The sequence below is a fragment of the Misgurnus anguillicaudatus genome, chromosome 13 (assembly GCF_027580225.2).
Source record: "Misgurnus anguillicaudatus chromosome 13, ASM2758022v2, whole genome shotgun sequence".
Classification (NCBI taxonomy): domain Eukaryota; kingdom Metazoa; phylum Chordata; class Actinopteri; order Cypriniformes; family Cobitidae; genus Misgurnus; species Misgurnus anguillicaudatus.
The window spans coordinates 27,061,884-27,206,062 of NC_073349.2; the positions used below are offsets into that span (position 1 = coordinate 27,061,884).

A 144,179-nucleotide genomic window follows, 5' to 3' on the forward strand; every position below is an offset into this window, starting at 1 on the left:
TGAATGACCTCTGTGTATGAAATGTGCTATACAAATAAACTTGCCTTGCCTTGCCTAAACACAGCTGAAGCAGCTAATCAAGGTGTTCAGGGTTGCTTGATAATTACAGACAGGTGTGTTGGAGCTGGGTTGGAGACTCCTGACCCAGGGTTTAGGAATGCACAGTGTGAAACGTCAAATTATGAATACCCAGGGTTATGTCTTAACCCCTGGTTAAGTTTGAACAGTGTGAAACATGAAAAAAATAACCCAGGATTCCGTTAACCCTGGTTTTAGAATAACCCAGGGTTAACAATTTCAGGTGTGAAAAGCCTAAAAGTTCACCCGGACTCCTTTCCCACCTTCCCACCCTGGACCACCCCCTATGAACTTTTGTGTTTCCCCACCCCCTCCCTTGTTTGTTATTTTTATTGTCACACCCCAATCCTGTTATTGTTATTGCCTGTTTGCCCCTGTTAGTCTTTGTGATGTTCTCATGGTTCCTGTCTTGTATGCAGTTGGTTATGTCCCGTGTTTAGTGTTCCCCCTGAGGAGCGTCTGGTAGCCGCTTCTTAGGAGGGGGTTGTACTGTCAGGACCCGTCAGAATCATGTGTTAAATTGTATCTAGTCTTTGTGTTCGGGGTCCTGGCAGTACCATGATCTATATTGGAAGATACGTGGTTTTAGTATTGGGTTATTATGACCACGCATTTCCCGGGTCTCGTCTCTTTTTCCCCGATTTCTTACTCTTAATGATTTTCAGCTGTATGTAATTTATTTTGTTCCTTTTTATTGTCCTTGTGTTTGCTGTTCTGTGCTCGGGTGTCTTGTTGCATCTTGTTGGTTCCTGTGTTAGTTATCTGTGAGTATTTGAGAGTTATTTAGTCTTGTTTGTTATGTGTCATGTTAAGTTTAGTGTTAGTCTAGTGTTGAGTTTACCCCGTCTTGTTTTGCTTTCCCCTGTTTTGTCAATAACCTACTTATTTTGTCACGTCTGCATTTGGGTTCATTTCTTGTTATATTCCTTACATACCTGGGCGGCTCACCCAAGTAAAGTCAATGTGTGGGTCACTGCATTGACAGTTTATACAATGACATTATAGGTTAATGCTTTGAATGGAAAAGAGGTGTGTCTATCCTACACCATTAATAGGCGCATCTTTCCACATTGATGGCTATTTAAAAGTTGCTGTGCACATTGCAAGTTAAAGTTAAAAATGGTACCTTTTTTAAAAAAGCACTTTTATTGTATCTCAATAATCTCTCAGGACTGAGGAATAGGGATTGAAAATCTAAACAGGCTAGAAAAATGAGGCAAACAAAAAATGTTTCCTTTAATATTCTTTCACACAGGAGTCAAGCTTTAAAGGAACAGTATGTAGGATTGTGGCCAAAACTGGTATTGCAATCACAAAACTTGTGGCTAAAACTGGTACTGCAATCACACAACTGGTGGCCATTACACAAAATGACAACATTAACATCAGTTGAGGGCTGCAACTCCACTTTTTAAATGACAATATCCTGGCCATACCCCTGTTGTCAGTGTTATAAGTTTTTGAAATGAAAATGATTTCTTAATGTCTAGTGACATGTCAGGGACATTTTATGATTAATTGATATAAATTTCTTACATACTGTTCCTTTAACTCAGAACAAACTCACAAACAAATAAGAATAAAAATCAAAGGTGAAAATTACTCTCATGCAATGCATTTTATGACACAGAGAAAAAAATATGTTCCAACAACAATCCCTGAGGTATCTAGCAGGAGATTATCAAAGCAAAATCCGTTAAATATAATCAGACACAATGTCAGCAAGTCTAAGGAATAAAATGATCTATAAGAGCGTCTTTTAGTGGCTGGCACCAGTATGTAAGCAAAGGTAAACAAGTCTCTTTCATCTAAAGATCAGTGTACAGCATTAACTTCTGTCTGACTGACTTGCAGCCTTTAACAGAATATATTTTCTCCTTAGATGGGAAATATGGTATATCTCTGGCAACTGTGTCTGCAAGTTCAGGGTAACAATCCACAGCCATGTTCAAATTGGCCATTTCAGCCAAAACACACTGACGTACATGTCTCATTTCCAGAGGTAGGAAAGGAATAAAGTGATCTATCAGGTGATGATCTATTAGATGAGAGCGCCAAAATCCACCTGTACAAAAGGCACACAATACAAGATACAAGTTACAAAACACAAGCATGCAATCATTGGGACCAAACCTAATAATTTAATTATTAATCATTTAAAAATAAATAATAAGATGGAATTTTTATGTATAATCCTAAAGACATGGCTACACAGCAAAATCACCAGTGTTAAATCAACACTGCTGGTGTTTATATGAGTAACACCAGACCTGGCCATCCCCATACAGAGCCGGCGCCAGACCATAACTAACGGGGGGGCACGTGGCTTCCAACGGAGGGGCGCGCAATTCGCAACAATAACTTGCAAAAATAAGGCATTAAAACAACAAATACAGTGCAAGCACACACTCATACAACTGGTACAGACTGTCAGCTCATTTCCTGTATAAAGTGCAGAAGATCACAAACTAATCAGTATTACCATAATCACTGTTAACGGTCTAGCCACACTTCACATTTAGGCTTACAAGTTTGAGCCAATCGGTGTTTGCTTGAAGTCAGATGGAGCAGGTGGTGCTGGTTCGTTCTAAATGTTCTAATATCCATATTTTACACCATCCATAAAATGCAGCAAAAAAAACCACATTGCTAGTATCAAGTCACATTAATATGTTAAAGACGTAAAGACGCATGAGACGCCGCAATACAACCAGAATACAATCAGAGAAACTGGTCTATTTTAATAAAAAAAAACATATGTCAACTATATTGTTCTCATTTGATTACATTAAAAGTCAGAAAACATTCAATGTTTAATTTATTTTAATTATTCTTGATATATATTAAATTAATGAAAAACTGTGTAGTGGGCACAACAACCTGTTTGGGCGGCACGGCCCGCGAATGCCCCCCCTTGATGCCGGCCCTGTCCCCATATATACACCAGCAGTGTTGATTTAACACTGGTGATTTTGCTGTATACATACTGCTCTTATCATTAAAGACATGATAAAGGATTTCAGTCTCCATTCTCTTACTGTTTATCTGAAGTTCTTCTCTGTCCTTACCGTCTCTCCAGAAATCCAGAGCCATGTTGGCAATCACATTCCCACCTGCATTGCTAAAAATTAAGAGAACTTATGATAACCCTTTGGTCACAATTTTGTGTATTGATATTTAAATCCACCAGTTTGACTTCATCACCTGAGAAAAATGAAGATTGCATAGCGGTATGACACTCCATCTACATGTGGCATGTAGTCCAGAAAGGGTTTTATGGTTTCGACCAACCGTGGATTCATCTTGTCCATTTCATCAAATATGAACATGGACCGAGGACAGCGTGATACATTTTCTTGAATCAACCACTTTAGTTGTGCCTAAATATAAACACATATACCATTTGGTTCAATAGCCATGTTAGTAGGCTATCTGGTTTAAACTTGATTTACTGTATTAATGGTACTGAGTGTTTCATAATAAATATAGATCCATTATAAATTAGAAGATGTTTATTACTATAACTATGACAATAACTAGTTTCTAAAGGGTTCATGTTGTGTGGGTCATATTTCATATATGTTAAGTGAACCTGTCCTTATGAGACTGACCCCACAATAAAATAAAAATGTGTTTGCTTTCTATTATTATTTCTTAATTTATTATTATGGTGTTTTTATGTTTGTTCTTAGAACACTGTTTGTCTGATCAACATTTCTAAAGTAACTGTCTTAAAGGTCCCATTTTTTTGTGTTTTTGAATCTTTTGAATCTATTTATGACACAATTTAGTTATCTTTATACCATGGTCTGTTTAAATACTCAATGTGCCCCGAGAGTAGAACGAGATTCAACGTTGAGTGAAAAGCTCCGCTCGTCAATGTCAGTTCTCACACGGAGGTCCAATCACAGTGGAGGAGGGTGGGACAAATATCACAACAACCAACCGGCGCATTGTACGACTGATAAACAAATCAGAAGTATCACAGTAACAAAAACGCTCAGCTGAAGAAAGCCGGCCCTCAGCTGATAAAACAGCTGGCATTCGGCGTCCTCCAGGCTGTTTCGCCACGTAAAAAAAGCTTTGGTGTGTCCCGCCCCAATGGATGATTTTTGCATATCGTTTAATTTTTACGGTGAATATGGCAATTTTGAAACATGGGCCCAGGCACAAGACGAAATAGAAGACTTGGAGAGAGAGAGAGAGAGAGAGAGATGCGTGCGTGCGTCTCTCTTTGAAGTGCGTCTCTCTCTCTCTCTCTCTCTCTCTCTGATCCTTCTCTTTCAGTTCTCTGTCTCTCTCTTCAAAACGGGCTGATGTCTTCCTTGTTCTATGAAGTCTCTCCTTCAGAAAAACCTATCAAATTCTGATTGTGTAGTTTGTTTGGTGTTTTGTGATTCGATAGCAGCTTAGCTTGCCGTTAGCTTAGCTGGCAACTGACGTATTCCTGTGGGCAGAGTTTAGTAAAAAAAAAACTTTGTACTGACATCATAAAAGCAGGAAGTAGAGGGCTGTAGTCCAAACCAGCTGTTAGCTGTAGGCTTTGAAAGGGGACTTTTGTTAAAGAAAATATATCGCCTGGCATTGAACTTTGAGTTTTATCATTTTACAGGTATTATTTATGCTATTATAGCAACAATACACACTAACTAGGGTTTACAAAATGGGATCGGGAAGAACGTGGTAATGAGTTCAGGGTTAACACAAGCTTTCAGGATTTGTCTCATTCTCTCACTCTGCCAAATAAATCTCATGGCAAATATTTATAGTGAATTGTGGTGGCATTTTAATAAATAAATTGTGTCGATGTGCATCTTCCTTCAAGCCACAGTTCATATGAGGCGTTTTGCAGAAATATGTTGCCAGATGATAGCCTGGGTTTCCCCATGCTGCCTTGCACCCACATTTATTCACGCTGCAAGTCTAGCATGGAAACTATGGACCTTTTTTGACCCTGAAATAGGGAACCAATCACAGAACGGGGAGGGGGCAGCAAGACGATGACAATGTCTATGCGACATACCGAAGCAGTTTTGTTTATCCAACACGGCAGCATACACAAAGTTACTTTTCAATGCAGCCTTAGATAGTGTTCTAAGTAGTTTTGAATGCAAGTTTATTAAAAAAAAAAAAACAACTTTTGGCGTTAAACAATTTCATATCCAAGAAGGATGTTTGGATATGGGAAGACATGATAGCCACAGAGTTTTATAGGACCAACCTGCTAGGCATCGTCATCGATGAAATAAAATTAACTTATAAATGGTAAGTGGTATTTAAGCAATATCGCTCGAGTAGGAGTGTGATATAGCTCTATATCATCACGGCTGTGATTAGGCCAGAGGCACGAGGCCGTAGGCCGAGTGCCGGAGGCAATCACAGCCGTGATGATATAGAGCTATATCACACGACTCCGAGAGCGATATTGCTTTTATACAACAGTTCGACGGCACACGTTTGAAAAACGAAAACTAGAAAACAACAACGTTATTTTAAAAGCCTCTTTGTTTGAGAACTACTTCTTCCGCCACGGATTTGAGGGCGCCCAGAATGACAGGTAAAACTTTCGGCTGCTTTGAATCTCATAACAACTCAATGGACGGAAAAGACGTTTCTTTATATTACCGTTTCTTGGTCACAAAGTGTGGTTTTAAGATTAGTTCAGTCGAGAATGTATATGTATTATATTTAAATCTGCAGTCGATTAGTAAAGATAGCGCCTGTTTGAACGTTTGCTTAGTGAGATGCGGTACGTATGAGAACCAAAACATGAGCGGACGTCAGTGTTCACTCGCCCCGCTGGCCGCCGCCCTCTCTGGGCTGCATCTCTGACAGGGATTCCCTGGCTCTCATGTTGGCCTTGTTTGTTTTTGATCGTCAAAATGAGATCAAATCAGCAGTATTTGGTGTCATGATCAAACTATTACTTGTTTTTTTATTCATATTTAGTGTCTTTTGTGTTGTTATTGTTTTGGCGCGAGGTAAAAGTTAATAAAACTATACTTGTATAACGTTACTATTGCTTTCCCATTTAATCTTAACGCGATACGAGCACTCGATTATTATTAAACTTTGTTCTTGTCAGTACTATATAAAACTGTTTTTTTAAGTGTCAGAGAGATGTTTTTGCATGCTGCTTATAAATATATCAGTGGCGATATCTCATAACATGTTTTAATAGTCACGTCACGATTAAGTAAATGATCAATGTCCACATTTAAAAGCTGCGGTGCTTTTTTGTATAATTTAATGTTTTTTTATTAAAATGTTGAGTTTTAGAACTGTTTTTTGGTCACAAATTTTCTTTGGGGGGCCGCGAAGGAATGCACCGTACACAAGGGGGGCCGCACGCTGAAAAAGTTTGGGAACCACTGTCCTACTGAGATTTTGAAGCAAGCATCGAAGGACACGTATCTTTCCCAGCTTTCCCATGATGCCACGGGAAAGAAATCGTCATATAGACCGGAGACCACCAACTTGAATGATTTCAAATGTAAGTAGCTATTACAAACAAATAACACGGTTCCTTTTGTTAAAATTGCATTTGTTGAACTGAACTGAAGGGTAAACTGTAAATTGTTGAAGGTGTAAAGACGGTATACTAGGGATGTAACGGTATTATATATACCGCCGCAGCCACATGATTCGGTAAAACTTTAGGTCTTCCGGGCATCACATGTATTTTTTTTCGGCCAAGTGGAGCGAGAGGAGGGACGCGGGAACTACAATTCCCATAATCCCATGCGTGCCACTCTGATGCCTCTCTGCAAGTGAAGTGACAATGGCGGAAGCAAAAGAAACACTAATTTTAAATCTGATGTGTGGAAAAATTTCGCGTTCGCTCTGACAAGAAACGAGAAAGGACAAAATGTGATGGACATACAAAAAACGAGTATGAGTAAATCCGTGAATGAGTCATTACACGCAGGGGCTGGTTGCACCAGCTGTGCGTAAGTTACAACGTAGCTTAGATACGACGTAAATGGGCACTAAGTTACAACTTACACACTACTAAATGTTTGTTTTTGCGTTGCACCATTAAACTTATTTTAAACGTAACAATACGTTGTAACTAAATATTTACGGAAGCCTCTGTCCATGAATAACAGTTGGAATAAGATGTCAGCCAGATTAGATCACATCGATGAGCTCGTAATTGATTATGAAGAGCCGCAAGTTCGTCAACGACTTTTCAAGTTTTCAAGAACTGTTTTGTTTTCTGTGTATCCATCAATTAAAATGAGTTTTAATTTTCTTCCTGTTAATTTTCTCCTCCATGTGTGGGATAGATATTTTCAATGAAAAGTGTAATGTTTTGAGTTCGATGTTTTAACGTATGCTTTAACGTTTTTTTAACGTTCAGTTTAGGCCAGTCAAGAATGAGTTTGAAATTACGTGCTGTTCAGACTATTTTCTGTTTAGCTATTATAAGGCTTGTGATTGGGTTAAGAAAATTAGACTTCATATATGCGACAACGCATTACTTTATGAAGAGCTTACGACCTACTACGTTCTGCCTTAAGAACAAATGCTTCAACCGAATAAAGTAGAACTAGAGAGAGAGAGAGAGAGAATGCGCTAGAAAGGGCGAGTGTGCGCGAAAGAAGGAAACCTAAATACATTGAAACACCTTTTACCTTTACCTATTACCATTATATCGACTAATATTTCATTAATTCTGAATTCTCTATCGCCATATCAGTTAAATTAATCTGAATTATCTGAACATTCATGTCCTTGTACTGCTGCTACAGCCAAAGGAATTGTGAGTGTCCTTTAGCTTAAACATTTGAAATAATATAAACAATATTATATTCAAACTTTTGACTGTTTTCTTTAATAACTACACAATACTTGTACTTTTACTTGTAGTATTTGAGTAGTATATTTAAAAAAAACTACTTGCAATACTTAAGTACAAAACATGATTAATACTTTAGTACTTCCACTCAAGTGCTGTGCTTAAATAGCACTTCAACTTCTACTCAAGTCACTTTTTTGATAGAGCACTTGTACTTTTACTCAAGTCTGGGTCCCTAGTACTTTATAGATCTCTGAGTTTAAGTAAGAACTTATGAACAATTGTGCAACCCTACCTTGGTGTTTTTAAGTTAACTGAGTATTACATTCGCAAGTCATAAGTGTGTTACAACAATATACGATTAAATAAGAATAATAGTCAACTTGAAAAATGTTAATTTTCTGAAATAAGACGGTCTTCATGATGTATGCAGCCTACAAATGCGACCTACACTGTAAAAAAATAAATTGTTGGCTCAATTAATTAATTTTTAGTAACTAGTTCCACAGAAATTTTACGTTCACTCAATTTCTGTCTCCAAAGTGTTACCTGGATTGATGTTTTTTAGTTGGCCCAAACTTGACTCAAATATAAAAAAGTATGTTGGCTCAATTAGCTTTATAGTTCATTCAACTAAAATGTTTTAATGAGTTAAATCTTTAAAAACTTACAACAAATACTCTGTCAATTTAAATTTAAGTATTCACTCAATGTTTTATGTGTTACTTCAATTAATATTTATTATTTGGGATTTTTTAATAACATTTTTAAATTATTTATCAAATACTTTATGCTGGTGTTGTTAACAAAATAATTAACTTCAGTCACATAAAAACAAAAGCTTTTAATTCACTTATTCACTTATCATACAGACTGAACATACAGAATTAAGTCTTCTCTAAATAGAGGGCATAAAACAGTCCAAAAAGCACTCCAAAGTCAGTCAGAACATCTCCAGGGCCATTTAGGAGACTTTCTTCAGCCCTCTGGTCTGCCTCTCACATCATCTCCGCTCTGGTTTGATAAACAGAGGAATATAAACACACACACATACATTAACATGTTTAATAAAGCTTGACGGTGAAATACTTTATTCCCTAAAATAACGTTAACGTTAGGACAAATTTCCCTCAGCCATCACACATAATGAAACACTATTTGGCGGTTTTCTCGGACAGGACTTATCACTGACTAAAATAACTGACATCTCTTAACATATGAGTGCTATTGTTTTGTCTCAAAATGCACTCCAGTATTGTATAAGGTTTGTTTGTAAAAATGTCCCAGTTATAATAAAGACTAATTCTAAATTCTAAAGTTCTAAACCCTGTCCGGTAAGTTAAACCACCTATATCCAGGCTATCTTTACTAAAATAGCTCCACTTTACTTCGGACACATAACATAACACACTTTTAAATATATCTTTACAAAAATATCATTACAAAAACGTTGAGTATTTGCGTCTTTGCCGATTAATATATTCTAAAATTAACATTTAATTACAAACACTTACCTGACGTGAACTTGAGGAAACGGCTGATGACTTGTGTCCTGTGAATCAGTAAGTGATTCTGGCTGTTGCGTGCGGATTGATCTCAGATGAAATGACCTGATCCAGATCCTTCCGAGTTAAAACATTTTAAATTCAAAACACGCACGCACATACATGCACACACGCGAGAGCGCGCGGGCGCGCACACAAACGTACGTACACGGGTACACACACGGGTATATTTAGAAGTTTTATTTAAGATTGTTATGATATTGGGACTATTTCTCCACTCGCTCCTTCAGCTCTGAAGTTCAAATTCGCAGGCAGTACGCAGCCCAGTTATAACAAATGTGAAAGATATGAAATATCATTCAACAGCAATATCAATTAAGTGCAATCCTAAAATATGATTTAAAACATACCGGTACACCTTTTATTATTAAGTATAAGAAATTAAAATGAATTAAATCACATGTTTAAACACCACAGAGATATCAGAGCCAGCAGTCGATTTCTGATGGGCTTGCTGAGGCGAGGCTGCGCTGGGCGGGGTGTGAGCGCTTAAGCGCCGGTAATTTTCTGGAGCTCATCTGGAGCTCTTCTCTGTCCGAAAGTGTCCGAGCACATTTTTAAATAGACGCTATCTTTATTAACCGACCGCATATTTAAGCTTAAAGTACATACATTCACGCCTGAACAACTCTTACAATTACATTTTGTGACCAAATAACAGTAATATTATGAGCATTTTGTTGTCAGAAAACATAGCTGTCATAAGTCCACATATTGACCAGATTTGTCTTAATTAGTTCAGTCAACAAAGCCATTCTGATTGTTGACTGATTTGAAAATAACCATTCATTTAATATTTTAAACACAGAATTATGTAGACTTAAAATAATGTCTTCTCAACTAAGCCCAAACAAGAAAATTGGTTTAACTTATATATTTTTGCCCTTCCAACATTTTATTAATTTGATTTTTTTACAGTGTATGGAGGCTGCAGACTGTATTGAGTGAGCTGACCTTTGCTTTCATCTTTTCTTGATTCTACAATCACAACTGTTGCTTTCATAGGAGTACCAAGCATTAGCATCAATAATAATAATAACTAGAAAATGCACTTCCGGAGGAACCGCAAAAGTGTGCTTGCTCTGGTGCGGTCACTAACGTGATTTGTGAAATGTTACATTTTAGAATGTTTTTTATCTTGTGCATCCTCGCATTGGAGTCCCAAGTTCATGTACAAAGTTTGGTTTCAATACGTGAAAGCATTCCTGACACACACACACACACACACACACACACACACACACACACACACACACACACACACACACACACACACACAGAAATGTATACAGGCTTGTAACCAGGGGTGCTTCCAGCATTTAAGGACATCCGGGGCTTAGCACAGACCATTTTATGTAAATACAGGGATAGCTAGCTAGCCTAGAACCAACTATAACGGCTGTGCTGCACATGTTCAGGGTTCGACATTAAGACTTGTCCGCTTGTCCGGGACAAGTGGATTTTTTGTAGGACAAGTGTAAGAAAAAATTAGTTGTCCGACTCCTCTATGAAAAATCCCTTGCTCTGCCACTGATTATCAAAACACAAAAAATACATTATATTATAAAACTTTACCCGGACAAGTGACTTTTGTGCATGGACAAGTGAAACACAAATTTACTTGTCCGAAGGACAAGTTCCTCAAAAAGTTAATGTCAAGCCCTCAGTGTTTTCTTATTACATTTTTTTTAGAATTGTAATTTAAATAATTTTAATTTTTGAGTGAACAATCCCTTTGAAGTGCCATATTTTCACACACTAATTTTGTACATAATATACCAAAAATCCTTTAGTACTTAAGATAATCTTAAAAACATGAGACTTAAAGGTGCAGTGTGTAAATTTTAGCGGCATCTAGTGGTGAGGTTCCAAATTGCAACCAAAAGCTCAGTTCACAGCTCACCCCTCGCTTTTGAAATGCATAGAGAAGCTACGGTAGCCACCACAGGACAAACATGTCATGATTTTGTCCATTAAGACTGTAGAAACATGGTGGCACAAAATGCCGACTTCCATGTAAGGGGACCCTCTGTGTATGTAGATAAAAACATCTCATTCTAAAGTAATAAAAACATAACGGCCATATAAGAGCCATATGAAAGGTCTTTATACACCCCTGATAATATAGTTTTGTATATTATTTTGCATTTCTGTCAAGAGATCCTTCTAAAAATTACACACTGCACCTTTAATGTAGGCCAGAGTTCACGTCACCAAAAGCAGCAGATAAAAGCTGCATTTTATTGATCATAAGCTCATTTTTAAAATAAGCGATAGGAAAGAGCGACAGCAGCACTGATAGCCTAATATCGTTTCATTTCTTTACTATTTATGAATATGATTGTGTGTTGAGCGTCTACGACAGGGCTATTCAATTAGTTTGTCATGAGGGCCAGAGATATATCAGTGATGATGACGACATATACATTTAAACATACTCATGTTGTATTTTGAAACTGCATAACAACAAAATAAGTGCATTGTACAATATACTTTTTTTACAAACATGTATTTTCAAACTGCATACAACAAAACTTGTGCATTGTAATATGACCAAGTAGGCTTTATCTACATCCAGACATGTTTGTATTTTGTATTTTAAAACTGCATAACAACATAAGTGCATTGTAAGATACCCGAGTTCTATTCTTATTCTACATTTAAAGGTGTAAATAAGAGCCATATCTACTCACTTAAGTACACATAACCAAAAGTTTATAATATGGAACATAAAATTGTTTTATGCAGTTTTTTGTCAAAGCTTATTATTTCACAACCCTTTATTTAAACTACAACCGCCATCTTAATAACTGGCAAACATTAGGCTAGCTTCTAATAAGAGAAATTATACTTTTAGATTTCATCAGAGCAGTAAAATCACGTGTATGTTTGTCAGCGCGATATGCATACAGTGGTGCAGGACAGATGCTGGGCTGTGAGCGATGGCCGATTAACTTACTCGTTTAAATTGCATTCTTTTGTGAGAACGATGACTCGCATAATATTTGAGCCTTTGCTGTATGAGCAAGCACAGAGAAAACATTCATTGTGGCGTTGACTAATGAATATGGATGATCTCTGTTCTTCTCTTCAATGGAGCGGGGCGTGGCTCTTTATAAATAATGCAGTAACATGAGAGACGGTACATCTCCCTCTTTTAATACAGTTAACAACGAAGTACAATATTTGTTTTCGATTTCACTTACACCATTTAAAAGCAGACATTCCAAGCATTATGTAGACATTTATCTTATGTTTCTATGAAAACAATTCGTTAAGTTACAGCTCATTTTTCTGACGTGTTTCTGAAAGGACGTCACTAAGAGAGAGAGCAAACCCGCATTATGTTTATTTTCTTAATTTTGCGAAAAGCACAACATTCTGTTTTTAATGGGAGTGGACAGAAAAAATACTAGACACTTTAAAGTTTTAAATGATGTATAAATCATATATGTAAGTCCAAAATCAGCAGAGTTATCTAAGTCTCTTTGCGGAGTGATTGAAAAATAAAGATTTTGCGGCGCCCGCGCCTCTGTCGACCCAGACTGTGAAATTAATGATAAAAGAAAATATTTCCCTCAGTGATTGACAGCATAATGCAATCAATCGTGTTCCCGTTCAACAGTAGCTAAGCATACGATTTAGATATATGTATCTTTTTACCTGAAGATCATGTAAATGGCATATACGCAGTCTTCTGGCAAAAGCTGTGTTTTTAAATGTGTCATACATTTCTGAAAGTCATGACTATTTAAATACACTTGGCATCACATGCATGATTTAAGGTAAAGTGACACTTTTTCGCGTCAATTCACAATCATTTAAATCATGCAGCTGTCATAGAGCCGACGCCAAACGATCACGCGAGCGAGGACGCGATACTGACGCGAGCGAAACTAATACGTTTACAATGTATTACATTGATGAAAAAGGGAATTAAACTTGTCGTGCCATATATCACTGAAATAAAAGAAAGGGATTAAAATATGTCTGAATCATATAATTCCTACCTGTATGTGAAAATGCACGTTCTCCAGAGAGCTCGCGTTGATTCAAGCATTCAGAATATAAAATCCATTTGCAGTTTTGCGTCCGAAACCGCATACTGTATAGTGAATAAGATGAAGTTTATGATTCTAAAAATATGTATCCAGGAATCTGTCCCGCCATTGTTATTCAAACTTTTCCACGGAGCAATAGCCTGTTAGCTTAGCTTCTAAAGATGGCTGCCGCTATCTTTACTTTCTGTCTAAAAAACACGTTTGAACGTAAAGGCTGCCCTCTACTGGTAAAGGCTAATGACATTTTTATTTTTACACAGGTTTTAAATTGGACATTTTAAAGTGAAAATAACAAAATATAGACATGTTACTGCAATGTTTTTTTATCTTGGGCATCTTCACATTGGAGTAAAGAGTTCATATACAAATTTTGGTTAATAAATGTTACAGACATATTGAGATTTGAACTACTTCCTGTTTTGGCGGCGTTGACGCACATTTAGTTTGGGCTGTGGCGCGCAAACGCTTCCGAAAATCAAAAATCCTTCTAGTAACTTTTGTGAGGCTCGGTCCAAGGATCGCGTACGTGGAATTTCATGAAGTTTGGACAAAATTTGTGACCTGTGAAACTTTTTTAAGGTTTTGTGTTCTTTCCAATATGGCGGCCGAACGACATGGATCTGTGACTTCATCCTCTCAAGCAACTTACACCGGTACTGCCCGAACATTTTAAAGTTTGAACGGTGTCTCTGCGTCAAACGGTTTGGTCGCTAGAGCTGACACAAAAAATCTACCCGGGAATAATAATAATAATAATAATAATAATAAGAATAATAAAACTTAAGAAGAACAATAAGTGTGCTTTTGCAAGCACACTTAATAATAAACTAGGTCAATTGAGGGAGTGACTCAATTCTTAAAACCTGACTGATTGGGAGTTGTTTAAAGTTGACAAACTAAATCGAAACTTTATTATTTATTTTATTATATGGTCTAATTATTTTTGTCCTTTTTATGAAAATTGTAAACACTACACTACACTACACTTTGTACATTGTAATTTTCAGTCTTGTTTAATAAACACTTTTTTACCAAGTTTTCCCAAGTCTTCATTTGTTTTTTCCTTCCTGTAAATGTTTCAATAATTACTGTACCGTGGGCATTATACCAAAATACTACCGTACTGTGAATTTTTGATACCGTTACATCCCTATGGTATACTATATTATATTTGTGATTTTGCTGTAAAAAACGTATTTATAGCTAACAGGGGAGCTCCATTGAGCCCACACGTCTGTAAGGTGGATACATTCCACACACATTCTAAACCATATACATGTTAAAGACACGTACCAAATGTCTTTTTAACATCTGTACACTACAGAAATTAATTAAAAACATTTATTTACATGTTATGTTGTAGTTTATTTGAAATGCTGTAATTTCAAACAGTTATTACAGCACTTTTGTATTTCTTGATTTCTGTGCAGTTGCTTGATCGTGGTCTTCCTCATCCTCTGGATCAACCATGTCCCAATTAAAAAGAGCAATATTGTGGAATGATTCGTTATGGGGTGATGAGGTAGATGGTGCACTTAGACAAGGATAGCCCCCATACCCGAGGATGCAGGTGGAAATAGGCTGCCAGCATTCACAGGGCTTTTCCTCAGCACCCTGACATCATACACAATCCCACAAAGTGCTTAGGTGCTTCATCAAAGTAAAGCTGCAGAATTGCCACAGCTGTGTTGAGATGGCAGTAAATATGTGAGATTTTGTTAGAAAAATACATTTGAGTAAAGTTTGTTTCATATGGTAGGCCTATTCACATCCATATGTTTTCATTTATTGTGATGGTTTTATTCATTCATTTATTTATGTTTATTCATGTTCCTTGTTGTTTTCAGTAAATAAAAGGAAAAAAGTAAATAAAACTCATGGAATAATCATTGCTTAACTGAAAATGAATGTATTCACATCACCTCCATATATGTAAGCACAGCTGTCATCTGACAAGTGTATCATGTAGCTGTCTAAGTACAGTGTATAATGTAGCTGTCCATCAATTTAAACGATGTGCGAGGTAGTTTAACCAAAAAGTGCACGATTAATAAAGTTATTGGCTTCTAAAGTAGGGAGTCGAATCAGTGGTTAAAATTACTTTTTCAAGGAGGGATTTACTAAATGTTTGGCAATGAAAGAAGGTTCAGTACCTATTTTATTAGGAACAACTTGCATCTCCTAACCAAAACCTGTAGTATGAGTATTCATTATGTGTTTATTTTCCCCCAAGTGGTCTGAATGTCTAGTTTACTGGAATGTCTTATTGGTAAGTCGTGCTTGCAACGCATGTTGCAGTTAAACTACTGTTTAGCTGTGGCCTGGTTAACTTACTTGCTTAAATGAGTGTAAAAATGTTAGTGTCTGTTGTTGATTTTATTGCTTGGATTAATGATGAATGATGTGTATTGATGTCGCTAATGTTTTGTCAGTAAGTCATGTTAGCACTAAGTCAATCCATGTAACTTGCAATATTGTTGGACTGTGTGGAGACTGTGTCAGTTGACCAATCAGAGCAGAGTAGGCTACCGAAAGGTGGGGTTTAGGCAGACAGTGTTTTACCTTACATGCATTCAAACCTGTTGTTGGGGACTCCTTAACAATGTTAGGAAGCTTAGAAATTGGACCTGACTGGCACTTTAAATTACAGTTGGCTTGTTTTACTAATTTTTGTACAAGAAAATGTGTAATACAATTAAGTATTGGTCAGCATCATTATTTTTGTGCATAAATAGTAAGTAGAGTAGCAATGTAATTCTGGATATAGTATCTTAGAGATATCTTAATTATTTATGTTTTTTCCGGCGGTGTATAGCCGCAACTTTCTTCGATTTGAGCAGCTGCCCGACCTCTCCTTTGTTCAGACACATTAAAGGGCGTGTTGCAGGTTAACCACCACTGTCGATTAATGGGTACATCACATAAATCACTCAAGATATGTATATCATTTTTAAAATGTCTCAAAATGGTCTTAAAGACCACTTTTTTTACATTTTTGGTATTAACTTTTTTTAACGCAATTCGGCAATGACGTCACGTTGGGGAGAAGCCGAGAAAGCCTCAGCCAGAGCCATAGAGATAGATGAGACATTTATTGCTGTTTAATACTTACGTATATAATTTGGAAATCATATATACATCGTAGAAAATATATAATGTGGTATACTGCAAAGTTACCATGCTAATTATTATTTATGATATATGTGGGGATAAATAAAACTTCGCAAATCTGCTGATTTGATCCATTCATGTCCTGACCACCAGGCTAGAGATTTTTAAACATCCTTAATCCACTAGTCTATCAAAAAATAACTAAAATATATTGTTTTGTGAAATAAAAGGATGCTTTGTTATATTGTTTTCAGTGGCGGTTCTAGACAAATTTCACTAGGGGGGCCAAGGAGGGGCCAGTGTTTTACCAGAGGGGCACATTAAAAAATGGCAAAAAATGATGTTTAAAGATTATAGGGGTGATTACAGGATTAAGTTTAAGCCAGGACTATGCCTTAGTTTAATTAGGAAATATAACTAGTTAACAAACATGCCTTACTAAAAACATTACTTGTGTGCATTTTGAAGCAAAACAAAGGACACTGATGTATTTTAAGATATGGCATTGCTAGTTTTTTTGAGGTTGGACAGCTCTTACATTTATTTTGGTCTAGGACTAGTCTAATCCCTGTACGGGAAACCACCCCTTAAACTTTATTTTACTTTACAATCATATACATATTTATTTAATACAAGAGTGAGTGCAGGTGCAAAAGAGGAGCTGGGGTCTCATCAGCTCCCTTGTTCAGTAGTCAGGGCACTGTGGTTAGGTAGTCTGCCATTATGCCAAACCTTAGTTACCTAAAAATTCCATGCAACGCAAAAACCAGTGAGCATTGATGGTCCCCATGTTCCCTTAATGGAAATCACGTGACCTTTTCTAAAGCCCTCCAACCAAAAATCACGCGAGCCTACTCAATAAACTTTATGAAATGCAAACTTTTATAAAGACAAACGTTTGTTTTAGTTTAAATATATATAAACACACATTGCTAGACAGTTAGGGACCACAATCTACTCAATATTTAAAATAATATTTATTTTAAATTGTAAAGATTTTTATATGTAACATTTAATAATATTCCTCCAATTTTATGCACGTATATGTAAGAACATAATTACAGTGCTTTTTACAATGTGTAAACTTTAAAAAGTTAGCGTTAGTTTTTCCGGTTGTTGATGAGTAACAGCTGTGAATGATCACAACGCGCAGCCACGTCACAGGAGAATAAGTAGTGTCCCAATGTCAAGTGAGCTAGAGTCCTTACCAGTGCCCAAACCTGCAGACACATTCACAACATCGGAAGATTGGGAACAAATTGAGACACTCGCCGAGCAGCATCCGCAGCCAGCAACAGTGCAGTGGTTGGGTGCGTCGCTCTAATTTGCCAGTGTAGAACGTTGCGTCGCATTAGTTCCGCTTTTGGCGCTCGCGTGTAAAATGAAAATAAATTTATACTTTTTTATTTGGTCAGCACGGGGTGGCCACAGGGGTGGCCAGTGACATGTCTACAGAGGCACGGGCCACCCTTGGCCTCCGTGTAGAACCGCCACTGATTGTTTTGTGCGATCATAACGAATCACACGATAATTTTATACGCAGAAGCAGCGGTCAGCAGCTGCAGCACACTCGGATCCGACCGCATACATACTGTAATACTGTAAACAGGCGTTCGGCGGCTTTTTACATCAAATGATGTCAAAGGCTATGCCATTTGAGAAGGAACCGCTAATTGATCACCGTATTTTTATAAATCCTGTACATGGTTGGACCTGCCGAACAGGTTGAGCACTTTTATATACTTTGTTGAGCAGAGAGGCTGCACAGTTTGACCAGTGGGCTGCGGGAACCGGCCGCACTACATCACGCCGCCAGACGGTGTTGCTAATATAACTCGTTGTGGGGGAAAGGAGAATCATTGCAAACCGCTGTACTTTTTCGTATTATATTCCGTTTTGTGATACCCAACATCATAAAATACAATGGATAACAGTTTAAATGTTTATTATCAACAAGCAAATTGCACAAATTCGTTGAAAATTTTAACCTGCAACACGCCCTTTAACCATTGCAAACACTGACAGAGGACTGTACAAGGTAGGATTGTCAAAGCTGTTTACACTTTGTATTAAAGTTACTGATGCAATTAGGTGTTAGTGCACCTGTCCCTCATACAAATGCATAAGTTTAGCTGTTTACACTTGGCATTAACATGCGTTTTAGTCAATCGGATCACAAGTGGACGACGTTAATGGCATGTGTAAACGGTGTTTAAAACGTTTTGAGCTCATTTTCATTGATAAAACTAAAGCGGCTGATCTCCGCAGTTTCATTTTGCAAGCATGTTAAAGTCGCGCAATCCTATTTCATAAATTTCGCGCTAAAAATTCAGAAAAAGCTCTAACATATGCATACAAAACACTGTGCAGCATGTTTACTTACAATACAAGTAGTGGACTCTGACATAATATTAGTTTGTGTCCATATAAACTCATCATTACTCCCGCTCGCATTTAAATGACAACAGAGCTTGCCCATTGACAGACCACCCCCTCACAGTATTCAGGACAAAAGTGGTCAAAAGAGACGGATTTAAATATAAGGGGCCCATTTAAGTAAAGAGTTTCAACCAACTCTGAGTTAAAACTTTAACTCTGAGTTGACTTACTCTGAGATAGGAAACTTAGAGTTTCCCTCATTCAGGGTTAACGTACTCAGAGTTTGCCCTTAATCACCTTTCTGAAACGGGCCCCAGGTGTAAACGTGATGTGTCTCTTTCGTCCACTTGTGATCTGATTGACGAAAACACAAGTTTTAAGTTGTGTCTACAAAAATAAACACAGCCATCCATGTACCTGTGACATAAACTTAAATCTAAATGAGTGACAACAATTTGATATTAGTGCTGTTCTTTTGTGATGTTTGCATCATATAGATGACTACTTACACTGTATATGTCGACCTTGTCTTTGTGCGGGAAATGATGCTCAGATATAAATGTGATCAAATGTTTGCTCTGGTCTCCTTTCTCGTAAATGTTTCTTGCGATGATTTTAGCGACATGGTTTTTTCCCACTCCCGTGGGCCCGTGAAAAGACAGGACCAGGGGTTTGTTCGGGTTACTGTTTGTCAAAAATGCTGATACAGATTTCAGTACCATCTCTGACATGATGTGCTGCCCATAGACATTCTCAAAATCTTTCTTCAAACCTAAAAATAAAAGTTTTTGATCATTTAACGTGACATACTGATCTGAACTTGAGAAATGAAGTTTGTAAAAGCAAAAAGACACACGAGATAACACTAAGGGGCGGTTTCCCGGACAAGGATTAGACTAGTCCTAGACTAATATAAATGTGAGAGCTGTTCAAACTGAAAACAACTTGTACTGACATATCTTAAAATACATTAGGGCCCTTTGTTTTGCCTCAAAATGCACACAAGTAATGTTTTAAGTAAGAAATGTTTGTTAAAACTAGTTATATTTCCTAATTAAACTGAGGCCTAGTCCTGGTTTAAGCTAATCCCTGTCCAGGAAACCGCCCCTAAATGTTTTAACAACACATTGTATATAATAGATTTGCTTACGTTCAGGATTGAAAGTCAATAATTTATCCTCTTCAGAAAATGTGTAGAAATACGCAACAACTCCCAAAATGACTTCCATAAAAACAAACGTTAATGCTATATTAGAAAACACCAATAAAACTATTACAAAACAACACGAAGCTTTCATTGTGAAGTTACTTCCAATGTCTCATTCAGTCTCACTTTCATTTCTAAAGAGAACTACTACTTAAAGCTAATTTGCACTCCCTATAGGACCCTCCCTCCCTATAGTGCAAATATTTAGCACCTAGTGATTCTTCTTAACTAATTAGCCCCCTCTTTTGGATCAAAAGGCATTTTGCTTGTTTGAAATGCATTTATTTTGAGAACAAGTTTATTTGAAAATATGCTACTGTCTATTGCTGTAAAAACTTATGTTAATGTATTGCTTGTTTATTTTGTGATACAATATGTTTCTGTGTCTCACTGTCTGGTCTATATAATGAACTGTAAGACAATCCCTTTTCTTTATTTTCACACAAAAAAATCAAGAATTTCATCCAGACAGATTTACATGTTAGCAAAGTATAGTAACCAGCAGATGGCACTACATGCAAATGTTCAGACCCTCACCTGAGTGCTTTCATAGATGGGGCGGTTTTGAATTTGATTGTGCAGGTAAAAATTGCCTTGGGCGGGTGTGCAAAATTTGGGCGGGTTTGGGATCAGTTGGGAGGGTTTGAAACATGCATTTTATAGGCGAATTATAGGCTAATTATATGCAACAACGTCACTTTATATGCAAAAATGGATGTCTGATAATTTCCTATGTCTAAACAGTAATAAGACTGAAGTGATGCTTATTGGTTCGCCCCACCAGTTACGCAGAGTGGAACCTGTAGCTTTTCATGTGGATGGCTCCGTCATTCAGTTCCAAAACAAACTAAAAAACTTGGGAGTAATTTTCGATCCTAATTAAACATTTGATCTTCAAGTACAGAATACTGTTAAAGTTTAATTTTTTCATCTTAGAAATATATCCAGATTACGTCCCATGCTGAGTTTTCCGGTGGCTGAAAAATTAGTTAATACCCTGGTCTTCTCTAGACTTGATTATTGTAATGCATTGCTAGCAGGAGCTTCAAAATCTACATTAATAAACTTACAGTGGGTTCAAAACTCTGCAGCGCGTATTTTGACGAGGACAAGGCAAAGAGATCATATAACACCCATTTTAGAGACCCTGCATTGGCTCCCTGTCAGATTCCGTGTTGATTTCAAAATTCTGATGTTGACTTAAGGCACTAAATGGCCTTGCTCCTCAATATTTTTCGGAGCTTTTAAAACACTACATTCCGGCACGTGATCTTCGCTCGGCTGATGCTGGTCTTTTAGTTGTTCCGGTTACACGGTTAAGAACAATGGGTGATAGGGCGTTTTCATCGGTTGCCCCAAAGTTATGGAACTCTTTGCCTTCTGAGATCAGAAATGCAGCTTCCCTGAAAAGGTTTAAAACATCACTTAAAACTCATTATTTTAAGGAAGCATTTGGGTGATATAGTGTTTCTTGTGGTTTTTATGGTTGTATCCTAAGTGTTTATTTTATGGCTTCTAAGTGTTACTTTTAATTGTTTTTTATTTACTTTTATTTATTCTTCCTTTTAATTTTTTACTTCCATTGTTTTATACCTACGTTATGTGTTTTTTTATCACCATGTCTATTTTATATATATAACTTTTTACTTATGTTAAGCGCTTTGAGAAATGAGTTTTAAAGGCGCTATACAAAATAAAGATATTATTATTATTATTACTTTTCCATGTGACCACGCTGGAGCTCGCCCTATTGAGTGGCAAAACATTCAACAAAATTGTTGTCATCTGTGCTTTGCTGTATAAGTTCCCAAAATACCTTATTCACCTTATTCCGCCACGCCCCTTTTTAATTCTTCGCTCTTCCGCATTTTGTCAACCGACTTCCGCTGCTAATATGGCACAGTGCATTCGGTGGTTAGTTTGGGGGTTAGAAGATTGTTTGTAGTTCACTATAACTTTAGCCAAATGACAAATATCGCTACTGCTGTAAATGTTTTAAATTAGGAGCACGGAGAAAACTTAATAAGACGCTCGGATAGTCTTATATCGTCCCATCAATCGTCTCGTGGTTAGACGATATGAAGCGGCCGCGGCAAGTAACCTATGGGACATATTACCTCGTCCTGTCAGGAGTTGATGGATCAGCATTGAAAATTATTAAAGTACTTATGCCTACCAATATTTACACAGTGATTTCGTCTTTTTTAAAGCAAATGTGCACCTTAGCCAGTCCAATAACTATTTCGTTTTTATGTGGTACCATGATAGAATTCATTTGCAAACTTGCCAACACTTATTCCTTCAAATCAGGAAACTTAAATCCTTTTAAGTGGAATCTACAAAGCTCACATATGGTTCAAGAAATTCCTTACAGATAATATCTGATCACACTGTAAAGGTTTATATAACTGCATGGCAGGTTACATCTGATCACATAGTAAATGTTTAATATAACTGCACAACATTTGATCACATTGTAAATGTTTAATATAACTGCACAACATCTGATCACACTGTAAAGGTTTAATATAAATGCACAACATCTGATCACACTGTAAAGGTTTAATATAAATGCACAACATCTGATCACACTGTAAAGGTTTAATATAACTGCACAACATCTGATCACATTGTAAAGGTTTAATATAATTGCACAACATCTGATCAGACTGTAAATGTTTAATATCACTGCATGACATCTGATCACATATGAAGGTTTAATGTAACTTTACAACAGGTAAAGCAAGACCACCCTGCAATAAATTAAGACACAGCTTTATCGGAGTCATCAGGAGCTGATCCCAAGTGTTTATCTGGAAGCTGTTGGTGTATGTACTGGTAAAGTGCTTGGTGACTGTGTAATGGATGCAATATCAACCCTCTGTAAAGCTGACAAAGATGATTGTTTCTCAGTAGAGATTTGTACATTTGTGCCAGCTTAACACATTGAAGCAGTTTCTCGGACAGGGTTTACAGGATTAGGATTTAATTATATTAGGACATTTTAGTTTTTACAAACAAACCCTACAAAAAAACAAGACTGGTGCGCATCTTGTGACAAAACAATGGCACTCAAATATGTTGAGGTATGTCAGTAAAAGTTGTTTTTAAATTATTGTAGCTCAAATATGCATTTTAGCCTGGGACCAGCATAAGCCCTGTCAGGGAAACCGCACCATTGTTTTCCCATATCAGATGTAGGTTGCTTCAGGTTGAGTTGTGATTTTAAAGTGTAGTTGTGGTCAGAGACGGATGGATCCTCCCATTGTGTTTCTGCATCACAGTTTAGGAACATGTTGATTGTATCATCCTCCTCACAGTTGTGCACTGCATCACTACATCAATGCATCTGTGAAAACAATATAACCATAAACATTTTTATGTTAGTATTAAAATAAACTTGCATCATGAGAATTAATATATAAATGGCACCCATACTTAAACAGAACAGTGTGTAAGAGAGAGATCCATTAAATAGAGACAGTAACATTATACACACAACCTTTAACTTCAGTGTTAAATAATACGTTGTTTAATAGGTCATTATCAATATCTGAATGAGAAATGAACTGACATTCTAGCATCTGAAATCTCAGTAACTTTTAGGAATCACGTGGGCTACTGTAAGAATGCAATGTACTATAATATCTCGTTGTACTATCGTAAATATAAAAATATAGGTGGACAATTAAAACCATTCAAATAGTTGCATTTTATATACTAACGTTACTGATCTTAAGTGTATTTGTAGAACGGACTTCACAAATCTAACTTTAGGCGAACGAGCACAAAGTTAGCTAAGATAGCTTACCTGAAACTGGCCACCTTTTCAACACCCGGCGTGGTTTAAAGTTACCGGAACATCGTAGTCGAACCATTACTTGGGATAAGGGTGTTCCTCAGTTGGCTTAAAATTGGTAAGAAAGAAACATAAAGGCGCTCGAGTGAGCTTTTTAAGCTTAACGCGTCGCCTTGAGTCACTGCCTCAGCTGCTCATCGTCTATGCGGCCGGAAGAACGTTGACAAAATGAGCGAAATGGCGCCGCCCTTGTTGTCGTGAAAAATAAGGTGAATAGCGATGAAAAACATCTTCAGGTTGAGAATAAGGAACATCATAACTTTTTTCCCAGACTTGCAGTTTGTGGCAGCACATTCGTAAGTCGCATGTCCGCATAGATGTTTAAATAAAACTTAAATGAGGCTCAGTGGAGCGCGTCGACTGACAGAAACTGTCATATGAGACAAAGGTAGTGATAAACGCAATGTGCAAACATCTATTTGTGGTGGTCAATTTTTATTTTGTGGTGGACTGAGAAATAAATGAATGTATGGGAATGTACAACAATGCCCATGATGTCACAGCAGTAGGCAGCCCTGCTGGAAAAACCAGCTTGACCAGCTCAAGCTGGTCAACCAGCTTGACCAGCTCAAGCTGTGTTTTGGAACATGGTAGCTGGTCTAAAACCAGCATTTGCTAGTAGCTGGTGGCTCAGCTGGTCCTCCAGCTTGACCAGCTCAAGCTGTGTTTTGGAACATGGTAGCTGGTCTAAAACCAGCATTTGCTGGTAGCTGGTGGCTCAGCTGGTCCTTCAGATTGACCAGCTTGCTACACCAGCTAAAGGCAGGCTGGGAGACCAGCTAAAACCAGCTTAAGCTGGTGAGCTGGTTTTAGCTGGTCTCCCAGCCTGGCTTTAGCTGGTGTAGCAAGCTGGTTATTTTCAGTAGTAAACCATATGATAAAACAATGAAGCATGGACATGCATTCAAGAGCAATTTATTTATTTATAAATTAACATATATTAATTATTTGATGTATAAGGTAATGAAATATTAGCTATATATATAGCTAAATTATATATTTATACACAACTAACATTGTATTTATATTGTCTATATCTTTTTTTTTTAAATGAATCTTAAGTGTTACATAAGTGTTGACTTAACTTAAATGAATTAAGTTACATAAGATCAGAAAAACATTAGTATAAACAATAATGACAGAAAAGGGTGAAATTATTACAGTTTATTGAACAATCATTTATTTTACAAAATTTTTTTAGACATAAAACAAAAGTGAGCAGTTCAGTCCAAATTCACATTAAAACTAATATTAGATTTACACAGTCCTTATTAAATAAATCAAGTATTCCTTTATGACTTTAATAGACTGTCCAAACAGAAATATCTTAAAACAAAATCAATGTACTGTCCCTTAATCCAAACAACATTTAAACATTAAGACATACACTTTTTCCATGTATTTTCCAAATTAACGTTACACATGGTCACATTTGTCTATGCCAAGCAGTGAGAAAACTCAAATATTATATTTTCACTGACAAAACTGTGGTGTACTTACAGCATGATGAGTAAATAAATAGGTCCACTTGTAATAACATTTCTTTAGTTTTTGTTGTGTTAATGACGGTTGGTAGATGAAAGTCAGTCAGCCTCCTCAATGATAAAGACGCGTTCGTACTTACCTGTGAGAAAACACACAAATATGAATGAATTTTTCACTTACATAACTGTGGTGTAATCACAACAAAATAAATTAATGAATAAACGTGGTAATGTTACCTTTAAAAGGTCTTGAATGATTGTTTGGTTGAGAACAGACAGTCAGTTAACGTTAGTACTGAGAGAGAAACACACAAATATGAATACATTTTTCACTTACATAAATGTGGTGTACTCGCAACAAAATAAACGAATGAATAAACGTGGTAACATGATTTTAAAGTTTAAAGATGCTTTAAAAAAGTTGAAAGAGTTTACCTGTTAGCTGTCTGTGTCCTGGCTACTGTTGCTCTGTGAAACTCCGTGTGAGATGTGGGGGAGGGGCGCGTGTCAAAATTAAAGTCATTATTTACTTCAGGTGTGTGAGAGAGGGAGAATGTGTGATTCTGGTATTCAGTTTAAGTTCATTTTTAATGTAGTTCTTATTCGGTTTAAGTTATGGTCAGGCCCGGATTGGCCATAGGGAGAACCGGGAGGATTCCCGGTGGGCCGGTCTGTTTTTTTTGGCCATGTCCCCGCCGCTTTATGCACAAGTTGATTGTGTCCCGAGTCCCGACCACTTATTGGAAGAATTCTTGCATTAGGGTTCATTGACATCTAAAACGCATGGGAAACGCAGGACGTGCCGCTGTCTTCTGGTTTTCAAAGCGCTTACTTGAAAACGAGTTTTGTTTCAGACGCGTCTATATTGAGTGCGCTTGCCGGCCGCGCATCTATATATTTAAAATAAACTTGAGCGCGTCTTTTGAGTGCGCTTTGTTGCGCCTTGCGCGTCTATATTTTAAATAAACTTGAGCGCGTCTTTTGAGTGCGCTCCCCGGCCACGCGTCTATATTTTAAATAAACTTGAGCGCGTCTTTTGAGTGCGCTCCCCGGACACGCGTCTATATTTTAAATAAACTTTAGCGATTCTTTTGAGTGCGCTTGCCGGCCGCGCGTCTATTATATTTTAAATAAACTTGAGCGCGTCTTAATACAAACGGGCTGGCCTCTAAAAGGAAAAGAATTTACAAAACGTATTTTTTTATCCAAGTCATAGATGAATTTTCTATGAATAGTCATTATTCATCGTTTATTGCGAGAGGAACAAAAATCTATTTGATGCAAAACTCAGTTTATTTGAAAAAAGTAGTTTCAAAAGTATATCCATGATGTTTCTTTTTTTTAACACAATGTAGGCCTACCTTAGCCTACGTTATTTAGCAATAGACATGATCTAAGTACTAAAAGACTTTCTTCCATTTGTTTCCAATGCATACTTAATAAATCTTGCTTGTGTATTGTATATCAGGGGTTTCCAAACGTTATCAACCCAACAGTTAATCTCAAGACTCACAATTTTTTAGAAATAGAAATATAGAGGAAAACACAAACACATTTGTTTCCTTTAGTTTTTGAATAAGTTTAATTTAGTAATATTATGGTCCTATGGTAGGTCTGCATGATTATGGCAAAAATTAATTGTTTACTGCATTTGCATGGAATATGAAATTATTGAAAAATACAGTGAATTTCAAGGCTGCTGAGAACAGTGCACGACTGCAGACTTATACTACTGAGGGTTTAAAGATATTATTTTAATAGTCAGTCGTGAACTAAAGTGGGCCGGTCTAAGGCATGAAACTCCAGGGCTGAAAATGAGTCCCACTCCGGCCCTGGTTATGGTTAATCATTTGCAGTTTTTGAGTTCATATCACAGTTTTTATTAAGTGAAATTAACTTTTTAAAAAACAAAAACTTAAACTCATTTCGTTTAGTGACTTACACTGTTGGGTTTTACAGTGTAGCAGAGCAAACAGAAATAAGTTACAGTAACAGAATTATTAAACTTATTTTTTGTTGCTGTCTTGACTTTTTTAAACGTTTTTTTTTTCCTTTTGTTGATGTCTTGAATCTGGGATCACATCTTGGTGAAATCACGGCGACCTATTATATATGGTGGGGACATGGACAGCTTGCTGAGCTGGTGGGGTCCTGCACGAGCTGGTGGACCACAATATATTGTAACATATTAAAAGTTGCCTGTTTATTCTGCATGTTTTGTTTTGACCTATGGCTATATATACATATATTCTATATGATGGACGTGATTTCACCAAGTAAGATGTGATCCTGGATCAAAACCATTGTTGGTCCGGGATCAACATTTTCATTAACCAATCAGATTGCAGGCATAAGATTAGTGTGCATGTTAGATTTTGGTTTAGGATTGGGTTAGGGGCTTTTAAGAAATACTCCTCAAACTATTATTTTACACTAATTTGAGGGCTTAAAATGTTTAGGGTTTGAGTTAAAGGTATTGCGGAGGATTTTCTATTTCCGGGTGGATCATCAAGACTATTGGTCCTCCTAGTTGTCAATCAAGAGTGTTGTGCAATTGCATTTTTTTTAAAAGTGGAGAAGGCGGTTCTTTTCTAAAATTCGAGAAAATCCTCCGCTATACCTTTAAGGGTAGCTTGGGGTATCTTTGATTAAAACGTTGATCCAGGATCAACAAAAAATGTTGATCCGGGATCACATCTTACATCTCGGCGACCTATTATATATGGTGGGGACATGGACCAGCTTGGGTGTGCTGGTGGGGACCAGGTCGAGCTGGTGGACCAGGTCGAGCTGGTGGGCCAGCTTGCTGAGTTGGGGACCTGGTCGAGCTGGTGGACCAGCTTGCTGAGCTGGTGGACCAGCTTGCTGAGCTGGTGGACCAGCTTGCTAAGCTGGTGGGGACCTGTTCGAGCTGGTGGACCAGCTTGCTAAGCTGGTGGGGACCTGTTCGAGCTGGTGGACCAGCTTGGCTGAGCTGGTGGACCAGCTAATGACCAGCTTGGACCAGCTAATGTCCAGCTTGGACCAGCTGATGACCAGCTTGGACCAGCTAATGACCAGCTTGGACCAGCTGATGACCAGCTTGGACCAGCCTAAACCAGCTACCAGCTTAAGCTGGTATTAGCTGTTTTTTTCCAGCAGGGAGTGCAAATATAACTACACGCCTATAATCCCTCCCACTCCGAAGTGTTACTAAACTTGATGAAAAAGCTAACCAAGCCAAAGTGAGGTGAGCTGACCCGATCTGACCCAAATACTATATGCAATGGAAAAGCGGCATTAGTTGGCCTTAACAGTGACTCTAACAACTTGCCAAACCACAGTTGTCTGTCGACATTAGCATATGGCCAGACATTGCTTTTCCTAACATATTGTTTGTCTTGCCTAACACTATTAAACCATCACACCTTTGTAGAACACAAGGCTCATCATAATGGAGGTTTTTTAATTAAGACTCACTGACAAAACTTTGCAATTACACAGAATAAGAATGTTCATTGGTGTATTTTTATAGGATTTTTTAATCCCAAAATTTTACATACCTCATATATGACTATACTGCTAATGATTTACTTCTTCTTTTGGATGTTTTTTGCAGTCTGAAAAAGGCTGCTCCAATTTTTTGTTGAATCTGTTCAACACTGTCGATCACACAACTCGTTTTCCCATTTTAGACGCGTTTTCCACATTATGCTAATGCTGTTGCTCAGACTCTAGACTAGTTACATCATCCAATTCATCGTCCTGAATATCAGACCCCGTTCCCACAAAACTACTTACAGAGGTATTCCCTGTAGTGTCAACCCCAGTTCTAAATATCTTTAACTCATCGCTAGAAATAGGATACGTTCCAACAGCTTTCAAACTAGCAGTTATTAAACCGCTGATTAAAAAAACACAGCTTGATCAGGGAGAGCTTAATAACTTTAGACCAATCTCAATTCTCCCTTTTCTTTCGAAATTAGAAAAGGAAGCAGCAACCAAATAATAGTACATATGAAAAGTTCCAATCAGGATTCAGGCCCCACCACAGCACAGAGACAGTGTTGCTTAGAGTTACAAATGACCTCTGATTAACATCCGATCGTGGTGAAATCTCAATTCTTATATTACTAGACCTTAGTGCAGCCTTTGACACAATAGATCACACAATCTTACTCAATAGACTAGAAAACTATGTTGGTATCAGTGGTCAGGCGCTAGCCTGGTTTAGGTCGTATCTAACCAATCGCTATCACTTTGTTTATGTAAACGAGGAAGAGTCATATCACTCCCTGGTTAAATACGGTGTACCGCAGGGATCGGTTTTAGGTCCTATCCTGTTCTCGTTATATATGTTACCCCTAGGAGACATTATCAGGAAACATAACATAAGTTTTCACTGCTATGCGGATGATACCCAGCTTTACATCTCCTCACATCCCAGCGAAACACACACGTTTTCTAAGCTAACAGACTGCATTAGCGATGTTAGTGACTGGATGGCACATAACTTTCTTAAGCTCAACTCCAATAAAACAGAGATACTTATTATTGAACCGAATCGCTACAAACATAATATGTCAGATTACAAGTTGCACATAGATGGCTGCACTGTGGTGCCATCTTCCACGGTTAGGAACTTAGGTGTGATGTTCGACAGCAACTTATCCTTCGATAGTCATATCGCCAACGTCTGCCGCACAGCATTCTTCCATCTTAGAAATATCTCGAAAATACGCCATATACTGTCTACATCTGATGCAGAGAAGCTTATCCATGCTTTTATGACCTCTAGAATAGACTATTGTAACTCGCTACTCGGTGGATGCCATGCAAATCAAGTAAACAAGCTTCAGCTAGTTCAAAACGCTTCTGCAAGGGTACTTACTCTTGGCGCTTTTCCATTGCATAGTACCCCACAGTTTAGTTAAGTTTGGGTCGGGTCAGCTCACCTCACTTTTGGCGTGGTTAGCTTTTCCACTGAGTTTAGTATCACTTCGCAGTGGGAGGAATTAAAGGCGTGTCGTTATATTTACGCTGCCTACTGCTGTGACATCATACAAGTGAGAGCGTTGTTGTACATTCCCATACATTCATTTATTTCTCAGTCTGCCACAAAGTTGAAATTGATCACACAAATGGATGTTTGCACATCGCGTTTATAACTACCTCTGTTTCACATGACAGTTTCTGTTCAAACACCTGACCCGTGGCGTCAGTCGACGGAGCTCCGCTGAGCCTCATTCAAGTTGCATTTAAGCATATATAATGCGGACGTGCACGTCGCAAATGTGCCGCCACAAACTGCAAGTCTAGAAAAAACTGTTATGGTGTCCCGGATTCTCAACCTGTGGATGTTTTTCATCGCTAAAAGGGTGTTTGGGAACTTATAGCAGAACACAGATAACAACATGTTTGCTCGAGACAGCGCACGCTATCAGTAAGCTAAAGCTAATATTTACATTATAGCAATGACGCTTCTCTCAGACCAATCAGTGACCTACAGTGTTTTCGCGTCACGTTTGGTATCAGCTCGGGTCGCTTGGAACCCCAACCGAGGTGGTACGAAAAAAAGTATCGGGTACTACGTACTGCACCCAATGGAAAAGCTCCCAAAAGTAAGCTGACCCGACCCAAACCAAACCAAACCAAACCGTGGGGCACTATGCAACGGAAAAGCGCCATTAGAAGTATGACCACATAAGCCCAATTCTGGCATCTTTACACTGGCTACCAGTTAAATATTGCATACAATTTAAAATATCACTAATCACCTACAAAGCTTTAAATGGCCTTGCACCCTCATATCTTAGAGAATTACTATCAGAAAACAATCCATCACGCACACTACGGTCGCAAAATTCTGGTCTCTTGATTATCCCTAGACTATCAAAAGTGTCTAAAAGTGGAAGATCCTTTTTCTACTTAGCCCCTAAGCTCTGGAATGATTTACCAACCGATGTCTGAGAATCAGACACAGTCGATCATTTTAAATCTAGACTTAAAACTTTTCTCTTCAACAAAGCATTCGCATAATTTGTCTAGTAAAGGTACTTAACTCGAAATAGTTATTTGTACGGAACAAAGCACTCGCGGTCATAACACAGACCAACCAAATAAATAAATAAAAACCTTATAGTATCGTCGGGTTGCGATTTTGGAACTTTCGTGTGTCTTGTGAATAGGATGCCATACAGACCCGTTTGCCACTGAACCTGCATTAACGACGACAGTGGGGCTCCCGGCCTTAGTCAAACGGGTTGGCACGTATGGTCCGGTTGGGATTTTGGCGTTTTCGTGTGTCTTTTGCATAGTATGCCATACAAACCTGTTTGCCACTGAACCTGCATTAACCACGACAGTGGGGCCTCCAGCCTTAGTCAAACGTGTTGGCATGTATGGTTGGGTTGTGATTTTGGCGCTTTCTTTGTCTTGCGAATAGTATGCCATACAGACCTGTTTACCACTGAACCTGCATGACCGACGACAGTGGGGCTTCCGGCCTTAGCCAAAGGGTTGGCCTGTACGGTCGGGTTGCGATTTTGGTGCTTTCGTGTGTCTTGTGAATGTATGCCATACAGACTCGTTTGCCACTGAACCTGCATTAACGACGACAGTGGGGCCTCCAGCCTTAGTCAAACCGGTTGGCACGTATGGTCGGGTTGCGATTTTGGCGCTTTCATGTGTATTGTGAATAGTATGCCATACAGACCCGTTTGCCACTGAACCTGCATTAATGACGACAGTGGGGCCTCCAGCCTTAGTCAACAGGTTGACACGTATGGTCAGGTTGCGATGTTGGCGTTTTCTCGTGGTCTTGTAAATAGTATGCAATATAGAGCCGTTTGCCACTGAACCTGCATTAACGACGACAGTGGGGTTACAGGCCTTAGTCAAACGGGTCGACAGGTTTCATTTTCTCTTAAAGACCGGAAGGTGACCCTTAGTTACCATATATACCGTCGCAGTGGGCCCCCAATTTGCAAAATCCTCTACTGTGGATAATATAATTATGCCGCAATAGTTAGTCTGTCTGAAACTAAGCTGATTACACCACATCACTGTGTGACACTTGCATTACATGTGAACGGCCCCTACACTAATATGATTTTGTTTTTCTCTCCCTGTCTCGTCCTCGACCCCGAGGACAATGGGACAACAGACCCAGTTCCAGTAGATGTGAAAGTCGGCACACCTCTGATCTACTGGTCGTCCTTCAACGTGATGCCCAGCTGATGCCTGACCAACGATCACCGGCAGAACCCGCTTAATCTCCGCTTAATCTCCTTATCCGTTTATATGTGTGTATATACATATATTTCTCCCAAGGGTTTTTCCCTCCTAGGACTTTTTTTTATTTCCTCGGCTAAACAGCCCAGGTTTTTTTTCTCCTTGGGGGTTTTTTACCCCGGGGAGGCAGCCTTCTTGGGCTTAACTTAGCTTCCTCTTCTAGACGTTACATTAGTAATACGCTCGCTTATAATGTCGAGTCATAGCCGCAGCAAATTTGACTGCTTAGCTATTGTGTATTATGTTGTGCTATCTGTCGTTTTTCTGTGCTTTTACTGCTTCTATTAATGTAAAGCTGCTTTGAAACAATTAAGTATTGTGAAAAGCGCTATATAAATAAAATTGAATTGAATTGAATATAAAACACAGACAAACAGAGGAACACTGCTTTTTGCCAAACAATGAATATAGGTTCCATACAAGTGATGTTTAAATGTTCTATTTAGATAACCATGTTTAAGTCTACACTAATGTTACGTTGTAGTTTTGGTTGCTGTAATAAAACAGTAGATAGCATAGTAATAGCCTAGCAATCTATTATGTATATGGACTGTAACCATAGCTACGTTAACTTACCTTGTCATTGCTGGTGTGATATGGATTTTACTGGCAAGATTTCTTTTTACTTCTGAGGTTCAACCAGCATGGGAGACCGATAGAAACTTTCTGTTGCTTTTACTTAGTGCAAAATTATGCGTGTGCGGTGCTACCGGACATGATTGCGACCACTTTAGTCAATACAGCCGCGGACTTCCCAGATTCGGCTCTTTAAGAAACGTGTCTATATTTAACGCGCACCGTGTCCAAATCGCAGTTCCAATACAAAATTAAAGTAAAAATGAACATGCTGCATACAGCAACTGGACACAGCCATACGCTGCGTCACAAACCGCCTACTTCCATTCTATATAGTAGGCAAAGTGTACGAGAATTAGTGCTTTTCGCCTGTTATATAGTATGGAAGTATGCGGTTTGGGACGCAGCCTATTTTACACGCAGCTTTTCCCTGTGTGGATGCTGGTTGCGCGCATTGGTCAAAAATAAAAAAATAAAAATAACACGGCCTATTTTTGAAATGCATTGTTGTAACGCGTGCGTTACTAAGACTGTAACGAGTAAAATATTACCAACATTTTATTAGTAATGCGTTATTACTGTGTTACAGCAAAAACTAATATATTACTGTAATATATTATATTTTGTAATGCGTTACTCCCAACACTGTTAAGAGATAACCAGTGGTGGCTTGTGACTGCTCATCCGAGGGGCGCTAATTCAAAATAAGTGTTCGGAGTATCATGTGTGTTGCTTGCATTTTCAAAATATGTGTTTGTTGTGTCATGTGACTATAAACGATCCCAAACGAGGCATAAGGGTCTTATCTAGCGAAACGATTGTCATTTTTGACAAGAAAAATAACAAATAGGTCCTATGCTCTTTTAAACCACAACTTTTCGTCTAGTCCAAACTGGCCGTTGGCTGTATGCTTTGAAAGAGGAATTCTATTAAAGAAAATATATAGCCGGGCAGTGAACTTTGAGCTTTATCAATTTTACAGTTATTACTTATCAGTGTTGTATAAAGTACTAGAAAGCAATACTTGAGTAAAAGTACAAGTATTGTACTAGAAAAAGACTTTGGTAGAAGTGAAAGTTGTCTTTTAAAATATTACTCAAGTAAAAGTCTTAAAGTATCTGATATATACTGTACTTAAGTATCAAAAGTAATTTTCTGATATTTAATGTACTTAAGTATTTGAAGTAAAAGTAAAAAGTTTTTTTTTTAAGCAAGCGGTTAGAACTTTGATTGTGAACTTTAAAAAAGTGGAGTATCCCTTTAAGTTAGCTGCTCTACTAAGAAAAAAAAAAGCCAACTCGTTGTGTGGCAATGAAAGCACTGTGACTTTGATCAACAATGCAAGCGTACATTCACAATGTATAACATTAGCACAACATTATCCTATAACCCCTAAGTTTTGAGTTAATTAACATAAAAGGAAATCTCAAGTTTGACAAAACGTATGATGCTTTTGAAGATGTGAATACAGTCCTTAACACTTTCTGCTTTCTTTCTAACCTGCCACTGATTAACTAGCAGTTTTTTAAAAAAAATATTTCTCAATCTAACATTAGCCTACCGGAGAAAATATTCGGCCGGCAGTTATGCGATAATGTTACCATAAACAGTTAAGCATCGTACTACGGAGCCCCTCTGGTCACCCCCTGGAAAAAAGAAAACAATCCGTGATCACGGTTTTGTAATTCGTCCCCTCAGTTTATAAACTGTACTCACGGATTATTAAACTGTTCCCTCAGTTTTACAAACCGTGCACTCGGATTAATAAACCGTACGCACGAGTTAACAATCCGTGCTCTTAGATTTGTAAACCGTACCATCAGTTTTTGCAATCCGTACCCACGAATTTATAAACCGTGCGCACGCTTTTGCAATCTGTTCTCACAGTTTTGCTAACTGGATTTGTAGCCCCTCCCTCATTTTAGAAATCGCTATTCATTCTTATTCATTCTTTCCAAGTTTCCTATTAATGTTTGATATTTTCGGAAATTAATAAAGTTTAAACCGTGTTAAGCTGTTTTATACGTTCCTAACTGGAAACGTGCTTTAATATTTACGAAATATTTTAATCGGATGCTACAGTAAACAGATATCTTTGTGTAAAATTAACATATGTTATTTAGATTTATTCATCAAATAAAATAAGTATTTAACTAACAAATGATTTCTACATATCCTTAATATTTTAATCAATATACTTAGGCTTGCTATATATTTTCGTTTTTAATTGCTCATTTCAAATTCATATTTTATGTATTTAACATCAACTTATTAGGTAAGATTAAAAGATTATTAAGAGCTGCACAATTATAAACATATAAGTTTTATATACCTATAATTCTTAATTATTGTAAATCAATATTATTTGCATTTAACATCAACTTCATGCCAAACTTTTATTATGATTTACTTAATTTTTTGGTGAAACATTTTTACATTATGTTTATTATCTAAGCTAATGTAAGCAAAAAAGTAGTTAGAAATTAAGTAGATCACATGTTAATTTAAGGATCAATGAGAAAATAATAATCAAAGGAAACTTCTGGGATGACAAACATCTGAGAAACTCTTTAAAAAATCCAGATAAGTTTGGAGTTTATTAATATTTAAACTTAAAATTTGTACTTTGTTAATTAAATATTGTCTTTGTCCTTGCGTGAAGTTTTTTTATCTGAATACTTGAAGTTATACTGTTATATTAACTGGGTAACAGCTTTCTGTGCAAATACTGCTAGAATAATCGTGACTATTTGTATTGTACGTATTTATTTAGGTCACCAAAGTGTTAAAATAGCTGTGCTCTTTGAAATGTGTGTAAAAGAATCAATTTCTGGTCATATTTTTAATGCACAATGAGCGGGTATATGAGCCACACTCTGTAAAACATTTACTATGATTTATTCAATCTTTGGTAAAACATTTTATACTTACAAATACTGAGTAAATTTGAAAGCTTTACATCTGGTATTAACAATAATTAAATTGATTTCCTATTAAAAATAAAATTGAGTAAAAATAAGTAATTGCAAATGTTAAGTAGATGTAGCTGTTTTTTATGAATTTTATTTAAATAAAAAATGAGTTGAATTTACTTAATGTAAAGTGAATTTATTTCATACCATCCTTTATGAACGATGAACAAAGCAATTGTACACAATTATTTTATTGAACATTTATTTACACATGACATAACTATACAGTCATCATGAAACTCCAAAAATGCCAAACAGTACATGTTACACATACAATGAGCTGAATAAACTCTGAGAGGTTGCAGAATCACTTCTTAATTCCAGACAGGTGGATCAGCAGAATCCTGCACCTATATTGTAAATGTAATTACTCATACTCCACACTTACCGGGATTTTTGAGGAGATTCGGAGATGTTTATTGTCTGCAAAAGACGCAATTTCATCTGCTGCTGAATAAAACCCGTTTGCTTTGTTGATTTTTAAATTAACACGTGATCTACTTTGTTTGCCTATATTTACTCAAATAATAGGCTACAATGTAAAAATGTTTGATTGTCGATGTTATGTTGATGTTAAATACATAAAATATTAATTTTAAATGAGCAATTATTATTATAAGTTTTAAAACGTGTAAATATTTAAGTGTGAAATTCTCAAATATATTTATAATCAGATATAATAATATTGATTTACAATAATTAAGAATTATATGTATATAAAACTTATATGTATATAATTGTGCAGCTCTTAATAATCTTTTAATCTTACCTAATAAGCTGATGTTAAATACATAAAATACGAACTTGAAATGAGCAATCAAAAACGAAAATATATAGCAAGCCTAAGTGTGGCATTCTCAAATATATTGATCAAAATATTAAGGATATGCAGAAATCATTTGTTAGTTAAATATTTATTTTATTTGACGAACAAATCCAAACAACATATGCTAACCTTACACAAAGATATCTGCTCACTGCAGCATCCGATCAAAACACCTCGCAAATACCAAAGCACGTTTCCAGCTAGGAACGTACAAAACAGCTTTACACGGTTTAAACTTTATTAATTTCCGAAAATATCAAACATTAATAGGAAACTTGGAAAGAATGAATAAGAATGAATAGCGATTTCTAAAATGAGGGAGGGGCTACAAATCCAGTTAGCAAAACTGTGAGAACAGATTGCAAAAGCGTGCGCACGGTTTATAAATTCGTGGGTACGGATTGCAAAAACTGATGCCCAGCTAACAATTTTTGGTTCCCAAAACGTTCCCCTAACGTTAGTTTTTGGTTCTCAAAACGTTCCCCTAACGTTAGTTTTTGGTTCCCATAACGTTATTTTCCAAGGTTTGTTTTTGGTTAGCCAGGAAAGTTTTCTTTACAGAAATAGAACGTTATTTTTAGGTTATTCTAACGTTCTCCTAACGTTAGGAAAACGTTAAAATAACCTAAAAATAACGTTCTATTTCTGTAAAGAAAACTTTCCTGGCTAACCAAAAACAAACCTTGGAAAGTTATGGGAACCAAAAACTAACGTTAGGGGAACGTTTTGAGAACCATAACGTTATGAGAACGTTAGAATAACGTTAGGAGAACGTTAGAATAACGTTAGGAAAACGTTAAAATAACATAAAAACAACGTTCTATTTCTGTAAAGAAAACTTTCCTGGCTAACCAAAAACAAACCTTGGAAAATGCACAGCTGACATGGTGAAAAATGATCTCACCAGGGCGCGAGGGCGCGGCTCCGTACTTCTGGTCACCCCCTGGAAAAAAGAAAACAATCCGTGATCACGGTTTTGTAATTCGTCCCCTCAGTTTATAAACCGTACTCACGGATTATTAAACTGTTCCCTCAGTTTTACAAACCGTGCACTCGGATTGGTAAACCGTACGCGCGAGTTAACAATCCGTGCTCTTGGATTTGTGGACCGTGCCATCGGTTTTTGCAGTCCGTACCCACGGGTTTGTGAACCGTGCGCACGCTTTTGCAATCTGTTCTCACAGTTTTGCTAACTGGATTTGTAGCCCCTCCCTCATTTTAGAAATCGCTATTCATTCTTATTCATTCTTTCCAAGTTTCCTATTAATGTTTGATATTTTCGGAAATTAATAAAGTTTAAACCGTGTTAAGCTGTTTTATACGTTCCTAACTGGAAACGTGCTTTAATATTTACGAAATATTTTAATCGGATGCTACAGTAAACAGATATCTTTGTGTAAAATGAACATGTTATTTACATTTATTCATCAAATAAAATAAGTATTTAACTAACAAATGATTTCTACATATCCTATATATTTTAATCAATATACTTAGGCTTGCTATATATTTTCGTTTTTAATTGCTCATTTCAAATTCATATTTTATGTATTTAACATCAACTTATTAGGTAAGATTAAAAGATTATTAAGAGCTGCACAATTATAAACATATAAGTTTTATATACATATAATTCTTAATTATTGTAAATCAATATTATTTGCATTTAACATCAACTTCATGCCAAACTTTTATTATGATTTACTTAATTTTTTGGTGAAACATTTTTACATTATGTTTATTATCTGAGCTAATATAAGCAAAAAAGTAGTTAGAAATTAAGTAGATCACATGTTAATTTAAGGATCAATGAGAAAATAATCATCAAAGGAAACTTCTGGAATGACTAACATCTGAGAAACTCTTTAAAAAATCCAGATAAGTTTGGAGTTTATTAATATTTAAACTTAAAATTTGTACTTTGTTAATTAAATATTGTCTTTGTCCTTGCGTAAAGTTTTTTTATCTGAATACTTGAAGTTATACTGTTATATTAACTGGGTAACAGCTTTCTGTGCAAATACTGCTAGAATAATCGTGACTATTTGTATTGAACGTATTTATTTAGGTCACCAAAGTGTTAAAATAGCTGTGCTCTTTGAAATGTGTGTAAAAGAATCAATTTCTGGTCATATTTTTAATGCACAATGAGCGGGTATATGAGCCACACTCTGTAAAACATTTACTATGATTTATTCAAGTTTTAGTAAAACATTTTATACTTACAAATACTGAGTAAATTTGAAAGCTTTAAATCTGGTATTAACAATAATTAAATTGATTTCCTATTAAAAATAAAATTGAGTAAAAATAAGTAATTGCAAATGTTAAGTAGATGTAGCTGTTTTTTATGAATTTTATTTAAATAAAAAATGAGTTGAATTTACTTAATGTAAAGTGAATTTATTTCATACCATCCTTTATGAACGATGAACAAAGCAATTGTACACAATTATTTTTTTGAACATTTATTTACACATGACATAACTCTACAGTCATCATGAAACTCCAAAAATGCCAAACAGTACATGTTACAAATACAATGAGCTGAATAAACTCTGAGAGGTTGCAGAATCACTTCTTAATTCCAGACAGGTGGATCAGCAGAATCCTGCACCTATATTGTAAATGTAATTACTCATACTCCACACTTACCAGGATTTTTGAGGAGATTCGGAGATGTTTATTGTCTGCAAAAGACGCAATTTCATCTGCTGCTGAATAAAACCCGTTTGCTTTGTTGATTTTTAAATTAACACGTGATCTACTTTGTTTGCCTATATTTACTCAAATAATAGGCTACAATGTAAAAATGTTTGATTGTCGATGTTATGTTGATGTTAAATACATAAAATATGAATTTTAAATGAGCAATTATTATTATAAGTTTTAAAACGTGTAAATATTTAAGTGTGAAATTCTCAAATATATTGATAATCAGATATAATAATATTGATTTACAATAATTAAGAATTATATGTATATAAAACTTATATGTATATAATTGTGCAGCTCTTAATAATTTTTTAATCTTACCTAATAAGCTGATGTTAAATACATAAAATATGAATTTGAAATGAGCAATTAAAAACGAAAATATATAGCAAGCCTAAGTATATTGATTAAAATAAATAGGATATGTAGAAATCATTTGTTAGTTAAATACTTATTTTATTTGATGAATAAATCTAAATAACATATGTTAATTTCACACAAAGATATCTGTTTACTAGCATCCGATTAAAATATTTCGTAAATATTAAAGCACGTTTCCAGTTAGGAACGTATAAAACAGCTTAACACGGTTTAAACTTTATTAATTTCCGAAAATATCAAACATTAATAGCAAACTTGGAAAGAATGAATAAGAATGAATAGCGATTTCTAAAATGAGGGAGGGGCTACAAATCCAGTTAGCAAAACTGTGAGAACAGATTGCAAAAGCGTGCGCACGGTTTATAAATTCGTGGGTATGGATTGCAAAAACTGAGGGTACGGATTACAAATCTAAGAGCACGGATTGTTAACTCGTGCGTACGGTTTATTAATCCGAGCGCACGGTTTGTAAAACTGAGGGAACCGTTTAATAATCCGTGAGTACGGTTTATAAACTGAGGGGACGAATTACAAAACCGTGATCACGGATTGTTTTCTTTTATCCAGGGGGTGACCAGAGGGGCTCCGTAGTAACGTTATTTTATGGTTGCAAAAAATAAAACCTAAAAATAAAATTCCCAAAAAAATAACCAAAATATAACCAAAAACTAACGTTAGGGGAACGTTCTGTGTTTGCTGGGTGGTACGGTTTACAAATCTAAGAGCACGGATTGTTAACTCGTGCGTACGGTTTATTAATCCGAGCGCACGGTTTGTAAAACTGAGGGAACAGTTTAGGGGAGACCGGGGCTGGTTGTCTCATGGGTTGGTTGTCACACTGCTTATTCCAGACACACTACATGGCACTGTGGTACAATTTTGATATCAATTTGTTAGCCTTTAATAGCTTACTCATTTGCACTTGAAATTTTGCTGAGCAGACACAAAACATTGATGTTAGGAGACAATTTTTTATTTTTATGGGTCAGAGTAAATTTTCATGTTGGTGTTGTTTTTGTGTTGAGATCTTGTAGGATATTAGTCATTCAAAAACAAAACACTCATTGAAAAGCCAAAAGTAGTAGCTTTATTTTGAGTCATCTTTTAGCTATCAAGTAAAAGCCGTGTGGCAGCTAGCTTATCATGTTTGTCAAGAAGTCAGTTGGGGATGGTTGTCACATAACTTGCGGGGTTGGTTGTCACATAAGAATATTGGACATGTAGACCTTTTAAGACAGTTTGTCTGATTGTTTGTTTGTTTTTGTTTGCTGTTAAAATAAAAAAAGCATTAAATAAAGAGCTTTTAACACTAAAAATTATTTCATTTTATTTCTCAACACAATAGACAATAGGATTTATGCCCAGCTGCACTACTTCCTGAACTTCAGCTAGCTTCTTGTTTCCTGTCTGCCATTATTGGACAAACTGACCAATCCAGGCGTGCCCGACCTCAGTAATCCCAACAACAATAATCAGACTCACCTGGATTAATCAGCCCGTCCAACAATGCCAGACAGGAAACAAGGAGCCGGCCGAAGCCCATAGTGCAGCTGGGCATAAAGCCCATTCAAGTAACTGATCACCCACTTTAATCCCGTTAGGGGCATTAATAACAACTATCATAGGGGTGAATTCATATTAAAACTTATTTGCAGTTTCTATCTTAAAAAACTAAAAAGTTATACATTATCTTTTCAGATCCCAATTTATCATTGAAATCCTATTGAACCTCTATAGGGACAACCAACCCCATACCCTGTGACAACCAACCCCGTGATGGGGTTGGTTGTCACATTGTGTCAGAGTGTCTTTGATGGTTAATTACTTCCTGTTACCATACATTCGAAAAGTAAAACGTATACACATTTAAAGCCAAGACTCCAAAGTTTCATTTCATGTAGGAATTATTGCTGAAAGATTTTTTGAAGATGAGCAATTCATGCATGAGTAAAAATTGTGACAACCAACCCCGGTCTCCCCTAATAATCCGTGAGTACGGTTTATAAACTGAGGGGACGAATTACAAAACCGTGATCACGGATTGTTTTCTTTTATCCAGGGGGTGACCAGAGGGGCTCCGTACGTTTCAGTTGAGAGTTCTCTGTGAATTAAATAATTCCATCGGAAAATCAGCTGTGTAACGTTAACGTTTATTAAACGTGCGCCTGGCCATCACATTAGACAGATAATTATCTAATACGGCTTATGATAACTAATGTTTAATCACATTGACATTGTGGCTTCACTTAATAACTATTATTTTAAAGTACCTTGATGTGATTCTTCAGGTTGGACGGGGAGTTTTTAAATGACAAAATGTAAGTGATTTTCGGTAGGCGTAAGAGGCACTTTATTCGGTAATCGGGAATCTTTAATTCCAATGTACAAAAACATTTCTTACAAATACGGCCACGGATGTATAACGTTAGCTTTCTCACCCTGTTCATCGTCGGGGTGGTCGATTACGATAACGGGAGGTCCTCCAGTAGGTGCTTTCATTGCAGTTACAGTTGTGCTTCCTCATCCTTTGGCAACACTACGCTAAAATAAGAGCTGTGTCTGAAACCGTTCCCTCGTTCACTCATTCACTATTCCCCATATGGGGAATGACAGTTGAGTCCACTATATGGGGAAGCAGCAAATGAAAATGAGTGAGCGATTTCGGACACTGACGCAAATATCATGCGTCAGAGAGCTGTCGCAGAGATTCATCAAAAACACCTGTGTGGCTTTATTGATTGTGCTGTGAAATGGAAAAGTTTACTTTCTTACTGTTTTTCACATTTGTCATGTTTATTGTATTAGTTGATAATAAAGAGAACAAAACAACTGCTTATAATATTTATTTACTGCTGTTTATTTATTGTTTAATAAAAATGTGTATTAGATTTAAAATAAAAGATAACGCAATTATTTTTCATTTGTTTATTTTCAAAAAGTAGAAAATAACTGACAACAAGAAAATGTTTGGTGTTTACTGTCAGTATCCTTCAGCTGATTCAAGTTACGCGTTGGTCTCCCGTTGCATCATGGGAAATATGAGTGAACGAGTGTACATCGAATGTACCCTCAAAATCAGAGTGCATTGTGGGTAAAAAGTAGTGAATGAATGTAGGGAATGAAGTTGTTCACTCAGGTTTCGGACACCACTACAAAATGGCCGACACCCGATATAGTGCACTATATAGTGGATAGGGAGCGGTTTCAGACACAGCTAGAGTGTGCGTGAAATAGAGTGTGCGGAGCGTGCGTAAATCAAACTAGAAGCACTGATTCGCCAAAACCTCCTTTTTTGAGGTCGCACACATTTCTTGATTTAATTTTGTAGTAACGAGTAACGAATATGCTTAGTGGAAATATATCGGAGTAAAAGTATACATTTTATCTAGAAAATGTAGTGGAGTAAAAGTGAAAGTTGACATAGATTTAAATAGCGAAGTAAAGTACAGATACGTGAAATTTCTACTTAAGTACAGTCAGGGACGTCACGAGGATTGGAAGACAGGGGGGGCTTAGCCCACAGAGTATTTGTAACTTGTGTTGCATTTTGTGTTGCAGTGTGGGCATTTACTCATCTTTAGCCTACTTTTAGGTAACATCTACGTTTTTACTATTTAATTTATCACATTATATGATTAAAATAGTCTCAGGCCTAGTTAGAATATAGCTAGCATATTAAATATAATGAAAAAAAATGTAGTGTATGCTATGCATAGTGCCTAGACCTGCCAACAAATGCTTATTGTTATAAGAAATTCAAGAAAAGAAAAGAAAAACAATCCTTAGACCTATAGACCATTACTGACCTCAATCACACCGGGTCCGGCTCCCTCAGAATCAACTGGCCTGCCAATCTCCTGCAGCTGCTTCTCTTTCTCTCTCCTAAAATATTTTGTAATATCCATCTCATCTGCTCAATGAATTAAAGGATACAACAGTATTGCATTATAGTATTTTTACTTCGTTACATTACAACACTATGCAATTCTAGCAACATTACACACTATAACTAGGGTTTAAAAATGGGATCAGGAAGAACGTGACCTTAAAGTTGGTAGATCTCACAAAAACATAACACACATACATTATTTCTTTCTTATTACACGGCTCTCTGGAATGCTTGATTCTGATTGGTCAGTTGAGACATTTGCAGGTTCGTTCTTTTCAAATAAAAACCGCTCCAAACTAATAACGCATGACAGGGGTACTACTTGTACGAGTTAAATCGCTCCGCGCCAATAAAGATCAATAAAGATTACTGTTTGGCGCCATCTTGTGACAAACACTGGACAACCACGACACGACACAGACAGCTTACTGAGACTGAACTTGACAAAATAGAGCATGACAGCTACGAAGCCAACACACAAAAAAATACAGAATGGGCATTAAAACTTCTCAAAGACTGGCTAAAAGAGAAAAAATGGAGACAGACAAGTATGAAGCAGAGGATCTTAATAAGGTATTACGATCATTTTATGCATCTGTGCAAAGTTTCGCGGAAGGATAAAAATGCCAATAAAACAAATATGCCAATAAAATGTTTCAAATTCATATTCATGTCCAGTTTTTTTTCTTATGTGGCAAGTAGCCGTGTAATAAGCATATTGTAGAGGCAGCCGGTAGTTATTGGGAAATAACCCACCTAACAGGGAACGTTCCCACAACTTTCGCTAACGTTCTTTAAAGGTTGTGTAAATGTTAGGACAAAACGTTATTTAAATAATGTTTTTAGAACGTTTTTAGAACGTTATAAGTAAGAATTTACGTTCTGGGAATGTTGGGGAAAAACGTTCTTAGAACAATGTTCTTGGAACGTCCTAATGACGTTATTCATACTTGATGAACGTTCTCATAAAGACGAGAGAAAACGTTCTTAGAACAATGTTCTTGGAACGTCCTAATGACGTTATTCATACTTGATGAACGTTCTCATAAAGACGAGAGAAAACGTTCTTAGAACAATGTTCTTGGAACGTCCTAATGACGTTATTCATACTTGATGAACGTTCTCATAAAGACGAGAGAAAACGTTCTTAGAACAATGTTCTTGGAACGTCCTAGTGACGTTATTCATAAACGTTCTTAGAACAATGTTCTTGGAACGTCCTAGTGACGTTATTCATACTTGATGAACGTTCTCATAATGACGAGATAAAACGTTCTCAGAACAATGTTCTTGGGACGTCCTAGTGACGTTATTCATACTTGATGAACGTTCTCATAATGACGAGCTTGTTCTTTGTGTGTGTGTGTGTGTGTGTGTGTGTGTGTGTGTGTGTGTTTGTGTACCTGGTAATTGTCCCCACAAAGATAGGAATACCAGTATTTTTGTGACCTTGTGGGGACATTTTGACGACCCCATGAGGAAACAAGCTTATAAATCAAACAGAATGATGTTTCTTGTGAATGTGAAGTAGTAGAAGGGTTTCTTTGATGGTTGGGGTTAGGGAATGGGTTAGGTAAGGGGAATAGAATATACGGTTTGTATGGTATAAAATGCATTACGTCTATGGAATGTCCCCACAAAACATGGAAACCAGAGTGTGTGTGTGTGTGTGTGTGTCCGTGTGTGCGTGTGTTGTAATTGTGCTTCTATTCTTATGCTGTTGTGATAATATTTAAAAAAGAATATTACACCTGTACTTCTGCAATTATATCCTTATTTATGTATTTATTTATTGGCAAAACAATTACAAAAATCAAATAAAAAGTTATTTATTGCATTTGAAGCTTGATGCGTATATAAATAATTAAATAGCTATCTGGTCAACTCCTGGTAAAAAAACTCCTGGTTATGTTACTGTGCAACCCTCCGAGGTTTATCTGATCGCCATTTGCGCATGCGCACAAAACAACAAAAAGGTCTTGGAAACAGCAACAGCAGAACACTTCTAGAAAAGGTATAGTGCCAATGATTTTTCTTCTTATAGAATATTAAGTGTTAGCTTTGTTTAATTACCTTTATTTCAATTGTGTCACCTTATAATTTATATCACACGGATTATTTAAGGTAGAGCATTTCAATAAAGTAAAATACAAAAATGTAATATATGGCCATATATGTACTTATATTTTACATAGTATGACATATATCTATACATATATTTGACTTATCTGAGAACACAATATATGCCTGCAACATATATGTACATTTATATGTCCAAACATGTGAAAAAAATATTTGGTTCCATCAATATATGATACCATATATCTGCATATATTACACTATAGTATTGGTTTCTCGCATATATGGACAACATTAATTATAAATATGTCACATACATATTTGTTTTCCACATATCTATACATATATTTGGCTTATCTGAGAACACAATATATGCCTGTAACATATGAACATTTATATGTCCAAACATGTGAAAAAAAATTTGGTGTCATCAATATATGATACTGCATATATTACAGTATAGTATTGGTTTCTCGCATATCTGGACAACATTAATTATAAATATGTGACATACATACTTGTTTTCCATATATCTATACATATATTTGGCTTATCTGAGAACACAATATATGCCTGCAACATATATTAACATGTCCAAACATGTGAAAAAAATATTTGGTGTCATCAATATATGATACTGCATATATTACAGTATAGTATTGGTTTCTCGCATATCTGGACAACATTAATTATAAATATGTGACATACATACTTGTTTTCCATATATCTATACATATATTTGACTTATCTGAGAACACAATATATGCCTGCAACATATATTAACATGTCCAAACATGTGAAAAAATATTTGGTGTCATCAATATATGATACCATATATCTGCATATATTACAGTATAGTATTGGTTTCTCGCATATATGGACAACATTAATTCTAAATATGTGACATACATATTTGTTTTCCACATATTTAATAAATGTATGTAAACATACATGCATGTGATACTGATGCATTTTTAAAGCTGTGGCATATGGTTATGGTACTTTGTGGATGTATTTGTCAAAAATGACAAAGAAAACACTGCATGTTTGTATTAAAAATGCATTATTAGGAAGTCCTTTTAGTTTTGTGATATAAAGACCCCCCCCCCCCCAGGATCACCATCAGACAGGTTTTTGCTTTTATACAGCAAGTAAAAATTATCTGGTCAGATCATCTTTAAATATGTAAGTGAGTGTTCAAGAAGATTTGAAATGTATGATCATTATGGGGAATCAACAGCTATTTTAATTACTTTGAACAAAAATGACTGCATTAGTTTACCATCATCAGAAAACTGCCAACTAAGTCTGTGTATATTAACAAACAGTGAAAAGTTGATACTGATTATTATTAATAATCACAAATCAATTACATTATTATTTTTATTTTATTTTTTTATTTTATTTGTGCAGGGATTGGTAAAGTTAATAAATAAATAAATAACCTAATGTTATTTTGTGGTTGCTTTTATATCTTTTAGTATAGTGTTTGTTTAGCGAATTTACACATTATTATTATTATTATTATTAAATCGTGTTAATGTATTGCTTTATTAATAATAAATAGTCAAAAGAACATAGAATTTCCTCTACTGCCTATTGAATGCGCCACACCCAGTCCAGTAGGAGGCGCTAATGACCCTTCAGTTGCCAACCGCCACTCAGGCCAAAAGCGCAGAAGAACAAAATAACCGGGAAAATCTGACAGGACTGAGAAGATGATAACAGCACAGCGGGGTTTCAGAAGTAAGTTTAAAATATTTAATATATTTTGCACAAGTTTCTTGCTGTCTAGTTTGTTACAGCCTAATTAGTCATTACTGTTAGGGGAGGTTTGCAAGTTTTTGTCGTAGTAATCGTGTAGCTTGCGGTTTACTATGGTTTCATACTTAATTTTTCTTGGGTGTTTTTGTAAGTACGTCTTAATTAAATGTTATTGCACAATGCACAAAACTGTTCAGAATCTTTCAGTTTATATTATTCTGGTTAACCTAATGAAGCATGTTCTTAAAGGAACAGTGATTAATAAGGCACTTACTTATGCAGTTAATTCATAATTTACAAAATACGATTTGTTTAAAAAAGGCAATACATTTATGTTGCCTAACAGTCACTTGAGAAATAATTCTAGAAAAATAACGTGTACAGACATTTTCACAGACATTGTTAATGTAACTGTTACATCTGCATGTAAATTATATAGATAAAAGCAGCATTCTGGCAACAGGTGGTGTGCTTTAGTTAATATATTTAAAAGGTTCATATCTAATGCATTTTGACATCCCTTATATTTATCTTTATGTAAGAGTTATACTATTATTTTAGTGAGAGGGTTATGTTTGTGTTTAAGCAGACATTGCAAGCAGGCCAAGCACTTATGCCTGACATGGCTGGAGTCAATACTACCTCACCAAAATTACAACTAATGTTTGGCTCAAACCTTGCCTAATCGCAGTGTTTTTCCCTTTTATTATTTCTCTTTTTGTAGGCCCATCAGAGTGAATTTCTGAGTTCTTTCACATATGCTGTATGGTAAGAGTGAATTTCTGCCAGTTGATACCGGTGACAGGTGTTAATTAATTTTATCTTTGTATTTTTTATTAAAGGTCAGCGAATGGATGGATTATCCAGTCACGGTACATAATGAAAGGTAAATGGCAATTAATTAAGTAATGTACTAAATGTATAAACTGTAGTGTATTCAGTAGCTACTAATCACATTACCTCTATCACTCTCTCTAAAAGACTTGACTGAGTTAGAAGAAGCTGAGCGACTCTTCAGAGTGAAGATGTTATGGTAATGTAAATCTTACTATTTTATATTGTAGTTATATATATTATATCAGAGACAGCACGTCATTTTAACCCTGTTTTATGGTTAAAGGGGTTTTGCACCCTAAAGGCGCTTTTCCATTGCATAGTACCCTACAGGTAAGGTCGAGTCAGCTTACTTTACTTTGGCTTGGTTAGCTTTTCCATTGAGTTTAGCAACACTTCAGAGTGGGAGGGATTATAGGGGTGTCAAATGTATATAGCACGACATTCGTTGCTCGACTTATCGAGGCTGTTTTCTAAGATGGCTCCTGTCTGTATATGCGTAATGTACTGTCTTTATAAAGGATCTTCTTATTAGGGCTGTCACTTTTGAGAAAAATCAAGCACACACATCCCGCGCTTGAGCGTGTTTCTCAAAAGTAATTGTCACTGACAACAAGCACATATACATAACCTATGTATGCGCGCGTGCATATACATTAACCCTGCGCGTGCTGTTTGCTTGACCGTTTTTAATGATAGAGCACACAAACCATTGATATTTGAGAAATAAAACTTACCGCTGAGTTAAGCAGATCTTACTTCACTCGTCTATGTGACATGTGACAGTCAGCACGTGATCATTTTAAATCAGTTTACAAGACAAATGCTGTTGTTGTTTAATATAAAGTTTACATCAGGGCTTTGAACCTGATTTTTTTTCCCAATTGGTTCGTTCCGAACAGAAACAGTATTTTAAAGTTTCCGTTTTTTGGTTCAACCCTAAAGTTGATGTTCCTGAACCGGTTTGGACAAAAAAATAAAGTTCCCGAACCGGTTAATAACGTTCCATGTCAGCTGTGGGACATAAAAATAAGTAGGCTGATCATTAGGACATTATTGTTTTCGCCAAATGTATTTTATACATCAAGAGTTCAGATCTTTGAAGGGCATATGGATAATCATGTTTGACTGGAGTTAGGGCTGTCACTTTTGAGAGAAATCAAATTCGAACGGATATCGAATATCATGCAATGTATCCGAATATATTTGAATATCTAGGTGCCCCCCGCGGGCATCAAAAAAAAAAAAAAACACCATAATGGAGATTCAATCACAAATTTATAAACAGTGACAGTCATAAACAGGAATGTCTGAATTATTATTTTTTACTTTTAAGACAGCAGGTTATCAACTTATGAATAACAACTTGTATGAAAAAAAACTATTCAGAACAGGTACAGACAATAACTTAAACTGCAGCAGGAAGCCCAAACGAAATTCGCGCCCGCAGATTTCGGCGGAAAACTCTGCGGATTTAATGCGCATCATTGATGCGCGTCATTGACAAGCAAACATATCCGCGCTTGAGCGTGTTTGTGAGAAGCAATATCTTTGACAACAAGCACACATACATAGCCTATCCCACGCGTTTGTGAGCCGTCATTGACAAGTACATTAACCCTGCGCGTGCTGTTTGCTTGACCGGTTTTAATGATAGTGCACAAACCCTTTGATATTTGAGAAAAAATTTAACTTACCGCTAAGTTAAGCAGATCTCACTTGACTCTGTTGTCTATGTGACGCGTGACAGTCAGCACATAATCATTTCAAATCCGTTTACAAGACAAATGCTGTTGTTGTTTAATATAAAGTTTACATTGCGTTGTAAAAATGATGAAATTATCTTCATACATGCTAATTTCATAATGTGAACGTATTAGCACAAGCTTTTTACTCTGCTATAATATTTAATATTAACAATAAAATGTCATTTTATATACAAACTATAATTCTATATTGGCATGCACATGAGGTTCATGTTGGTCCAATTTGATTCCCTCTCTTGCGCACAGTTGCCGTCGTCGGTCCCACTCTCAGCCTCCTTCCTATTACGAGGTGTCACTTAAAAAAATGCGCTACACATGGTATTTTAAAAACCTGATGGTTTATTTATTGTTCGAATATGGATATTTCATGTCATGTTCGAATGCATATTCGAATATCGAATAAAAAGTGACAGCCCTAATTGGAGTTGGGCCGGATACATTCAAATGCATGTGCTTCTGTGTGTACAGAATTTTTTTATTTTAGCGCCTTTTTGTAGTTAAATTGTTTAAAATCACTTAAGTGTTAAAATTTGCACGCCTTTGAAACACCTGCAAATGATCAACTTTCACCCTATTAAAATTTGCGTATTAATCCGATAATCGCAATCGAGCTGAACTGTGGGTCGTGATTCCTGCGATCCGTTACACCACTAATTAGTATTAAAAATAAACAAACAAACATCTTGAGATACTTGATAGCCTACAATATTTACCTCTTATGATTGAGCATTAGAGACTTGGGCTTGAGTAGGCTACCTGCTGGTGGCAAGCTTCTCATTTCTCTGAGTGAACTTCACAGAGTCAAATTGCACAGAAATCTTGTCAAAGAACTAAAAAAAAAACGTTATTAACCGGTTACCATTATTTTCAATTAACGGTTCTGTTCTGGAACATATATTTTTGGAAAGTTTCTGGTTTCGTATCTGTTCCTTGCAAAACATCAAAAGTTTCTGGTTTTTGTTCCTTGAACCGGTTCAAAGCCTTGGTTTACATTGCGTTGTAAAAAAGATGATGAAATTCTTCATACATGCTAATTTCACAACAAAAATGTGTTGAAGGGATATTCCACTTTTTTTTGAAAATATGCTCATTTTCCAGCTCCCCTAGAGCTAAATATTTGATCCAATCCATTGAATCTGATCAGACCATTAGCATTGTGCTAAAAAATAACCAAAGAGTTTCAATATTTTTCCTATTTAAAACTTGACTCTTCTGTAATTACATTGTGTATTAAGACCGACGGAAATTAAAAGTTGCAATTTTCTAGGCAGATATGGTTAAGACTATACTCTCATTCTGGCGTAATAATCAGTGACTTTGCTGATGTTACATGGCTGCAGCAGGCGTAGTGATATTACGCACTGCCTGAAAATAGTCCCCTGCCATTGAAAGTAATCAAGGGGACTATTTTGGGGCAGTGCGTAATATCACTACGCCTGCTGCAGCCATGTTACATCAGCAAATTCACTGATTATTACGCCAGTTTGAGAGTATATTTTCTCGGTAAGAATCAAATGTTTAACTGAAAAGCTGAAAAATTTGCATATTTAAAAAAAAAAGTGGAATGTCCCTTTAACACAAGCTTTTTATTCTGCTATAACACTATAAACAATAATATATGTTATTTTATATACAAACTATAATTCTATCTATCTGGTTCGTGTTGGTCCAATTTAATTCAGAGCACTTGTTTGGTTTGGTGTTTTCATTTTCATTGTAAGCCTTTAAAAAGTAATTATTTTAGATGCAATATTTACGGCTTAAATTCTCTTATATATTTTTTTAAATATTTAAAATCATTCCGCAGAATTATCAAAAAATTTTCCACAGAAAAAGCAAAAAAAAAGTTTACATATCGACTTACACTGTTCTCTTTGCTTTTTAATTTTAATGAAACACAGCTGACTAAAACATAAAGGATTTAAAATATTCAATACTGTCCCTTTTGTTAGTCGCCACCTGTACGCCTCTAGTGGACATTTAATCTAAAGCTGCAACGATTTGTACCCGGAGTAACTTATTTCAGGGTATGCAGAAATTTAGGCATAGGCATGTATCACGAGTGAGCCTGGGTTGCTCTAAAGCCTATGTTATAGTTGTGCGTAAGGTCTACACCGTAGCCATGCTGTAGGTTATCTGTAGCCTGATGTGCACCTCACCAAAATGTTAACAGCGCGTCAGTTCTACGCGGACCGCAAGCACTGTGATTGATCCACTACAACCCCTCCTGTCAGATATAAAAAACATGTGTCGTAGGCATTTCCGTTTGCGACGGTGAGAAAAAAGATTGGCCAAGTTAAGGAGTGTTTTAACTCAAACTGCACCAAAAGTTGCCTATTTTTTTCCATCACTGCTGGTCTTCTCAAAACATACACAACAAGCTGCTTCTTCTTTTTCGTTTGTGAGTTAACTGAGTAAGCTGCTTCTTTTGCGGTTGAGATGCTTCTGTGGTTTTAGCGAGGATACCGCCCACCAGGAATCTGTGCTTGTGTTTGCGCGTCGACGCAGATTTATATATGAAAACCAACTAGGGCTGGGACAACGCGTCGACGTAATCGACGACGTCGACGCAAAAAATAAGTTGACGCAAAATATGCGCGTCGATTCATCAGACCCAAAAAGGTGGCGCCGTAGAATAGTAGCAACGCGAGTGGCTTCAGTCCATGCCGGTTTCACACTAGGCTTGCCGCGATAGTCGGTGAAACGGTGATAACCGGTGCTTCAGCCTCTCACCGGTTATATCACTTGCCCACCGCGTCACCGTCTTTCACCGTCGTTTTGATATTTTCGTGTAATTAAATAATTTAGTTTCGTTAGAGAGAGCAAACACTTACAACTGAATGTGTCTGTTGTCTGAAATCAGCGGGGCTGAACGCGCGTCACGTCACAGTCACAGAGCAGCCGCAGGTGTCAGATTTCATTTATTTCTGTCAGAGTTTGCGAGGCGAGCTGACTGACCAGATGATGACAGAAGCTGCATGCTTACTCGTGTTTGTTATAATATACATATATGATGTTTAATATAAGCGAGATCGTTTTGTTGTTGTGTTTTTCATCAAGAAAAATATAAAACCCATCATTCAAGCAGCGCTTTTATGGAGAAGTAGCCGGCTGCTCTGCTTGGGACTGGCGGGTTCTTTGAGAATTACCTGCTCACATTGACTCAAGCACTTAAGTAAACCAGCTGTTGCACTCGCATTGCACGCAAATTCATACGCGATTTAACGCAGCTTACGCAAGCGCTGCATTTAAACAGTTTTCAAAAGTGAAAGTAAAATGTTCACGTCTGCATGCGCATTTATAAGCCCCTCCCACTCGGTGACACCGGGATCACCGAGTTTGTGACGCGCCGATTAACCGGTGGGAAAATTACGTCACCGCGGCAACCCTATTTCACACAGCAAGTGTGAGCAGTACGTGCGGGCGCGTGCTTTTTTCAGCGCCCATGTTAACAAGCATGCACCCTGCCGCATGAGCAGCGCGACAGTGCTGCAATCGTTTCTGCGTGGGTTCTGCTGCGCTGCTCACGCTCAATTATGTGAAAGTGCTTTGTTTATGGTTTAAATGCTCGTGGATTGACGCGAAAAAGAGTCATTTTTACCATAAAATCATGAATGTGATGCCAAGTGTGTTTTAACAATCATGATTTTGAGCAATTTAACAGAAAGCAATGAAATATGTCACTGTTGCCAGAAGACTGCGCTTTCATTCACTCTCTGTACAGCAGTAAATGAGTCCTAATCTATCTTAACAAACTTAAGAGAAAGAGATTTAATAATATATGTGCTTCTTAAGTCTATAATTGTGTTTATATCTGTCATTAAATGGACTAGAACAGCACGAAAACAATGTGGATTAAACAAATAAAAGTTATAAAAGTTACACTGACCATCAAAAGGTACATTAAAGAGGTTTTGCTCATAAATGCATGTAAAATAAAGTAATTTGAACTTGAGATTTTTATACTGTTACTAAACTGCACAGTATGAGCTGCAAACGCTTTATTGAATGCTACCTCCGGCTAAGAATGCATTATTTTGCTCTTGTATAGTCTTTTTTTATTTTGAAATTTTAAGAGCAATGAACATATATTGAAATGTTTACATTCAGATATGTAAATCAACATGTATAAATTGCTATTAGTTAATTAATGGGGAGATAATCGAGAATCGAATCGAAGTCGAATCGGACAGATAAAATGAATCGTTAGATTCATAGATGCATCGAAAAAAATAATTGCTAGATTAATCGTTTAAAAAATAATCGTTTATCCCAGCCCTAAAACCAACACATAGCCTATGCTGAAGGACATACGCACAACTATAATTAGCCCTTAAGCATCACCTATTCTTTTAAGAAATGTTTCTTTAAAGGGATCATGACAAATATTTTGTTCTTTGAGGTCCACATTATTTTTGCCCAAAAATTTCCACACGTTTTCACAAAATAAGGAGATTGTAAAGAAATGCTAGTTTTTTATGCTTGTTACTTAAATGTTACTTATTTTATGCAAAACTTTTTAGAGGCCTGCCAAAAGATCCACCCAAAAGTGCCAGTTAAGGTGTAAGAAGAGTGCATTGCAGACACCTTGAAGTACGTTCCTTATCGTGATTCAAGAGTGAGTCACCCCCCAGAATTATGACAGAATTATAAAAAAAAGTTATACTTTTTTTTTTATAATAACACATTAGATAAATCAAAGATGCAAAAATGCATAACAAAAATACAGTTTTATTTCAGTTTACAAAAACGAGATGACTGAAAGTGCATATTCGTTATTTTAAAAAGGAACAATGTTTTGTTTTTATTGTGAGTGTACACACTGTTGAATGTCTTAATCCTATCCATGTGACCAAAAATAAGTATTTAAGCAGTGGCGACCGGTGACTTCTCTTCTAAAATATGTGTTTGTTACGTTATGTGAACCATGTGCATCATGCGTTTTGTTAAAATAAGTGCCTCCTGCACACACGTCGAAACGCTTACTTAAAGGAATAGTCTACTCATTTTCAATATTAAAATATGTTATTACCTTAACTAAGAATTGTTGATACATACCTCTATCATCTGTGTGCGTGCACATAAGCGCTGGAGAGCGCTGCGACGCTTCGATAGCATTTAGCTTAGCCCCATTCTTTCATTGGTACCATTTAGAGATAAAGTTAGAAGTGACCAAACACATCAACGTTTTTCCTATTTAAGACGAGTAGTTATACGAGCAAGTTTGGTGGTACAAAATAAAATGTAGCGCTTTTCTAAGCGGATTTAAAAGAGTAACTATATTGTATGGCGTAATAACACTTATGGGAGTACTTCGACTCGGCGCAGTAGCACCCTCCCTCTCCCATGATGAGAGGGGAAGGGGAGCGGACTTTTCAGGCGAGTCGAGGTGCTCCCAGGAGTGCTGTTGCGCCATGAAACATAGTTCCTCTTTTGAATCCGCTTAGAGAGGCGCTACGTTTTGTTTTGTGCCACCAGGCTTGCTCGTGTGGCTGCTCGTCTTGAGTGGGAGGGACGTTGATGTGTTTGGTCACTTGTGGCTTTGTCTCTAGGTTGTGCCGTTGAGTGAATGGGGCTAAGCTAAATGCTATCGAAGCATCGCAGCGCGCTACAGTGCTTACGTGCACGCACACAGATGATAGAGGGATGGATCAACAATTCTTTGTTAAGGTAATAACATATTTTAATATTGAAAATGAGTAGACTATTCCTTTAACAATAACTCTGATTACACATGAGATTAAGTTTCTGACAAACAAAAGCGTCTCTTTTATCATAAACCCTTTAGACACGTGTGCACTTATTTTGACAAGAACCATAATGCACATACATTCACATGATGCAGAACAAACATTTTGAAACGACGAATCACACACATAACCGGCTACATACATGTGACATGCTTCGCATCGTGCGCCCTCGAAAAAGTCGTCACCAGCCGCCACTGATTTTATGTAGTCTCTGCTGTTAAAACGTCAGAGTCTGTGAATGCGTCGGAGCCTCACACAAAAATAATATCAGTTATAGTATTGACATTACAATTTAATTATTAAATGCTTCACAGTCACACATGTTTAACAATCAGTAGTGTGAGCTAGACCTGTTTGAGTCGTGACTCACTCGGATCTTTTACCCGGATCTTTAAATTAACTCATGAGTCGCGAGTCTCTAGTATCATTAACCCGGATCAGTTGAGTCCTACTACAATTCAATGTAAAACCATAAACAGCCCCACCACATACACAAACCTCTTTCAACATTAATAATGAGACTTTGCTCGCTCTACAGATCCACTCGTAACCGTCTGATCGCGCGAGAACTGACCCGAGATTCTCACTCAGATTCCTGCCTATCCTGCCTTTAACAAAGATACTGGAACAGGAGCTAACTATAAAGCCTTGCTTGCATAATAAATTATAGATTAGCAAATTGTTTCATTGTAAAGATGAAAACATTTGCATTTGTGTTCACTGACAGATGTATGTTTCTCTTGTTTAAAGGAAATTCATTTTGGTTAGACGTTTATTTGTCATTTTTAATGAATGCCATAAAAATCTGTTTTAATTTGTAATTGTGTAAATGTAAAAAAAATTATTACAGTTTTATAGCTACTTACATTTTATAAAATATATTGTTTCTGAATACCAGAAAACTTGAAAAGATTAGCTAATATTTTATAGTTTATAATAGCTGTTTTGATTTAAGATTTTATATTTGTCGTACTCATTGCACTGTATCTAATAAATTTTATTCTATTTACTTTACAGATGGGGCATGAAGACACAGGCCATGGACAGTGCTAGTTTTCAGCACTCACATCCCACACACACACAAATTTATAAAGTTCTCACTGATTCAATGTTTTTATTAAAGCTAGTTATGTTTTGCTGTCAATTTATATTTTATTGTCGTAAGTATTATGTTATTAAGTATTATGTTATATTTTATGTCATTTTGATCTGTTAATGAGTTACGTTGCAGCTGGAATGTTATCATTTAATAAAATTATGTTAAAAGAGAATGAAGGATCACTGCTAAGCTCAAAAACATTTTTTTATCTAAACTTTGTAATGTTCCAAATAAATGTTCTCAGAACGTTGTATTTTTAAAAAGAAATGTTGGTAGCAAGAACGTTGTGGGAGCAATGTTAAGCAAACTGGACATTTTAACGTTCCAAATGAATGTTTGTAGAATGTTATATTTTTAATTAAATTTAGGTGGTTAAGAACGTTGTAGGAACGTTATGCTAACCATAAAATAACGTTCTAGCAACGTTAAGCAAACTGGACATTTCAACGTTCTTAGAACGTTCCAAACAAACGTTTGTGGGACATTATATTTTTAATGAAATTTAGGTGGTAAGAACGTTGTAGGAACGTTATGCTAACCATAAAATAACGTTCTAGCAACGTTAAGCAAACTGGACATTTCAACGTTCTTAGAACGTTCCAAGTGAACGTTTGTAGAACGTTATATTTTTAGTGAAATTTAGGTTGTAAGAACGTTGTAGGAACGTTATGCTAACCATAAAATAACGTTCTAGCAACGTTAAGCAAACTGGACATTTTAACGTTTTTGGAACATTCCAAATAACGTTCCCACAACCAAAACGGAACGTTAGGAAAACGTTCTCAGAACATAAATTTGTTAGCTGGGAAGCCCCTTCAGTGTGATACAAGACCCTCCGCTTCGCGTCGGGTCCTGATCACACTGTCGGGGCTTATTTCCCAATAACTACCGGCTGCCTCTACATTATCCCTTACTTACCGTATTTTCCAGACTAAGTCACACTTTTTTCATAGTTTGGCGGGTGCTGGGACTTATACATGTTGTTTCCTCTTCAAAACGCATTTTTGAGTGATGCGACTTATACTTTGGAGCGACTGATCCTGAAAATACGGTATTATTCACATGACATTATTACTGCTCTCTCTCTCTCTCTCTCTCTCTCTCTCTCTCTCTCTCTTTCTCTCTCTCTCTCTCTCTCTCTCTCTCTCTCTCTCTCTCTCTCTCTCTCTCTCTCTCACACACACACACACACACACACACACACACACACACACACACACACACACACACACACACACACACACACACACACACACACACACACACACACACACACACTCTGGTTTACATGTTTTATGGGGACATTCCATAGACGTAATGCATTTTATACCACACAAACTGTATATTCTATTCCCCTAACCTACCCCATTCCCTAACCCCAACCATCACAGAAAACTTTCTGCTATTTCACATCCTCAAAAAACATAATTCTGTTTGATTTATAAGCTTGTTTCCTCATGGGGACGTCAAAATGTCCCCACAAGGTCACAAAAACACTGGTATTCCTATCACAACGTGATAATTACCAGGTACACACACACACACACACACACACACACACACACACACACACACACACACACACACACACACACACACACACACACACACATTACTATATCTATATCACTATATCATGTTGTGTTTCATATTTTATGCTTTCCAAATACTTTCCATCATTTATCTACTGTAGATATATTGTATATGTAGCATAAGTAATCAATGAATAATCATGATGACATGCATACAAATAAAACATTCTCTCTCTCTCTCTCTCTCTCTCTCTCTCTCTCTCTCTCTCTCTCTCTCTCTCTCTCTCTCTCTCTCTCTCCATTGTTTTAATCTGTATCATTTTTTAAACATCTTATAGAAAACTTTGTGATATAATTTAAAATTTAAATAGTAAAGTTTACTAATAGTAATAAATACACCACAAACTACACTTTTATCACAAAAAACATGGTTAATTTTCGTAAGGCAACACATGTTGGGTAATATTTTAATGCACAATTACTGTAAATGTACGCTTTTGCAAACATATCCTTTATTACAATCCTTATTTTTAAACATTTGATCAGATTTGTGCAGTTTTAAATATCAGTCTTTGTCACTGATGTCTTTATCACAATAAAACATTTATACAGAAATTAAATTATAGTAGGGGGTTAATTGTAAATGGTGAAAAATGGTTTGTGCTTATGTTGGAGATAGACTAATACATATGTTGTATTATGGATAAACAGAAATATTTTTCTTTATGACTTATTAATGATCCGGTTGGGTTAAATTTTTATATCTTTTCACTGTCATGCTGACGACATGCAGATTTATATTCCAGTGTCGAGATCAAACCAGGACGCAGCATATGTTCAGGAGACAAAATCTTGGTTTGACAAGAATTTCCTATTCGTGAACTCAGACAAAACCGAAGTCATTGTTTTTAACCCTTCTGAAATCAGACCAAGAAACGTCCATGGTATTTTTAAGCAATTTTATTCACCATTAGTTCAGAATTTGGACGTGAAAATAGATAGATCTTTAGAGGTCCCATATTTCTAAGCTTTCTAGAGTTTTATTTTAGAATATATATTTGCAGTTTAAGTGCCAAAAACAATCTCTCTATATTTTTTTACAGCTCCTCTTTCAGGAGCTCTTTCTGGAGTTGTTTTGGCCTGTAATAAGTAATATTCATGAGCTTCTCTTGTGATTGGCCTGTTGTTATATGAGTGAAATACATAGTTGAAATAACTTAATGGAAGTAAATGTTAGTTTCTGTACACTAAATGTTAGGATATAGAAAAGATTTTAACCTTACCAACTCAACAAACCAACAGGGCCGGTTTCTGTAACTTAAGAAAACAAACAACGTAATATCTATCAACAGATAATCTATCAAAACTGAAAGCAGGTGGTGCCGCTTTACTACTAATCTACAGGATGCGCCTGACAATCGCTTGCAATTTATCAAGCAGCATTACTTAAAACGTGCTTACTTAGGGGTTGTGAAGTTGAGGTCGGACCCAACAAAGTAAGGACTGCAACAGCTTTGATGAGTAAATTCCTGGAGAAACCAGCATTGAACTGCCACATTGAAGCGGTCACTTGTGAAATGTTTAGAACAGACGGCTAAAGTCGAACTAATTGTTGAGGAATTACTGAATAAATGAACATTAGCCATTGTTCTCGTATATTAATGTTTTTCAGTAGTCAGTGCAATGCTACTTCAAGCATGCTGCACTGTAAAGTATTTCTGTAGACATTACAGTATTACTGGCAGCGGGTTGCCAGTACTTTACTGTAGATTTTACATTTATGTTATTTACTGGCAACATTTGTTCAAAGTAAAAGTGACACCATGTCATTTTTCAACCTTCATAATAAATTTTCAAGACCCTTGTGATAGTACTACCATAGCCTGACGGGGTCTGTTTGGTTTTTATTCATACTTTAAAACTTAGGGTTTCGGGTAGTAACCATAGCATAAAAAATTACAAAATTCGACTGCTTTACGGCATACGTCACTTCCTCTACACAAATTTTTTTACGTGAATTTTGCTGGAGGCTACTTAAGGAGTGTAGAGAGCAACTTCTACTATGTGACTCTGTGGCACCGTGTTAGTGTCGCGGACCTATGATGGGGCGACCTGGGTTCGAATCCCCTTTAAGGCAATTTTTTATATAAACTCACGATCTTGATTCATACATAAATGCGATCTTCTTTATAAATATAGTTCCCTGTATTCAGATGCTGCATTCACGTGTTCACGTATTTACCTTTCTTTTACTGTCTATGGTATTTACATTACAATCCAGAATGCTATAGCAGTAAAACTTGCTCAAACTCACACAGTGTAAAACCAAACCCTATTCATTCACCAATCAGATCCGAGCGTTTCTCTCTTCTCTCTTCTTCATTTGCTGCGTTCCGCTGTCACTCACGTGACGTATTACAAAGCGGCAGACCTAAATACATCGGTTTACTTGGATTTAGAGCGACGATTCTCACACAAAAGAGAGGAAAAATGAGCGCCATTGCGGAAAATCCTGGTGGCGAGGGAGAGAGAGACAATGCAACAACATTTGTTTCGAAAAAGGCAAGGAAATACTTCTGGTCGTTTCTCAATTGAGGTCAAATATGCAGGCTGAATACATCATCAAGCCTGGTTTATTAAGGTAAACTGAGCATTACATTCGCAAGTCATAAGCATACTGCAACAATTTACGAATAGTCACCTTTAAATTGTTAATATTCTGAAATAAGAGAGTCTTGATGACGTATGCAGCTTAGAAATACGACATCCGGAGGCTGCAACCTTCAGATTGAGAAATGGCTTCTGCCACGAGTTCCTCATCAGAAAGTTGTAACATGACTGCGTTTCTCCCGGATCCCTCAAAATGTTGATCGTTTAGCGTCTTAAAGGTTTAGTTTTTAGTTTAGTTTTAAGGTTGGCCAGTCCTTTTCCTTTGCGACAGTGCTGCGACGCTTGTGGCCTCTAGGGGCGCTAGGCATGAAAAATACATGTCTAGCACCCCCTAGTGGCCAAAAAGTTCCGCGGTGTGCCTTTAAATGAACATGAAACATTTTCCGTCTTTATCTTCTACAGTAAGTTACTGGCAACCAGCTGGATAATTACTAAAATTTTTTTACAGTGTGTGCATTTGACTCTTAAATGTTTTGAAACGTATATGGTACTTACATAGCCCCTAGACCTCAGTTATCATGAAAAAACCTTCAAAATTTCAGTTCTGACAATGTGACCTTTACAATTCAATAAGCAAATCAGTGCGATAGTTGGTTCTAGCTTTTTATCTCCTGTCTCTATCAAAAATCAAATCCTTTCTACCCAAGTGTTCTTTGGCTGTCCATGCCTTCATCACGTCGCGCCTGTACTACTTTAATTCCCTAGTCGCCATTTCACAATCCCAAATAATGGCACATTAACAGATCGCTGAAAATGCTGTGGCTAGATTTCTGAAAGGAAAGAGAAAAATCTCTTCTGAAATCTGTTTTATGGTATGAAAATTTGTACCCTTTGCCTATTCTTTCTATTCAGGGTTAGGCAAGGACAGTCAATTACTTCCCTAAGTATACCAATCCCACATTACCTTAAATAAGGTAGAATTCGACAGATTAGATTATACTCACATAATTGTCAGAAGACTTCCCCGTGGTTGATTATTTGAGCTTATACCACGGGTCTGTTGAATGCTGCATTCTGATTGGCTGAGAAATGTTCTATGGGTGTTGATTATTTTTCTGTAAACCGCACACCTAATTTTTCAAATGTCTTAAAAATAGGCACCAGAACAATGTTTGTGGTAACCGTGGTATAAGCGGAATAATTGACTCCGGTCCTTTGAATTATTTGAAAATAATGCACACCTGCGGTGTAACGGCACTCCGCTTCGCGTCGTGCCGCATTACCACCTTGGTGTGCATTATTTTCTTATAATTCAATGGCCCGTCGTCAATTATTCCTTACTAAGTTCACGCAAGCACACTTCTTCTTGTCTTTTATAAATTTTATTAATACAATTTAGTTGCGATTACAAGTTTTGCCGAATTTAAGAAGAAAAAGAAAAAGAAATAAAAATATCAAGTTAACTAAAAGTAAAAGACAAAAATACAAAGTCTAAAAAGTACTAAGTCTAGAGCACACAAGATTTCAGGCTGTCAGATAACGGAGATGCTGGATGCTGCGTGGTCTCCAGATCTGCCTAACCAGCATCAATTTATAGGCACGGTCTCAGGTCAGAATTCCAGGAATCATATTCAGGGCCTCATGGCACGCCTTTGATCCTTACGTCTACTGGGAAAGTCCCCTAATATCTTAAATATATCTCTTTGTCGTTCTTCCCCGAACTCCTCTGCGCTTTCACCCATGAAGACAGGTCTTTAAATCATGCTTTAAACTGTAATGTATCCCTTATGCATTGTTCTATCTAATACATGCATCAATCTCTCTACTCTTAATAAACTAGTAAATACAAAACCATATATGTGTCACTTTGTTAAACATGCAATTTAAGAGCTGTCATGCATATACTCCCAACTCAATGATTATAATACTTTACATCAAAGCAACCCTAGGCGTATTAAGTAAAATAAAGAGTTTAACATAGTAAAAGGAGTATAAAATAACAAACCACAGGTTTATATTGCTCAGAAGAAATACATATAAAACTAGGTGTATTATTTGGCTTATAAAGGTTGGATAATTTGCATCTTACACAACAAATCTTTACAGTACACTGGCTTCCTACAAATTTTAGAATTGATTTTAAAATTCTCCTACTGGAGTCCTGAAGTCTCAGATGGAAATCAAAACTCCTTCTTAAAGTTCCCTGTACTCGACAAATAGGGGGAATCGAGCATTTGAAATGGCAGCCCCAACCTTATGTCTGCTGGCGCTAAAACCACGCCCACATCCATCGTGATTGTGTTAGTGGCAGGGCCACCGTTTTAGGCAGCCCCAATAAATACTCCTGAACACAGAAATGTAGAAAAAATGTATTCCACAATTTAGTATGCATAGTTGCACACTGTCTTTTTAACATTCAGCAATACATTTATAATGTGTTTGAAAACAAACTTTAATACTACCTTCTTAAAGAGGTCAAGTTTAATCATAAAGTAGACAAAATAGAAATAACACTTTTTGAACAGTCCCTTGAGGAAAATAGCAGGAGATAATCAGTTGAATATAATCAGACACAATGGCAGAAAGCTAATTAAGAATAAAATACTGGCTCAGGTATAGCCTATAAAGTCTCTTTCATCTATTCATCGAAGTACAGTATCAGCTTCTGTCTGACTGACTTGCAGCCTTTAACAGAAAATATTTTTTCCTCTGGAGGGAAAAATGGCATCTGTCTGCCCACTGTTTCGGCAAGATCAGGGTATTGAGGTATACTGATGTTCATATTGACCATTTCAGCCAGAACACATTGGCGTACATGCTTCAAGTGCAGAGGTAAGAAAGGAATAAAATGATCCACCAGGTGATTTTTTATGATACTAGAGCGCCAAAATCCACTGCAGAATAGACGAGCATTAAAAAAGAAATTATGGAAGAACAAATGGAATTATATATGACAAGAATGTAACAACATACTATCTGGTAAATGGTGTCAACACATTTTTAATACATACTGCTCTCATCATTGAAGATATTCTGAAAGATTTGAGTCTCCATTCCCTTGCTATTCATTTGAAGGTTTTCTCTGTTTTGTCCTTCTCTCCACCAATCCAGAGTTATTTTATTGATCACATCCCCACCCGCATTGCTACAAATATAAAGAGAGCTTATCATGGACTGCTGATCAGTTTTGTAGAGTATATTTATCCTATTAGAGCAGGGTTCACCAATCCTGCTCCTGGAGGGGCGGTGTCTCTCAAACCCTAATAAAGCACACCTGAAGTAACTAATTAAGCTTCATTAGGGGTGGAGCTAAACTCCGCAGAGACACCGGCCCTCCAGGAGCAGGATTGGTGAACCCTACAGCATTACCTGAGAAAAATGAAGCTTGCATTGCGGTATGACACTCCATCCACATGAAGTGTGTAGTCCAGAAAAGGTTTTATGGTTTCGATCAGCCGTGGATTCATCTTGTCCATTTCATCAAATACAAACATAGTCCGAGAAAAACTTGATACATTTCCACGAATCCAATTCTTTAGTTTTTCCTAAATATACATGCATATGCCGGTTAAATCAATAGACCCTGCACTTAAATGTACTATTGAACTGGTTTTATATTTATTGGTTTAATATACTTTAGGCCTAGTTGGTAAACATTAAACAAAAAATGTAGATCCATTATAAATAAGGAGAGTTTAACTAGATGCGCAACCAGAATTACTACAAACCCCTCCCTCCCCCCGACTTGACACTGTTAAATAAAATCTATTTTCATGAAAAACTTGGAGTGAATTTCGAGGTGAAATGGCAACCCACCTTTAACTGGTTAGATTTTTTTTAGAGGAAATGAAAATAAATTATATTTTATACACTTAATAGCATATAAAACCAATCCAAGTTCTGCACATAATAACAAAGCTTTTGTTGTTGGATGTCAAAATTTTTATTGGTCATAATACCCGTAAGCTGCGGCCAATAAAAATTGGGGGTCTGGGGTACTCTAAGTTCGAGCCAATTACCAAGCTCCTCTCCCCGGACAGTAAGTTACACCAAATATGTTTACCAATTTAATCTATCTGACTTATTTGTAAGTGTGAACTCGTGAAACAGTTTATGCAGGGTTTTTTTTATATTTTAAATCACTTCCTACATACATCTAAAGGGCTGTTTCAAAATAAAAACATTTGACAATCTATTAAAGCTCTGGTCTATGATTTCAAAGATTGTTCATTATTAAAAACCTCGTTTGCTGGTTATGGTTCTACAGTAAAATCCTAACAATATGAAGAGAAAAAAAAATGAAAAAAATCCATTCACTCTATTGGGTGTAAAGCGGCAGAGAAGTTGACCAATGTAAGCTGTCCGGCCGGAAAACTTACATTGGTCAACTGCTCTCATCCAATCCCGGCTCCACTTGAAACTCCACCTTGCGCTCGCGTCTCCACCCCATCGCACCCCACCCCGCCCACCTCATGCGACATGAAATTTCTGACAGTGTATGGTAGCTAGCAAAGTAGCAACAGCTCACAAATGGGAAAAAAACAAACCAACAGCAGCAAGCGGCCCCTGCCTTGCCCCTACAGCCAAGGTTGGAGGAAAGAGAAAGTCTGTAGAAGAAAGAGCAGAGATAAAAAAATAATGTGAAAAACACCAGACTCAAAGTCAAATTAATATAGGGTCCACCATTGACCGTTGGAGGAAGCTTCAGGGAGATTTGGGACTGAAAACTGACGCTGACACGGCTGACTTTTTGTTGAGCAGGTACGCATCTATTTATACTTTTACGGTGTGAGGTGTTACATAAATATCTTTATATCAGTCTGACAACATGCTCATGCTGCCGGACGGCATTGGAATGTTAGCCGTTTAGCATCGCCTATCACGGGTCAAAGTAATTATATTTCTTGAAGTGCTTGCAGGTCTAGGCCTAGCAGGTTTCTGGTCGAGCCAATCGGAATTTGTGTGTGCTGCTAAAACAATGACTCAAAACCTTAGCAATACTAACTAATAATATGGTGCAATTAATGTGCGCTAGGTAGCACTTTTGACCAGGGGAAACGAGGCTCAGGAGGGGAAACGTATGCCAAACGTTGTTGTGAAAATAAATAACGTCAATCAGTCATTGTAAGAGTTCATTCCTTCAAGGCTTTATGTGTTCACTGCTTTTAGCTAAATCTCGGAAAATCTCTGTTCCGATGTTTACTACTGGTGATCACAGATTGACTGAGTGACTTGTTCAGGCAGGAAATATTGCGAAGCTTAGATACTGTGTGATATAAAAAACAAGATGTGTTGACGCATTTGTCATGAAGCGCAGCTGTGTCGTTTCATTTTCCAGCTCCCATAGAGTTAAATATTTGATCTTTACCGTTTTGGAATCCATTCAGCTGATCTCCGGGCCTGGCCCTACCACTTAGCTTAGCATAGCTTAGCACAATCCATTGAATCTGATTATACCATTAGCATTGTGTCAAAAATAACCAAAGATTTTAGATATTTTTCCTATTTAAAACTTGACTGTTCTGTAGTTACATCGTGTACTAAGACTGACGGAAAATTAAAAGTTGCGATTTTCTAGGCAGATATGGCTAGAGGACTTTGCTGCTGTAACATGGGTGCAGCTGGCGTAATGATATTATGCAGCGTCTGAAAATAGTCCCCTTGGTAACTTTCAATAGCAGGGGACAATATTCGGACACTGCATATTTTCGGGCAAACCACCCAATTTAAACGAATGAGTAAAAAAAAATTCACCCCCCTCACAGTTGTCATAAAGAAAAAAATTAGCTATATGGACCAAAATCACTTTTGTAACAGGCTGTAAACATAATTTGTTGCTGTTACAGTTTTTCTCAGTCGCTTCGGCGCACCCCCCACATCACTATCCACACTTGCACAACAGTTAGTTCAACCTCCACAACCTTTAGTCATTTGTGCACATCATAGCAGCAGCTTCTCACTCCCTCGAACAAATTGCAAATGCTTTTGGACATGCATCAATTGCTTTCATACAACTCTCTGCTGTTTTATAACATTATAATTTTATTATGTCGTGTCAGTCAAAATTAACTATACTTGTGAATGCTGAATAGTCATTCCATATAAAACGAAGAGTCCTCATTTCATTGCTTGAGCCATTACATACTGTATAAAAATGTTGAACTAGTTGTCAAAATAATTTTTTTAAATCTTTTTTTTCCTGAAAATGTCTCCTAAATAGAAATATTTCTGAAATTTTGTGGCCAGACAGAGAGGAATGTCTGGATGTGCAAGAATGATTACAGTACTATGTATGTTGTATGTTCAGTTCCAATATTTACCGCAATGTTGTTTACAGTTGTGCACAGCTCTATCCAAAGGGAATTTATGTTTGCTGTATTTTTTCCTTTGCACAATGCTCTGAACAAATACGAATTGCAAAGAGCAAATGCAGTAAAAATGTGAAACATACATACATATTTAGTGTAACATGTCCAAAAGCATTTGCAATTTGTTCGAAGGAACGAGAAACTGCCACCACGATGCGCACAAACGACGAAATGTTGTGGAGGCCGAACCAACTAAATGCAAATAGTGATGTGAGAAATGCACCAAAGCGACCGAGAAAAACCGTAATGACACTGACACTTTCATTGACATGAATACTTGCTTTTGTGGAATGACCTATCCATTTTGAGCAAGTGACACGCTTTTGCAGGTTATCAACTAGGTTTTGCAGTTTGAACTAATTGTTTTGAGAAATGAGAACTGCATTAACTGTTGTGCAAATGTAAACAGCGATGTGAGAAATGCACCAAAGCGACCGAGAAAAACTCCAACATGAGTCTATGGGAATGGACTCCCTTTGAAGTCACCCTCTACCGGCCAATAGATGAATTGCAGTTTAAGTCACTTCCGTGTTGGCTTCATCAGATAGGTCGGAAGGCCCATAAGTTAACATACTTTTTTCATATACACAAATGTAAATGGTCTGAAAGGATACCCAATATCACCTACTTCAAGGGTGATATTGGGTAGGATGAAGATATATTTTGAAACCTTACAAAGACTCTCAAACCGCAAAGCAATCAGAACTATGGACATTAATAAAGACTTAAATTCCTCTTCTTTAATTTAAATATATATGTAAACCCTTTCTGGTTTTTTTTCTTTCTTTCTTTTCCTCAACTTTCAAAAATAGTTTTCTTATAACGTTAATATGAATGTTATTGTTTGCAAGATATGATGACTAAGGCTTAAAGTATTACTGATTTATGGTGATATGAAACTCATCAAAGCAGTATTTGTGAAACCGTTATCTATGTTGTTTATATGTGAAATGTATACAATAAAATAAATAAATGTAAAACGTTGACACGCTTTAATCTCTAATAGGCATACGCTTTATGTAGTCTTGTGTAGTCTGTTTAGTTTCACATTTGTTTTAATTCTTATTTCTTTTAAAAAGAATATATATGATCATTTAATTATACACTTCAGTGTGTCCAGTTTTTTTCTTGTTTAGCACCTCGGGAAACACCCCTGCTAAAAACAATTGAAACCATCACAGAATTTCTATTGGATTTAATGTTTTCATGGGAATTGTTTTGGTTGTAATGGAAACTACAATGGTGTCTGCGGGTCTCTAATTGGGTTCTATCGGTGGAGGGCATTACGCTACTTTCCTAAATACACTACAAAAATAAACTTAAAAATCTAATTGTTCCTATTGATATTTCAATGGAAATCATTATAATTTCTGTGATGGTTTCTATTGTTTTTTAGCAGAGGCAGTTTTATCGTGTAAGCTGACTGAAACGACAATAACTCTGAGATCAAACCTTTGCATTACAGTATATTACAGTATGTTACATTGAAATTCACATCATTTACTTACACTGTATATGTCGACCTTGGATTTGTGAGGAAAATGATGCTCGGATATAAATGTGATAAAGTGTTTGCTCTGTTCTCCTTTCTCGTAAATGTTTCTCGCGATGATTTTAGCGACATGGTTTTTCCCCACTCCTGTGGTCCCGTGAAAAGAGAGGACCAACGGTTTGTTTGGGTTAGGGTCGGTCATAAATTTCGAAACAGATTTCAGTACCACCTCTGACACGATGTGCTGCCCATAGAGATTCTTATTTAAATCTTTCTTCAGACCTGAAAAAAAACAAAGATAACATTTTCAATGACATTTGTTTCTAACGGGTGGAAACAGTAAACGTTGAAGAATAAAAAAACAATGTTTGCTCACGTTCAGAGTCAAAAGACAATAAATTATCCCCATTTTCAAAAGAATAGAAGTACGTGTACCCTATTCCAATGATCGCAACAAAAATCGAAGCAACAACAAATACTAAACCACGGCACATTTTTATTGCTTTTAGCAATTTCTCAATATGCGTTCTTGTTTGTTAGCTGGTCCGCCCTAGGTGTTTCCGCTTAACTTTCATTTTGCTTTAGTACTACGTCTGGGACATAGACTGTAAAAAAGGACTGGGACTGCTAGTTTCGTTTTCTCCGGCAAAAATCTGCAGGTCGAATCAGCGAACAGAGGGGGGGCTACCCAGCTAACAATTTTTGGTTCCCAAAACGTTCCCCTAACGTTAGTTTTTGGTTCTCAAAACGTTCCCCTAACGTTAGTTTTTGGTTCCCATAACGTTATTTTCCAAGGTTTGTTTTTGGTTAGCCAGGAAAGTTTTCTTTACAGAAATAGAACGTTATTTTTAGGTTATTTTAACGTTTTCCTAACGTTAGGAGAACGTTAAAATAACGTTATTCTAACGTTCTATTTCTGTAAAGAAAACTTTCCTGGCTAACCAAAAACAAACCCCGGAAAATGCACAGCTGACATGGAGTGAAAAATGATCTCACCAGGGCGCGTTGCCGCGGCTCCGTGCACGCACTGACAGAGCGCGCAAGACCCCAGCCCCAGTGAAGAAGTGAAGGCTTACAAAAGTACGGCACGTCTATTAGTACATCCCATGCTGTGTTTTGGTTGGTTTTTATCTATCATATCTATCTAAAATAAGTAAAACACATTTCCGTATAAGGAGGAATAAAATAATTTATTTAATACAAAATCTATAATAATTAAATTATGCTATACTGTCTATTATGTCTATTAAAATATTATACCATTATATAACACAGGTTATTTTATATAAAAATACCTCAACACATCACATATTATGTATTTAGATAACATTATATTTTATCAAATATATAATAGTGACTTCAACACAATAAAGAAGAGTTAAAACAGATATTTATTGAAAATATATAAACATGTAATTCACTTTAGTTTAACAGACCTTACAGCAGCCGCCTCTCCATTATTAAGTAACAACAATCAGCATCTCTCTCTCAGTTTTTACAATAATCAAAAGCTTCTAACTTCATATTCTCTTCATGGAAATAATTAAAATATATTTTCGTTTTCACATATTTAAGCTACTAATGAAGAAACAAAAAAGAAATCGCTAGAATGATATACTCTGAAGTTAAAACGCAATGAGAAATAAATCAGTCACTTTAGGTTAAAAGATCTTACCACAGTTAGTCGGCTATCCGTTTTTACAACAATAAAAAGTTTCTAACATTATATTCTCCTCAAATTCTCCTCAAATCGATTGGAAATCACTCGTATATATATTTCTTCTCACATATTTAAGTTACTAAATCAAGAAAGAGACAAAAGAACCGCTAAAATAATGTTAGTCTCTGAGGTAAAAACGAAAGGACCGTTATTTTTTAAATTAACGACTTTTCCTGAGCACAAGATAAAGCGGGTACTCGTGAAGAAGGCGGTAAGCTCGTGCAGACAAGCACGCGCATATTAGACGTGCACACTAAAGGAATAATGGGTTTAATTATGCATTCACTTCATTTCCTAAAAAAAACACATAACCAAAAAATAACCATTAGAGAACGTTATGTGTAAGTTATTTTTAGGTTATTTTATGGTTCCAGAAAACCAAAAAATAACCAAAAAATAACGTTCTGTATAAGTTATTTTTAGGTTATTTAAAAAATAACCACCCTGCAACGTTATGGGAACGTTATTTTATGGTTCCAAAAAAATAACCAAAAAAGAACCAAAAAATAACGTTCTGTATAAGTTATTTTTAGGTTATTTTAAAAATAACCACCCTGCAACGTTATGGGAACGTTATTTTATGGTTCCAAAAAAAGAACCAAAAAAGAACCAAAAAATAACGTTCTGTATAAGTTATTTTTAGGTTATTTTAAAAATAACCACCCTGCAACGTTATGGGAACGTTATTTTATGGTTCCAAAAAAATAACCAAAAAATAACGTTCTGTATAAGTTATTTTTAGGTTATTTAAAAATAACCACCCTACAACGTTATGGGAACGTTATTTTATGGTTGCAAAAAATAAAACCTAAAAATAACGTTCCCAGAACGTTATTTTTTGGTTCCCAAAAAAATAACCAAAATATAACCAAAAACTAACGTTAGGGGAACGTTCTGTGTTTGCTGGGTAAGAACGATGACGTTGAGGTCGTGCGTCAGTTTGAGTTGTAGTTCAGTAATGGCAGCGGAGAAAGACGAGAGAAAATCTATTCGGTCCGTTGTTGCAAAACTAGCGAATATACAGAAGTTAAAGCCGGAGCAAGAACCAGGTTTGCTAAGTTTTGTTGGTCTGATTATTCGTACTTGTTGTTTCCGGCCGGTTTTGGCGCATGATATACGTCACGACCACACGTTAGCGATCGCCAACCGGCGCAATGTCAGAGAATGTTTCTGAAAAGGTTCACGACCACTTTTGTGGGAAAAGAAACTAGACTCCCCATTGACTTAGGGTGTATTCACACCTGCCTTGTTTGGTTCGATTGAATCGAACTCAAGTTCGTTTCCCCTCTTGGTGCGGACCTTTTGGGCAGGTGTGAATACAGCAATCGAACTCTGGTGCGGACCAAACAACCGCACCGAGACCCAGCTGAAGAGGTGGTCTCGGTCCGGTTCCAAACGAACTCTAGTACGGTTCGTTTAAGGTGTGAACATGTACCGACCTCGATTCGCACCAAATGTATTATATTATTGTTATTCTGCTAGTGTGAGACGCGCTATCAAGCAGTTTATGTCGTGCATGCTGTACGGCAATGATTTTGAATACCTTTATTGTAATAATAAACTTTTTATTTCTTTGCTTAACTTAGGTGAGTTTGTCCATGTTTATATTGTTGTTGTTTTATATTCATTAAGAATGCAAGCCAATAATTTGTTTAAAAAAAATCTAAGGATCTTAAGATTTTTTTATGTTATAAGGCGGGTACAATGTTTTCTGTCTATTCGTTTTGTTAAATAAGCGAGTAATTTTACTAATTAATTGTTGTTCTGTTTTAATAAAAATAAGAATAAACGAATGGGTTGGAATAAACACATATAAAGCATTCATAGTAATGGAAAATTATGAGACGCGCTATCAAGCAGTTTATGTCGTGCATACTATGCGACAATGATTTTAAATACCTTTGTTGTAATAGCAGAATATTATGCATACAAACAGAGCATCTAAATCCGCGTAATTTAACTTTTCCGCGATTGCGGAACAAAACGCAAAACCTGCCAACCTGCATTATTTATTTCATGGCAAAATAATAGCAGTAATTTAAAATGTCTTATTATATTTTTTATCAAATTATCTAATATTCTTTGATACAGAGTTAGACAACTTGGTAAACATTTCTGGCTTTATTTTACTTCAATCTTTCTCCAGCACCCTGCACCCCATCAGCAGCAACACCGCGCCCCACAAACAACAGTCAATCAAAATCTCCTGTGCACATATTACTACATTTTTATTTTATTTTAAAGTTTTTAATTGTTATCTAGTATAATGAATTATTTTCATACATACGTGAAAGGTCTGTGTGCACCTGCTGTCTCACATAAATGACAAAAACTGGGTGAAGCAATAATGCATTTCAATTTACTGTTTTTAGTCCTTATATTAAGTTGTTGGAAACTTGGGACACAAAAGAAAGGCATCTGTCCACTACCATCTCATCTCAGCGTTAGCAAACTTGTGCATGCTGTCAGCGCGTGAGGACCGATCTTTTTCCTTTTAGGCTTTGAACTTGAACGGTCCGGTCACAACTTTTTAAAAAGCAACCGTAAAAAACCAAGATTACGCAACGCACCTCTCTCAGTGTTGACGATAAGGATTGATTCATATGTTCTCATTAATATCAAACATTTATCAAATATTTATGCGGCTGAAGTGGTTAATTATTTTAATATCATTTTCCTTAAATCATCTTGGCAAACCACTGTATGACAGCTGTCTAGGTTAATCAAAAAACAAACGGTGTATCTGAGGTTTTATTTATTTTTCATATTTTCATTTTGTTTCTCTGTTCTTATTATATCACTGACTGTTTACTTAATTATTTAATTACTTGAGAACTTCTAATTTAATATTATACAAGCATTGGTATCCTTATTAGAGAGAAAAAATATAGATTTTTGCGCAAATTTCTGGAAATTACTGCTACAAAATTACCTTCATTTTGATCGCAAAAATCACAAAAATAAATCGCGAAATAATGGAGGGACTGTTTGAATAATCTGAATAGCTAGATTTGTATAAATAGCCTAATGAAAGCCGTATACTGCGCATCTCTCTATCCGTGCGGCTCAAAAGCCTGATAACTTTTTACCTGATACATCTTCTGCACAGCGCAACTGTCAGAACATGCTGTCTATGATGTCTTTGCAAAATATATATAATATATAATAATATAATATCGTTTAGATGACATTAAATTGTGTGCTTCTCAATATAGTGTCGGCATTTTGGTTTACCTGCTGATAATACCAAATCAGTAACAGAACAAATATTGCATTATGAATTATCTCCATTATTTTGCTCTTCCTGCTTTCCCCCACCTGATAATTTCTGTCCAATGAATGAATGACCTTAATGCACATGTGGTTATGTTTACAAATTTTGGTTCACTTGCAAAAAGGGCAGTGTGAATGCGAACCGCACCAAAAAATAAAAAAATAAAAAACATTTGGTCCGGACCAAAGCAAGTGAACTAGCGGACTTTCCTGGTATGAATACACCCTTACATACAAAATAGCGGAACAAAGCAACGTTCATACACATCCGGCAGGCATAAATAACTTAGGCAATCGCTCAGATTGGGCATGTTGAGTGGTTGTCTGTCCACCCTGCTTGCCGTGGAGCGCCGGAGATGCATTGACATGTTTGATTTGGTCGATGTAGAGGCATGTCCCTTTCATTCTCACAGCATCAAATTGCGTAACAAATTGTCTTACCCGGACATTTACTCGTACCTCATAGAGTCAACAGGGAAGCTAGTGAATGATTTTACTTCATATTTGAAAGTTACTTCATATTTATATATTATGTCTTTATAATTAGAGCAGTGGTTCTCAAACGTTTTCAGTGTGCGGCCCCCCTTGTGTACGGTGCATTCCTTCACGGCCCCCCAAAGAAAATGTATAAAAAATTTGGCCCCGGCCCCCAGTTTGAGAAGCACTGATTTAGAGTACTGAGTGCACTTTTTCGTCCAGCTATACAACTAACTGGCTTAGTGATATTTCCAGCAATCACTGGATAGCGCTGTTACACAAATTTGACGCTGTGAGAATGAAAGGGACATGTTTTTATATTGACCAAATTAAATGTGTTAATGAATCTTTAACGCTCTATGGCAGGCAGGGTGGACAGATAATTACTCGACATGTTTAATTTGTGTGATTTTTTAAAGTTATTACGCCTGACGGCTGTGTACGAACGTTGCTTTGTTCCGCTATTTTGTATGGAAGTCAATGAGAAGCCTACTTGTTTTTCCCCAAAAAGGGGCGGTGACGAAATTAACAGTCAAGTACCCGGATGTGCCGATAGTCCGTATGGCAGATCCGGAGTGACTCTGGGCAGATCCAATTTTAAACTTCAACATATGACACTCCTTAACGGGAGAACGCTTTGCAATGGAGCGTGGCCAGACTCTCTGTACAAATGAAATGAATGTACGACTTGGACCAGGCTACTTATTTGTAGCCAGGCCCAACCACTGTAGATAGGCAGAGCTGGGATATGATCAGTTGTTTATCATAATATAGCCATTTGGGTCACATTTGGCAAACAGAGTAATAGAAAAAAAGCCAATTTTTCTTTATCGGAGATGGCCCATCATGGTGTCGCGTCCCATTCCAGCAGTGCTTTCATAAGGTAAAAATTAAGCTGTGTAAAACATGTCTGGCTGCCAATTACTCTGAGTTTGTGCTTTCCAAAACCTTGGAAAACCTTGGAGTGGGCACCTTTCTCGGTCTGAGTATCATTGTTTTTTGGTCCATTTACAATTTGATATCTTTATTGGCTAATAAAATGCCAGTCAAAGGTTGGAATATCAATTCAAATTGTAGGCTTATGGTAGCAGATTTTGTCAGTGTGTTATAGTAGAACTATCTTATTTTACTGATTGGAAAGATCTGAAGTTTGCACTGTGTTTGCTTTTATATCACAAATTAATTGGATTAGATTAAAGTCCGACTGAGAGGGCAGAGAAAAAAGGAAATTACCTTTCATAGGAAACCTTGGTGTAACTATACAACATTTAATAACATAACAAGTAACACTCCAGGTTTAACTGCTCTATTACACCAGTAATTAGGACTTTTCACTGCCAGGCTAGTGTGAGTCAGGGTTTCAAACAGCCCAAGCAAGCGGCTGGAGCCCAAATGTAGTGTAAATAAAGTTGTATTATTTCACCTTTTGCATTTTTTGTGAGAAAATAGTATTGTAGTTTTCAAATATGGGATTAGTTATCACAAAGGCGCTCTCTTTTTATATTTTAAACAGAATTCCGTTATGCTGCCTATGAAGGCTGTCCAAATGCATTTCTCAGAGCTGCCTTCATCTACCATAGTCATTGCCTCATGAGGCAGCATAACAACAAGCCAGATGCCTAAACTTTCGGATGCAGCCATCGTTGCATGAGCTTTCATTTCCGGTCTGACGCATTCTCATGTATATGAATGAAAGTCAATGAAATGAAAAGTCTAGTGTGACCTCAGCACAACTGCGCCCAACTGCAAAATCTGACGAGGCCACCTGAAAGCAAGTCAGATGTAACTTGAATATGAGCCAGTTTCAATGTTTACCGAGGTTTTAAACAGTCAAGGTTTCAAAACCACTAAAATGTTCTGTGATACTCGTGTCTCCAAGATATGAGCTGTGTTTATAAAAAAAATCATTAAATCAGTAAGTCATGTGATTGATTTGATGTTTACATTAATATACATTACAAAAATATGATATATTTTTTGAAAGCATATTATAATTTAAAGACTGTATTTTTACCTGGAATTTGAAAATAACACATTTTAGTGTTGCAATGGCAATACCGCAACACTGTGAAACCGTGCGATTTTTTGCTAATGGTTATTACACCCCCAGAATCTTATACCGGCCCATGCCTACTCTGACACTTTATTTGACCGGCATGCCATCTGTTCCTGGAGGTATATCAGGAGATTATCATAGCATGATCAGTTGAATATAATTGACAATTCAATCCAGTCATTTATATAGATCAGTGATTCTACCATAAGCTGCACAATCATTGCACAAAACATATCTCTTAAATAAAAATGAGGCAAAGGAAAGACCCGTATCTGACAGTTATAGATAGGCTACACATACATCTTAGATCTGAAACAGCATTTTGGGGCCCTTAGCATTATGTTTGTTAATCATGTGTTTGTTTTGTGATTAAACTTCTCTTGTGTTTCACTGACTGTTCTTCATATTTGGACTGTGGGACAACCAACCGTATTTATGCTTTCAAACTAAGAATTTTATTTAAAAAACAAATGTACAGAGTAACCAGGAGATGGCGCTGTGTGCAAAGGTTCACCTGAGACCCTCACCTAATTGCTCTGTGATAACCGCAACCATGCTTAAAGGGGCCATAGCATGAAAATCTGTTTTGTTCCATGTTTAAGTGCTGTAATTGGGTCCCCGGTGCTTTTAATCAACCTAGAAAATGCGTAAAGAACAACCCAGTAACTTAGTTTTGGTAAACCATTCTCTGTTAAGGTAATTGAAATTTGGCTCTTCTCTTATTATAATAATACCACCCCTTAATCTGCACTATTCAACAATGGCACTGCCTTTTAGTGCAGCGAGAGAGAGAAATATAATCGACAGCACAATTGAGTTTCAATTTCAACAAACCACCATCATTGTGATCAGTGTTTGCATTTCATCATTTGCATTTTAAAACGGCACATTTTTGCTTGCACCTACAAAGTGGGAATTTAAACATGTTATATTAAAATATCTATATGGTATTTTGTGCTAAAACTTTACATATGTACTCTGGGGTCCCCAATTATTTTACATCTTACAAATGTCTTGTGAAATGGGCCCTTTAAAAAAAATGTTGTTATGAAGAAGAGCATAACATAAAATGGCATTTAGTCTAAAATTAAATTACTTAATATTATTATTTGGAAATTTTACTGTACAAATATTTTGCATGTTTTTATTAAAATCAATAACAGACACTGATGTTTGTCTATCATGACATGGTAACTGCATTATGGTGTATCCAGTGGCTGAGGTGAGATCTCTTGACTAAAGGTGAATTTATAATAGATTTTAAACATCGCTAAAGTGGAAGTCTGGTCACATATATACACACATACACACACACACTCACCTAAAGGATTATTCTCATTAATGCAATTATCTAATCAACCAATCACATGGCAGTTTCTTCAATGCATTTCGGGGTGTGGTCCTGGTCAAGATAACCCCCTGAACTCCAAACTGAATGTCAGAATGGGAAAGAAAGGTGATTTAAGCAATTTTGAGCTTGGCATGGTTGTTGGTGCCAGACGGGCCGGTCTGAGTATTTCACAATCTGCTCAGTTACTGGGATTTTCACGCACAACCATTTCTAGGGTTTACAAAGAATGGTGTGAAAGGTGAAAAACATACAGTATGCGGCAGTGTGTGGAATGGGCCGACTGATTCAAGCTGATAGAAGAGTAACTTTGACTGAAATAACCACTCGTTACAACCGAGGTATGCAGCAAAGCATTTGTGAAGCCACAACACGCACAACCTTGAGGCGGATGGGCTATAACAGCAGAAGACCCCACCGGGTACCACTCATCACCACTACAAATAGGAAAAGGAGGCTACAATTTGCATGAGCTCACCAAAATTGGACAGTTAAAGACTGGATGTTGCCTGGTCTGATGAATCTCGATTTCTGTTGAGACATTCAGATGATAGAGTCAGAATTTAGCGTAAACAGAATGAGAACATGGATCCATCATGCCTTGTTACCACTGTGCTGGCTGGTGGTGGTGTTGTAATGGTGTGGGGGATGTTTTCTTGGCACACTTTAGGCCCCTTAGGGCGCACTCACACTATCCAAACCAAACCGCGCTCGGGCGCGTTTGACCCCCAAAGCCTCGTTCGTTTGACTAGTGTGAGTGCTCTGTTCCGCGCCCGGGCGCGTATTGGTTAATCGCGCCGCGGCCGGGTTGCAGAGGTGGGCCGGAGCGCGGTTCACTTGGGCTCAGGCGCGGAAGGCTGTGGTATGAGCGCAATCGCGCCTGAGCGCGATTCAAAAGGTGAAGACGTCAGTTGCGCGACCACTCACCTTCATCTGCCTCCGTAAAAACCTTTTGATGCGCGCAGCGGGGTTACGTGAATGTCCGCGCTGCGCACGTGACAGATCAACTAAGCAATATGATGACATGTGAGAGGGCTGTCTGTAATCGCGCACCAAACGACTCCAAATAAAAAAACACAGACCTATCATTACGGTGGGTTCCAGTGTTCAGTGAGAGCTTTACTTCCTGTTTTTTTCAAAACAATCGCATCTTATTGACGAAAGCGCACCCGGACTCGGATCGATAAAAGTACAGTGTGAGTGCGTGCACATGGGGGAGTAGGGAGGGGTGACATTCGCGCTGGGGCATGGTTTGGTTTGGTTTGGATAATGTGAGTGCGCCCTTAGTGCCAATTAGGCATCGTTTAAAGGAGCATTTCACTCGTAGAAACATTAATCTTTATTGAAAGTGTGTCATATTTGTAGTCGAAATGTAGCATACATTTAGAATTTGGTGCCTATTTGACCGAGAAAAGGGGTGTTTGTAGTCTCACCCCCTTAAAAAAGATAAAGGATTTCTTTCTTTCAATGATGCAAAATGATGCTTTTTACATCATTGAAAGACGGAAGTGCAATACGGAAATCTGTATTTCTCCTGTCTCAGCGGCAACTGAGGAAATGATGCACGACCATTCAAAAACATGACTGGGGTTCTAACTATACAAAGCTTAATGCAAATAGGTGAAGTGTCCCTTTAAATGCCACGGCTTACCTGAGCATTGTTTCTGACCATGTCCATCTCTTTATGACCACCATGTACCCATCCTCTGATGGCTATACTTCCAGCAGGATAATGCACCATGTCAGAAAGCTCAAATCATTTCAAATTGGTTTCTTGAACATGACAATGAGTTCACTGTACTAAAATGGTCCCCACAGTCACCAGATCTCAACCCAATAGAGCATCTTTGGGATGTGGTGGAACTGGAGCTTTGTGCCCTGGATGTGCATCCCACAAATCTCCAACAACTGCAAGATGCTATCCTATTAATATGGGCCAATATTTCTAAAGAATGCTTACAGCATCTTGTTGAATCAATGCTATGTAGAATTAAGTCAGTTGTGAAGGCGAAAGGGGGTCAAACACAATATTAGTATGGTGTTCCCAATAAAGGGTCTCTCAATTTTAAATCGAAATCGATCGAAATTAAGTCACAACCTCGAACTTCGCCCCCATGTCACGTCCGGTCGGCTTGCCAAGCGGGGGGAAATAAACCTCTCAGAAGTGCCTTTAACAACATCAGTCCAGTGGAACGCAATTTATATTTTAAACACGAGGGATGTATTGCTACAGCTTCTTGAAATGCATATCATAAACAGGATTACTACCTGGATATCTGTCTTCGGACAGAGCGCAGCTCTCTGTACGTGCGCGAGAGAGCCACCAAGATGCAGCGGGTTATATTTTAAAGAAAAGGGATAGTTTGCCTCAGCTCGCATGAAATGCATAAAACTGAACAAATACGTAAGGATTACTACTTTAGTTTATGTTTAGACTTTGGACAGATGCGAGAGCGCGTGCACGTGAGACAGAGAGAAGCGCAGCTGCTTATGACGCAATGGTTTTATTTCAGATGCTAGGAGTCCAAGACGCGCGCATTAAGTCAATGTGCGTCCAAGAAGGAATCCTCTCTCTACAAGCTCTCTCGCGTAAAGTGAAGCCCACAAACCCCCATGCAAGGAAAAGCACGCAATGTGCATGTTAATGTGAAACTATAATAATAATAAATAATAATGGCATATCATTTTTTGTATTCAATATTCTCATTTGATTATATTTGTTTCTTCGTGTTTTAATTGGATTGTAAATTGACTTTGAATTATGACTTCCCACCTGGCTAATAAATTGTGTTTGGATTTATTCTGTGTTGCTACAAAAGTTATTGACATGACTAGTAAATTACGATGTATCCTTGTTACTGCAATGACTGAAATCAGGCTAGTACCGGACTAAAATCCCAGTTTAGATGGCATAGTGGTACATCAGCGGAGGATTTTGGAGAAGTAGAAGCTGCAAACTGAGTGCTTCAAAAAATCCCCACATTTTATTTTGTGCCACCATACTTAGGCTACTTGTGTAACTACTCATGTAACAGTCTTTAAATAGGGAAAACATGAAAGTGTTTGGTGGCTTCTAAATTCATCCCAGTTTGGATCCTACGGAATAAATGGGGCTAAACTAATGCTAACACATTCACAACATGCTGTACAAAGATTAAGTACACGCAATGAAAAAAGATAGGTATGTATTAATTTGTTTTAAGTTGAGGTAAGAACATTGTTGGTGGTGTTTTCCTTTAAGAAGATTTCAAGGAGGCTTGGCAAACAATTAAAACATATGGGCAAACTATTCTAAGACAAGGCTCAGGAGAAAGAAAGGCTACAAAATATTAGTTTAAGAGTGGATACCATTTTTTATAACAGATAAAATTGTAGTCATTTATGCATTGTTACCTGTTTACCTGCTTAGTTTTTAATGAATATAAGAATAGGCTGTATTTTGCCCTTTTGCCAAATAATTTAGTAAAATAGATACGGTGTTTTCTCCATTTCGTACCATACTTTTTGAACCATGTATTGAGTATCATATTTATATGGTTTCCAAATACCTTCCATCACTTTTAGCACCTACTGTAGATAGATAGGCTATCATGTACATAATATACAAAGTAATGAATAAAAGATTGTGACATACTTAAAAATAAAAAAGAAATAAATTTGTAGGAAAATGAAAAACAAAATAAATATTTAATTATTAAATGAGAACAAGAATACATAAATACATATGCACATAAATAGAGATTAAAAGAATACAATTAATTAACACATATATTTTTATTATTCATTGGGTTATGATACAGTTGCCTTCTTCTGTCACATGTTAAATAAATAAAATAAAGTGCATTCCAAAATATGCATGTTTTTTTTTTAACTGCATTTTAAATGTGTAATTTACTTTATGCTGTGTTATTTTAATTGTCTCAAATACAATTTTTTTTTTGGTTAATTTAACCCAGTGGCTGGGTTCGTTCGTTTTTGACCCAACACTGGGTTGGAAATAACCCAGCATTTTTTAGAGTGTGTTTAGTAAACTACAATGTATCAGTATCGTGAGTATACAGTACCAACTTCTGTTTGACTAACTTGCAGCCTGTAACAGAGAAGATTTTCTCCTCTGGTGGAAAATACTTCATGTTTCCAGCCACTCTTTCTGCCAAATTACGATTAACCGGGATATTCAAATTGATCATTTCATCCAGAACACATTTGCGTACATCCTTGAGTTTCAGAGGCAGGAAAGGAATAAAGTGATCCACCAGGTAATTTTCTATTAGACAGGAGTGCCAAAATCCACCTGCAGAACAAATTGATATGTTCTTGTGTGAACTGAGTAAAAAGATTACATAATACTGTTTAGCTGTTAGTGCTATTAGTAAATGGACTAATAAATTCAGTATGTTCTTCTTTACAAGTATACTTTACATAAACTGAAATGAAACCCTGAAGGGGTTCATATAACAATTTCTGAATTAACTCCAACCATCAGCAAGTTTTTAAGGCAATTAAAGTCAATATACTTAAAAAACGTTGTATTCCTGATGAGGGTCTTGGGACAGAAATTTGTGAATAAAGATTTGTGATACGTTTGCAAAAAGGTGTGCAGGATTTTTCAGTTTCCAACGCAATATATGTTTTAATACATACTGCTCTTATCTTTGAAGATGTCCTGAATTTCACTCTCCATTCCATTTGTGTTGATATGTAGTTCTTCTGTCTCTTCACCCTTTCTCGAGTAATCCAGAGCCAGTTTGTTGATCACATTTCCACCTGTTTGACTACAAATAACACAGTTTATCATGGACTGAGTCATTGCTTTACTTAACAGTTAGAACAGAAAGACTGATTTTACATGCAAAATAACATAACATTTACTTGCAATACAATATGCTGCAATAGCTTTTATTATGTAACTGATGTTTACTGATTTTATATCAGTTATAGTAAAAATAGTAGAACGTATGCAATATATACAGCACAGTAAATTGCAGTAAGTTGTACACTGGTATTCTGTTCTGAATAAAGGCACATTATTAAGATCAAATCTCTTGACTGAGGCATCACCTGATAAAAATGAAGATTGCATTGTGGAATGACACTCCATCTAGTTTGGGCACGTAGTCCAGAAAATGTTTTATGGTGTCAATCAGACGTGAGTTCATCTTCTCCACTTCATCAAATATAAACATTGAGCGAGGAAAACTTGATACATTTCCATGAATCCACTGTTTAAGTTGAGCCTGCATGTACAGAAGTAACAAATCCTCTTTTTCACGGTGCTCAGTCATGCTCCTTGAAATCGGCCTTCCAACAGACAGGTAACACTGATCTTACAGTAATGACTATTCATTTTAAGCATAACAGTAGGCCTACTACGTGCCATTAATACTAAGAACACAAATAAAATATTAACAACAATAATTTTAAAGTCATTAGCAAATATAAAGAGTCTGACTTACTTCATATAGCTCTACCTGGGCTATGACTGGGAAGTGATATGTGGCTATGAATGTGTGGACATGTTGGCTTTTCTCCCCCATTTCATAAATATTCCTTGCAATGATCTTGGTGACGTACGTTTTTCCTACTCCTGTTGGTCCATGTAGAGAAAGGACGAGGGGTTTTGATGGATTTGAATCTTTCATAAACCAGGACACAGATTTCTGTATCATTTTCAGTGCAATGTCTTGCCCATATAAGGAATTCCTTAGATCTTTTCCAAACTCTGACAATTTTAAAATTAGTTAGTGGCATACCGATAAAAATTATCAACCATTGAAATATTTTGCACATTAAAGCTAACTTAGTTCTTCTTACCTTTAGCATCAAAAGGTCGTAAATCGTCTTTGTCCCGAAACACATTGATAAAATCTAAGAATCCTGACTCAACTGTTACAATAGGTAACAGAAAAAACAGCACAAATATATCTTTGGATTTCATTGAAAAGGCTCTTCTCTGTGCTGCTTTCCTCAAAAAAGACGATGGTTTTCATTTGTAAGGATTTTCAAGAATGAAGTTTGGCAACAGGTATAGCCATATGAGGTGGTAAATTCTTTGAATGGAACAGAGGTGTGTCTTTAAATGCTTTTGTACAGTATTTCCTCTTTAAGGACAAGCAATCCACATACCATATCTAAGCAAATACTTCTTATAAGCAATGAGCTATTAAAAAAAGGGATAAAAACCAAACTATCAATCACATATGGCTTTCAAATTTCAATTCAGAATGTAATATATTATCCCTGAAATTATGAAACCCTGCTCTGAAGCAGGATGTCATTTTTACCTCGATTCAGGTGTTTTCATTACACAGATCGTGATATAAGGTATGTGCACTTCAATTTCTGATTGGCTGTCCGTTGCTAAGCATCGAGTCATTCTAACCCTGCTTCGTTTCACGCTGCATGCGCTTGGCACCGCAATGCGGGGTTAACCCCGCAAAAGCATTGGTAACCCTGCTTCTAAAGGGTTTTTTACACTCGAAAAAATAAACTTTGTGTTCTTCTAAACCCCAGGTTAACATAATCATGGGTTATCTGTTTCATGTTTCACACTGCTGACACTTAACCAGGGGTTAAGAGATATGGCGGCTCATGACTGCTCATCCGAGGGGGGCTAATTCAAAGTAAGTGTTCGGAGTGTCATGTGTGTTGCTTGCATTTTCAAAATATGTGTTTGTTGTGTCATGTGAACCATGTGCATCACGTGTTTTGTCAAAATAAGTGCCTGCTGCTCAAGCTTCAAAACCGTTGATGATAAAAGAGACGCTCACATTCACAAAATACACGCAAGACACTCCCTTAACAGTAAACTCTGATTACACTTAAGATTATGCGAGTATCTGGCAAACTCTTTTATCATAAACCCTTTAGACACGTCTGCAGCAGGCACTTATTTTTTGACAAAAAACACGTGATGCACAGGATCACTCAACACGCAGAACACATATTTGAAAAAAATATACTTTTTTATAAAACACAATTACAGTCACTCTGTAAAAAATGGAATAAAAAAACGAGAATGTCTTCTGGAGCTGGCACATGAAAGTATCACTTCCACTTTCTATTAATCAACAAAGGGCTGTAAAAGTCTTTCATCTATTGATCAAGATACATTATTAACAGCTTTTTGATTGTCTTGCAGCCTTTAACAGAGAAGATTTTTTCCTCAGGAGGGAAGAAGGGCATCTGTCTGGCCACTGTGTCTGCAAGATCAGGGTACTGGTCTTTATTGATGTTCATATTGGCCATTTCAGCCAGAACACATTGACGTACATGCTTCAGTTCCAGAGGAAGGAAAGGAATGAAATCATCCACCAGGTGTTCATCTATTAGACGTGAATGCCAAAATCCACCTTTAAAACAAACAGTGTTTATGTGTTTTAAGTGAGTTGAGCAATAAGAGGATGTTTGAGCTAAAAAGTTGGGAATCGATTAATGAAATGTTTTATTCCATGCATGGATTTTTATAAAAAAATTGTTAATTGTTTCCGTATGCTGAAAACCGTGATTGTTTCTAAAGGTTATTATAGAAAAGTAATTTCTGAATAAATTCCAATGCAATTTGATTTAATGCATACTGTATTTATTGCTGAAGATATCTTGATAAATTTGAGTCTCCATTCCCTTGCTGTTCATGTGAAGTTCTTCTCTGCCTTTACCTTCCCTCCAGAAATTCAGAGCTATGTTATTGATCATCGTCTGACCTGTATTGCTGTAAATGAACACAGTTTGTCATGGACTTTCAATACTTCATCTGTTTCTGTTTTTGTCATGAGGTACATTTAAAAACACAATATATACAGGAGCATGCTATATATTAGCCAACAGTATCACCTGATAAAAATGAAGATTGCTTTCCTGAATGACACTCCATCTACATGGGTTGTGCATTCCAGGAAATGTTTTATGGCTTCAATCAAATGTGGGAGCATATCTGTTTGTTCAAATATAAACATGGAGCGAGGAAAACTTGATACATTTCCATAAATCCACTGTTTAAGCTGAGACTGCATGTACAAAAGTAACAAATTCAATGATCTGTATTTCATAAACTTGATGTTTTATTCACAGTCCTATAATGAGTTTTCTGCAGTCAATACATAAAACTGTGACTTACTTTATACATCCCTGTCCTGGCTCGGTATGGGAAGTGATATGTGGCTATGAATGTGTGGACATGTTTGCTCATTTCCCCCATTTCATAAATATTTCTTGCAATGATCTTGGTGACATAAGTTTTTCCCACTCCTGTTGATCCATGTAAAGACAGGACCAGTGGTTTTGATGGATTTGGAGTTTTCATAAACCAAAATACAGCTTCCAGTATCAATTCCACTGCAATGTGCTGCCCATATAAGGACTTCCTCAGATCATCCTCAAACTCTGACAATATTAACATTGATTAGTTAAAATTGATCACCATTGACTTCACCAATTCTCAAATATTCAATACAAATTTTGACAAATTAAAGCTAATTTTCTTTTGCTTACCCAAATAATCAAAAGGTCGTAAATCATCTTTGTCCTGAAACACATTGATAAAGTCAAAGACTCCTGTCTCAACTGTTATAATTGGTAACAGAAAAAACAGCAGAAATATTTTTTCTGATTTCATTGTAAAAGTTGCTTCACTGCATGCAGCGCTCTTAAAGTTGCATTTGTAATAAGAAAGTGGGATGGTACACATTTTCATTTAGGCAAATACTTTCTACGAATGAAGTTCAACAACCGCACCTACATTAAAGTTGGGTGGAGCCTCACAAAAACTAATTTTCCATATCCTTGAGAATAAATGATAATTGATGACAGTACAGTGGCATAAAAAGACCTCTTTAGGCAAAAAAAAATCACCAGTGGGATAGATCCCCCCATCTGATGGTTATCCCCCTAGAATGATTATTAAAAACTATGTGAATTATGGGGCACACTGGCAATCTGGCAGACCAATTTCAATACACTTCATACTATTTTGTCCATAATACTCACTTAAAGGAACAGTATATAAGAAATGTATATCAATTAATCATAAAATGGCCCTGATATGTCACTAGACATTAAGAAATCATTTTCATTTCAAATACTTATATCACTGACAACAGTGGTCTGGCCAGGATATTGTCATATAAAAGTTGCAGCCCTCAACTGATGTTTAAAAATTACTATTCATTTTGTAAAAAATCATTTATAAGTCGTATATTATTGTTAATGATGAAGGAAAATACACTTTATACTTATATTTTTAAATACTTAACATACTTATATTCACGTGTGCAGAATTAGGCACATTTTCTTTTACAGGTAAAATGGAGCAAAAAAGGTTTAACAAACAATGGAAAATTATGTATGTAATGTATTGATGACAAGAGACCGCATGTGGTTGAACTCAACAACGTTTACTCATGTCTGGATCTATATACAAGATGGTAACTCAATAGCGCCTCATAGCGTACACTCATAACATTACAACATGTACACATACATGACATCTCCCTTTTTTTTTTTTTTTTTTTTTAAACACCACTAGAGAGAAAGAGAAAAAAAATATTTGAGTAACACAACTTGTACTTTAAACTGAAACTTTGTTACACCTTCTTACACTAATGTATCACTTCCGGTATCTACTAGGCACTCTGATAGGTCTACCAAACCTTGACAGTCTCTCATGACCCACTGAGTGAGATTGACTATTTCTCACGGGTGAACTCTTGCCATTCACAGATGAAGTAATGCACTTGCATTACTGTCCACAATGTTTTCCTGCTCTGAATTCTGCTCCAAAGCTGGAGAATCAACAGGTAAATCTTCCACAGCTTCTGCTGGAGTTGAAGAAAACTCTGTCTCCTTAGTTTTCAGTAAATGTCTTCTATTCCGCCTGAAGACGTGACTGTCTGGCGTTTGAACAATGTAAGATCTTGGCTGTTCAAGTTTGTCAAGAACTACTGCAGGTTGCCATTTGTTACCCTGTCTAATTCTCACACATTCACCTTTTTTCAGATCTGGCAGCTTCCTTGTCCCACGATCAAAGTACTGCTGTTGTCTGACTTGTCTTTTCCTCAGTCGATCACGCACCCGTCTGAAAACTTTGGGCATCAACAGTTTATTTGACACTGGTATCTTTGATTTCAATCTTCTTCCCATTAATAACTGTGCAGGAGAAAGACCTATTCCATTCAACGGTGTGTTTCTATACTCCAAAAGAGCAATGTACGGATCTCTGTTACTCTCTTGGGCTTTTTTCAGCAGATTTTTTATTGTTTGTACTGCTCTCTCTGCTTGACCGTTTGACTGTGGAAATCCTGGACTTGAAGTAGTATGAATGAACTCCCAGCTGGCTGCAAATGCTCGCATTTCAGCACTCACAAACTGTCTTCCATTATCAGAAAAGAGTTCATCTGGCACTCCATGTCTGGCGAACATTGATTTGAGAACAGCAATAACTTGCTTACTTGTCATATCATTTAACTTCGCGATTTCAGGGTACTTGGAAAAGTAGTCCACACAGAGAATGTAATCAGCATCTCGAAAATGAAATAAATCCATTCCGACCTTTGACCATGCTCTTTCTGGGACAGGATGTGACACAAGCGGTTCTCTAGGATTGTTGTTTCTGTGCTTATTACAGATGTCACACTTACTTACAACATCCTCAATTTGCTTTGCCATCCCTGGCCAAAACAAGACATCTCTGGCTCTTTCCTTACACTTAACGATACCCATGTGTGCTTCATGAATTCTTTCAAGCATGTCGTCTCGCATTGCTTTTGGAACTATTAGTTTTCCATTTTTGAACAACAGTCCATCTGCGTAACTCAGTTCCTCCCTAAACGTCCAGTACTGCTGAATGGGTTCGGGTACTTGGCTTCTTGAGTTTGGCCAACCTGACTGGACCGCTTCTCTGACTAATTTCAATTCATCATCCTTTGCGGTTGCTGACTGAAACTGTTCCTTTTTTTTGCTTTGATAGAGGTAACTGGTGCACTATAAAGCTCACATCCATCTCATCCTCGTCTTTGCTGTCTGGAGTGCACTGCACTGGAAGATAAGCTCTGCTCAGCGCATCAGCAATGTGCATCAGTTTTCCTGGTACATATCTCACCATTAGACTATACCTTTGCAGTCTCATCAGCATTTTTTGAAGTCTGGCTGGAGCTTTATGTAGTGGCTTCTTGAAAATTATCTCCAACGGCTTGTGGTCGGACTCAACCTGAACGCATCGACCATAAAGGTATTGGTGAAACTTCTCACAGCCATGCACAATTGCTAATAGCTCTTTTTCAATTTGTGCATAGTTACGCTCACAGTCTGTTAGTGCTCTCGATCCGTATGCTACTGGCTGTCCGTTCTGAAGTATAACAGCCCCTAGCCCTTCTGAGCTGGCATCCACAGACAGGGTAACTGGTTGGTTTACATCATAAAATTTCAACACTGGTGCTGTACTGACAAGCACTTTCAGACGATTAAAGCTGTCTTGTTGTTCACTCTCCCAATGCCAGTTTGTTTCACCTTCTAACAGCTCTCTGAGAGGTGCAGTCACTTCTGAAAGGTTTGGGATGAACTTTGCTAAGTACTGCAACATGCCTAAGAACCTCTGTAGGGCTGACTTATCCTGTGGTTCTGGCATCTCCAGAATAGCTCTCACCTTTTCTTTGTCAGGTTTCAGACCATCTTTGCTCAGCACATGACCAATGTAGCTGATTTCGTTGAGACCAATTTTGCATTTGTCCTTATTCAATTTCAGGTTTATGCTTCTCAGTTTCTCTAACAGCGCTCTCAGTCTGCTGTCATGTGAATCTTTGTCCTCTCCCCACACAAGAATGTCATCCATCACATTAACAACTCCTTCCATTCCTTCCAGATGCTGTGACAAGCACTTTTGGAACACCTCTGGAGCTGAAGATATTCCAAAGGGAAGCCTTGTAAAACTGTACCTTCCTAAGGGTGTATTAAATGTGCATAGTTTAGAACTGTCATCATCCAGCCGGATCTGCCAAAATCCTTGATTTGCATCTACTACAGAAAATACCTTGGCTCTGGGCATTTCTGCAACGACTTCCTCAAGCGTCTTAAGAGGATAGTGTTCTCTCCGTATTGCTCTATTTAGATCCTGAGGGTCTATGCAGATTCTAATCTTGTTGGGCTTTACTATTGTCACCATACTATTTACCCATTCAGTGGGCTCAGTCTGTTTTTTGATGACACCCATCTCTTCCATACGCTTCAGTTCTCTTTCAATGTCTTTTTTTAAAGCCACAGGAACTTTTCTGGGAGCATGAATCACTGGCATGACCTCAGGATTTGTCTGAATGTGGTGGACTCCCGGAACACAACCCAGTCCTGTAAACAAATCTTCAAATTCACTCATTATATCATTTGAAGTGTCTACATTTGTTTCATAGATCCTTTTTATTAATCCCAATGTATTACAGGATTCTCTTCCCAGAATAGCACAGGCATTTTGCTCTATCACCTGAAATTGAAGTGTATACAGCTTGCTTTTGTACTGGCATTCAATGCATTGCTGACCCAATGGCGACATCTTGTGGCCTGAATATGTCACTAATTTACAATGTGATTTTTTCATGCCATTTCTGTCAATATTCAATGCATCCAGTTCTTGCACTGAAATTACATTACAGTCTGCACCTGTATCTAACTTAACAATCAGTTTCTGGTTGTTTACCTTAAGGGTTTCAGTCCACTGTTTCACTCCAGTTTGCAGTTCTTTCTTTTTCACCTTATCCTTTTCATTGATTTGGTACAGTTCAGTCTCCATCAATTCAATTGTTCCTAGAAACATTTCATCATCTTGATCGATTCCGTGAATTCTTCGTTGTTTCTCTGTTTGTGTGCGACTCATGCACTTCTTTGCATAATGATTCTTTTTGTGACAGGCTTTGCATATCTGTCCGTATGCAGGACATTTCTTTGGTTCGTGCTTGTAGCCACATCTTGTGCATTCTGCTAGTGATTTCTTTGGCTGAACATACTCTTTTTCCCTTTTTCCAATCTTTTGCTTGTGAATTTTTTGCACGGGAATTTCTGTTTCCTCTTGCAGTGATTTAACTGGTTTTGACTCACCTCACTGGCACGGCAAATATCCACTGCCCTTCGTAGGGTTAAATCAGGTTCCCGCAACAGTCTGCCTCTGATCTGGTCATTTGTAATGCCACAAACGATTCGGTCCCTTATCAGTGACTCGGTAAGTTCTCCGAATTCACAGTCCTTCGCTTTGTTCTTTAAATCTGTTACATAAGCATCAATCGACTCTGCTTGGCCTTGTGCTCTAATAAAGAACAAATGTCTCATGTATGTCAGGTTTTTCCGTTGTTCATAGTATTTGGCAAACAGCACTTTTCATTTGTCAACTTCGTCATCAAATGTAAACGTGTTGAATACCTTGATTGCATCTTCTTTTGCAACGTGCAGAAAAGTGGCACACTTATTTTTTCAGACTTCTCTGAGATTCCACTCGCGATAAGATAAAGTTCAAATCGCTGGATCCAACCTCTCCAGTTCTCGGCTAGGTTTCCTTCCAAGCACAGAGCTCCCGGGGGCTTTAGCTGATCCATTATTTATCATTGACTTTCTGACACCATGTAATGTATTGATGACAAGAGACCGCATGTGGTTGAACTCAACAACGTTTACTCATGTCTGGATCTATATACAAGATGGTAATTCAATAGCGCCTCATAGCGTACACTCATAACATTACAACATGTACACATACATGACAATGTATTTTTCATAAGTCTGCTAATATTAAACTGTACTAGCGAGCGTAGTAAAAATGTAACTTATAGAAGAGAGTATAGAAGTTAATAAGCCAATGTCAGCTGACTCCATAGGGGTTGAAAATACTTATAGGAAAATACCCTGTGGGAAATAGTCCTAAAAAAACACTTAATAGAGCCAGTCATAGCTAATTCTATAGAGGATATAATATATATTAGATACTATATTATAAAATTTTATGGAAATTAAAACGTTATATATAGGCAGGAAGGCCAGTAGATCATTGGTGTGATGACTGTCACGACAGCAGGAATTGGGTCCGTTAAGCCCGATTTATAGTGGTGCGTAAGTTCTACGCCGTAGCGACCGTGAAAACAAAGATGAGCCAAGTTAAGGAGCGATTTAACTCAAACTGCAACAAAAGTCGCTGTTTGTTTACTTCCATCATTGCTGGTCTTCTCAAATCATACACAACAAGTTGCTGTTTCTTCTTCATTTGTGGGTTAACTTGTCAAGCTTCTTCTTCTCTGACGGTTGGGCTGCTACTGTGGTAACAAGCGTGGATACTGGTTTGCGCGTGTGTTTGCACGTTGATGTGGAGGACAACGCAAAAGTATAAATGAAAACCGACGTGGACCCTACCCCGTTGCGGCTACGCCGTAGGACCTACGCACGACTATAACGAGCCTAGTCTCAGTGTCAGGACGAGACAGGGAAAGAGAAACAAAATCCTATTAGCGAGGGGCCGTTCGCATGTAATGCAAGTATAGTGGTTGAATATCTGCTCGGTTCCGGACAAGCTAACTATTGCAGGATATATATTAACAAGACGAATTATGTGAATGCTTTGTTAAAGAGAAATGTCTTTAGTTTAGACTTAAGGGGATCGCACACCGGCCGCGCAGCTCAGCGCCGCGCAGCGCCGCGTCGCGCCGCGTCGCGTCGCGCCTAGGAGAACTCGGAGGTATTGTAAACCGGAAGTGCACATTAAATAGCGCGAGCTTCGTCAGATAGCGTCTACTTCAAAATGTAAAATATACGTTAGCAGCCAATGTTAATCATTAATGATGTGGGACACTTATGATGTTATTTAATGTTAATATATGTGAGTGGCGCTCTGTGGCGCGACAGGGATTAGAACAACTTCCTGAGTCACAGCTGGGCGGCGCGGACAGGCGCCACCTGGCGGCGCCGGTGTGCGTACACTCATAGAAAACAATGTGTTAAATTTTTTTAGAACGGCGCGGCGCTGCGCGGTGCTGAGCTGCGCGGCCGGTGTGCGATCCCCTTTAGTGTCTGATTCTCGAACATTGTTTGGTAAATCATTCCAGAGCTTAGTAGGAAAAGGATAAACCACCTTTAGATGCTTTTGATATTCTAGGAATAATTTAGTCACCAAAGTTTTGCAAACGCAGGGTACGTGATGGATTGTATTCTGATAATAGTTTTCGAAGATACGAAGGTGCTAGGCCATTTAAGGCTTAAGTGATTAGCAATATTTTAAAATGTATGCAACATTTACCTGTCAACCAGTGTAAAGTTGCCAAAATTGGGCTTATGTGATCATACTTCTTAGATCGAGTGAGCACTCTTGCAGCGGCATTTTGAACCAGCTGAAGCTTGCTTACCTGATTTGTGTGACACTGCTTGAGTAGCGTTAGCTAATAGTTATTACATTTAAAAATAAGGTTCAAATTTGATTTTCAAAAAATAAATGGCTTTTAAGAAGAATATTAATATTAGGTTTTTACACATATCCCTGCAAGTACAATTTTGGCTGTATTATTTGTGGCTCCTTCAAAAATTGCTCTGGCGAAATTTTATATTTATTAAATTGAATAGAAGTCGCTATTAAATTTCTTTATCAAATAAATAATCGGTGATCCTCTGTCTTTAAATATTTTAAAGAGGACCTATAGTCCGATTCACGATTTTGCATATCCTTTAGTGTGTATGTGTGTAGTATTAGTACATGCTAACGATATGCAAAATGTACAAAACAAAGTAAACGATGACGTGAGTTATCGTCTCTCCAACATAGATCTCTTTTCTTGGACTACAACAAACACACAGATAGGCAACAAGTTTACTTCCTGGGATTGATGATGTAGTAAAGATCGACGTTATCATAATTCCTCCCGCTTGGAATCACAGCCTGTAAGTTAACTCCTGTTAGCATTGCATTGTGAGCAAATCTTTCAAAAATGGTAAGGAGCGTCACATTTCCAGGTATTCAGGCCAACCGCGGCGTACAGATTGGCTGGCCAATTAGGGACATAGGGCTTTTCAGATCGATGAGTTTTGTACAAAATTGGTGCATTTCAGGAACACAGTATCTGTATCTACAAAAACCTATGGTATGTGGAAAATGTGTTTTTAACCATAAACCACGTGAACACGTTGTTGTATTATACCAAATACACAAAATAACATTCTGTTTTTAGCAAAGAAATATGTGCTCTTTTAATGATCTCCTCACATTCAATCAGAACTGTACACGGATTGACACATTGCTTTTGAGCAAGGAGGATGTAAATTTTCACATTCAGTGAATTCTGTCAAATGAACCATGAAAGTATTTACACAACAATTGCATATGTTATAAGGTATTTCATGACATTTTAAATGCATAACATATATCCAAAAATGTAAATTATGAGGATAATAAAAACTAAATGTAAGGTTGATGGAAAGCCACATCAGAGCCAAATTTAAACTAAAGTGTTTCAGTGTACCATATCAAATGTTATAAATATAAAAATAGCCACCCAGTTCTGCAAGATTACATTCACTTTCCCTTACATTCATTTGTTTAAAAAGTATAACTCCTAAACTCTTCTGATTAATTGCTAGCACAGTGGTTCAGTGGGTAGCACTGTTGCCTCACAGGAAGAAGGTCCCAGCTCAAGTCTCAGCTGGGTCAGGAGGCCTTTCTGTGTGGAGTTTGCATGTTCAACTTTACTCTAGGCACCCAGATTTCCTCCCACAGTCCCCAAACATTCAAATTAAGTGAACTGGAGATGGCAAATCCCAACTTGTGTGGATTAACTTGTGTGTACTTAAATATTTAGCTGCAACTTTCTTTTGACAGTCTTGCAGCCTTTAACAGAGAAGATTTTCTCATCTGGAGGGAAGAAGGGAATTTCTCTTAGAGCTTTGTTTACAAGATTATGATCAACAGCGATGTTCATATTGGTCATTTCATCCAGAACACACTGGCGTACATGCCTCTCTTCCAGAGGTAGGAAAGGAATAAAATGATCTACCAGGTGATGATCTAGTAGACACGAGTGCCAAAAACCACCTGTTAAACAGAAAATATTTATGTTTTCTTGAGCGAATTGGAACAAATGTAATATAAGTCATTATACCTGTACAACAGTTCTTTCTGGTTCTCGAATCTGATTGGCTAAGAGCTATGCGATATTGTACTGATAACGGCACAGTAACCACTTCACCTATCGTATCATTCCGCCACCTAGTGAATGGAGGTCCTTTAAACAGGCTCATCTCTGAATGGAAAAACTGCACGCACACACGGACACACACAAATGCGCTGTTTTTAATCACTCTCCATGTGTCTCATTAGTTCACTAGCTCGTAAATCAGTATGTGAATCCCAATCGGAAGTTATTATTCCGTCAAAGATCAGCGCTCTGAAATGTTAAGTTAAAGTTAATGGGAGTAATGTCTTGTCACATCGTGTGAACGATTAACACTTAGAAAGAGGAATGTAAACACTCGTTTTTTTCTGGAGCGATCTCTCTCCTCAGAACGCGAAAACACGGTGGAACTGCAGGTAAGCACCGCAGCTTTTAAATGTGGACATTGATCATTTATTTTATCTAGACTTGACTATTAAAACATGTTATGAGATATTGCCACTGATATATTTATAAGCAGCATGCAAAAACATCTCTCTGACACTTATAAAAAACAGTTTTATATAGTACTGACAAGAACGAAGTCTAATGATAACCGAGTGCTCGTATCATGTTAAGATTAAATGGGAAAGCAATAGTAACATTATATAAGTATAGTTTTATTAACTTTTACCTCGCGTCAAAACAATAACAACACAAAAGACAATAAATATGAATAAGAAAACAAGTAATAGTTTCATTATGACACCAAATACTGCTGATTTGATCTAATTTTGACGATCAAACACAGACAGGGCGAATATCAGAGCCAGGGAATCCCTGTCAGAGATGTAGCCCAGAGAGGGCGGTGGTCAGCGGGGCGAGTGAACACTGACGTACGCTCATGCTTTGGTTCTCATACGTACCGAATCTCACTAAGCAAACGTTCAAACAGGCGCTATCTTTACTAATCGACTGTAGATTTAAATATAATACATATACATTCTCGACTGAACTAATCTTAAAACTACACTTTGTAACCAAGAAACATTAATATAAAGAAAGCCTGTTCCGTCCATTGAGTTATCATGAGATTCAAAGCAGCAGAAAGTGTTACCTATCATTCTGGCTGCCCTCAAATCCGTGGCGGAAGAAGTAGTTCTCAAACAAAGAGGCTTTTAAAATAACTCCGTTGTTGTTTTCTAGTTTTTGTTTTTCAAACGTGTGCCGTCAAACTGTTGTATAAAAGCAATATCGCTCTCGGAGCTCAAGAGGCCTACGGCCTCGTGCCTCTGGCCTAATCACACACTCCTACTTGAGCGATATTGCTTAATTAATATTATGTGATGTTATTTATGATGAGCGTTAAAGTTTTAGGGTTTAACAATATGGTAAGTGAAAGTGACGTATTTGCCAATGTATGGTAACCAGGGCATGAAATTAACACCCGACCACGTGCCAAATGCGGGTGGATTTTGCAATTGGCGGGTAACACTGTCAATCTACCAGCCACATTGGCGGGTAGCCAATGCGAATCAATGATGTGCGGGTCATTGTATAAACAACCCACTCCCGACCGACATTTTAAACTAACCCGCCCAATTTTTCAACTCGACCGACTGACCGCGGCCTGAATATCATTAAAATATTTTTGGATGACTCGTAACCGGCACCCGCTCATTTCTTATCAACCCGCGCATATCACCGATGCAAATTGAGTGATTCATTGAAAGGATGCGACTGCTGTTTCGCAACGTTCATGCGATTGGAAAGAAGATGAGGCACTTCTCTGTCTACGTTTGGATGTGCGAGTAAGTATTAAACTGTTGGTGAGATGGGAAGAGAATGCAATGCTGACATAGGCTACAGTTCAATCACAGGTACACAGATGTGTAGTGCTGCTGTGACGGATCAGAACTCTTGATGTGTAAACTTTAGAGAGAGAGTTGCGCTACTATGCCTTATACTGTAGTACATTAACATACATTTTGCGAATAGAGTAATGAAAAACAACGCATGTGTGGCGTTTATGTGCGCAGTTTGTGCCCCCTCTGTCTCTGTGTGCGTTCGCGGGTTTAAGGGCACTCAGTACTAGGGCACATCGGAGAGACGCGTTCCTAAAAGCATGCGTACATAAAATCTTTCTGCTCTTGACAGGGCACATATAAACAAAATTATCTCAACAGTATTCATTTTCTAATAAAACATTTCTTTATGTCTTAAGTGTATGTATAGAGAGTCAGAAACCAGTCTGTGCTGGTCTTAAAGAGACAGTAACCTCAATTAACCTACTTAAGTCATTCATGTTAATCAAACAACCTAAGACAAAGAGAAATTCACTTTTGTAGCTCTGAAAAAAAATTATATTTAATTCATACAATAAAGACAGTGTTATCATTCACTATTCAGGCAAAAAAAAAAAAAAAAAAACTGGCAGGTAAAAAGTCTCTGTGGCAGGTGGTCAAAAAAGTTAACTTCAGGCCCTGATGATAACCCATAATTAGAATGTATCTTCTTCTGCTGAAATGGGTTGTTTTAAAGGGTTAATTATAAGCAGTTTCTGAATAAGTTTTGATTGAATGTTATAATACATACTTTTTCCATCATTAAAGATATCTTGAGAAATTTTAGTCTCCATTTCCTTGCTGTACATCTGTATTTCTTCTCTGTCTTTCCCTTCTCTCCAGAAATCCAGAGTTATGTTATTGATCACATTCTGGCCTGCATTGCTGTAAAGATAACATTTTTATTATGGAGAGTAGGTCTATCACAAAAGGACCAATAATTGAAAGAAAAATAATTGAACTTGCATTATGATTGTTAGATTGCTGCAGCATGATTTATGTTTAGGTATTTTACCGGTTTCTGATTTATTTAAAAAGTTTAAACACGTCCAGACACTGGTTATGTTTAGATTAGTATCACTGTAATACAATTACTGTAGTTATGCAGCTGGTTGCCAGTAACTTACTGTAGATTTTAATTTATGTTATGTTTTTTACTGGCAACCGTTTGTTCAAAGTTAAATGAACATTAAACATTAACAAGTCTTTGTCTTTACAGAATAAAAACACCCTCGTGCAAAGTATTCTGGAAACCAGAAATCCTCATAAACCTTTTTCTGTTTATTTCCCTTCGGAATTGGGTTCCCAGAATGCTTATTTTAGTTTTAGTAAAGGCCAATTCATACTGATCACGTTTGTTGGAGTCTGTTGGGTCAGTATGAAACCCCTGTTGGCAGTTGTTGGATCAAAGTAAATGAGACTTTAGGGGCTGGACACACCAAAACTTTTAAATGCGGCTGAAAACGTCTTGAGGACGCCGAATGCCAGCTGTTTTCAGCCGAGCGCTTTGATAGCCGTGATACTTGAGCTGTGAGCCGGTTGACGAGCGGAGCTTTTCACTCAAAGTTGAATCTCTTTCAACTCTCGACGCTCAGAGGAAAAAAACGCTAGCTGCTGGCTTATTTGGAAAACGCTGAGTTTCCATTAGAATCAATTGAAAACATGCGCCGGCCGCGGGCGTAAAAGCTTTGGTGTGCACGCTCCCTTAGAATGTTGGGGTTTGTTGGAGTTCGCTGCAGTTGGTTGTGGTTGCACCAGTGTGACCTTTAAGATAAGATAAAGACTTGTTAATGTTTTGTTCACTCAATTTTGAACAATTTGTTACCGTAAACAACATAAATTTAAATCGACAGTAAGTTACTGGTGTCGCGAGGCTCCATCCCTTTGTTTGTGGCTATTGATACTCATTGATTCTTCACTCCCAACCTGATTGTTGTTATGGTTATTCATTGTTTCATGTTAAAATACCCTGGCTGCATTCATCCCTGACAAGATGTTGCACAACATTTTTAAACAGAAACGGTGATGCGTGGAACAACCTGTTTTGATGACGCAAGAGTTGCAACTACGGTAGCTGAGAAGGCCATTCTACTTGTTCTTTTTTAAATCTTTTGGAGACTGATGAAATTGTTATAAATACTTTATACTGTAGTATGCTCGATCATACAGTCGTGGCCCTTGTCGTCTAGAATGAAAGAGAACATTCCAACTTGCATCCATTGTACCGCATGATTTATTTACATGCTGATTGGACTGCAGTTCTGACACACCCATCAACAAGAGAAAATGTATCTCAAACTCTGTTGCACACTGGTGTTTTTCCAGGAAACATGTCCTTTAACCCAGAAACTGTAGCAAAACGTGAGGTCATGTGACTGCGGGTAGATTGCTACTGTTCAACATTCTTGTAATTGCAGATGTACGTAGTTTGTTTTACAGTGTTTGCAAAATAGTATGCAGCAAATACATATACTCCGTTCTCATCAAAGCCCTAATTTTTATCGGCTCCATTAAAAGACCAAACCCATAGTCAAGAGTATTACCTGAGGAAAATGAAGATTGCATTGTGGAATGACACTCCATCTACATCAGACACATAGTCCAAAAAAGCTTTTATGGTGTCAATTAGATGTGGGTTCATGCTTTCCATTTCATCAAATATAAACATGGAGTGAGGAAAACTTGATACATTTCCAATGATCCACTGTTTAAGCTGAGGCTGTGTGTTCAGAAATAAATAAATAAACTTTCTATTATCAAAACTATACTAATTGAAATACGAATTGAAATAAGGTTATTCCTTACTGTACTTCTCCTTGAGTAATGTCCTTACAGTAATGTCAAAGTCATAGATTGTAAAAAGTCTGACTTACTTCATACATCTCTGCATGGGCTTTGTTTGGGAAGTGATATGAGGCTATGAATTTATGGACATGTTTGCTCTTTTCCCCCATTTCATAAATATTCCTAGCAATGATCTTGGTGACATGAGTTTTTCCCACTCCTGTTGGTCCGTGTAAAGAAAGGACCAGCGGTTTTGATGGATTTGGATCTTTCATAAACCAGGACACTGATTTATGTATCGTTTCCAATGCAATGTGCTGCCCATATAAGGACTTCCTCAGATCTTCTTTAAACTCTGACAATATGAACATTGGTTTAGTGACATGCAGACAAAAATGTAGACTCTTAAAAATGCTAGATTATTTTTTAAACAAGTGTTTGGTTAAAAAGGAACAAACCCAACCGTTGGGTTAAATTAACCCAGAAGATGTTTTATATTTGACCCAACAATGTGTTAAAACGGCCGAGCAATTTGTGTTAAAACATCCCAGCATAGGTTAAAGTACAACCCAACAGGTTGGATTTGTTCCTTTTTGACCCAATCCAGTTTAGCTTACCTTTAGCATCAAATGGTCGTAAAACATCTTTGTCAAAAAAGACATTGATAAAGTCAAAGAATTGCATCTCAACTGTTGCAATAGGTAACAGAATAAACAGCACAAATATTTTGGCAGATTTCATTGTAAAAGTTGCTTCCTGTGATGATTTTCTTAAAGTTGCATTTGTAGTGAGTAAATGAGATTGTAATGATGTAGTTAAACAACCACACCTTATTACGATAGAGATGGGTGGAGCTTTTAAACAAATTACGTTTTTCCATAACCTTGAGCAGTATACTCATTTTTAGGTACATTATTTCACTTTTAGCTAAACTCGACTCTCTCTCTCTCTTTTAGCTTTTTTCTTGTGATTTTGAGGGTTATAATTCTCAGATCTGTATCTCTATATGCAATGTCTCTGATTTGTTTAAAATTTGTTTACTCAGCGGGTGTGGTTAATGCTACGCTAGAAAGGGGACGTGTCTTTACATTGCCATAGTAAAGTGGGGTAAAAATGTTAACGCAATTATTTTATGACACTGTAAAAACAATCTGTAGAAATGACAGTATTACTGGCAGCTGGTTGCCAGTAAATTACTGTATTTAAAATTTGTTGGCAACAGTTTGTTCAAAGTTAAATGAAAATCTTTATCTTTACAGAATTAAACTAAAATAACAGCCTCATGCAAAGCATTATGGAAAACAAAATCTGAAGTAAAAAAAAAACAGAAAAAGGTTGATGGGTTCCCAGAATGCTGTGCTTGAGGCTGTTATTTTATAGATTTATTCTGTACAGACAGAGACTTGTTAATGTTTAGTTTACATTAAACACACTGTTGCAAGTAAATAACATTTAAATCTATAAGTTACTGGCAACCAGCTGCATTAATGACAGCATCAGATCTGTCTAATCTCTTACATACTCTCCCACTAGAAGTCTGAATCCAAGCTCCTCGTCTTGATGAACTTGGTGAAAAAGGATGGGAAAAACCCCACTTTTGAAGTAGCTGGTCCCACATTATGGAACAAACTCCCTTTCAACATTAGATCGGCATTTTCTGTGCCTGAATTCAAATCCTTGTTGGCATCATCGAGCCACAGTTTTGGCCCCACCCAAATAATCCTGAACACAGAAATGTAAAACTGTTTAATGGTGTTTAACTCCAGTTCAGTTCACACTCTTTGTAATGTGTTTCAGCAATACATTTATAACATTGATAATGTGTTAAGAATCAGTTTTCTGAAACGACTTTACAAAGATTTTAACAATACCATTTTACAGAGGTGAAGTTTAATCATAAAGTAGACAAACAAAGGTGAAAAGTCAAAGTCGAGCTATACTGTCATGCAGTGCATCTTATCAGAAATAACATTTCCATCAACAGTCCCTGGATACAGTAAAACAGGAGATTATTATAGCATAATCAGTTGAATATAATTAATGACAGTCACTCAATTGGGAATAAAATAATGTATAAAAGTGTCTTCTAGCGACTGGCTCAGGTATATAAATAAAGTCTCTTTCATCTATTCTTTAAAATACAAAATCAGCTTTTGTCTGACTGACTTGCAGCCTTTAACAGAAAAGATGTTCTCCTCTGGAGGGAAGAAGGGCATCTGTCTGGCCACTGTGTCTGCAAGATCAGGGTATTGAGCTATAGGGATGTTCAAATTGGCCATTTCAGCCAAAACACATTGACGTACATGCTTCAGTTCCAGAGGTAGGAAAGGAATAAAGTGATCCACCAGGTGTTCACCTATTAGACAGGAATGCCGAAATCCAGCTGTTAAACAGAAAGTGTTTATGTTATTTTAGAAAAAATGTTTTACAAAATGGTGTAAAGTGACATTTGTGCTTAGGTTGGGAAAGACCCATAGTGAATATGTTGTACTCTACTTATAAACAAGTTTTTATGTCAAATTGTGTCAATTATATCTTCTTCTGCTTAAAGGGTTTGTTTATAAAGGGGTTAATAAATTAGCATTTTCTGAATAGGTTCTAATGTTTTAATACATACTGTCTTCGTTATCAAAGATGTATTGATAAATTTTAGTCTCCATGTCCATGCTGTACATCTGTATATCATCTCTTCTTTTATGTTCTCTCATGAAAGCCAAAGTTATGTTATTGATCACATTCTGGCCTGCATTGCTGTGAACAGACACAGTTTACTATGGAGAGTAGGTCTATCACAGGGGTCTCTGACCTTTTTCTGAGCAAGGGCTACCATAATGGATACTACAATCTGGAGGGATACTTTTTTAGTCTACTCAAAACCTTTTTGCTTTACTTGTAAATTGTTTTATCATTGTTTACCGTATTAACATACATAAAAGAAGCTAAGCCAAATATGTTATAAATGAATATTAAAATTGAGGTTATTAACAACACGGACTTCATGCAGGCAACCATGTTGGACACTACTGGTCTATCATCAGTTATAACAAAAGAACCAATAATTAGGAAAAATAATTGAACTTTCATTATGATTGTTAGAGTTCTGCAGTATGATTTATGTTTTGGGTATTTTGCTGATTTTTGATTTTCTACCGGTCAATAAATGTAAACACATGGTTATACTCAGAATAGCATACCTTCATAATGCACCATAATCCCCTCAACTGGATTTTCAGTTTGACAAACAACATTTTTATTGACTTATTTTTATTTAGACTTTACCAAATGAGAATAAAAAATTAACTTTGACTTTATTTCTGATAGCTGGAAATCAGTCATAAATAAAACAGTGACATTATGTGACACACATAGACACCCAGAGCAATGGGCGGCTATCCCTACAGCACCCAGGGAGCACTGAGGAACATGTGACTTGCTCAAGGCCACATGAGTTGTAACCTAGTCTCAGCCTTAGACTGAGGATACGGTATATATTCCACAGTTTGCAGCAAGTAGTATACTTGTACAGTGTTCAGCCAGTATATTTATCAGATCCCAGAGAAGACCAAACCCATAGTCAAGACGATTACCTAAGAAAAATGAAGATTGCATTGTGAAATGACACTCCAGCTACATCAGGCACGTAGTCCAAAAAAGGTTTTATGGTCTCAATCAGATGTGGGTCCATCTTCTCCACTTCATCAAATATAAACATGGTGCGAGGAAAACTTGATACACTTCCATGAATCCACTGTTTAAGTTGAGTCTGTACAGAACAAATAAATGTTTTACATTTCTTAAATCTAAAAACGAAAACTATATTCATTATAATCCTATAATGAATTTATTTGTATTTTTAAATGTCTCACACCTCCTTGAGATTTATATACCTACAAACTTTAGATCTAAACCTGATTTAACACTTCCCTTTGCATTTCAAGTTGCTCAGCTGCCACATAAACCTTACTTCACAACAACAACCCAACCCTTTACCTTCAACTTGCTTTGAAGTTTTGGAGTTTGATTAGATAGTAGTACAATTTAACAACTGCTATTTAATTCTAGTACTAATAATAATAATGACAAAGTCATCAGTAAATATAAAGAGTCTGACTTACTTTATACGTCTCTGTGTGCTGTTTGAGTGGGAAGTGATATGTGGCTATGAATGTGTGGACATGTTTGCTCTTTTCACCCATTTCATAAATATTCCTAGCAATGATCTTGGTGACATAAGTTTTTCCCACTCCTGTTGATCCATGTAAAGAAAGTACCAGGGGTTTTGATGGATTTGGATCTTTCATAAACCCGGACACTGATTTATGTATCGCTTCCAATGCAATGTGCTGCCCATATAAGGACTTCCTCAGATCTTTCTTAAACTCTGACAATATAAACATTGGTTTAGTGACATGCAGACAAAAATGTACACTCTTAAAAATGCTACAAGTGTTTGGTTAAAAAGGAACAAACCCAACCGTTGGGTTAAATTAACCCAGAAGATGTTTTATATTTGACCCAACAATGGGTTAAAACGGCTGAGCAATTTGTGTTAAAACATCCCAGCATAGGTTAAAGTACAACCCAACAGGTTGGATTTGTTCCTTTTTGACCCAATCCGGTTTAGCTTACCTTCAGCATCAAATGGTCGTAAAACATCTTTGTCAAAAAAGACATTGATAAAGTCAAAGAATTGCATCTCAACTGTTGCAATAGGTAACAGAATAAAAAGCACAAATATTTTGGCTGATTTCATTGTAAAAGTTGCTTCCTGTGATGATTTTCTTAAAGTTGCATTTGTAGTGAGTAAGTGAGATGTACTGTACCTGTTTTCTTTCAAAACATTGTAAGGATGTAGTTAAACAACCACACCTTATTACGATAGAGATGGGTGGAGCTTGTAAACAAATTACATTTTCCATAACCTTGAGCATAAATGATGACAGTATACTCATTATTAGGTACATTATTTCACTTTTAGCTAAACTCAACTCTCTCTCTCTCCCTTTTCTTGTGATTTTGAGTGTTATAATTCTCAGATCTGTATCTCTATATGCAATGTCTCTAATTTGTTTAAAATGTGTTTACTCAGCGGGTGTGGTTAATGCTACGCTAGAAAGGGGACGTGTCTTTACATTGCCATAGTAAAGTGGGGTAAAAATGTTAACTCAATTATTTTATGACACTAAAAAAAACAATATGTAGAGATGACAGTAGGCAGCTGGTTGCCAGTAAATTACTGTATTTTAAATTTGTTGGCAACAGTTTGCTCAAAGTTAAATGAAAATCTTAATCTTTACAGAATTAAACTAAAATAACAGCCTCATGCAAAGCATTATGGAAAACAAAATCTGAAGTAAAAAAAAAGCAGAAAAAGGTTGATGAAGATTTCTGGTTCCCAGAATTCTGTGCCCGAGGCTGTTATTTTGTGGTTTTGTTCTGTAAAGACAGAGACTTGTTGATGTTTAGTTAACATTGAACAGACTGTTGCAAGTAAATAACATACATTTAAATCTATAAGTCACCGGCAACCAGCTGCATAAATTACATTTATACATTTATACTCACTAAAAGTCCAAGTCCTTATTCACTACTGCTTTTAGTTTATAATGTCTGCTTTGAATTTGATCCTTTATTTTGGTTTCTGATTTTGTCCGTTTTATCTTATGTCTTATTTGTTGGGTTTTTAAATTTTGTGCTCTATTAATAAACCGAACTTGAACTATAAAAAGCAAAATCAAGGAGCAGTTAAAATCTCATAACACATATAGGAAAGAAAATACATTTCCTCCAGCAAACCCTTGGTACTGTATTTACATTAGTGGAGAGAGCAGAAATGATCAACAATCAGTTAATATCAAAAAAAAATTTTTTTTAAAGGTATCTTGTAGTCGCTGCACAGGTATAGATGGTTTCAGCAGTAACAACATAAGCGAACGGCTTTCGTGGCCATAACTTCCGTTAAACTCCCCAAAGAATCAATAACAACAAATTACTTTTAGAGTTTATTTTTGATAACAAGCAAAATAAACAACACGTAGATTACCTTAGTTCACATCATATCTAAAGCGTATCAAAAACTACACTGGGCTACTGTGTAAAATGTGTACTATATGATGTATGCAATTTTAACTAACGATCGGCTGCCAAACCTCCCATCAAACAGCGGTAATCCATGATCACCGCCTTTCCTCGTCTTTTTTTATAAATTATGAAAATGCAATAGAACTTGTCAGTCAGTTTAAAATGCTTTAAAAAATATTTATATGGATGGATAAAAAACACTAATCTATCAGGACTGAGGAATTAGATCGAAAAGCTAAACAGGCTAGAAATAATAGGCAAATAAAAACATTTAAAGTCTGTGATATTAAGCACCTAGACAAATTTGAATGATTAAAAAACGCCAAATAAATAAAATAAGTAAAAATTTTGGGAAAACAGGGAAACTTTTCTGTTCTCAGTTGCTGGGCGTGTCTGCTGTCGGAACCACGCCCACTCACGGAAAGCTGGAGGCTTGGATTGTGTTAGGGGCGGGGCCATGCTCGGTGGCTCCAGTGCGTCATCGAGCAACAGTTTTAGCCCCGCCCAAATTATCCTGAACACAGGAATGGTGTAAAACTGTTTGACAGTGTTTAACTCCACAATTCAGTACTACATAGTTAACAGTATTTGTAACGTTTTTTTAGCAAAACATTTATAACATTGATAATGTGTTTAGAATCAGTTCTCTGAAATGACTTCGACTTCATTGTTACCATCTTAAGCCCCATTCGGACAGGATTAGTTTTACAGGGGTAGATGGTGTAATGTAATTTTACCACAGGACGTCTGTGATAGTAATGGTCAATTAGGACGGGATTAGAAATCTCAGTAACTCGTTTGCGCACCGCGTCACCTCTTGTCTTCACGTGCACGTTAACTTGCTTCCTGATATCAGATGTGCAAACAACATGACACAGACGAGGAAAATGCGAAACACTGTGTTTAATTTCAGTTTGGGGAGAACGTCAGTTTTATAAACAGTTCCGCGCCTCTGAGAAGTAAATTTTTTTTTTTTTAAAGTTTGTGTTGTGTTATTCAGGAACTGACTTGCCATTGACTTGTTTTTCCGCCTAGAACACAAGTAAATGCTTTTTTAAGCATTTTTATATTTAAGAGAAACCCACAAATTAAAAGGAAATGACGCGATTTATGTGTATATTTACAGCTGGTCTATTTGCACTGGATTAATTTTACCTGCAGTGTTGCCAGGTTTTCCCGCACAATTGGGTTATTTTGAAATTACAGTTGCGAGAAAATTTTGGAGCCACTGGTTGCGTTTTTTTTGGGCTGGTTTAATAATGTGCTGCGGCCGCGAAAATGTTTATCTTTAGACTTATAAAATGAACGTTCTTTATTTTCCTAATGTGCATTAATCCCATAAGCAATACCTGGCAACCCAAGGACCGCCGCAGCGTCAGGAAGTCAGTGGAAAGGTGAGTGGAGGGGCACGTTTTGCTCTTAATATCACGTCAGAAACAAGAAATAACCTTAGGTAAGGAGTTACGTCTATACTGAGAGGATACTTACAGACCATGTGAACCCATCTTTGTATGATCTTTTCAAGTTAAAAAAATATATAAATTTAGAGATAGTGGGCCCTATTTTAACGATCTGAAACGCAAGTGCGAAGCGTAAAGCGCAAGTGACTTTGTGGGTGGATCTTGGGCGCTGTTGCTATTTTCCTGGCGGGAGAAATAACTCTTGCGCCAGGCGCAAATCAATAAGGGGTTGGTCTGAAGTAGGTTCATTATTCATAGGTGTGGTTTGGGCGTAACGTCAAATAAACCAATCAGAACGCTATCCAACATTCCCTTTAAACGCAAGGGCGCAAGTTCCATTGCGGGTTGCTATTATTATGACGGATTTACCAGGCGCACGCAAGGAGCGGTTCACAGCCGAGGAGACCGAAGTTCTTGAGCAGTCAAAGACAGAGAAGTTGTTTTGTATGGGGATAGAGACAGAGCGCAGCGCGTCACAACCTGAAAACCACGCCCACCGGGGGGGAAAGCAATCCAACAGTCTCCATTGACTTTGTATTGCAAAAGGCCGCCTCCTTGTCATTTCTGGCTTATAACAAAAAACGGAATAATGCCTAAAAGCTGCTTTGGGACAATATGTACAGCTAACAAGCCAAAGAACCCAGAAATAAGTTTTTATAAGCTGTCGAGCCGTAAAACCCAGTCTTTAAGGAGAATAAAGTGGATCGCCGATTACGTTTCCCCCTATTGGACGCAGTTTTACTAATAGGAGTACTATGAAAAGTTGCCTGTTTCCATTTCTGTGTCTAAACGCTCGTTTTTTGAAGTCGACAGCTTATAAAAAATTATTTATTTATTTTTTTGGCGTGTTAGATGTACACCTTGTCACACAGCAGCTTTTAGGTATTATTCTGTTTTTAAGTTTAATCTGTAAATAAGTTTTTATAAGCTGTCGACCCCAAAAAACGAGCGTTTAAAGACACAAAAATGGATACAGGCAACTTTTCATAGTACTTCTATTAGTAGAACTGCGTCCACTAGGGGGAAACGTAGTCGGCGATCCACTTTATTCTCCTTAAAGGCTGGATTTTACGGCTCAACAGCTTATAAAAACTTATTTCTGGGTTCTTTGGCTTGTTAGCTGTACATATTGTCACACAGCAGCTTTTAGGCATTATTCAGTTTTTTGTTATAAGCCAGAAATGACAAGGAGGCGGCTTCTCGCAATACAAACTCAATGGAGACGGTTGGATTGATTTCCCCCCCGGTGGGCGTGGTTTTCAAATTTGCATAACGGCGCTCTGTCTCTATAGGAGAAACCCGCCCAAATCAGGTTAAACAGGCCTGAGAGGAAATAGCCACAATTGTCTCATCAGCTGGCATCCCCTTCGTTGCGCCAAGCGCTATAATGATGTCAGGAGACGGGGGGAATCCCAAGCTACGCCGTGTAACGGGAGGTGGATCTGCCTCTACAGAGGACCTGACGCCAGCAGAGGACATCGCTGCGTCCACCCTCACCGCTGAGAAGGTTTGGGGGCTTTGAAATCGGACCCAAGAAACGCAAGCAAGGTCCAACCGTACACTTACAAATCAAGTTCATATACATTAAGGTTTCTTATGAAAACATTTTAATTATTATTTACATAAAATAAACGTAATACAGCCACACAACAAACTTATGAAAATATTTTAATCGTTATTAGCATCATAATTTTTCAACGCAGCCACAAAATAAATACAAACTATCACCACAATGCTCACCACTATGATTTCCCTTATCTCATGTGTTAATATTTTTTATTGTAACAATTTATGATTTGCAAAAATAACTGTTGCATCTGTGTAGATTAGATAAGCAAAGTGTGTGCGCGTTGTGCGCGCTATATGGTCAAGCATGCGCCCTTAAAATAGCATAATGAACCACGCGCAACGCGCCACTGACTTTAAACTAGTTTTTTTTTTGGTCAGTGGCGCAATTGTTTATTGAAACTGCAAAATAGCATCAGGGATGGTTTGCGCGGAACACGCCTCCTTTTTTGCGCTGAAACGCCCATGGAGCGCAAGTTCATTCCCTAGTTTTTTGTTAAATCAGCTCAGATTTACAAGTCATGTCAACAGAGATGGGTTGTCACAACTTATAAAATATAGTTGAGAAAAGTCAACTAAATTGTATAAGTTATAACAACTCACCTGTAGTTTTAACAACTCACCTCTTGTCAAGATAAATAATAGTAAGTTGAAATGACTTGTAAATCTAAGTTGATTCAACAAAAAATTTTAAGGCAGCAAATTATTTTTTACAGTGTATAAGCAAAGGTGAAAAGTCAATGTCGAGCTATACTGCCATGCGGTGCATCTTATGAGAAATAACATTTCCATCTACAGTCCCTGGAGGTACCGTGTAGAAGGAGATTATCATAGCATGATCAGTTGAATACAATCAGACACGATGACAGTCAATCAACTGGCGACTGGCTCAGGTAAAGTCTCTTTCATCTATTCATTATATACAGCCTCAGCTTCTGTTTGACTGAATTGCAGCCTTTAACAGAGAAGATTTTCTCCTCTGGAGGAAAGAAGGGCATTTGTCTGGCCACTGTGTCTGCAAGATCAGGGTATTGAGCTATACTGATGTTCATATTGGCCATTTCAGCCAGAACACATTGACGTACGTGCTTCAGTTCCAGAGGAAGGAAAGGAATAAAATCATCCACCAGGTGTTCATCTATTAGACATGAATGCTGAAATCCACCTGTAGACCAACAGTGTTTGTGTTTTAAGTGAGTTATAAAAAATTATGTTTGAGCAAAAAAAGTTGGGACTACAGTGCTCTTTTTTTCCATGCATGAACTGTTTTATTTAAATAAAGATTGCCCCCTTCTGCTGAAAAAAAAGAATTGTTTCTAAAATGTTTAAATAAATTTTAATACATACTGTATTTATTTCTGAGGGTATCTTGATAAATTTGAGTCTCCATTTCCTCAGTGTTCTGTATTTCTTTTCTGTCTTTACCTTTCCTCCAGAAATCCAGAGCTATGTTATTGATCACCGTCTGACCTGCATTACTGTAAATAAACAGAGTTTTTCATGGAATGTATTATGGACGTCTTTTATACTTTGTTTATTACAACAGTTAAACAACAGGAATAAAAAAATTGCAATATGTTATTCTGTTGATGTTTTATCCTTTTCTGTTTTTTTTTTTTGGTCATGAGGTACATTTTAAAAACACATACACACAAAATGATAGGAGTTCGCTATATAGTCAACTGTATCACCTGATAAAAATAAAGATTGCTTTTCTGAATGACACTCCATCTACATGGTTTCTGCATTCCAGGAAAGGTTTTATGGCTTCAATCAAATGTGGGTTCATATAATCTGTTTGTTCAAATATAAACATGGAGCGAGGAAAATGTAATACATTTCCATGAATCCACTGTTTAAGCTGAGCCTGCATGTACAAAAGTAACAAATTCAATAAACTGTAATTCATAAAATTAATATTCACTGTCCCATAGTGTGTTTACAGCAGTCAATACATAAAACTGTGACTTACTTTATACATCTCTGTCTTGGCTCGGTATGGGAAGTGATATGTGGCTATGAATGTGTGGACATGTTTGCTCTTTTCCCCCATTACATAAATATTCCTTGCAATGATCTTGGTGACATACGTTTTTCCCACTCCTGTTGATCCATGTAAAGACAGGACCAGTGGTTTTGATGGATTTAGATCTTTCATACTCCAGAATACAGCTTCCAGTATCACTTCCACTGCAATGTGCTGCCCATATAGGGACTTCCTCAGATCATCCTCAAACTCTGACAATATTAACATGGATTACTGACAAACAGACAAAATTGATCACCATTGACTTCACCAACTTCAAATATTAAATTAAAATTAAAGCAAATTTTCTTTTGCTTACCAAAAGAATCAAAAGGTCGTAAATCATCTTTGTCCTGAAGCACATTGATAAAGTCAAAGACTCCTGTCTCAACCGTTATAATTGGTAAAAGAAAACACAGCAGAAATATTTTTTCTAATTTCATTGTAAAAGTTGCTTCACTGCATGCACCGCTCTTGAAGTTGCATTTGTAATAAGAAAGTGGAATGGTGCACATTTTCATTTAGGCAAATACTTTCTAGGAATGAAGTTTGGGAACCGCACCTACATTAAAGTTGGGTGGAGCTTCACAAAAACTAATTTTTCCATATCCTTGAGAATAAATGATAAATGATGACAGTACAGTGGCATAAAAAGACCTCTATAGGCAGAAATCTCAAGAGGGACAGATGCCCTATATCTGATGGTTGCCTCCCCGTAAAATTATCATTAAAAACCATGTGTATTACATGTGTCTATGAGAACAAAGTTGTTCAGTAGTTGTGAAACAGCAGTAAGTTGCTGTCAAAGCTATTGTATTACTTTAAACATCAGATAAAGTGGGTTTTTTTCTTTAATACAGATGATGCTGAGTCATGATTAATTTAATGATGACAAAAAATTATGTATTTTTCATGAGCCTGCTAGTATAACGTTAGATAATAGTTATTACATTTAAAATTAAGTTCAAATTTGATAGAGACAGAGCGCAGCGTGTCATAACCTGAAAACCACGCCCAACGGGGGGGAAACAATCCAACCGCCTCCACTGACTTTGTATTGTGAGAGGCCACCACCTTGTCATTTCTGGCTTATAACAAAAAACTGAATAATGCCTAAAAGCTGCTGTGTGACAATATGTACAGCTAACAAGCCAAAGAACCCAGAAATAAGTTTTTATAAGCTGTCGAGCCGTAAAACCCAGCCTTTAAGAAGAATAAAGTGGATTGCAGACTACGTTTCCCCCTAGTGGACGCAGTTCTACTAATAGGAGTACTATGAAAAGTTGCCTGTATCCATTTTTCTGTCTTTAAACGCTCGTTTTTTGAAGTCGACAGCTTATAAAAACTTTTTTTTTTTTTTTGCTTGTTAGATGTACACCTTGTCACACAGCAGCTTTTAGGTATTATTCTGTTTTTAAGTTTAATCTGTAAATAAGTTTTTATAAGATATCGACCCCAAAAAACGAAAGGTTTTCAAATTTGCATAACTGCACTCTGTCTCTATTGGTGGCATTAGTAAATGGCTTTTAAGAAGAATATTAGGCTTTTCTCTGTATCTACACATATCCCAGTACAATTTTGCTGTGTCCCCTTAAAAAATTGCTCTGAAGAAATTTTGTTTATTGCCCCCCCCCCCATGCTGATTTACACAAAATTTACACCCATACTGTAAAAAAAATGCAGCACGAAGTTAAAACAACCTGGTTTTGCAAGTCAGTTCAACATACTATTTTAAGTTTTGGCTTAAAAAAAGTTGACATAACTTATAAACTTAAGTTGAAATTGTTTAACTTAATTTTTAATTTAAAGTAACATAAAAAGACAATATGTGTTGAAAATGCTGCAATTTGTTTTACAGTAACGTTAGCTCAGTGTAGTATTTGATCGGCTTAAGCTATGAGGTAATCTACTGGTTATTTATTTTGCTTGTTATCAGCATTAAACTACTCTAAAATGTTGTTATTGATTCTTGGTGGAAGTTTACAAGAAGTTACGTTTGTTTCACTGCTGAAACCAGCAGGACTGGTGATTAAGTGCAAAAGAACTAATAAAATAAATTTAATAGAAGTCCCTGTTCCATTTATTTATCAAATAAATCATCTGTTATCCTCAGCACTCAAAAATGTCTGGGTTATTTTTCACCCATTTTGGGTAAATATTGGACAGAACACATCGCTGAGTTAAAATGGACCCAATGCTGGGTTGTTTTAACCCAACTGTTGGGTTATTATAACCCATGTTTGCATAACAACAACACAACATTGGGTAATTTTTAACTGAGCATTGGGTCATTTTTAACTTTGATGTAAAATGACAGAAAAAACAGTGTTTGTGTATTATGAAAAATTTCTGTAATTTATTGTGTCCGTTATTTTACCGCATTTTTCTGACACCCCAGCTGCCGGAATTTTACATTTTTTTATGGATTTTTTAAAATGTAAAATTACAGAAAAAAATGTATTTTGTATTACGGAAAAATTCTGTGATTTATTGTGCTCATTATTTTACGGCATTTTTCTGGAATTTTACAGTTTTTTTACGGACTTTTTTTTACAGTGTGTGTTTTGTCCAAAATTTACCAAACATTGGTAAAAAATAACCTAGCCATTTTTAGATTGTGTCTTTAAATATTTTTAATGATCTTCTCACATTTAATCAGAATGTCACATGAATTGACACATTGATAACATTGCTTTTGTAGAAGGAGGATGTATTAAGATATTAAACTCAAATGTTTTACCACATTCAATAAAATACATTGATAGATATTTTGAATGGAAATATTTACACAACAATTGCGGATATGTTTATTGCGTATATTACAATTACAATTAAAAAATGTACATGATGAGGATGAAAAATGTATGGCTGATAGAAAGCAGCATCAGAACTGTAACTGAGGTGGCTCAGAGTTCCATATCAAAAGTTCCACCCAGCATGATTTCCATTATATTCCATTATATACATTCATTTGTTCATAGCTGCACTTTCATTCAATGATGTGCATCTCATGACACAGAGACAGAAGAAAGAGCAAACATTTTTTTGGCCCCTCTAAGGAATAAAAATAAAATAAAAAATCTATGTAGGTCTCTTCTAGTGGTTGGCAAATGTATAAACAAAAGTGGAGAAGTCTCTTTCATCTATTTAAGGTACAGCACCAATTTCTTTTCGACCGTCTTGCAGCCTTTTTCAGAGAAAGCATACTCCCCCGGGGGGAAATAGGGCAAATCTCTGGCAACTGTTTCAGCCAGATTATAATCTACAGGGATTTGCCTTTTGACCATTTCAGCCACAACACAGCGGTGTACCTGCTTCAATTCCAGAGGCAAAAAAGGAATAAAGTGATCCACCAGGTGACTTTTTAATAATCTGAAGTGCCAAAATCCACTGTTCAAACACATAAATATAAAAGATGTGATTTGTGAAGGAGACAAATTTGTTGTGTAATACAACCATATATTATGTTTAGAGTTTGTGGACAAAACATAGTAATATAATGATTTGAAAATAATCAAGATAGAAAATTATTTTGACTTTCATTCAATGTGAAAGGAATAATCATTGCTAATGCAACTTTAAAGTAGTAGTTTATACAAAAATAGTCCCCATTGACTTGACCATCATTTTTATTCAAGACCCCAGTTTTGGGGTGGATTACTCCTTTAACAACTTTCTAATACATACTGTTCTCATCATCGAAGACGGATTTTATTCTCCATTCCCTTGCTGTTCATCTCAAGTTTTTCTCGGCTTAGCCCTACTCTCCAGAAATCCAGAGCTATGTTGTTGATCACATCTCCACCTGCATTGCTACAAATCAAAAGAGCTTGAATCATGTACTGTTGAAAGAAATGGTGTAGATATTTATTCCCAGTTTAGAGCATCACCTGAGAAAAATGAAGATTGCTTTGCGGTATGACACTCCATCAATATGGGCTGTGTAGTCTAGAAAAGGCATTATGGTTTCAATCAGTCGTGGGTTCATCTTGTCCATTTCATCAAATATAAACATGGTCCGAGGAAAACTTGACACATGCTTATAAATCCATTGCCTTAGTTGGGCCTAAATACACATGCATGTTCCAGTTAGATTAATGACCCTATTCAAATGTACTAGTATAACTTACAGTAATGGTACGGGAGTTCATAATAGACAAACTTTATTTTTTTAAATTAGCAAATAAATATTTCAAATCAATATTTAATGTTCCTTACATTATTTATGAGGTAAATAGCCGTGTTAAGCAGGCAGTCGGGTGATATGGCGATATAAGCCCTTTCAGTGACCCTCTTCTGGGTCCTGATCACACTGTCCGGGCTTATTTCTGTGATTACAACCTTTTGTCTACATTATGACCCACGTGATACACGTCTGGATCCGAACCTTACTTATGGTTTCGTTTTTTTAATGGTCTGACTAGTTGCTAAACTGATCTCTTAAACAAATGCCTCGTCGAAAATAGCAAATGTTTTGGTTTCCTACGTACTCTATGTGTTGTTTTTTTGCTTGTTATATAAATAAACTACGTTTAAAGAACTTTGTTGTTATTTATTCTTAGCGGCGTTTACGGGAAGTTACGTGCGGACCTAGACAGCCGCTTACTTATGTTGTTACTGCTGAAACGGTCTATAAGAGTGAATTTTAATGTTTGTTTTAGGCTCTGCTTATTCTGTCTAATCTATTAAAAAAAAAAACAGGTCAGGCTATACAGGTTATTCAAGTAAACTAGAGCTTAAATGAAACATGATCAGCCGTCCATGTGGTATAATCTTATAACTACAATTCAATTGTTTCTTTAGTAGAAGTTCTGAATGGCTGGTAATTAAAAAATTTAGTAGCCAAATTGGCTGTTGAGTGAAAAAGTTCATTTCAAACCCTGATTATATTACGGTTTCTTATTATGAAAAATCTTATTATGATTTCTGTTCTTGCTCTTTGTTGGTTTGATGTATTGTCAAACAATAATTGTAATTAAACCAACCTTTACATCAATTCTGAAATACAAAATATTAAAATTCACTTAATTTACTTACACTGTAAATGTCGACGTTGTCTTTTAATGGGATGTGATAGTCGGCTGCAGGGGCGCCGCTAGCAATTTTGGGCCCTATGAAAGAATAGGGGGTCAGGCCCCCACCATACCCATTTCGCACCAAACATACAATCCAACATACTGTAGCTATTCAAAATCTTTGTCTGTAATTTAATAATACAGAACTATTTATTTTGCTATTGTTATTACCACAATTATCAGTATTTATAGACACCTACAATGTCTGCAGCTAATATAATTTATTGCCCAATGTAAATTTAATTGAAAAATACAGTACATTAATCGAATATTCAGAGAAAATGCAACGTTCTTAAATTAAAGATTAATGTGACCATGCCTGTGAAAACCCAGCTGAAGTATTTCTTTGTGATTTAATGTTTTCCACATAAATTCATCCTACATAATGTAAAGAACATTTTGTGAAAATATAAACTTGATATCTTTAATATTGACTGAGTAATGTCATGTTAGCGATTGAAATCATAGTGAAATTAATGCTTGAAATTAAACTGTGATGCTTTTTATTTCACAATAAGATTTGAGACTTTAGTCTGATTTTCACATGCAGTCTCCGTGACATACTTGAGCTGTTACACACACAACATTGTAACATTTAAAAATGGCGAACAACAACAATCCATCTTTTCTATACATTTACTTTATGCCTCAAAAATGGGTCAAAAATGTTTGACCAAAGCCTGTATTATAATTATTAGCATTATTTATAAGGTAAAGAACAAGTTTCACACACCAGCAGCTTCAGTAAAGCAAAAATAACGACAGATCATTAAAACTGTGAATTTGAGAAAACAGCTATACTGTTATTAAATGATTCAGACTGTTTTTTAATCAATGGGGCTCTAAAATGAAATGAATGACAACTATAGCAGATTACAACATAGATTTCCATTGATTTCTTAAACCTGTTGCAAGGTGAGAAGCTTTAATATACATAACTGGACTAGTTTAGCCTTAGTTGCATTTCAGTTTGATCACAATCAACTCGATTCACGACTGCATAAAAATCCTTCTTTGGCATATTGCGTTGCAAAACACGCGTGTAACCGATCGCATTTCTAGTTTGTTAATTAGCTTATACGGGTTACGTTAATTAAAACAGCTTATAAGGGCTGACTTCGCATTAGAATCATAACATAAAACAGGGAACGTAAATCACCTTGTTTATTTTTAAACTGAGGTGAACAGAGCGAAGACTTTACAGTGGAAAGAAAACTGCATTTTATTGCCCCAGCGTCACATTGTGTAAACTGCATTTATAGTAAGGAAGTGCACATATGCAGATATCATAGCAAATAGCAGTAAATAAACACACCTTGCTCTCTTGTGTGAAGTTCACGCGCACTGTGAGACCGTGGATTGAAGAAGGCGCTAACACGCAGAGTAAAGGCGGGGGCGGAGCTAAGAGGGCTCAGCTCAAGGGGGTTGCGTTTGCGGCGCAGTCCTTGGCTGGGGCCCTCAAAAGTTCATGGGCCCTTAGAATCGTCCTAACTTTTCCCCCCTTTACGGCGCCCCTGGTCGGCTGTAAAAATGACTAAATGTTTGCTGAACTCTCCTTTTTCATAAATGCTTCTCGCAATGAGTTTAGCGACATGGTTTTTTCCCACTCCTGAGGATCCGTGGAAAGAGAGGACCAGCGGTTTGCTTGGGTTATTGTCGGTCATAAATGCTGATACAGATTTCAGTACCACCTCTGACACGATGTGCTGCCCATAAAGATTGTTGTGTAATTCATTCTGCAAACCTGAAGCAAATCTGAACTGGTGACAGGTTTGTGAAATCAAAGCAATTCACCTGAGATACTGTAAACCTGAGGAAACAGCACACATTTAAACATACAGTAAGACAATATAAGGAATTTGCGAACTTTACCTACCCAGAAGTCCTTGCGAAAGAGCAATCAGACCAATCCGACGACAGAGGGGAGGAGTTCACACTGACGGGCAACTTACCTTCCTATTTCCGCCGTGACACTCGAGTCTGTCTCAAAACACGACTCCGGTGCACAAACGTGGACTTGCATTAAGGGTCCCTAAAGTCTGCACTCTATGATGTCATCAAACCACAAGTACCACACTCTGGACTTGTGGTCCTCCTCAGAGTCCACACTTTGATGACATCACTTAGTCCAGACTTTAGGGACCCTTGATGCGAGTCCACGTGGGTATACTGGAGTCGTATTTTGGGACAGACTCGAGCATCACACCGGAAATAGGTAGAGAAGTTGCCCGTCAGTGTGAACTCCTCCCTTCTGTCATCTGATTGGTCTGATTGCTCTTTTGCAAGGACTTCTGGGTTGGTAAAGTGCTCAAAGCCTGCTGCAGTGCGGGCTTCGCCGGAGACTGCATCAAGGGGGCAAAGGAGGCGCTGATGAGCACACTTCAAAGCCTAAAAATGACAGATGGGACACCCTACGGACTCGTAGACTAAGCGAGAACGCGCAATTTAAGGCCACGAGACCGAAAGTCCACATGAAGTGCGCCATTTGGGACAGGGCCCATGAAGCTTAAAGTAGGCGGTGTGCCTGCAGTCGCCATCTTGGCCACGCGTCACCTCGCATCACTCGCGGATATCTGAAAATGGGTAAAGAGGCGGGACGTGGGTGTAGCTGAGGTGACTGGTTGCTGAAACCACGCCCGCCTAGCTTGACTCTAGTGACGACAGTGGCTGTTCAACCGTCACTCAAGTGGCCACGCCCTTAATTATGCAGAACTTTAAGGCTTAATATCCTTTAAATGGATGAGTTACAAAAAAATTCACCCCCTCACAGTTGTCACGAAGGGGAAAATTAGCTATACAGACCAAAAACAATTTTTGTACCAGGCTGTAAACACATTATTTTCTACTGTAAAGTTGGCCATTTTAACCTGGAGGTCTATGGGAATTGACTCCCTTTTGGAGCCTGCCTCTAGCAGCCAGTCGATGAATTGTAGTTTAAATCACTTCCGTATTGGCTTCATCAGAAAGATCGGAAGGTTGCCCCTCCCCAGATTGCCACTGGATGTTGTAATGGAACAGGACCGCAACCTGCAAAACGATAGAGCCAGACTCGTACTTGAGTCCAAACGCACATTGGGTCGAACCCGTTTCTGATCTGTTTTTAGGGGTTGTTGCAGATATGTGCCAGCGCCGATCAAGCACCGCCTGATCATCAGTATCGGCTCAGATTCATATTGCAGATCTGGACCAAATCAGTGTCAGACGCTAATGTCTTTCGGTTACCTATGGGAAAAGTGATCTGGGCCAGATCTGTAAAATGATATAAATACTGAACTGATGGCAGTAAGATATTTAAGCTGAAACCTCTATCTGGCACGGATCTGGTTCACAATCAGAAAACGTCTCTAAGAAAGAAACGGAGGCAAGGGGCTTAAAACGGATCCAGGCCAAATGTAAATGCTATCTGGATGGGTACTACTAAACTGTCAGAATAAATGATCAAAAAAAATCTCCCTGTCACCTTTCAAAAAGTACACATTTGCATCTAAAGAGTTCATATTAGTAGTTCAAAGTTACATACTGGTACCATGATATGTGTACATATTTGTACATAAATATTAGGACCTTTTTAAAGTGTACTAGCCCAGTGTCAGTTTGGGACCCTTTTTTACCTTTTCTGTTGGTTTTAATAACAAATAAGACAAAAACCTGGACAAAAACATGCATAAACTTTTTGCAAACCATTCTCATTAAATGCATATAAATGGCACGCAGTGAAAAGTCGTGCAATAGGCTACATATGGCACATTCCAATTTTGCGTGCAATTCGCCAGTCTGGTACACCTATGGTGCATCTTTAGTGTTGTTTTATATTTATTTATTGATTACTTCATATTTTTGTCTATTTTTAAACGGGTCGCTTAGAGTTATGTTATAATTACGGTTTGGGTTAGGATGTCATTTTATTTAACACAAAGTTATTCTTACCCCAAACCCAAGCCACAAAAAAACAGTAAGAAACCATAAAACGACACGAAAATACGGCCATATTAAGTAAACGGGAAGGACTGCTGTATCATGCACACAAAATTGAAATTCGGTATAGGCCTATGTTTTACACGACTTTTAACACTGTGTGCTATTTATAAGCATTTCATGAAAATGGCTTTTAACATACTTCAATAACAATAGCTTTTTCATTATAGCATTTTTTGTCGCTGTCTGCTGAAATTTCTGTAATTTGAAATGACATTGCCTAGCCTGACGTTGTCATACTCATTTCTAGTCATCATTCATGTCGATCTTCCCGTTCTCAAAATCTTATGGGCGGGGCTAAGATCGGCTGGCACCCAGGCTAGACATTGCCAGTTTATACAATGACATTTTTGCTTCGAATTGAATAGAGGTGTGTCTATCCTACACCATTATTTGGGCATCTTTCCCCAGTGATGGCTATTTAAAAGTTGCTGTGCACTTTGCAAGTAAAAGTTAAAAATGGTTTTAAAGGATTTTTATTGTATCACTAATCTATCAGAACTGAGAAGGATCTAAAATCAAAACAGAAAAATGAAAATAAAACATTTTCCTTTAATATTTTATTCACACAAGTCAAGTTTTAAATAAGAAAAAAATCATGAATAAATAAGAATAATCATCGAAGACAAATGTAAAAATTACACTACTGTTATGCAATGCATTTTATGACACAGAGAAAATAAGTGTTCCAACAAAACTCCCCAAGGAAGCAGAAATTATCATAACAAAATCTAATCAGTTAAATATAACCAGACACAATGTCAGTAACTCTAAGGAATAAAATAATCTATAACAGCGTCTTTTAGTGGCTGGCACCGGTAAGCAAAAGTAAACAAGTCTCTTTCATCTAGTGATCGGTGTACAGCATTAACTTCTGTCTGACTGACTTGCAGCCTTTAACAGAAAAGATTTTCTCATTTGGAGGGAAATATGGCATATCTCGGGCAACTGTGTCTGCAAGTTCAGGGTAACGATCCACAGTCATGTTCAAATTGGCCATTTCAGCCAAAACACATTGACGTACATGTCTCAGTTCCAGAGGTAGGAAAGGAATAAAGTGATCCACCAGGTGATGATCTATTAGATTAGAGTGCCAAAATCCACCTGTACAAAATACAAGTTACAAAACACAAGCATGAAACCATTGGGACCAAATCTAATAATTGAATTATTAATCATTTAAAAATAAATAATAAGATGGAAAATTACATTTATTTTGTATAATACAAAAGAAATGACTACATACTGCTTTTATCATTAAAGACATGTTGAAGGATTTCATGCTCCATTCCCTTGCTGTTTATCTGAAGTTCTTCTCTGTCTTTACCTTCTTTCCAGAAATCCAGAGCCATGTTGGCAATCACATTCCCACCTGCATTGCTACAAATAAAGAGAGCTTATCAAAACCCTTTGGTCATAATTTTGTGTAGTATTGATATTTAAATCCACCAGTTTGACTTCATCACCTGAGAAAAATGAAGATTGCTTTGCGGTATGACACTCCATCTACAAGTGACATATAGTCCAGAAAGGGTCTTATGGTTTCAACCAACCGCGGATTCATCTTGTCCATTTCATCAAATACAAACATGGACCGAGGAAAACTTGATACATTTCCATGAATCCACTGCTTTAGTTGTGCCTAAATATAAACACATACCATGTTGGTTCAATAACCATGTTAGTATCTGGTTTAATTGAGTGAATATGTTTTATAAGAAATATAGATTCATTGTAAATAATAAATTATAGAAGAGGTACTACTATAATTAAAGTTTCTAAAGGAGTTGTTGTGTGGGTCATGTTTCATTTATGTTAAGCGTCTATTCAAACCTCTCCACATGAGACCGACCCCACAATAAAATAAAAATATATTTGCTTTCTATTATTATGTCTTGATTTATTATTATGGTGTTTTTTATGTTTGTTAAGACATTCTGATCTACATTTCTAAAGACATTAACAGCAAATGTCTTAAGTGAGTTAAGCTTTCAGGATTTGTCTCATTCCCTCACTCATCGCAAATATTTATAGTGAATTGTGGTGGCATTCATTAATTGTGTCGATGTGCATGTTTATCTTCCTTTAAGCCACAGTTCATATGAGGCGTTTTGGAGAAATATGTTGCGAGGATGATACAAAAACTGTCAAATGAAAAAGGTAGGCTTAGCTGGAAGAAGACCTGAATGTGGTTCTAGAGAAAAGTTTTCCTTTTTTCCCCTGTTTTTATACGCCATTTATGAGAATGGGTTGGGCTTTTATAGGGGATGGGAAATGAGACTTGGCTTTGCACATTATGCCAAAAACACACCCCTTACTCGCCAAAGGAGCCAAAATCTAACTTTTTCCATGTTTAAGTGCTATGACTGGGTCCACGGTGCTTCTATCAACCCATAAAATGTAAAAAAGATCAACCCTGAAACTTGAGTTTGAATTGCATCAAACCACCATCATTGTGATCAGTGTTTGCATTTCATCAGCTCATTTGCATTTTAAAGGACACACCCAAAACTGCACATTTTTGCTCAGTGTCAATTTTAACATGTTATAATAAATTATCTATATGGTATTTAGACATAAAACTTCACATGAGTATACTGGGGCACCAAAGAATTATTCTACACCTTTAAAGGGGCCATGGCATGAAAATCTGACTTTTTCCATGTTTAAGTGCTATGATTCCAGGCAACTGTGACAAATCTAATTGTGACAACATTTGATATTAGTGCTGTTCTTGATATTTTGCTGGTCCTCTTTATTATAAGACAAATCATTAAGCCTTAATGTAATGAATAAACCCATAGCATTTGCATAATTTACTTACACTGTATATGTCGACCTTGTCTTTGTGCGGGAAATGATGCTCAGATATAAATGTGATAAAATGTTTGCTCTGGTCTCCTTTCTCGTAAATGTTGCTCGCGATGATTTTAGCGACATGGTTTTTTCCCACTCCCGTGGGCCCGTGAAAAGACAGGACCAGGGGTTTGTTCGGGTTACTGTCCGTCAAAAATGCTGATACAGATTTCAGCACCACCTCTGACACGACATGCTGCCCATAGAGATTCTCATGTAAATCTTTCTTCAAACCTATAAATAAAAGTTTTTGATCATTCACATATTGATACTTGAACATGAAAACGTCTGAGACTGCTGAGATAACATTAAATGTTTTAACAACACTGTGTAGAATGTTTTTGCTTACGTTTTGGATCGAAAGTCAATAATTTATCCCCTTTAAACAATGTGTAGACATGAGAAGCAATGCCTACCAAAACTTCCATAAAACCTGACGTAAATGCTATATCAGAAAACAGCAATAAAACTATTAAAAAACACGACGCTTTCATTGTGGAGTTACTTCCAGTGTCCCAGTCTCGCTTTCGTTTCTAAAAGGATCTACTAAGAACCTCCTTCTAGCGCACTCCCTCCCTGCAAATATTTGGCACATTAACCAACTGATTCTTAACTTGAGAAATCACGAGACTTGCGCCCACTTTTGGATCAAAAGACATTTGCTTGTTTGAAATGCATTTATTTTGAGATCAGGTTCATTTGAAAATATGGTACTATTGTTGTATAAATCTCTGGCGCTTTAATGTATTGCTTGTTTATTTTATGATTAAACTCCTCCTTTGTTTCTGTGTCTCACTGTCTGGTCTGTATAATAAACTGTGAGATAATCCCATTGTCTTTTTTCACACTAAAAAGCTAATTTCATCCAGATGGATACATGTTTGCAAAGTATAAAGTAACCAGCAGATGGCGCTACATGCAAACGTTACGACCCTCATCTGAGCACTCTGTGGCATCCTAAATAATATATGAACGTATATTTTCTTAATATTTGTTAATGTTATTATTAGTAACTTATATTACAAATATTTAGCAACATACCAAGCTTAAAATTAAAATAACAAACGCTTTAAGGTAACTCATTTTAAAGTAGATCTATCTATCTATCTATCTATCTATCTATCTATCTATCTATCTATCTATCTATCTATCTATCTATCTATCTATCTATCTATCTATCTATCTATCTATCTATCTATCTATCTATCTATCTATCTATCTATCTATCTATCTATCTATCTATCTATCTATCTATCTATCTATCTATCTATCTATCTCTGCGCCTGGTACCTGCATTATGGCGCCTCTAGCGGCTGAACGCAGGAAGTGCATTGGGATCTCTTGACTGAAGGTGAATTAAATTACTTAAAAACGCTTTCCATGGTAAATCTGTTCATAAAGTATAGCTTAATGTTTGTTAATAACAAAATTATTAAAAAAAATTATCATTTGTCAAGAAATCGGTCTGTCTGTCTCTGTCGGTCTGGCCTTGGCAGCTGATGATGCCTCTAGCGGCTTAACAAAGAAAGTGCAGTTGGATATCTTTACTAAACGTGAATTGAATGAATGTGGAACGTTTAACATTGTAAATTTGTTCATAAAGTATTATTTAATATTTGTAAATATCAATATTAGCAAAATATATTGCATATTCTGTCTCTTTCTTTCTCTGTATGTCTGGACTCTATACGGATGGCGCCTCTAGCGGCTGAACTTAGGAAGTGCAGTAAAGGTGAATTGAATGAATGGGAAACGTTTCCATGGCTGAATCACAGTAGAGGAGGGAAGGAGAGCTTCAGACAAAGCAGCGAGAAACTTTTGGGACTGCTTTTCGCAAGTCTTGCTGTACTAAAGATGACTGTACAGAAGAAAGAGATGATCCAGTAGATTGCGCATCATCCTGTGGAGATAAAAGCGACGTTGAAGTGAATTTAAAGCGCCGATGTTTGAGGGAGAAGCTTATTTCTTTTCTACGGCTCCACAAACATTTCCAATGCAACAGGTTCGAGTGAGTTTTGTTATAATATTATCATTTTATCTAACAGTGCATTGAACATTAGGTCTGTGTTATAATCGCTGTGATAGATTTGTGAATTGGCTGCCCAGTGTGCACGTTTACCGAGTCATTAAAGTTACAATGTAACATAATATTACGAGATAAATATAGGCCTGTTGCATTTATGCATGCATAAATAAGTTAAAGGGTGTATGCATGTGCAATGTGTGCATGATACAATGCGTATGCTTATAGGTTCGCGTGCATTTAAAACTACAGTGTGCAGGAAAGCACATAAGGCAGTCTGTCTCTAGTAAATATCCATACAAAGTTTGCTCTTAAAGTGATCGTTTATGTTTTTTATAGGCAGCTTTGTCTTTTCATTCTCAATCTGGTGTTTATTGAATATATGATATATGATAAGTTGGGTGCTCACTTTGTATCTACCCCTGACACATGAAGTAGTGTCTACAAATATAGCCCATAAATGCCTTTCATTCTCCTATCATCAAATAGGAGTCACATCTGACCGCTGGTGACCCCTCAGCCAGCTGTTTTCGGGTGGATTTCTACCTCAGCACAGAGGAAGTGGTGTAAAACCAGACAAAATGGTACCTAACAAGTGGACTATGCATCCGATTCTTCACAAATCACCTCCTAGAAGTTGGCTTGGCATCCGGCTACGTCTAAATGAGTTGTCCCAGCATTAACTCTTATGTAGTATGCACATATTATTGTTTAGTTGAAATGTAAAGATGCTCACTCTGAATTCAGGTCTTGTCCTTCATGTTTATATTTAATATGATACACAAATCGTCCTTGCATTATTTACTCTATACTCCTTTAGAGACAAAAGGTAAAGTCAATATTATGGATCTAACATGGCATCCTTTTGAAATAGATGTCAGTACACGTTACAGTCGCTTTTGTTTGTTTTCGCTTGTGGTTTGTGCGTGTGCTGTTCTGCGTACTTATAAATTAATCATATTTACAAACAAAGCCATTGAAAGTTAATAATAATCCAATTTGGATCATTTCATATTATCTGCAATTCATACAATTTCAGGCAGAAGGAGCCTGTGAATGGACTTGGTTGTGGATCAGACAAATTGTGAAGTGTCCTGTTGTGTTGTTTTGTACATTCATGAATTCATCATTGTGAGAGGTGCTTGTCTGTGCAAATGTGCTGGATGTTGTGGAAGGCTGCTTTGCGGTCGCTAAGGTTTTCTGAATGGTTGTTAACATGTTGCACTGCAGATAATGGTGCTGTTTGTTGATGCACACAGCAAAGTTTATTACTTGGGGTCAGGGGTCACTAAGTACGAGCAACTGCGATACTGATGCTTGCCTTAGCAATCTTCAGGAATAAATACTAGCATGCATGTTAAAAAGTTTAACTAAGGAAATGACATAAATGCACAATTGAAAAATATATTTTGTTGTGTGGATTTATTTGAAGAAAGCTTTACTGGGTGATTCTCACGAAAACTTGGTTTTAAAAATGTCAAGCATGAAAATGTAAAAATTGCTTAAATTTACTTTTTTTCCCACCAGACATTGAAAAACAAAGTCTGGAGTAAATGGGAACATTAATTTAAAAACTTTTACTTATCATTTAACACTTTTTGTAACATAATTAAAAATATTAGTCTTAAAAAATCTCATTACCGCAACAGTCAGAAAACATCAACACTGACATATTTCCAAAATGACGTGACAAACCTGAAAGAACATAATTTGGAGATTCTGCACATGCATTTAAAATCAAAGTATTATGCTTCTATTAATTAAATTAACATTTAATAAGCATCTGTTGCGGTAATGATAATCAAAATGTCGTGTAAGCATTCTGACAAGACAATATTTCAAATTAACTGTAAAAAAATGATCTTACCTGGTAGCCATCTTGAAGTAACTGGTCCATGTGCTTGGTCACTCAAAATTAAACTTTATTAAAATTCTGTATGTGTGCTTAAACTGTTCTCAAAAAGTGTTGCGGAGGATGAGAACATCAGGCATGGACACATAATTTTCCTAATTTTTCTTCATTATTATATTATACATGAATATTCAGTAAATATTTTTTTGTCATCTAAAGTAGTCTAGCAAAACATCCATTTATTTTTTTTCTTAATATTTTTATGTTAATTTGATTAAATTACAACATAACGCATGTTCAAACACAGCCGGACACATTGCGGTAATGAGAATTTCAGCAGAAAATGAGATACAATTCCCAATTATAAATTCTTATGTTGAAATCACACATTGTGCAAGGTAGAACACAGTATTTGTGTTAATTCTGATGCTTTCTAATGTTACTATATTACACATTTTAAAGCTAAAATCATTAGTGCCGTGGTGCTTCAATGGTTTCGTGAGAATCACCCACCTATTGATAGGCACAGCCGCATTTACACAGGCTAAATGCTTTCTACGTCATTATATTGACCTCTGCGTTCGTAATAAGATTAGGCTTCAAGTCTGAATGTTCATTTATAGAAACCTTAAACTAAAAGTGTGCGGTACGCCAAAGGCTTCTTAACTCTGCGGGGCACTCAAGTTACTTTTAGTGTCCCAGACCACTGAAGCTTTCTTAAAATAATACATGCGTTTGATCTCACAGCGTCTGCTGTTGATGTCTGGGAAACAGCTTCAGGCTTACTTAATTTTGATTGGTTGTTGTACTTGATGGGTTGCATCTAGCGTTGTACATTCATTTTGGGTGCATGTTGGTGCATGATTGCTCCTTTAGTGTTATGTGAAGCTATCATTGCTAAATACTGCGTTTTAAGTTGGCTCCTCATCCAGTACTTCTCCCTCCCAAACACTGGCAAATCCTTCTGCTTCAAGACTAATCTTATTATCTGAAGTGTCAGCGAGTTTGTATTCATCCATTTTTTTGGGCTAATTGTTTGTGCACTGATAGTCAGGATAAATTTTTTTTTAAATTATGCTTGTAACTTCAATCACAGTAATGCAATCGATTATAGCCATTGCACGGAGGACTATAACCTAACTGTGCTCCATGTCCCAAAGCCAGACACGCATACACAAACACAGAAACGATTGCTTTCAGCTTTTCATGTCCTGAGATAATGTAATGAGCAGTCTCTCACAGCTGTTGCCTCCACAGGTCAGAAGTCTCTTTCCCATCATCCTTCACTTTCTCCAGCTTTCTGTTTGGTTTTATCATGCACCAGTAAGGCTTGAGGCTCTGCTATTAGCATATTGGTCTTTGTCCGGGTCCTGCCCTTGATCTAAACGTCCGTACAGCAATTAAACTCCTGAAATTAGCAGTAATTTTTTAATAATTTACCTGTGAACTGACAGCCGGGATCGATTGGTTTGTTTGACCGATGCTGCGGAGCCTGAAGGCTGAATTTGTGTTGCTTTAGTTCAGGGTCCAGCTTTGATGAATAACAATTATTTTCATGATGAATGTCAAACTACTAAAGGAACAAATTATTAGACGACAAGTAGTATGGTATGTGGACATCATTGTGAAGAATATTAAAACAAAAGGTTTCTAAAATGTTCTCTGAAGAACCATTTTTGGCTGTATGATTCCTTTGACATCTGAAGAACTTGTCTGTTTGCAGAAGGTTCTGTGTGGTGGAAATATGTTTTGACTATAAAATATTAAGAAACAAGATATTATTCTTTTAATAGGGTTCCCACGGGTCCTTGAAATCCTTGAAAGTTTTTGAATCTGGGAAAAAACATTCAAAGTCCTGGGAAGTTTTTGAAAATATACATACATAGATACAGGTCATTGAAAGTGCTTGAATCTGTTTTATGCAAGAAGTTTTCTGGAAAAAAATCCATATTATTTCCTGTGTAGTGTAGGATAATATCATAAAAATTCTAGACTTTTTAAGCACACGTGCTAAACTGTTCGCTTTAAATGCTTATATCTTCTGTATGTGAATGTTGATTTATACCAAAATGCTTTTTTGTATAGTTGTGTTTGACACATGAAAACGTCTCGGGGTACGTATGTAACTGTTGTTCCCTGAGAAGGGAACGAGACGCTGCGTCTCCCTTGTCATAGTTCCTGCGTCACTGTAACGCCGTCTTTGTCAATATTTCAGATAGCGATATACTTCCTGGCTCCCGCGTCACCCTGTCTTTTAGTTAAGCCTCACCATTGGTTGAATTTGATATACACATTCAGCCGCATTTACCCCTGGAGGCGTCCCCAAAGTGTCACTGCAGTGACGCAGCACGAGTTCCCTCGAAAGGTAACACAATGTAACCTTGCTCTCACTTGAAGTGTGTCCCCACATTTAGTCCTTGAATTTGAGGGTATTGGACCTGAAAAGTCCTTGAAAGGTCCTTGAATTTAAAGGTAACTAAGGTGTGGGAACCCTGTTTTAAGAACCTTTGACTCCAGAAAGATTTTGGAGAACCAAATGTGACCCTGGGCCTCAAAACCAGTCATAAGGGTCAATTTTTCGAAATTGAGATTTATACGTCATCTGAATAAATGGGTCAATAGGCCGATAGGACAATATTTGAACATTTTAAATCTGAGGCTGCAAAAAATCAAAATATTCAGCAAATCGCCTTTATGGGGCGTGCACACCAAGTCGCTTACACTTGTTTCAAATGGAAATGCCGCATTTTTCAAAAACGCCAGCAGCTGGCGGGTTTTTCTATGTGCTGAATGCCGGCACTTAAATTTTTTTTCTACTTTGCGTTAAAGCAACACCAAAGAGGTTTTTTTACCTTAAAATAACGTTTCCAAAAAAGTTTCAGTGGTTCATCCACACAAAACAGGGTGAATGGCAAAATTCCAAAAATGCCAAAACCGCACTAAAGAAGTTTCCAACCGTCGGGTAGCGGTCCTGTAGTTCGAGTGAAAACTACAAAAACTTGCTTTACGGCAGACCTACAATCCAATCAGAGCCAGCTATGCTACAGTATTTACGACAGTGGTAATGAACAATTACGCTTCTAACCTGTAGGGGGAGCAAAGAGCCAGAGTTCTTTAGTGTTGCTTTAAAAGTTCAGCTTATCAATGTCACTTCTCACTCTGCCTTCCAATCACAATGGAAGAAGGGCGGGACAAATATCACAACAACCAGCCAGCGCATTGTTCATTGACTGTTAAACAAAGCAAAAGTATTATAGCAACCAAAGCACTCGGCTGAAAAAAAGCTGTCAAGCGTCTACAGTCAGTGTCTGCCCGGCGTTTTAGCCGCGTTTAAACGCTTTTGTGTACACTTCTCCTTTAAAGTTGTCCACATTAAGTCCTTAGCGGCACATATTACTAATGATAAACACCTTTGCTATATATTTACTGTTTGAAATGTACAAAATATCTTCATGGAGCATGATCTTCACTTAATATCCTAATGATTTTTTGAAATAAAAATGTGAAGAACCCTTTGAGAACCTTTGTTAAAGGTGCAGTGTGTAATTTTTAGAAGGATCTTTTGACAGAAATGCAAAATAATATACAAAACTATATTATCAGGGGTGTATAAAGACTTTTCATAATCAACCGTTATGTGTTTATTACCTTAGAACGAGACCTTTTTATCTACACACACCGAGTTTACCCTTACATAGAAGTCGCCATTTTGTGCCGGCATGTTTCTACAGAAGCCCTTAACGGACAATTTTTTTTACTAAGTTGTCTACGACGATGACATATTTGTCCGGTGGCGGCTACCGTAGCTTCTCTATGTGTTTCAAAAGCGAAGGGTGAGCCGTGGATAAGCTGTTGGTTGCAATTCGCAACCTCACCACTAGATGCCGCTAAGATTAAACACTACACCTTTTATTTCCCGCCAGCCTTTTTTTTTTTAAGTTGCCCACCAGCATTCTTTGTGATTTTGTGTGTGTGTGTGTGTGTGTGTGTGTGTTTAGTTCTATCTAAAGTAACATTCTTAAATCAAAATGTATTTTCTTGATGAGCAAAATGACCTAAGAAAATAAGTTTAGTTTTTAGACAAAAAAAAGTGGATTTGTGCTTAAAACAAGCTAAAATATCTGCCAATGGGGTGAGATTTTTTTTCTTTAAACGTTTAAGAAAAATGTAAACTTATTTTTAGATTTTTTTTACCCCATTGGCAGATATTTTTGCTTGTTTTAAGCACAAATTCACTTAATTTTGATATTTTTTTGTCTAAAAACTAAACTTATTTTCTTGGGTCATTTTGCTCATCAAGAAAATACATCTTGATTCAAGAATTTTTTGATATTTGCACTGAAAACAAGACTTTTAATTTTAATTTTTAATTAAACTTAGAATTTCATTACAATTTTTTGCAGTAAGAAAGTAATTTTTGCAGTGCAGCAAAATTTTCTTCTATAAATATAGAAACATACAATTATATCAAATGAAAAAAACAGACCCTCTGCTTTCAAACAAACAAACAAAACGGGGAAACAACTTTTCATTCTGTCTTCATTTGTTCTCTTTTTATAACCTCTTAAATATGGGTAAGTTTCTTAAAAAAATTTTTTAGCAAAAAGCTGAAATAATTGCATTTTTGTAAAGGAATTTTGTTATAAATCAGATTCAGAACGATTATTAAAACATACAAGGAGTTTAAAATTAATTAAATTAGTCTAGTGTATAATAGCGGAATTACAGATTCCCGCAAAAACTCGTCAAAAAAATCATCATTGGCAGGGAAATGTTTTCTTGAGGTGGAAGAGTTATGGCCGATTAAAATGGCTTTAAGTCTCAGTTTATAGCATCCCATATCTCTCACCGGCTGTAAAGTTTCCTGAGGTTTCTAGCGTGCAACCTCCCCCCAGCTTAAATCTTAGGCGGATCTCAGCCTTGCTAATGACCACGTCTCTGCCAGGGATGATCTCTCTAATATCTGCTTGTGCACAGAGAAAGACAGTCTAGCTTTTCATTATATCACTAAACACCCCGTGCTGTTACAGTAACATTTAGGGATTCTGCAAAACGGGGTTTAGATGAAAGGCATGGCCGTCCTGCAGGTGCGAGGAAGCAGAAATCTGACCATGTGGTTTTCATGTTTAAAGTCGGTCTGTTACCTGTTAAAGGATTTCTGACTGTGATTCTAGCAAGCAGACAAAGCATGGAGCCTAGGCTTAGTAAAATATTATAAATGTTTTGGTTGGATCTTCAAGGGTTAAGCATATGACATGCCATTTGTCAAAACATATGTTAACCTACTATTTTCCAATCAAACTGTCAACACCCTCGCTCAGAAGAAAACAGACACACTTTTGCATTCAAACGCACACATGCTAATGTGGAATATCCAGGTTGGACACTAAAATTGCAAAGGAAAGATTTCAAATTCATTGACTCTTCTATAAAATAAAATTGGCTTCCCTGTACCTTAAGCACACGATGGGTCGATTCATTTTAAAAAGCTGCAACTTCAAAGCAGGGTTCGGATTACTACCATATGTCTCAGAAGACCGACTCCTGCCCCAGCCTTACCCTTTAATTTCTTATCCCAAAATTGGACATCTGAATGGCTTTGCTACATTTTCCCTCCCCTATGAATCAGCCACAGGACGTTCTCACAATAATTCTTCGCTACATGATGAGAGCCAAGCATTGCCGGCGTGTTCCCTTGACATAAACTCATAAAAGCAATTAAATATGATGGCATTCATCTTTGCATACACCTCTTCCTTTGTACAGCTTTATATAATTGCAGGCTTATCGGGAGGTTGTGCCGGCCGATGACCTTCTACGGAAACAGCTGACTGCATTGTAGATGTTATTGCAGTCGTACGGCCTTCGTAATGCATAAATCTCTCCCGATAAAGGAGGAACGGATCTCTAATCAAAGCGAAGAAATGTCTGGCTTTTATTGTTTGTGAAAATTATAGACAGAGTTCAACGTCTGTGTAGGAGGGTTTTGCAAGAGTTCTTTGTTTCTCGCATGCTTGTCCAGTCTGTCAATCCCAGCATGCACTTTACCTCTGCATGAATGCAACATTTGTCTGATGGTGTGGGTCGAACACCCCCGTCGTTCGGTCCGATTGCCCAGAATGCTTAGAGGGACACCAATGTGCCAATGGAGATACAGATGGGTTTTAAAGAGCTATTCGTGAGCCCGGCCGCACAGTTTTCGAAGAGATTGAAAGAAGGAATCGGTCATATGTTTTCAATCGTGATTTATTCGGTTGCTATGAAATGGGTGCCAAAATTCGCACTGTTTTGGAAAACGGGTTCGGTTTTGGCGCGTTAAGTTTGACACTATTAGGGTTTGGAACTGGTACAGCTGGATCAAAGGAAGGTTTCATTGATAGAGAAGATGAGGTAACCGCAGGTGTCTACTTTATGGAGAATTGTTGGATATTTCCAGTTTAGTGTTTACTGCAGACATCACAGGTGCCGTGTTAGATGTTGAGGGTTTGTTTATCACCTAAGTGGCTGTTATTTCTTTGAAAGCAGCCTTTAAAGACAACTTGGATTTAGTTAGTTTTGTGCTTTACAATGTTCCTGTACTGGAGGAAACGGGGAGCTTATGAGCTCGAGTCCCTCCCATCCTCTCTGACAGAGCTAGGGGTGGAACGGTACTCGTGGTCTTCCTCTCTGGATGTTATCTATGATGTCTATGGTAAGGCCTAATCCATTGATACAAACCTCTCTCATACTAACCAGAATCATACAGTCTTTCTAAATTGAAGTCAGTGTTATTTGTATGGCACTTTACAGTGTGCATACCATTTGAAAGCAATTTTATAGAAATCATGACTTTATTTTTTAGTAAGCAGGCCAAAGGTGACACATTGAATTATTTGGGTAGGAAGGGACCAGGTTAGAAATGCACATATTTAAAATATGAAACTTTATATAACACGATTACATCAAAGAGGGCTTGCTTTTTATATTATTGAATAGAATATCCAAAACAAACCTGGTAATCGTTTGTTTTCACATAATCATAAAAAAAAGATTTTTGTAAAGTTGTAACAAACATCCCACTAATTTAAAGGAACTTGTTTGGGCTGATGATACACTTAAATTAATGAGGAAACATGAATATATTGGAATTTAATTTTAATCAAAGTTTTTTTTTTTTGCATATCACTCTATTGACTTGAATTTTCTCTCTGGGGCCGTTTACTCAACAATGTTTTTACTTATTTTGGCTGATCATTTACATGACAACGGCATTTTTGGGTCCTGTAAAAGCAGACTTTGTTGCAAATTATAAAGTTTTTAAAACAACGCCTTATCATCTGCATGTGGGTGATTCTCACGAAACCATTGAAACACCACGGCACTAATTTTAGCTTTTAAATGTGTAATATAGTAACATTAAAAAGCATCAGAATTAACACAATACTGTGTTCTACCTTGCACAATGTGTGATTTCAACAGAAGAATTTATAATTGTAAATTTTATCTCATTTTCTGCTGAAATTCTCATTACCGCAATGTGTCCGGCTGTGTTTGAACATGTGTTATGTTGTAATTTAATCAAATTAACACAAAAATATTAAGAAAAAAAAATAAATTGATGTTTTGCTAGACTACTTTAGATGACAGAAAAAATATTTACTAAATATTCATGTATAATAATAATGAAGAAAAATTAGGAAAATGATGTGTCCATGCCTGATGTTCTCATCCTCCGCAACACTTTTTGAGAACAGTTTAAGCACACATACAGAATTTTAATAAAGTTTGATTTGGAGTGACCAAGCACATGGACCAGTTACTTCAAGATGGCTACCAGGTAAGATCATTTTTTTACAGTTAATTTGAAATATTGTCTTGTCAGAATGCTTACACGACATTTTGATTATCATTACCGAAACAGATGCTTATTAAATGTTAATTTAATTAATAGATGCATAATACTTTGATTTTAAATGCATGTGCAGAATCTCCAAATTATGGTCTTTCAGGTTTGTCATGTCATTTTGAAAATATGTCAGTGTTGATGTTTTCTGACTGTTGCGGTAATGAGATTTTTTAGGACTAATTTTTTAAATTATGTTACAAAAAGTGTTAAATGATAAGTAAAAGTTTTTAAATTAATGTTCCCATTAACTCCAGACTTTGTTTTTCAATGTCTGGTGGGAAAAAAAGTAAATTTAAGCAATTTTTACATTTTCATGCTTGACATTTTTAAAACCAAGTTTTCGTGAGAATCACCCATGTAAACTACAAAAACGTAAATCTCTGAAAGGGGTGATGTCATGGGCATGTATTAAATTAGTCTGTAAATATTCCTTGTTGCACTTAAATTTTTAAGTTTAATCAACTTGAATTTACAATTAATTTAAACGTCCTTAATTAGTGAGGAGCTATAAATAAAGTTAAAATAACCTAAGCTAATTCAACTTAATTTTTTATCATTTTTACATCTGCTTACTGTAGAGATCTTCACGGGTCCACTTAGATCTGAAAACCCGAGGTCCGACCCGAGACCCGATTGGGTTTGGGTCTAACAGTTTCACATGTGCCTCGGACACGGGTCGGATACAATAATAGCGGCATCGGGTTTCGAGTAATTTAAAATGAATGTGTTTTTGCTGAACTGACCCGAGATGACCTGAACTCTCTCGCATGTGTGCGTCAGTGTCCTTTTCAAACCTCTCATCTGTTTGCCAAGAGCGCTTGCGACCCATATGCGACATTGTCTGGCTGGCGGTAGGTTCATTTTCGTTGAGACAGACATGTCAGTCAATTTTAAATGTACATTTTAGCGGTTACCTTGGTGTCGTTGTCAGATAACAAAGTAAAACGAATGGAGCAGCTCGCCAAATTAGTTGCGAGGCCACCGGAGTTTGTTTCTGTCTGACTGCTGCGTGTGGGTCTGCAGAATGCACACACGTCAGTGACGTTTACATTCGGTTAAAAAAAATGGCACTAGTTCGGGTCGGACTCGATTCTAAATTTCTCGGGTTTGTCTCCGGTCGGGTCTTTCTTTAAAAAAAAATTATTTATTCACGTCGGGTTCGGGTATAAAGTGATTCGGTTATTTCGAGTCGGGTACATATCTTTGGACCCAAGAAGACCTCTATTACTAAGTTTAAATTAATTATGAATTTAAGTGATTCAACTTAAAAATGTAAGTGCGACAAGTTGTTTTACAGTGAAACTTACTAGTCAAGAAAGTTGAAATAATTGTAAATTCAAGTTGAATAAACTTAAAAGTGTAAGTGCAGCATGAATTTCTTTTACAGTGTTCTGTAGGCATGTGCGAGTATAACCAAAACAACAGTGGGGACATGCAGGACTGTGTTTGTACTGCTAACACTTCTTGGTTTTTTTATTAACACTTCTCCAAGTTTACAAAATTTTGCCACTTTATACTTTAGGCTCACTTGTAGGGCTGTAACGATTAACCGTGCAAATGTGCGTTTTCTTAATGAATGAATTTGAATGAATTACGGTGAAATCCTGAACGCCAGGGGGCGCTCTCGTGCAGAAACTTCCTTTGTGCCACAGAAGAAGTAGCATTACAAACGCTATTCCAGGAAATTTCTACAGGAATATTTATATCGCTGTTCTTTAAATTGTTTCAGGAATTTTCATGATAATAAAAATATTTTGAATGATTTTTATTTAGCGAGTGTTGCTTTTTTAAATACACGTTATAAACGACTTATCAATCTAAAATCATTATTAGTCTAAGGACTTCTACTGACCAAATGCTGTAGTACATGCACAAGCTGTGCATGAAACACATAATCGCAGCCTTGCGATTCAGAATCGATTTCAGACTGGCATTTTTAATGGGACACAAGATTTAAAGGGGCCATGGCATGAAAATCTGACTTCCATGTTTAAGTGCTATGATTGGGTCCCCAGTGCTTCTATCAACCTAGAAAATGTGAAAATGATCAACCCAGTAGCTTAGTTTTGGTAAACCATTCTCTACAAGCACATGAAAAAATAGGTCGTTGAAATTTGTCATAAGGAGCTCTTATTATAATAATTCCACCCCTTAATCTGCACTATCCAATCACAGCACTGCCATTTAGTGCAGAGAAAAGCACAATTGAGTTTTAATTGCAACAAACCACCATCATTGTGATCAGTGTTTGAATTTTATAAGCTCATTTGCATTATAAAGGACACACCCAACGGCACATTTTTGCACACACCTACAAAGTGGCAATTTTAACATGCTATAATAAATTATTTATATGGTATTTTGAGCCTAAACTTCACATATGTGTTCTGGGGACACCAAAGATTTATTTGACATCTTAAAAAAATATTGTGCCATGGCCCCTTTAATCGTTACATTCCTACTTACTTAAGTAATAATAAATCTGCCTCATTGTCCAAAATATTTTATTCTGCAAACGATTAGTCATGATTAATCATTATGCAGCCCTAATTATTAGTTATGATAATCCTGTTTTGTGGAGATTTTTAAAATTCAGTCCACTTTTCCAAACATGACATAATTCTGAAGAATTGTGTCTCATCATATAATATTTCTACAGTGTATATAACACTACAAAAACATATCAGTGCTTTTAATTATTTCTTGAATTGATTGGTTATGGCTAATCATATCCCTCCACTGCTTTGTTCTGTTATAATTGTTTTGCAATAAATACATTGCTGTTGTTGTTACTACAGTTAAACCCTTTCATCTTTCATCTTGACTGTGTGGTGATACTGCAGTTGGCTGCATGTCTGACAGTCAATGAAACCCCGGCAGTCTGCTGCCGTCTGCCATGTGTCCTCCAGTAGACGACGTGCATTATGTAATGCATCACTGACAGTAGTTTGGTATCCACAGCAAAGCATGAGAACAGTTCCACGATTTTTAGTTTCAATTGGGTGCCAGCCATCTCTGAGGTACAGGACAGAGGGATAAATTCAGATCTAAAGCATTCCTCACATTCCCCATAAAATCCTGTACAAAAGCTACATGTAAACACGCTGTTAGAAACCTCCAATCTGTCTATACATGGAAAGATGTCGTGGTACCGTGCAGGTCGAGGGACCTTGCTGTGTGGTCTCAGTCTGATAAGACCACAGGGTTTGTGGACTCCGTTGTCTTGTGCTTTGCTTTTTTTATGGTTGTTAGAAGGATTTGCTCTTACTGTTTATGCAATTTATCCAAATTTGAAAATGTATGTCATTACTTGAATAACATTATAACATAACATTCATTTTCAAAATTGTATGCATTTTAACCTGTGCAATATATTATATTATATTATATTATATTATATTATATTATATTATATTATATTATATTATATTATATTATATTATATTATATTATATTATATTAATTATATTATATTATATTATCAGTGTTGGCGAAAGTTACTTTTAAAAGTAATGCATTACAATTAATTGCGTTACTTAGTTACTTTTCATGGAAAGTAATGCTTGCGTTAATTTTGCGTTACTTTTTCTTACTTGGCTAAGGCTTGATCTCTTTCAGGCCTTGCAGGTGTTTTTTTTTATTGCAAAAATGTCAAACTCAGGCCTGCCAACATCATTTCTAACTCAAACTGTTTCCGCTCAGTCGCACAGAGTGCATAATTCTACGTTAATATGTTCAATTTAATTCAGTACATTATTTTAAAATGTAATGAATTAAACTGAAAAGTAACTCACATTATTTTTTTAAAAAAGTAACTCAAATATTAATGTGTACATTTATAAAGTAATGTGTTACTTTACTCGTTACTTCAGAAAAGTAAAATTATTACGTAATGCACGTTACTACACTGTATTTTATTTATATATTTTATTTTTTATATTTTAATATTATTTCATTTTAATGTTGTTTTGGATAACACAATTTATTTATATATTTTTAATTATTAATAATTATTTAATCATTTTGGTTTAGTGTATTCTCACAATGTTTTTGCAGAAACAGCATCGGACTTTATAACTGCACAGCTCGGCGTTGTATACAGCAGCACATTCTCATGATTTGCGTATTTAGCAGGCAGTGTGAAAAGTCGTTCAATACACAAGCCAAATTCCAATTTTTTGTGTATATGGATACGCCAGTCCTTCCCTTCATGACGTTTTATGTATTTTTTTTTTGCCATTGTCGCTTGGGTTTGGGGTTTTTGTTACATAAAATGAAATCCTAACCCAAACACCAATTCTAACACCAACTTCAAGCGACCATGTTTTAAAAATTGACAAAAATATGGAGAAACCTGTATAATAAATGACAGCCTAAAGCAAAACCCAAATCTAACCCCAAACCCAAGCAACAATGGTGTAAAAAATAGAAAAAATTTAAGAAACCAAAACAATACATAAAATGACACAAAAAGTTGTGCCGTATTAAGTGAATGGAAGACTGGCGTATCATATGCATTCAAAATTGTAATTTGGCGTATGTATTGCACAACTTTTCACATTGGGTGCAATTTATGCGCACTTCATGAGAATGGGTTGGTATGAAAAAGAGCCTGACTCTATAAACGCACATCTCTTGCTGTATTAAAGCAACACTAAAGACTTATTGCTCTTTGCTCCCCCTACAGGTTAGAAGCGTAATTGTTCATTACCACTGTCGTAAATACTGCAGCATAGCTGGCTCTGATTGGATTGTAGGTCTGCCGTAAAGCAAGTTTTTGTAGTTTTCACTCGAACTACAGGACCACGACCAGACGGTGGGAAACTTCTTTAGTGCGGTTTTGGCCGATAGAGGGCTGCAAAGCGAATGTGAAAGTGCCGTTCACCCTGTTTTGAGTGGATGAACCACTGAAACTTTTTTGGGAACGTTATTTTAAGGTAAAAAATACTCTTTGGTGTTGCTTTAAGCAGATGGTGGTGATGTCACAGACCAACTAATTGATAATAACTATTTTCATAATAAATTATTATTATTTTTTATCAATTAGCTGTTGCAGCTCATATATTTTCTGATTAGTTTTGGATTCTCAACATCTCGCTTTGACTCCTGCAAAACTGAAAAGAAAGGATGCTCTGATTTTCTTAAGAAAGCACATTTTAAGTGATTAAAGCTCCAGATGGAAAAGATATCTGGAATTTTTCTGTGAATACTTTTCTGTAAGCCGAGAGAAGTTATAGTTTAATGGAAAGTTTTTGTTGGGTCGACTTTCACAGCAAATGTGAAGATACTTACATTTTCATATTCAAAGCATATACCAAATAAAACTATTAGCATTCATTAAAAAGCCATTGTCTTTTTAGGGTCATGCTGTGATCTCTAATGTGTGTGTGTGTGTGTATGTGTGTGTGTGTGTGTGTGTGTGTGTGTGTGTGTGTGTGTGTGTGTGTGTGTGTACTGTTTATAATAATTATGTAAATAGAAATACACACACATCCATTTATAATTTTAATAAAAAATATATTTATATATTAAGGATTTATAATTATATATAATATAAATTAGGGCTGGGCATAGATTAATTTAGATTAATCTCATACAAAATAAAAGTAATTTTTTGCATAACATATGAGTTTGTGCTGTGTGTAATTATCATGTATATATAAATACACACACATTTATGTATGTATTTAAGAAACATTTACATGTGTGTATATATATTTATTTATATTTATATATATTATATAAATAAAAAATGATATATATAAAAAAACATTTGTGTATGTGTGGTTAAATATACATAATATTTACACACAGCACAAACTCATATATTATGCAAAAAATTACTTTTATTTTGTATGAGATTAATCTATGTCCAGCCCTAATATAAATTTATTATAATTATAAAAACGTATATACACATGTCAATATTTGTTAAATATCAGTGTGTATTCATATATACATAATTATTTTACACAGTACACACACAAACATAATGTAAACAAAAACTTTTATTCTGCAAACGATTAGTCGCGATTAATCGTTATGCAGCCCTAGCCAAGACACAACGATTTGAACATCTGTAATCTAAAGGTGCAAAAAATGTAAATATTGAGAAAATTGCCTTTAAAAATATCCAAATGAAGTCTTTAGCAACACATATTACTAATGATAAATAGATTGTTGACATATTTACAGAAGGAAATTTACAAAAAAAGCTTAATTCAACATGCTTTTACATAATATCCTAATGATTTTTGGCATAAAAATCGATCAATTTTAACCCATACAATTAGTGCTGCCTCACGATTAGTTGCGACTAATCGTTTGCAGAAGAAAAGTTTTTGTTTACATAATATATGTGTGTGTACTGTGTATAATAATTATGTATATATAAATACACACACATACATGTATCATTTTAAGGAAAAAATATATTTATAGACCGTTTCAGCAGTAACAACATAAACAAGGGGCTGTCGCGGTCCGCACGTAACTTCCGGTAAACTCCGCTAAGAATAAATAACAACAAAGTTCTTTAAACGTTGTTTATTTATATAACAAGCAAAACAACAACACATAGATTACCTAGGAAACCTTTTAGGAAAGGCATTTGTTCAAGAGATCAGTATAGCAACTAGTTAGACCATTAAAAAAACGCAACCGGAAGTAAGGTTCAGATCTAGACGTGTATCACGTGCGTCCGATGAAACCGTCTATATAATAAATATTTATATTTATATATAATGTAAATTATATTTATAAACGTGTATATACACATGCAAATAGTTCTTAATTATATACGTGTGTGTGTATTTATACATAATTATTATACATAGTACACACACACATATGATGTAAACAAAAACTTTTATTCTGCAAATGATTAGTCGCGACTAATCGTGAGGCAGCACTACAAACAATGTATTGTTGGCTATTGCTACAAATATACCCATGCGACTTATGACTTGTTTTGTGGTCCAAGATCACATATTACAAATTTTTCATTTCTATATAAAAAAAGTAAAACTTCATCATCTCTTAATCATCAAATGTTTTAAACATTGTTTTCATTTGCATGATTCAATGTTATAGATGAGAAGGCCGCTCAGGAAGAGGAATGTATGATGTGTCAGCATCCAGACTGCATGGACCACCGTCACGCCACAAAGGTAAGATCAGACATCTTCAAAACACCGCTGAGCTCCTAATAAAGACCACTGCAAGGTCTCTCTTCTCTGTCTGCTTCTTAGTGGAGGTTTTGTAGTTTTAAGGATTAGCTAAAGCCCCTGTGTCCTGCTATGATATGTGGTCGTCTCTCTGACCATCAGACTGTGAAATAAATTCCCCATTATGAGCTGAGATAAACAACCACCAGGACTGTCCTTGCATTGCAATCTGTTTGCCTTTATAGTCCACCCAAAGCATTTCTGTGCTTTTATAAAAATAGCTGAACTGTACTGCACTAGCAAAAGATGGGGTTAAGTTAGTAGCACTTACCATACAGAAGACTTTGAAGATGGCCTGAAATGGTACTTGCTGTCTTGTCACAACCTAACAGGAACTGTTATTTATTCCCTATCTGTTCTGAGAATAGAGAGAAGTGAGCTCAGTTTATTTTGAGATTTAAAGGAAATACAACAGAGACTACAGCATGGAGCTTGCTTAGTCTCATTCTAGTACTCTTAATGGTGTATTCTTTATTCAATAACGGTGATCTGGTTTCTCCTTGGCTGTTCACATATTACGTCTAAAAACGTGCGTTAAATGTGGGGTCAAAGTGATTCTCCCTTTTTAAGCGCACTCCCGTGGCATCTTTCGTAGCTTAGCAACCATGAGCTCCGCTTTCCGGAATGGCGAAGAAAATGGAATGGCTTATCGGATTTAAATTGCTTATCTGTACCTCACGTCCAATCATATCATTGTCACCATGCGATCAATTAATCTGGTTGGGTGTTTGCCCAGAGAAGAGCTATCACTTAAAAGTACAAGAAGAAGGTGCAGGATTAGTTTGCATCAAGTCACAGCTTCCAATGGTGACAACATATAGGAGGGAAAATGGGAGATGTAATGCGACATATATCTGCGATATAAATTTTGGCCATATTGTCCAGCACTATGTGTCCAAGTGAGCACATGAGGCATTGTGATTATGTGACCAGGAGCGCAGTAGGAGGTCGGTCTGTAGGAAACCTCGTCTGGCGCCGAGGTCACGGGCTGCGGTTACGTAAGGAGATTATGGAGGACGGTGGGGGGGTTCATTTTTTTCTTATCTTTGTCACTCATTATTGTACATTTCTGTTCGCGTACTTGAAATACTTCTTTGGTGTACGTTTGATATGATTCAGTTTTAATGTTAACTTTTTGTTCCTGTTTTTTAAGCAATACATTTAAGGTCAGGTGATTCATTTACATTTATGCATTGGTTTGAACCCATGACCACTGAGCTATTCAGGAGCACCTGGATACAATTTTGAAGTCCATGAATTAAGATTCCTTAAAGATGCGTAATTTAAGCAATTTTGATAGTAATGTATGAAGTGAATGAATACTGTATTGATCAGACAGATTGTCCCGCCCCAACCTCACGCCATTGGTTGAGCCAGTTTTGTCTATTTTGCTATGCACTGACAAATATGAGCGGTGAGACTTTTATTTTAGTCTTCATTTTTGCTTCTTCATTTATCACTCCATTGGATTGAAAGACGTAGACTTGTGTACATACCTGTTATGTATTTTCCTACGCTGCTGTAGCACACCCTGACCACTAGGTGGAGGTAGAGAGATGGCATGGTAATGTATATGTATGCCAATTGTTTCTTTAAGATGGCACTCTGTTGGTCAGGCCTGGGCAAGGAAAGCTGGCATGTCATCATTAGTACTGTTTACTAAGGAAAGATGCTAAAAACTTGTTGAACACATTAGCAACACAATGGCAAACAGCTAAGCACTCTGCTGTTTTAATTTGTGTTAAAAATTCATTTTTGAAGCATGCATTTCCTTTTAAAAATAAATAGTAAATTAGTAATAGGACTTTTTTCTGTTACTCTATTGTCAATTTCACTTTGCTGTTAGATGTTGGATGATAAAGCTACAGGCTGAATCACAGTCTGTGTCTTTTCCAACACTTCATGACCATCACTTCTGTTGCACAACCTGCTCAGGCCTACAGACCGGTTTAAAGTGGATTGCATTTATTCATAGTGTCAAACAATGCTGACAACAGAGGTTAAATGCAGGTCTTCGATGCTTTGGCAATGCAGTTTCAGAATAGCTCACTCGCTTGCTTTTTATCGTTTTTAAACTGCTTTTATT

General features: G+C 36.7%; 8 protein-coding genes and 3 long non-coding RNA genes across 14 annotated transcripts in view; 3 read left to right on the forward strand and 8 right to left on the reverse strand.

Annotated features, from left to right (window-relative positions):
* Positions 1-1,839: 1,839 nt before the first annotated feature.
* LOC129430900 (torsin-1A) lies at positions 1,840-70,083 on the reverse strand. Its single transcript, XM_073875509.1, has 5 exons — positions 69,847-70,083; positions 69,487-69,752; positions 64,980-65,155; positions 64,622-64,839; positions 1,840-2,143 (listed from the first exon to the last, which is right to left on the reverse strand). Exons 1-5 carry the CDS (start codon positions 69,962-69,964, stop codon positions 1,887-1,889), a joined length of 1,035 nt encoding a protein of 344 aa, XP_073731610.1. The 5' UTR covers positions 69,965-70,083; the 3' UTR covers positions 1,840-1,886.
* Positions 2,800-19,760, reverse strand: LOC141369372 (torsin-1A-like). Its single transcript, XM_073875690.1, has 4 exons — positions 19,505-19,760; positions 3,283-3,458; positions 3,066-3,199; positions 2,800-2,813 (listed from the first exon to the last, which is right to left on the reverse strand). The coding sequence occupies exons 1-4, from the start codon at positions 19,724-19,726 to the stop codon at positions 2,800-2,802; spliced, it is 546 nt and encodes a 181-aa protein (XP_073731791.1). The 5' UTR covers positions 19,727-19,760.
* LOC129433734 (uncharacterized) lies at positions 47,367-58,274 on the forward strand. 2 transcript variants are annotated; one of them, XR_012372969.1, is made up of 6 exons: positions 47,367-48,001; positions 48,744-48,787; positions 48,862-48,905; positions 49,001-49,052; positions 55,143-55,237; positions 57,387-58,274. It is a non-coding gene; the product is annotated as an uncharacterized lncRNA (long non-coding RNA). The 2 variants fall into 2 exon arrangements; XR_012372970.1 differs by lacking the exon at positions 55,143-55,237.
* Positions 70,084-70,716: 633 nt separating the features above from the next.
* Positions 70,717-72,009, forward strand: LOC141369324 (uncharacterized). The gene is made up of 2 exons (XR_012372971.1): positions 70,717-71,723; positions 71,933-72,009. It is a non-coding gene; the product is annotated as an uncharacterized lncRNA (long non-coding RNA).
* A 10,103-nt stretch (positions 72,010-82,112) lies between these two features.
* On the reverse strand, positions 82,113-84,364 carry LOC129430904 (torsin-1A-like). Its single transcript, XM_055188524.2, has 5 exons — positions 84,159-84,364; positions 83,801-84,066; positions 83,406-83,581; positions 82,989-83,119; positions 82,113-82,638 (listed from the first exon to the last, which is right to left on the reverse strand). The coding sequence occupies exons 1-5, from the start codon at positions 84,280-84,282 to the stop codon at positions 82,376-82,378; spliced, it is 960 nt and encodes a 319-aa protein (XP_055044499.2). The 5' UTR covers positions 84,283-84,364; the 3' UTR covers positions 82,113-82,375.
* Positions 84,365-85,314: 950 nt separating this feature from the next.
* Positions 85,315-86,992, reverse strand: LOC129430906 (torsin-1A-like). Its single transcript, XM_055188526.2, has 5 exons — positions 86,835-86,992; positions 86,461-86,726; positions 86,178-86,350; positions 85,922-86,055; positions 85,315-85,696 (listed from the first exon to the last, which is right to left on the reverse strand). The coding sequence occupies exons 1-5, from the start codon at positions 86,956-86,958 to the stop codon at positions 85,440-85,442; spliced, it is 954 nt and encodes a 317-aa protein (XP_055044501.2). The 5' UTR covers positions 86,959-86,992; the 3' UTR covers positions 85,315-85,439.
* A 7,666-nt stretch (positions 86,993-94,658) lies between these two features.
* Positions 94,659-100,864, reverse strand: LOC129430905 (torsin-1A). Its single transcript, XM_073875711.1, has 5 exons — positions 100,686-100,864; positions 100,158-100,423; positions 99,828-100,003; positions 98,036-98,169; positions 94,659-95,382 (listed from the first exon to the last, which is right to left on the reverse strand). The coding sequence occupies exons 1-5, from the start codon at positions 100,807-100,809 to the stop codon at positions 95,138-95,140; spliced, it is 945 nt and encodes a 314-aa protein (XP_073731812.1). The 5' UTR covers positions 100,810-100,864; the 3' UTR covers positions 94,659-95,137.
* A 933-nt stretch (positions 100,865-101,797) lies between these two features.
* On the reverse strand, positions 101,798-104,923 carry LOC141369397 (torsin-1A-like). Its single transcript, XM_073875712.1, has 5 exons — positions 104,698-104,923; positions 104,184-104,449; positions 103,656-103,831; positions 102,686-102,819; positions 101,798-102,451 (listed from the first exon to the last, which is right to left on the reverse strand). The coding sequence occupies exons 1-5, from the start codon at positions 104,819-104,821 to the stop codon at positions 102,195-102,197; spliced, it is 957 nt and encodes a 318-aa protein (XP_073731813.1). The 5' UTR covers positions 104,822-104,923; the 3' UTR covers positions 101,798-102,194.
* A 9,981-nt stretch (positions 104,924-114,904) lies between these two features.
* Positions 114,905-116,285, reverse strand: LOC141369398 (uncharacterized). The gene is made up of 3 exons (XR_012373072.1): positions 116,239-116,285; positions 115,092-115,267; positions 114,905-115,014 (listed from the first exon to the last, which is right to left on the reverse strand). It is a non-coding gene; the product is annotated as an uncharacterized lncRNA (long non-coding RNA).
* Positions 116,286-120,652: 4,367 nt separating this feature from the next.
* On the reverse strand, positions 120,653-123,652 carry LOC129430902 (torsin-1A). The gene is made up of 5 exons (XM_073875517.1): positions 123,457-123,652; positions 123,076-123,341; positions 121,718-121,893; positions 121,498-121,631; positions 120,653-121,355 (listed from the first exon to the last, which is right to left on the reverse strand). The coding sequence occupies exons 1-5, from the start codon at positions 123,599-123,601 to the stop codon at positions 121,099-121,101; spliced, it is 978 nt and encodes a 325-aa protein (XP_073731618.1). The 5' UTR covers positions 123,602-123,652; the 3' UTR covers positions 120,653-121,098.
* A 1,198-nt stretch (positions 123,653-124,850) lies between these two features.
* Positions 124,851-144,179, forward strand: part of plekhg5b (pleckstrin homology domain containing, family G (with RhoGef domain) member 5b) — an 86,609-nt gene continuing 67,280 nt past the window's right edge. The window contains exons 1-3 of one of the 3 annotated variants that reach the window (XM_073875512.1): positions 124,851-125,115; positions 125,620-125,793; positions 141,960-142,036. In XM_073875512.1, the coding sequence (XP_073731613.1) occupies positions 125,712-125,793; positions 141,960-142,036 (159 nt within the window). In that variant the 5' untranslated portion in view covers positions 124,851-125,115; positions 125,620-125,711. Of the gene's footprint in view, positions 125,116-125,619; positions 125,794-133,534; positions 133,674-141,959; positions 142,037-144,179 lie in introns of those variants that run through there. The other 2 variants (XM_073875513.1, XM_073875511.1) reach the window with 2 other exon arrangements.

What these genes read in the sequence shown, in the direction of transcription:
- LOC141369372 (XM_073875690.1), bottom strand. Translation starts at nt 19,726, where the DNA reads ATGTCAGAGATGGTACTGAAATCTGTATCAGCATTTTTGACAAACAGT. An exon ending in ACAAGGTCGACATATACAGT is followed by an intron (nt 3,459 to 19,504) that starts GTAAGTAGTCAT and finishes GTTTATATTTAG; the next exon opens with GCACAACTAAAGTGGTTGAT. An exon ending in GCAATCTTCATTTTTCTCAG is followed by an intron (nt 3,200 to 3,282) that starts GTGATGAAGTCA and finishes CTTAATTTTTAG; the next exon opens with CAATGCAGGTGGGAATGTGA.
- LOC129430900 (XM_073875509.1), bottom strand. Translation starts at nt 69,964, where the DNA reads ATGTGCCGTGGTTTAGTATTTGTTGTTGCTTCGATTTTTGTTGCGATC. An exon ending in ATTGTCTTTTGACTCTGAAC is followed by an intron (nt 69,753 to 69,846) that starts GTGAGCAAACAT and finishes GTTTTTTTTCAG; the next exon opens with GTCTGAAGAAAGATTTAAAT. An exon ending in TATCTTCAATGATGAGAGCA is followed by an intron (nt 2,144 to 64,621) that starts GTATGTATTAAA and finishes CCTTTTGTACAG; the next exon opens with GTGGATTTTGGCGCTCTCAT.
- LOC129430904 (XM_055188524.2), bottom strand. Translation starts at nt 84,282, where the DNA reads ATGAAATCCAAAGATATATTTGTGCTGTTTTTTCTGTTACCTATTGTA. An exon ending in ACGACCTTTTGATGCTAAAG is followed by an intron (nt 84,067 to 84,158) that starts GTAAGAAGAACT and finishes TAAAATTGTCAG; the next exon opens with AGTTTGGAAAAGATCTAAGG. An exon ending in CCCAGGTAGAGCTATATGAA is followed by an intron (nt 83,582 to 83,800) that starts GTAAGTCAGACT and finishes CTGTACATGCAG; the next exon opens with GCTCAACTTAAACAGTGGAT.
- LOC129430906 (XM_055188526.2), bottom strand. Translation starts at nt 86,958, where the DNA reads ATGAAATCAGAAAAAATATTTCTGCTGTTTTTTCTGTTACCAATTATA. An exon ending in ACGACCTTTTGATTATTTGG is followed by an intron (nt 86,727 to 86,834) that starts GTAAGCAAAAGA and finishes TAATATTGTCAG; the next exon opens with AGTTTGAGGATGATCTGAGG. An exon ending in CCAGGACAGGGATGTATAAA is followed by an intron (nt 86,351 to 86,460) that starts GTAAGTCACAGT and finishes TTGTACATGCAG; the next exon opens with TCTCAGCTTAAACAGTGGAT.
- LOC129430905 (XM_073875711.1), bottom strand. Translation starts at nt 100,809, where the DNA reads ATGAAATCTGCCAAAATATTTGTGCTGTTTATTCTGTTACCTATTGCA. An exon ending in CCCATGCAGAGATGTATGAA is followed by an intron (nt 100,004 to 100,157) that starts GTAAGTCAGACT and finishes CTGAACACACAG; the next exon opens with CCTCAGCTTAAACAGTGGAT. An exon ending in GCAATCTTCATTTTCCTCAG is followed by an intron (nt 98,170 to 99,827) that starts GTAATACTCTTG and finishes TTATCTTTACAG; the next exon opens with CAATGCAGGCCAGAATGTGA.
- LOC141369397 (XM_073875712.1), bottom strand. Translation starts at nt 104,821, where the DNA reads ATGAAATCAGCCAAAATATTTGTGCTTTTTATTCTGTTACCTATTGCA. An exon ending in AGCACACAGAGACGTATAAA is followed by an intron (nt 103,832 to 104,183) that starts GTAAGTCAGACT and finishes TGTTCTGTACAG; the next exon opens with ACTCAACTTAAACAGTGGAT. An exon ending in GCAATCTTCATTTTTCTTAG is followed by an intron (nt 102,820 to 103,655) that starts GTAATCGTCTTG and finishes GTCTGTTCACAG; the next exon opens with CAATGCAGGCCAGAATGTGA.
- LOC129430902 (XM_073875517.1), bottom strand. Translation starts at nt 123,601, where the DNA reads ATGAAAGCGTCGTGTTTTTTAATAGTTTTATTGCTGTTTTCTGATATA. An exon ending in GCAATCTTCATTTTTCTCAG is followed by an intron (nt 121,632 to 121,717) that starts GTGATGAAGTCA and finishes CTTTATTTGTAG; the next exon opens with CAATGCAGGTGGGAATGTGA. An exon ending in TGTCTTTAATGATAAAAGCA is followed by an intron (nt 121,356 to 121,497) that starts GTATGTAGTCAT and finishes TATTTTGTACAG; the next exon opens with GTGGATTTTGGCACTCTAAT.